At 38.0% G+C, this 136,087-nt stretch overlaps 10 protein-coding genes and 2 pseudogenes across 22 annotated transcripts in view; 4 read left to right on the forward strand and 8 right to left on the reverse strand.

Annotated features, from left to right (window-relative positions):
- Nucleotides 1–21,186: 21,186 nt before the first annotated feature.
- Nucleotides 21,187–36,113, forward strand: LOC144633725 (uncharacterized; annotated as a pseudogene). Its single transcript, XR_013567094.1, has 9 exons — nt 21,187–24,026; nt 24,422–24,573; nt 26,229–26,276; nt 27,287–27,315; nt 27,912–28,233; nt 28,895–29,025; nt 30,473–30,646; nt 31,755–31,802; nt 32,271–36,113. The product of XR_013567094.1 is annotated as an uncharacterized LOC144633725 (transcript).
- An 11-nt stretch (nt 36,114–36,124) lies between these two features.
- LOC144633726 (ATP-binding cassette sub-family C member 4-like) lies at nt 36,125–41,240 on the reverse strand. The gene is made up of 4 exons (XM_078492585.1): nt 40,786–41,240; nt 39,783–40,353; nt 38,627–38,763; nt 36,125–37,454 (listed from the first exon to the last, which is right to left on the reverse strand). Exons 1-4 carry the CDS (start codon nt 41,138–41,140, stop codon nt 36,547–36,549), a joined length of 1,971 nt encoding a protein of 656 aa, XP_078348711.1. The 5' UTR covers nt 41,141–41,240; the 3' UTR covers nt 36,125–36,546.
- A 1-nt stretch (nt 41,241) lies between these two features.
- LOC144632352 (ATP-binding cassette sub-family C member 4-like) lies at nt 41,242–44,975 on the reverse strand. Its single transcript, XM_078490979.1, has 4 exons — nt 44,892–44,975; nt 43,064–43,609; nt 42,109–42,491; nt 41,242–41,335 (listed from the first exon to the last, which is right to left on the reverse strand). Exons 2-4 carry the CDS (start codon nt 43,592–43,594, stop codon nt 41,242–41,244), a joined length of 1,008 nt encoding a protein of 335 aa, XP_078347105.1. The 5' UTR covers nt 43,595–43,609; nt 44,892–44,975.
- A 9,490-nt stretch (nt 44,976–54,465) lies between these two features.
- Nucleotides 54,466–63,876, forward strand: LOC144632967 (uncharacterized). Its single transcript, XM_078491723.1, has 8 exons — nt 54,466–54,625; nt 56,287–56,372; nt 57,183–57,209; nt 57,401–57,442; nt 58,274–58,363; nt 58,816–61,227; nt 62,038–62,103; nt 62,514–63,876. The coding sequence occupies exons 2-8, from the start codon at nt 56,315–56,317 to the stop codon at nt 62,597–62,599; spliced, it is 2,781 nt and encodes a 926-aa protein (XP_078347849.1). The 5' UTR covers nt 54,466–54,625; nt 56,287–56,314; the 3' UTR covers nt 62,600–63,876.
- A 453-nt stretch (nt 63,877–64,329) lies between these two features.
- On the reverse strand, nt 64,330–69,781 carry LOC144632775 (uncharacterized). 2 transcript variants are annotated; one of them, XM_078491500.1, is made up of 10 exons: nt 69,636–69,781; nt 67,897–67,964; nt 67,379–67,456; nt 66,733–66,825; nt 66,556–66,621; nt 66,206–66,286; nt 65,911–66,006; nt 65,596–65,661; nt 65,032–65,119; nt 64,330–64,505 (listed from the first exon to the last, which is right to left on the reverse strand). In XM_078491500.1, the coding sequence occupies exons 2-10, from the start codon at nt 67,952–67,954 to the stop codon at nt 64,472–64,474; spliced, it is 660 nt and encodes a 219-aa protein (XP_078347626.1). In that variant the 5' UTR covers nt 67,955–67,964; nt 69,636–69,781; the 3' UTR covers nt 64,330–64,471. The 2 variants fall into 2 exon arrangements, with proteins under 2 accessions (XP_078347626.1, XP_078347627.1); XM_078491501.1 differs by lacking the exon at nt 69,636–69,781 and adding an exon at nt 68,534–68,729.
- A 1,396-nt stretch (nt 69,782–71,177) lies between these two features.
- On the reverse strand, nt 71,178–80,883 carry LOC144632193 (uncharacterized). 6 transcript variants are annotated; one of them, XR_013566866.1, is made up of 17 exons: nt 80,611–80,881; nt 79,231–79,314; nt 79,065–79,136; nt 78,660–78,713; nt 78,002–78,073; nt 77,597–77,635; nt 77,363–77,419; nt 77,183–77,224; nt 76,459–76,545; nt 76,264–76,335; nt 75,857–75,982; nt 75,504–75,593; nt 75,364–75,402; nt 75,123–75,155; nt 73,497–73,923; nt 71,989–72,599; nt 71,178–71,928 (listed from the first exon to the last, which is right to left on the reverse strand). XR_013566866.1 is itself a non-coding variant. In XM_078490792.1 (15 exons), the coding sequence occupies exons 2-15, from the start codon at nt 79,292–79,294 to the stop codon at nt 72,101–72,103; spliced, it is 900 nt and encodes a 299-aa protein (XP_078346918.1). In that variant the 5' UTR covers nt 79,295–79,314; nt 80,611–80,881; the 3' UTR covers nt 71,966–72,100. The 6 variants fall into 6 exon arrangements, 2 of the variants coding, with proteins under 2 accessions (XP_078346918.1, XP_078346917.1); XR_013566868.1 differs by lacking the exon at nt 75,364–75,402 and having other exon boundaries at nt 80,611–80,883; XR_013566867.1 differs by lacking the exon at nt 73,497–73,923 and having other exon boundaries at nt 71,989–72,153.
- A 224-nt stretch (nt 80,884–81,107) lies between these two features.
- On the reverse strand, nt 81,108–95,744 carry LOC144633096 (uncharacterized; annotated as a pseudogene). Its single transcript, XR_013566999.1, has 6 exons — nt 95,212–95,744; nt 92,412–93,989; nt 92,245–92,304; nt 91,428–91,811; nt 83,047–83,253; nt 81,108–82,143 (listed from the first exon to the last, which is right to left on the reverse strand). The product of XR_013566999.1 is annotated as an uncharacterized LOC144633096 (transcript).
- Nucleotides 85,170–90,524, forward strand: LOC144633097 (chymotrypsinogen B-like). 3 transcript variants are annotated; one of them, XM_078491883.1, is made up of 8 exons: nt 85,170–85,519; nt 86,193–86,285; nt 87,603–87,644; nt 88,066–88,166; nt 88,375–88,489; nt 88,646–88,753; nt 88,862–89,284; nt 89,851–90,524. In XM_078491883.1, exons 1-8 carry the CDS (start codon nt 85,456–85,458, stop codon nt 90,249–90,251), a joined length of 1,347 nt encoding a protein of 448 aa, XP_078348009.1. In that variant the 5' UTR covers nt 85,170–85,455; the 3' UTR covers nt 90,252–90,524. The 3 variants fall into 3 exon arrangements, with proteins under 3 accessions (XP_078348009.1, XP_078348011.1, XP_078348010.1); XM_078491884.1 differs by having other exon boundaries at nt 85,172–85,519; nt 88,066–88,167; nt 88,388–88,489; XM_078491885.1 differs by lacking the exon at nt 88,375–88,489 and having other exon boundaries at nt 85,171–85,519; nt 88,066–88,167.
- Nucleotides 95,745–96,673: 929 nt separating the features above from the next.
- Nucleotides 96,674–106,355, reverse strand: LOC144631686 (uncharacterized). Of its 3 annotated transcripts, none has more exons than XM_078490180.1 (8): nt 106,169–106,355; nt 103,755–103,834; nt 102,977–103,192; nt 102,176–102,256; nt 101,058–101,678; nt 99,892–100,718; nt 99,008–99,215; nt 96,674–98,596 (listed from the first exon to the last, which is right to left on the reverse strand). In XM_078490180.1, the coding sequence occupies exons 2-8, from the start codon at nt 103,825–103,827 to the stop codon at nt 97,563–97,565; spliced, it is 3,060 nt and encodes a 1,019-aa protein (XP_078346306.1). In that variant the 5' UTR covers nt 103,828–103,834; nt 106,169–106,355; the 3' UTR covers nt 96,674–97,562. The 3 variants fall into 3 exon arrangements, with proteins under 3 accessions (XP_078346306.1, XP_078346307.1, XP_078346308.1); XM_078490181.1 differs by having other exon boundaries at nt 103,755–103,837; XM_078490182.1 differs by lacking the exon at nt 102,176–102,256.
- An 18,629-nt stretch (nt 106,356–124,984) lies between these two features.
- LOC144632989 (uncharacterized) lies at nt 124,985–129,898 on the reverse strand. The gene is made up of 3 exons (XM_078491749.1): nt 129,687–129,898; nt 128,558–128,644; nt 124,985–128,078 (listed from the first exon to the last, which is right to left on the reverse strand). Exons 2-3 carry the CDS (start codon nt 128,631–128,633, stop codon nt 125,860–125,862), a joined length of 2,295 nt encoding a protein of 764 aa, XP_078347875.1. The 5' UTR covers nt 128,634–128,644; nt 129,687–129,898; the 3' UTR covers nt 124,985–125,859.
- A 1,646-nt stretch (nt 129,899–131,544) lies between these two features.
- Nucleotides 131,545–133,307, reverse strand: LOC144632651 (uncharacterized). The gene is made up of 2 exons (XM_078491330.1): nt 133,135–133,307; nt 131,545–132,199 (listed from the first exon to the last, which is right to left on the reverse strand). Exons 1-2 carry the CDS (start codon nt 133,202–133,204, stop codon nt 131,847–131,849), a joined length of 423 nt encoding a protein of 140 aa, XP_078347456.1. The 5' UTR covers nt 133,205–133,307; the 3' UTR covers nt 131,545–131,846.
- Nucleotides 133,308–134,900: 1,593 nt separating this feature from the next.
- Nucleotides 134,901–136,087, forward strand: part of LOC144632982 (alpha-2 adrenergic receptor-like) — a 1,492-nt gene continuing 305 nt past the window's right edge. The window contains exon 1 of the mRNA XM_078491739.1: nt 134,901–136,087. This exon is cut by the window's right edge and continues 305 nt beyond it. Coding sequence (XP_078347865.1) covers nt 135,236–136,087 — 852 coding nt within the window. The 5' untranslated portion in view covers nt 134,901–135,235.

Below are 136,087 nucleotides of genomic sequence, written 5' to 3' on the forward strand. Positions count from 1 at the left end.
ACTGTTTAAATCATTGTAAATGTTACATATGTATTTACTTGTTTCATTTTCTTCATTTAATAATTTTGTTAATGGCTTGCAATGTCCATCTTGTTTTAGTTTTTTTTCTAAATATACTAAAGTGTCTAGATTTTCATATACCCAATCTCCGAGTTTTGATAATTCTTTTAATGTTACGATATACTTCAGTGTGTTTATTGCGTCATCAGACATATTTTTGAATGTATCTGCTTTGAAACATATTTTCTTTAAATTTTCCATGTTTATTTTCATGTTGGTCATTTATCTATATATATAGTGTATGTTTTTATTTTTATGCGTTTTTTCATGAATCTCTTATACTCTTTTTCAAACTTTTTTTATAGTGCTTTCGAATGGGATTGTCTTATATGGGTCCACTTGCTACCCAGACTGTACTCTTTTTTACATTGCTCACAAAACCATCGTGTATTTCGCATATAACGGGCTTTTGTGCGCCTTATAGCTTTCATTTTGTCTTCTTTGGTAAACCATCTCTGGTATCGGCCATTAACAATATTATCATTCCAAAACATCAATTGTTATATATTAATGACACAATATATTAATTTCTTATATCATTAATAGTGCGTTTAAGGGAAAAACACATATAAAAATAAAATCTCTTTGTAATATATATATGAATAATAAAAGATTTATAATCGGTTTAACCTCGGATAAAAATAATAGATCGAATGATATTAAAATAATTGCTAAAATCTTAGAAGATGAATTTAATTTCAAGCACATGGTATTTAATCAGCCAAACAGTGTAATTGTTATGGATGGCGGGGCTAACCCATGGGCCGATTATATTGAAGCATATTTTGATAATTATAAAGATACTAATTACGTAATATCAAATTTGTTTAATTTAGATATTGTCGAAATGCTTTTTGATAACGGCTGTAGTATTATAAATATTGATACCTTTTTTTATAATGAAAATCAATTAGATGAAAAATTAGTTGTTGATAAATTCAATGTTTTTTTAAAATGAATGTATGTCCTAAAATATTTTTTGTAATCAAATACTGATTTATAAAAATATTATACTTAATATTTTTATTTGCATGTGTAATACTTGATAATTGATTTTAAGGCACTCTTAACATATACTCCATAAATAAAATTAAAAATTGTTTATATATCTTTCAAATCCTTGATTGGAATCCAACTGTTGAAGTCATCACTGTATCCTTTCCACTTAACTAAAGCTTGTTTCTTCTTATAATCTCTACGGATCACTTTATCAATTCTGAATACATCCTGTTTTGCTTTTAACAGTTCAGGTTCATAAAAGCTTCCTTGTATGTCTTCATTATTGAGATCTTTCAATTTGAAAGTAATAGGATTAGTGTATTGTATCTTATCGATTGTAAAAATTTCTTCGGTCCAGTTTGGGGTGTACCCTTTATCGAAAATATTTCTTTTATATTTCGATATTCGAACCTTATCACCTATTTTGAATTTCGGTTTCGGTTTTGATGTTTCCATGTCACCGTATAAATTGAAATATACTAAGCCTTCATTCTTTTTCCTCGAGGCTTCTACAGGTGTCATTTTAATGCTTGAGTGTTTGGTATTATTATACTGTTTTAACAGCTTGGGTAGCATATCGAGGTACGTCGTATTACCTTGAGTAGTGAATTGTTTCCACATTCGGGTTTTAATTGTCCTATTCCATCGTTCACAAACACTACTCTTCTCTTCGTTCTCGGTGGAGTATAGTGTTATACCATTCTTTTCCAAAAGCTCCTTCATATTTTTATTGTAATACTCTTTCCCTTTATCAGTCCAAAGATATTGTGGTTTACGCCCCTCTTTGAATATTGTTTTGAATGCTTGAGTTACAGTTTCACCTTTTTTGTCTTTTAGTGGCACTATCCAACCATATTTACTGAAAACATCCAGTACCATGAGAAGATATCTATATCCCTTGTTCCATTTACTAAACTGTTGCATTTCGACCAAATCCGAACACCATATTTCGTCAATATGATTCACAATAACACGCCGTCGAGTAAAGTTACGCTTTATTGGTTTGTGTAGTTCATTAGCTAATTTTTCTTGCCAGTTTTCCCCACCCGACGGCTTTTTACGTTTTTTGGCTTCTTTTTTTTTATTCCCATGCCTACTTTTGCCTTGGTAGCGATAGTGTTTCTTGCAATAGCATGACCCCATTGTCTGTCCTTCCATGGGATAGCATCAAGTGATTTAACCATTTTCCGGTCAGCCTCATTTTTACACTTAACTTGCTTTGCCTTAGGTTTGTTTGCACATACTGAGTAATCCACGTCATGTTGCATGCTCACGGCGTCCGTTTTTCCTGTTGGTTTTTCATATATCTCCAGTATTTTACCTGTTTTTAGATCCCATTTTACCTGTTTTTCAAGAGGATTTCCGGGTCCCGTATATTTATGTCCTGGCATAACAAAACCCTTTTTGGGTGCTACTTTCAGAATAGCTTTATGGATATCGATACCTTTTCCCTTTCTGTAGTAATCAACATTGTCTTTCACTCCTTTGAAAGCTTGCCCAGCTAAAAGTCTAGCCATAGCACCAAAACTTGGTGCTGGGGTAACAAAATTTGAAGCCATGTATGCTATTTTATCAGTTGTAGATGGTCCTTTATAACGAGCAAGAGCTCCACCACTTTGACTTTTGACAAATTTAGTTTTAGTGATTCCACATTCAACACATTTACATTTAAGCATTAAACGTCCATTTTTAGCCATTACAAATTGTTCAGACTCTGGTATACACTCAGTCTGTTTCTTCTGTTTTACACAATATGATTTAACCATTATATATATATTGATTAGATATTAATCACAGTATTTATTCCTCCATTTTCCTGCTTTTTTATCCCAAACGGTTCCAGAGCATGACGGATCTTGATGCTCACTTGGAGATGTCCAGAATTTCTTTGAGAATAATCCGTTTTTCGTGTTGAAGGCACCTTTTGCGATATCTCCCGACCAATACTTTTTAAATAAATCCTTATCACCACCAGTAATACCCATTATGAAGCTTGCAACGTCTTGAGCTTGTTGAAATCCTGGAATCTTTTCGCCGACCTTTTTGTTAATCGTTTCACCAACTCCTCGCCCCTTTTTCTCACTCACAAAACGAGTTTTAGTAATACCACAAGAAACGCATTTCGATTTGAGCATTAAACGATTGTTTTTTGTTCTCACATATTTTTCAGAACCAGGAACTGAATTAGTTTGTATTTTTTCACGTACACAATACGATTTAGTCATTGTATATATATGAGTTATATATTTCTGAAATAATGTTGAATGAATTTTTCATTCTTCATTGTGTAATATATGTCAAACACTTTCAATAAATTATAATACGAATTCCCCTTATTCATTTCGTTGAGAAAGTATAGACAAAAGTATCCGCATGTGGTTGTATTTATGCTCTGGATCTGATTGTTTTGATGTAGCAATGTTAAATTCTTCTTTTTTTGCGTGATCGACTATACCTTGAAATGGAGGCATGCCAAAACTATCAAAATAATTGATTACCTTATCTTTTACATAAGTAGCAACCCAATGGCTTCCCCCTCATATATGAGGGTTGAAGATTGTATATAAATAATGCTTGTTTATGGTTATGTGGTACAGTCTCGTCTCTCATTAGTACGTTTTTTATTGGTATATTCAAATATGAACACCATTTTATTAGATCAAAATTACTCATGGGAATATTCTTATGGAATTTTGGCTTGTTTACTTTTTGGGTATTAAAATCTTTTTTTTTGGAACAATCAGACCTCCCGATTTGAGGAACCTATTATACTCATTCCATGATCCAATTATTGGAGGACTCCTATAAGATAATATCTCTTTCTTACTTGGTATTCTGATATTTCCCCCATCCTTCTTTGAAGTGTTATCAGTTGTTGATTTGTTAGTTGTTGACCTTCCTGATCTTGTTTTCGTTTTCGGAGCACTAATTCCAATCATTGGAAAACCAATTCGCGGTGCCCCATGACCGAGCCTAATGACCTTTCGAATTTGTCTCTTTGAGATGTTTAAATCAGATCCAACACCTAACTTCTTAGCCTTATTCAATTTATTGATTTGTCGTTGAGTTAGCATTAAACTGTCATTGCCAGTCATATCTGAATTGCTTAAGCGAATAGTGATCTCACTTTTATTTCTATGAGCAGTCAAAAGCTTCCTTCGCTGTCCTTCTGACAGATTCACTTTATGAGAGTGATAAGTTGTCATTACTTGTATATATATTATATGTTATATAATTTCTAGTTTATAAAACGTATACAAAATAAAATGGTTTATACATAATATTCAATTGATTGATTTATACAATAACCAGCTCATTCCCCACCTTGTCAATGACGATTGTCTCATCATAAAGAACGATGGCATGGACGTTGAAAGGACTATCTCCAGCACTATTAGCGTTTAGTTTATATCTGAAGATCAACTGCTTTGGGTCTCTAGTTACTCGCTCTGCTTGATATGATAAATCAAAAAAGATAATAGGATAGAGAGAGTTGTAATTTGCCAAGTTGAGTTGTGTACCGCTGTTGTAATCATTCTTTCTCATACCATAAGACATCAAATCATTGAAGATCCTAACTTTGGACTCACTATCATATTCGGTCTCAGGATAAAACACTCCGTTGCCGTATTCCAATCGGCATGTTGTCAAATAACTACCATTCCCACGGTCAAGATTGATATTGTAGGTATCAAATTCATAGGGATTTTCATCTGCATTGTTTGATTTAGCTCGTTGTAGATATACAAAGATAGCCTTAACATTATCAATACTGGATGAGATCTGGAAGAATCCACTGCTATTCGTTGGTGCGGAAACCTCATACATTTCGCGCATATACGTCCAAGTGTTCTTTACCAAGAAGGAACTAACAAACTTATCATATAGGCTGTCTTTTGGAGTCAATTTTGGAACCCATAGAAGGAATCTATTAAGGACCACTCGTCCATCAGCTACATCATCGGCCTTTTTAAGTAATTCGGCGTCATTCTGTAACTGTATATTGAATTGGAGTTGCATTGGGAGTAACATTCGACCTTCCAGCTCTTCAAAGAAACTGTAACGATTTAGAGGTATAACAACATTGACATCATTGAGACCTGTCGTCAAAAGTCGCCTAGCCTCAAACCCTGCATTCTGATTAGCATTTGCTATCCTATGGTCGGTATCTAGATACCAAAGACTATTTTTTGCTACTGAGCGACTAAAATCGTCACTATATTCGAGGAGGTTCTTAACGAAAGTAACTTTATGGAGATTATCGGTATCATAAACGATTTTTCCTGCTGATTTAATCATCATGTGGGCAATCAATGAATGTGCTCCATTAATAACTGTGATACGATTCGCCCCCGTGGTTGCTCCATCAGCTAACATTTGCACCTGAAATTGCACCTCGAAATACGCATTATACCAATCGTAGAATGAACTTCTATCGTTAATCGTGAACTTATAGCCGTTTTTAAGTTGGTGCTGACCGTTAGCTGGGACTCGAATTACATCATCGAGTTGAAATCGAACCAACTCATATCTCTGTAAGTATTCGCTTGTTCTAAAAGACATATATTATTATGTTACATAATTTTGCAATTATGTACCAATTTTTTTAATCATTTTATTCATTTTACTCAACGCCTTCTTTTTACACCTGATCCTGATATTAATCTATTAATGATCATATCAGTACTTTCATTTTTCTGTAAGATTGGGGATAGTGCCTTTTGCTCTGCATTCCCCTTCTTCATATTCCTAAGCCTTTCCATTATAAGGTCTCCGGCTTTTTCTGATGCCCTTTTACCCAGTTTATCACCTGCATGAGAAATACCTGATTTTATTGCCTTCTTACCTAAGGGCTTGACAATTTTTTTAACAACAGACGACATAACACTCTTCATCGGTTTGAAAATGTTATCAACGATAATCCCTGACCCTTTGTGCTTATATACAAATTTACCAAATTTTGGATGGTAAAACCTCTTGAATTCATATGGTTTCATTATATACTATTATGTTATATTATTCTATCCTTTTCAAAATTAATGAAAAAGACGTATCCGCTCCATTCAGGTTAATTAACCGTCTCTTCCCATCTGTGATGTATATTCGAATGCTACTTATCTGTTGCTTATTAACCGGATTAAATGTGACCCTACGAGGCTCGATTGTAAACGAATAACTCGGCTGTAGTACGCTGGTCGAAAAAGTATAAATGATATCTGACTCTTCACCATCGACTAAAGAAGTATTGACTAGATCGCAATGTATATTTAATATATCGGTATCTTGGCTTAGATTTGGTACTCTTGGACCAATATTAACCGCATCCTTTAATACCTTTTTATCAAACCCTATAAGGTCGTTGAAATTGCTATGCGTCAAATCAAGTTGATAATTTTGAGATAAAGTGATTGTGACTCGGAATGTTGTTGAATCAAAATCAATAGAGATGGGATATATAGGGTTATCATCATCCCCCGTCTTAGTAATCTCTTTAATATATTCATCAAATTCAGAATAATTCCAAACACCTGCAGGGAAAGTTATGTCTTCAAATTTATTCCCATTATCTGAACTATATTTAATCAGCTGATTACCATATGAGGGATTTACATTAAACCATGTAAATGACATGTTAATAATACGATTGAGACCTATCATATATTGGTAATTGCTATCCAATGTTATAGGCCTGTTGAATTTAGTTGTAAAATTTTGAGGAGTGTTATTCCCTTGATTTTTAACACTATATGATGATAATACTAACTCACGATCCATATATATAATACAGTTACATAAATTAGACTTTAAAGTACAGATTATATATCTGTTTATATTGTTGTTTATTTATAGTAGACCTTTTTAAAAGTGTGTCTAATATAGCGACTCCCATATTTCGCATTTTAACTGATGTGTTTCCTGCGTTTATTGAACCGATGATCAATTCCAATTTTTTGAGAAGCTGTTTTACATCGTTAAAAAATATAACATTTCCACCTTTCTGTTTTTTTAGAATACCAGAACCTTTTATCGTTTTTGCTTTACTTTCGTAATGATTTATGTAGTCATTTAATGCAACTCTTGCATTGCTTATTCTCTTATTTTTAATCTGTCTTTCCGCTTCAGATATAGTTCCCCTATTATATTCTTTAGTAACATTCGCCTTGAAACCTTTCAATTGTCTCCGTTTATATTTGGCTTTCTCTAAAATCTTATTAAGATAGTTCTTGGTTTTCTTTGGTGTCATTTCAGGCTGATCTAATTTCATTTGCACTACATCATAATCGTCGATACCAACGTCATCTAGTATTTCACTTACTTCATCATCAGCATCTAAAGCATAATCAATTTCATCCTCATCGTATTCAGGAGGTAATTCATCTACATATTCAGGATAATATTGGGGATCAACATAAATCTCCTTATTTCCTTCTAAAAGATCTTTTAAAGATTCTTCATATGTTGGTGGTTTCGGTACAATCTGTTTTTCATTCTGTGGCATTACAGGCTCATCAAATAAATTATCTACGTCCATATCCTCAAAAGGATCAACTTCAGGATAGTAATCTGGAGCTTCCATTTCACCTCTCATCCCCTTTTTGACACGATTTTTGGGTACTTTTGCTATCTGCAAATTACTTTTAATTACATCATCTAATTTACTTGTCACTGGTTTGAATACCTTCGAAAATGACTCTTGGCTTGTCTGCTGACCGATATTATTTTGTGTGATTGCATTTTTAACATAATTGATTTTATTACCTAAATCAGATTTACTTTTTGCAAGCTCTTTCCATCTAAGTAAACTCATTTTATTTTATATTATTACGTTACATAAAAAATGAAAATTGAATATAAAAATCAACATTTAACATAGCGTTTAACACCGTGTTGAACACCGTGTTGAACACCTTGTTGAACACCTTGTTGAACTGAAAATAATATACCCATATAATATAATGAGAATACCGAATTATGACACTGAAGACGATATGGCCTCAAACTTTAGACAATTATACGATTTCATGCCAAATCAATGTTTTCGGATGCTAGTTTGCGGTTCAAGCGGTTCGGGTAAAACCAACCTTTTACTTGATATGGTATACCGGCTTTTGTTTTATGATAAAATATATCTTTATGGGAAAAATCTTCAGCAATCGAAATATCAACATCTTTTCAATACCTTTGAACCCATTAGTCAAGAGGCTGGTTATTCTGTTATTGAAGCAAGTAATGATAAAATAATACCGCTTGATAAAATATCAGATGAAGCCCAAAAACTAGTTATCTTTGACGATTATCTCAATACGGGATCAAAAAATGATAGCGAAATACGCAACTATTTTACAAATTCAAGAAATAAAAATTGCAGTTGCATTTATTTATCTCAAAGCTATTATAATACCGATAAAACAATCAGATTAAATTGTACTCATCACTGCATTTTCGAATTTCCATCTAATAATGAACAAGGAATGATTTGCAGAGAACTTGGAATTAGTAAAAACGACTATCTCAAAGCAACTACAGACCCATTTAGCTTTTTATATATTGATAAGCCACGAAAATTTGTTACTAAGAATTTCAATGAAAAGATATAATCTAACAAAGTAATATATATGAGTTACTCAAACGGACTTTTACAAAATAACAATAATTTAACATCTGTAAAAGGTGAAAAAGGTGAAAAAGGTATAGGCTTTAAAATAGATCATGAAGGTAATTTTGATTTGACTAAAAAAAGCATTGTGAATTTGCATACTGATTTAACCGATGCTGATTTTGAATCTAATCGTTATCCTTATGATTTGTCCATGGGCGTAAATAAGGCATATGTAAAACAAAATTGTTTAACAAAATCCAAAAATGGAATCGATTTTGATGCTAGACAAGGTAATATACACAATACAGAAAATTGGTATCCGGGTCTATACAAACCAAATAGTCTTGTATCAAAACAATATGTTGACATGAGGGATACAGATGTCAAAACAGAACTAAACAACAAACTAGCTGATAAAGCTGATCTTAGTACCAATAACGAACAAACATTTAAAAGCATAATAAACGTACCCAATTTCGATCAAGGCTACAGCAATTTGTCTAACGTAATGAATAAAAGGTACATTGATGCCCAAGACGCACTAAAAGCCGATAAAATTTATGTCAATGCTACTTTCCAGACAAAAAAAACAAGTGCTATTTTAGCCGCAAGTATTCAAAGCAAACCTTCAAAGCAATATTTAGACAGTACTTTTCTAACTAAAGCTGTTGCCAATGGCATAGTACAAAACGTACAAAATAGGTTAAATATCCATGGTAGTAATTCAATGCAAGCTGATCTCGATATGAACTCTCATAAAATAACAAATATAAAAACACCAAGCAATGATACAGACGCTGTAAACAAAAAATACATGCTTGATTATGTTGGTGAAAGTCATGTTCAATCAGCTAATGGTGAAAATAAATTCAAATATATAATGGATGATCCCAATGCACAAGTGAGTGAAGAAGATGATGTCGAATTGGGGAATGTTGTAACCTTTCAAAATTCTCCACATAAGGTAAATAAAAAGGTTGTTGACATGAAATTATTGCTTGACAGTTCTAAAGGCTATTACAGTTCAAGAATTGGACTAAATCTGTATTTATTGACCAATGATCAATATACTGCTGTTCTTGAGATTATTTGGGTTAGTGATAATATTAACCCTGACAGTTTGGAAATATATGGCACATCATCCATAGAAACTATTCATAACGTTAGCAGAAAAACGTTTAAAACACAAAAGTATATCAGGTTAATAAGTCAATTCACAAAAAGTCAAACCATTGGTAACAATTACATGTATATTGATATAGTCATGAAAAATAAATCAGGAAAGTCTTATGATCAAAAACTGCAGTGTTATTTCACTGTCTATGGAATATCTGGTCATCAATCAAATATCAATCCCAGTATATACGATCAGCTATATTATGTTGAAAATAATAGAATAGCTTTCAATGCATCAATTGATATGAAAACACAAGCCATTCATGGTATTGCAGAAGGTACTACCGATGATCAAGCTGTTAATTATAAACAGTTGGTAAGTCAAATCAATATTCTCAAAACAACTCTTGAAAATCAGATTAAATTATTACAGTCCAAGAGTTTTTATAGTGAAATATTTGAGTACTATTTCGATCTAACGGATGCCTCTAAATTCATAATGTCAGATAGCAACGGAGCTGTTGTTTCTGGATTAATTGGTAATCTCGTATTTAATACCACCAAAATGTTAGAAGATTTTAATCCAAATATGGGGTTTATGAATGACTTTGAAATTAATTTAAATGAAAATATCACTGAATCCAATGACTGGACTATATATATGGCATTTAAATATGACTATAAGCCCAGTGATAATAAAAGGATTAAAATTGAATTTATCGATGGTGATAGCTTTAGTTTTCCGTGGGTTAAAGTGGAGCATAATAAGCTATTCCTCGATTATGATCTAGATTCATATACAGAGCAAATTAGAGATGGTTATATAGGTAAATATATGAATCTCTGGTATACAAAGATACAGGATCAATTTAGAATTGCTATTTGCAATAATGCTATTAGTATTGACCAAATATTGTCGGGATTTAATATTAATTCAGCCAAAATTAAAATCAGTTCTAATTACTTTGTACAAAAAATCGCTTTTAGTAACACACCAATGTCAGTGAATAGTCGAGAGTATCACAAAGTCATGTTTATAGACAAATCTGCAGGAATTTTCTTTGAATAAATTTATCTAACTCACTATTATATGAAAACTCCAGATTTAATACATGAGATACTGAAAACTATTGAACGATTGATTCAAAATATAAGGAAATTGTATAACAGAATGAAAAATAGAAATAAAACATAGTCCAAGTATATAATATATATGCCAAAACAACACAAAAATATATTTGAATGGAACCATATATCAAGCGAACTTACTGAAGACCAAATTGTAGAATTGAAAGCTTATTATCAAACATATCATCGAAAATGTTGGGCTTACAAGCAGGCTGTTAAACGTTTCAAAAAATGGAAATTATTAGGGAATTCATTGTCTATCATATTTGCATCAAGCGGATTCGCCTCCTCTATAGCGACTGGTGGCATTGCTTTGATCACAATATCAACAATTTCATTATTGATTCAGGGTTTGATGATACATAAGAATCTCGAACTAAAAATTCATAATTGTATATATGCGTATCAAAATTATGAGCATTTACTCAACTCTATCAAATGTACTATGAGAAGTGGTAATTATAATCCTTCTAGTATCCTCAATACAATGAAAAGCATTGACGATTATGTGACGGATACCAGCCCTATAATCGATAAGTTTCTACTAAAATATGATAAGAAATTTATTGGATGATCCGATTTATTTCGCCAAATTTTAATTCTAAAATCTCATTCCAATACAATTGATAAAAGGCTAACGTTTTCTTGCTTTTGCTAATTTTGATAAATTCACAAGGTAGATTCATCATAAAAAAAAGCTGTTTAATTATGAATTTGGTTGATATAAGTCTTTTTCTACCTTTGTTTACAATAGGAATAGCGGATTCGATAATATCAAACACTTTATAAATCCGATTCATTTGATCACGAGTCAATTGTACCCTATTTTTAATACATAATTCGTCTAAAACGTTCTCAACATGGTATTTACGAAAATATACCGATTTTCGGCGTATTTTATCCATATTTGCATAAAAATCAATGAACTCATTGTAATAAATAGAACCATAAACTAAACCACAATTAATACAAACATTTATACCGTTTTGATTTGACATATCCTGCTTACTACAGCATAGCTCAGCATCCTTGTTACCTTCTATCAATAGTTGATCGCATAAAGGGCATATAGGTTCTTTTAAAATTTTTAATTCATCGTGGATTTCAGAATTACAAACCATTATATATATAACACACATAACTTCACGGCAGTAAATTTCAGAATAAACTTTTTGAGTAAACTTTTGAGTAAACTTTTGTGTAAACTTTTGTGTAAACTTTTGTGTAAACTTTTTGAGTAAAATTTGTTGAAATATGATTGGTCAATAGAAATCACACCAGATTAAAAAACCTGCTGACGCGTCAGCAGGTTTTTTCGGTCAATGGTTTAGTCATTAATCATTTATAACTTATGGCTAAAACCGTAAACTGAATAAATATGTATTAATGTTGATTCTTACTAGGTCTTCCACGTCGTCTTTTCTGGTCTTCAGGTATACACTTTAAACGTACATGATTTTTGTCTTCATTTGATATTTCAGATCTGCTATTCAGGTCTGAAGATAGCATTTTAATAATACAAATATTTGTTTTAAGGATGCTCTGAATACAATACATTTTATTAATGAAGGCTATATCATTCGAGCTTTGATCAGCTTCTAGTAGGTGTTTGATATTTAATGTTATATCACTCATTCTATATATATTAATAAAGAAAATAATTATCTGTTTATATCTATCACTTAAACGCACTATAAAAAACACTTAAGGAAATAATATATAGTATATATAATGGGACGAAATAAAAAATACGATAATGAAGAAGACAGACAAAACGCTATTAAGGAAAGCAAGACCAGATATATGCTAAACAAATCATGGATATGTGATGCATGTCAACATGACTACACGCTCGCTGGAAAGCACTCTCACATGAGGACCAAGAAACATATTAAAAATACTGTTATCAAGGCTATTGAAGACCAATACAACATAATACCAGCTGAAAACATAGAAAGCAATATTATATAATTATATATTGTATAGCACAGTATATATGAATTGCTGTTATCTGTTGCCTTAGGTGACCAAAAATATATTTATTTCTGGTTATCTTTTAAACGCACCAAAAAAATCTAAAAAATAATTTTTACTATAAAGGACTTAAAGAAATGGTAATTCTATATAGTACACAAAAATGGAAAAAAATATCTCATATATTAATATGAATGAATTAGATCTAGAAAAATTATCTAAAACTGAACTCATAAAACTAGTATTATCACTAAAAGCAAACCAACCAAGAGTTTACAAACCTAGGCCTCCAAAAGCAAGCCCACAACGAAACGTTAAACAAATGGTTCAGGATTACGAAGACAAAATAATATTACCACCTCTTGAATTTAGAGACGATTACAAGCCTGTGCCATTGCCAAGAAGTAAAAAGCCTGTTCCATTGCCTAGAACTAAGGTCTCAAATGAATTTAATTTCGATGACAGCATTTTTGATTCAACATCGAATGACCAACCTCTATTCAAAATAACTGAAATCGGAAATACAGCGAATAAAAAATTCAATGCTTATACCAATGAATTCAAAATAAATGTACGTAAAAATTTCATAAATAATAAAAATGATGTTTTCAGTGTCTTTGAAAAAATGGTTGAAATGACAATAAAAAAAAGGCAGTTAAAAGGTAATGATAGATTCAGATTGGTAATTTCAAATGATGAATTAGATCATCCTATCTCAACAAAATTGTTAAAAGTTTCTGATTTCAAGTTAAATCAACTTTCAGATGTAATCAATACGTTGGAGTATAAAGAAATAGATTTAGAAAATTGCAAAATAATTATTCAATCTGTTAAAATACCTGCAGGAAAAGGACGGTTATATTTATCAAAACAAACAGTGACTAGAAAGCAATGTATTATTACGATAAAAAATAATGATACATTATGCTTAGCAAGAGCCATTGTAACAGCTTATGCTAATTTACACCCTGAAAATTACACCACAACTCAGTTGAAAGATGGGTTCAATAAAAGCCGAAAACTACAAGAAATTCAAGCCAAAGAACTTCATAATAATGCTAATGTTGAAATTAACGATTATGGAAATTCTTTAGAAGATGTAAATAGCTTTGCATCACATTTAGATGTAGAGATTAATATCATAGATTCTGAACAGTTCAATGAAATCATATATACAGCCAATAATGGTAAAACAGACAAAATTTATTTATACAAAACACGGAATCATTTTGATGTCATAAAATCAATGACAGCTTTTTTAGATGTACCATATTACTGCCATAGTTGCAAAAAAGCTTATACAAGACGTGATAAACACAAATGCCCCCAAAAATGCCTTTCTTGTTTTGAATATTTTCCAGATGGGAATAAATGTAAAGGCAAAGACGTTACATGTAATCAATGCAATCGTGTTTTTCATGGTAATACTTGCTTCAAAAACCATACTAGTAACCGATCGAAAAAAGATAGTGATGATTCAGTATGTAGCAGTGTAGCAAAATGTTTAAAATGCAATCAAATCATACTAAAACCATATATTAAACTACATAAATGCGGTTTCAAAATGTGTAATAATTGTAATAAATATTGTGAAAGCAAACATGAATGTTTCATGAAAAAGATAAAAGTTATGGGTGGAAATTGCATCAAAAATAGCAAAAAACCATGCCGATTAAATAAAAACATTCTCAAAAAAGATTATTGCTACTCATGTAAAACGTATAATGAAAAATATTTATTTTTTGATTTCGAATGTACCCAAAACACTGGAATACACGAAGTCAATTTAGCTATCTGTCATGATTTCGATGGTAATGAATTAATCTTCAATGATATTAAAAGTTTTTGTAATAAAATCGTCAATGAAAAATATAAAGGATATACACTTTTGGCTCATAATAGCAAAGGGTATGACAGTCATTTTATACTAAAATGGTGTATAGATAATGGTTTCAAACCTTATTGTATTTACAATGGTGCAAAAATTATGATGATGGAAATTCCACAATTAAGAATCAAAATAATCGACAGTTTAAATTTTATTCAGCAACCATTATCATCGTTTCCTAAAACGTTTGGTTTAAACGAGTTGAAAAAAGGATATTTTCCACATTATTTCAACAAAAATTGTAATCAAAACTATATAGGAGAGATGCCTTCTAAAAAGCATTATGGGTATAATCAAATGAAAACCCATGATAGACAGAAATTTTTACAATGGTATGACGATCGTGTTAATGAAAATTATGTTTTCAATTTTAAAAATGAATTAATCGATTACTGTCGATCAGACGTCGATATATTAAGAAGATGTATGTTAAAATTCAGGCAAGATTTCATTAAAGAGGAAAATATTGACCCACTAAAATATATCACAATAGCTGGTGTTTGTATGGCAATTTATAGAGGAAATTATATGCCAAAAAATACCATAGCTGTGGCTGATAATGTTGTTCAAACAGAAAATCATAGTGCAGTCAGTATTGCATGGCTTGATTACATAAGCAAGAAAAATAATATTAAAATTCAACATGCCTTGGAAGGTGGTGAAAAAGTTATCAAATGCAACAATAACAAATTAAAAGTAGATGGTTTTTGTGCATCTACAAATACTATTTATGAATTTCAAGGTTGTTTCTGGCATGGTTGTCCACATTGTTACAAACCTGATGTAATCAATAATAAGAATCAATGTGATATGGGTACTTTATATAATAAAACACAAGTTAAAAATAACAAAATAACAACTGCTGGTTACAATCTCACTGAAATGTGGGAATGTAAATTAAAAAATGATAAATGTTTCCAAAAATATTATAAAAATGATTGGAATAGAGAAGTGGTTGCACCACTAAACCCGAGAGATGCTTTCTTTGGTGGTCGAACAAATGCTACAAAGCTACTTTATAAATTCAAAGATGATGAATACGGAAAATACGTAGATTTTTGCTCCTTATATCCCACTGTCCAGTTCTATAAAAAATACCCCATTGGACACCCTATAAAAATTATATCACCAGAAAAATACGATAAAAAATGGTATGGACTAATAAAATGTAAAATTTTACCACCAAAAGGGTTATATCATCCTGTTTTACCAGTGAAAATCCAATGTGAAAAAGCTGAAAAGCTAATGTTCCCTCTGTGTATATCATGTGCAAAAACAAAGCAACAAGAAAGATGCCAACATAATGAAAATGAACGATCATTCATAGGCACATGGACAACCGATGAAGTCAACAAAGCCATTAAAAAAGGATATAAAATTATAAAAATATACGAGGTTTGGCATTTTAAAAAGTCAAGCGATGATTTATTCAAGGATTATATAAAAAAATTCATGAAGCTTAAACTTGAATCATCAAGCTATAATTTTAAAAATGACAAAGAAGAATTCATTTTCAGAAATAAAGTTAAAAAGAATTTAGACATTGAATTAGGTGAATTACATGAAAATGCAGGCTTACGAGCCATTTCGAAGATGTGTTTAAACAGTCTTTGGGGAAAATTTGGTCAACGTAATAACATGAATCAATGCAAATACGTAACTGACATAAATGAATTTTATCAAGTAGTTCTCGACGACACAATAGATAATTTAAACATGAATTTCATAAATGAAGAAATGGTACAGATGAGTTATACTTATAAAGATCAGTTTGTTGACAATAGCTATAATACGAATATCTATGTAGCATGTTTTACGACTAGCAGTGCACGGCTAATGTTGTATGAAAAACTTGACTATTTAGATAAACAGGTGTTATATTTTGATACCGACAGTATTGTGTATATTGAATCCCAGAATGGTAAGGTAATAGAAACAGGTGATATGCTAGGCGATTTAACAGATGAGTTAGATTGTGATGTTATAAAAGGTACCTTCGTAAGCGGTGGCCCTAAAAACTACAGTTTCATATATGGCGATAATAAACAGAAATGTGTTATTAAAGGTTTTTCCCTTAATCATGAAAATTCACAAATACTAAATCACACAAATATGATTAAGATGGTTAAGGGCGAAATCAAAGAACTAACATTAGTAAATGAAAATAAAATAACCAGAAAGAATAAACAAATTGTAAACAAATATGAAGAAAAGGTGTATACCTTTGGATATGACAAGCGCGCAATAAAATACATATCGGATACTAATATTGAAACATTTCCATATGGATATTAATTTGACCTAGGGTTTGAGCAGAGCAAGCGATTTGATTTTTAATCGAGTTTTAAACGCATGCATAAAATGGTATAAAAATAAAATCATATATATAATATATAGTAAAAATGTGTGACATAAATATGGAGACATTAAATGAAATACATGAAAAAGCATTAGATTTAAAAAACATTCCCGAAAGCTGCTTTAAAATAATGAAATTAATCACATTCAATAAGGAATTAAGCAATTTCAGAAACAGTTTATCTGATGATCTAAAAACACAATCATGGGTTTTAGGCGAATATAACAGATTACTGAGTGTTTATTATGAATTAAAATATCAAATAAGCAAAGATCAAAATTTGTATAAAATAATATTTTGTTTCAAAAATGGACCTGATGAAACTATCAATTTACAATATTGTGATATAACAAAGGATGGAGAGTAATATAAAAAAAGTATAAGAAGTTTTTTCAGGCTTGGTTTTACAGGCTTGTGTCAGTTGTTAAGATAAAAATAAAAACATACACTATATATATAGATAAATGACCAACATGAAAATAAACATGGAAAATTTAAAGAAAATATGTTTCAAAGCAGATACATTCAAAAATATGTCTGATGACGCAATAAACACACTGAAGTATATCGTAACATTAAAAGAATTATCAAAACTCGGAGATTGGGTATATGAAAATCTAGACACTTTAGTATATTTAGAAAAAAAACTAAAACAAGATGGACATTGCAAGCCATTAACAAAATTATTAAATGAAGAAAATGAAACAAGTAAATACATATGTAACATTTACAATGATTTAAACAGTGTATTATCCGACCTTGAAAAAGAAAAAATGAATTCAAAAATAACAAAAATCATAATCGTTTTAGAAGATAATTCACAACAGATATTCAGTACAAGAGATTTACCATGATAATAACAACAGCATAAAAACTCGGCTTGTTTAAAAGCACTGTATCCAAAATTTTGAAAAAGAGTATAAGAAGTTTTTTTTATTTTGAACCTAGGGTTGAGTTAGGGTTGGTTTTTCAGCCTTGTGTCAGTTGTTAAGATAAGGAGCAAATATAATATTTTATTATATTTGATCATAAGTTTCATGCATTTTATAAATAAAATACTATGAAACGCTCCGCTTGTAATCCAGCGCAAAAATTCAGTTGTTAAGATAAGGAGCAAATATAATATTTTATTATATTTGATCATAAGTTTCATGCATTTTATAAATAAAATACTATGAAACGCTCCGCTTGTAATCCAGCGCAAAAATTCAGTTTTAGATCAAGCGCAAAAATTCAGCACTGGAAGTAGTATGTACTAAATCTCTGTGGCAAAAATTTTTGCCTCAGAGTGTAGTACATTACTACTGACGTCGTGCTATGATAGCATGCAATGTTTACAATATTTTAGGCGCACAATTTTAGCACTCCCAACGAGGGCTCAAAAATAATACAGATTCCTGTTGATTGGTTAAATATTAATAGATTGTCTTTCGAATTGATATTCGAGCTTTATTTATATACCGGTACGTTCTAGACAAGTCGCAACCCTTTGTTTTAAAATCTAGCTGTGAGCCATTCCATTCAGAATGCCGCGGAAGGAGGTCAAAAAGTCATACGGATTTTTTTTTAAATTACAGATGCCTAAAATACCTTTGTTAGTGCTAAAATAGATTTCAATATTAGTCGGCTTACGGGTGAATCGATATCAGATAACAATCATCTGGAATATAGAAATTCCAGCACACCATTTACAATGATAATTAGATCCGCTTTTCGTCATGTACTTGCGTTAGGGCAGCCTGGCGACTCTAGTCATAACGGGGAGCACCACATGGGGAGATTTAATCACGTGGCCAAATTGTTCAAAGGATGATGCCTTTGTGATAAATTCGGGTACCATCCATCAAAGCAAGCGCGAAAACGTCAAAACTGGAATCACAAAATACGGATTTTATGTTAATTAACTGTTGGCCGTCAGCATGAAATTAATCAAACCTAACAACGAATTCTTATGTACAGTTAAAACCTCAGACTGCAAAATGTGTTCTTTGTATAACGGGAATTCGCTGTCGTTACACTGGCTTTCTGTTCCAATGCATCTTACTCTTAAGTAAGTTGGTCGGGCTAAAGAATATCAGTGACGTCTTTAACAAGGATCACTCTGACAAACAGAAGCAAATTGTAGCCGTATGAAGGTGTAGATCAGCATCAGCAATAGACTTAATAAACAATCTTTAAACGCAGTGCTGATCAAACAGCTTGGAACTGATATTAATTTTATATTTATTTTAGACCAGTATTTCTGTTGAACAGGGGCCTACAATGCTAAGTGAGTATGGAAACATACTAAAGAATATCGTTCGCCGTTACGCGGAGACTTCGCTATATCGACTGAGTTCCACCGTTGTACAAGTTGAAAACTAATTTACAAGGTTCTTCTAAGGCGCCAGTTATGTTAGTCTCAAGAATTCCACTTGCACACGACACTCTTCTATGAAGTTTCTTGCTACATAATTTATATTCTAGCCGGCAGCTCAGTATTTGGAAAGAAAATAAATTTTTTAAACGTCTAACATACACCTTAACTTAAAAATTGCTCTGGATATGGTGTTTTGATGTCCTTGAATGCCAATGATTAGATTAGATTATGATTTCGACATATCATAGCGTGTCTTAAGTCGTGTTTACACGAGGAAACACTACACTACGTCACACTACACTACACTACACTACACTACACTACACTACACTACACTACACTACACTACACTACACTACACTACACTACACTACACCACAAAATACAATACAAAACAATGCACCAAGCTTCAATATATACAATGCAATTCATGTAAAACATCTTACTGTGCTTCCTTAATTCTTGCTTATTGTATCTGATATATTTAAGTATCAGGCCAAGAACTTATATTTTACGCCCAGATTGGTGAAAATACTCTTTATTACATTTGCCGGTATCTATCTTTTCAGCGCCTGGAGACAGAAACAAAATACAAAGTGTTTAATATTCCACGAGGTCCAGACAATTAACTAAAACTTTTCAACTTTTGTTTATTGTTTTCAGTTTTTTGAACAGGTAAAATCTTTTTTTTTTCTTTTAATTCTAAACCTGCATTTTTAAAAAGTTTGCATTTGAGTCCGATTATCATTCAGTAAATTCTAGGATTAGTAGATTCACGCAATATCGTGCGAAGAATTGCTATAACTCATTCAGCTATGACATAAAAATGTATATTAGCAAACTCTGATCATAAAAATAATGAGCCAGGCAGATGTTGTATTTGTCAAATCAGTCTACGGCTTACTCCATTTATCGGTTACGCAGTACACAAAAAAAAATGCTATAATTTCAAATAAATCATCTTCATTTTCTGGTTGTCGTTTAGCAAGATAGCAAGATCAAGACACTATAACACCGTGGGATAAGGGCCTGAATCTAAAAATTCAAGAACTTTAAAAAAGAAACTGCTTAATTTTTTTTTTCGGATTCACCATGTCAAATTGTGAAAATGTTTTGACAGACTTAAGCTTTTTGTGAATATCAAAAGTGCCGCGGAGCACCACGCTTGCAAGCTGATATTTTTAATTAACTTTGGAGATCGCAAATTGTTTTAAAACAGGTCAAGCCGGTTTAATTAAGAAATGATCTTGTTTGACTTTATTACGTAGGCGTGAAAGGAATGTTGCAAATGGTATTGTCTCCAACGCGCGCGTGGTCTTTGAAAAGAACTTTGCGCTCTTTCTCGATTTTTCTTCACGCAAAGAAAGGTTTAGCTTTCAGGATAATTTGACAGAATACTCAGAGAGTTAAGCTGTATATTCGGAAGGAGTTATACGTCTTTTGACCAGCAGAAAACACTTGAAATTGGTGGCAGCGATTGAAAGGTAAATAATATTTAACACAATGGTTGGGTGATTTTGCAATTCAAATGACCTCTCAATCAACACCATAACACGAGGTCGGTTCATCGCAAACTCTAGAAAATTGTAGCGCTTTCAATTGCGTACCCTGAGCCGCCTTGAAGAAAGCAACCTGTTACTTCGGCCGCGCAGTAATTATTTAGCTTCACGTCAGAGGTAGGAGAAAATATCTTGTCAAAAGTTTGTTTGCAATTTATTCATGTTACAGCAAAAATCGCTCGAAAGAATGAATTACTATCACTTTTTTTTCAAAGTAAGTGAAAACAAAGCGAAACCGCAAGAAAATCTTTGGTTGTGATTACTGATCCGGCGGCGACTTGTTTCGTAAATCTTTCTTGTTATACCGGCTTTGACAGATGTGACTTGTGCAATCATATGGCAACAAATTTAGAAAATCTCGTAGGCTCTTTTAAGCTTTTATAAACATTACGCACATTTTGGAAATATTTGTCATTTCACTCACATCCATGGATCATGGAATATCAAATATGTCCTTTTAGCCATAACTAACTACGTTACAGTCACGGTTCAGTCGAAGGGGTTGTCAGTCGTATTTTATTTACTTTAGTTTTCCTCGATCGACTCCGCGCCCGGACTTCACATAGCACCGAGTGGGACTTCTTCAGTAATATTTCCGTTAGGTAATATAGTGGTAAGAAGGAAACAAGCCCTCTGAGCCTAAGTTGTAATTTTACGACCGACCCTTAAGCTTATTGCCTTTACGTTCAATATGGCGCTCTTAGACCGACCCATCGCCATTAGCGGTTTCTTTGTTTCCTCGCGAGTGAAAGGCACTGACATCTGTCATCGCGGGTGTCATGCCGTGTTTTCTATTGTTGCACGTTATAGCGGGCAATAAGTTTAGGTTGTCTGTTATTGTTTGACTCATAGCTTCAATCGAATGTTATTCTTGTTTCACTGCACAACAAGAATTCCATTAATAAATAATAACGATTAGAAAAATAATCCTTTCGTAATCTCGTCCCAAGCACCTCGAGGATTGAGAGACCATGTCACGACACGGATAACCTGCTTGTAAATGGAGTGTCATTAGGCCTCGAGATCCAACAAAAAGCGACCATATGCTTACTAAACAAGCGTAGAAATCGGTTTTAATGTAAAAACACTGAAACACAGAGAAGTATGCTGAGTTCGAAACATTTTTGTTTCGCTTCGCCTAAGTGCAGCCGCGATCTAACCACGGAGAAGTGACAAATAACAAACACCTAAAATTCGGCCATTTCTAAAGATATTAAATGCTTTTTGTCTCACATAAAGCAATTAGTTTTTAAAAGGAAATGTCCCTTATAGCCTGGCAACAGTCATTCTGGTCTTGATCAGTAGCAGCTGGAGGTTTTATTAAATTTCACTCGCCGGATGTGATGATCAAGGGAGGTCCGCGGATTGTTTAATTTTCTAATCGTATTTGTTCCTGTTTTGGTCCACGGAGTTCTATAGAGAGAACCGCGTCGTACTTTTCAAAGTAATTTCATAAAAAAGCTATATAAAATTTGTTGTATTCGAGTGACGTATCGGACAAACGCTTTGTAGATATAAAGATGTTTTGGCACGGAGCTTTTGCTTTTCTTTTACGACGGGTCTGTACAACAACAACAAAAAAATACAATAACAACAACAACAACAATAACATCAAAGCCTACGGGCATGCATACTGTTGGTAAACATATTTTTTCTTTGCATGGGGCTTATACATTGTTCTTTGTTGTTTTAAGTGCGAATTAAAGAAAAAATAACTAACAGAAAACAATTCACGTTACGTTCTGGAAAAGATCGGTTACCAGCACTCATAAAAATATTCGACCGTCCCAGCGACAACTGACGATAGTTGGTACGTGTTTGAACCAGATCGGCTTCTGTTTACATGGAACCGTTTGGAACCGAACCAGGTGTTAACACAGGATCTTTCTGAAACCGGTCCGGCACGGATCCAAAAATGGACCTGCAAAACAGCAGGTCCAGTTTTGGATCCGTTTGGATCCGTTCCAGATCGGTTCCAGACCAATCCCGATATTCGGACCAGATCCAGTTGGATCCGTTTGGAACCGGTCCCGTGTAAACATAGTCTATAAGTCCCTTGTTTTATTTTATTCTGCTAAGCCCCGGAAATGAGTTAGAATTTTAATAAGTATAATTGTTATCATAATTGTTTTGTTTTTTTCTTACTTCAATACCACCATCGTTTTACAGGAAATATCTTTGCATTTGTCCCTCGATCTGGCTCGGAATGTCGGTCAACCGTAACTTTTTGCATTGCATTTATTTTAAGTTGAAGTAAAATGCGGTCTTAAGAGGAAAATTTAAAGAGGACGCGAACAGATGGCTGTCGAAGACGCAATGTAATATTTTTTTATTAAAAATAAATACAATAACATTCTCCCCGTTTTACACAGATTGCACAATATAGCGAAAACAATAACAGGGGATTTCCTTTCTCGCTTTTAATCTATATATATATATGTGTGATAAGCATCAGTGTCAGTAAATTATTGATAATCAGCAAGCACAGCTTTCAAGCTAGATAATAACTTCTGCCCGTGTCGCTATGGATACCGCACACACTTTCCGGAATATAAACCCGTTTAGCAAGTTCCAGAAACCAGTCCTGCCCTGTACATGACCAAGCGCATGATTTTCATCAGCGGTAAGCGAAAGCAACCTGATATCCAAAGGTAAAACATGGCTTGACACACATTTTAATGTTTACTGTGTCAACAGCTGCAGAAGAAGAAACAACAAAGAAAAAAATACTGGCTGAAATTATTTGATACGATATAATTGCCAGATTAGTAAATAATATAAATAGATCTCCGCACGTCTCAGTGTTTTGGTCGATACAAATGTCACTTCTCACTTCTCAATTTACATATTTGCGATGCTGTCAATCAATATTTTATTTTGCCGGGTTCTATATCTATTTTAATTCCATTCAAAAATTTCATTCTTCTGCAACACTCCCGCTGTGTGGCGTTCGACCACAGGTACGAAAACTTTATACTTCTCAGGTAATTATTCACCCACATTGACACATTTAAATAATATTTTATCAGCGACAAATCTTTTTGTCTCATGTCGAGTATTTGCATTGTTACATTCGAGAGACTTCTACTTTTTATCCTGTTAAATGTTTTAACGATAGGCACGCAAAGCTTGCAATAGTTATTTTTGTGTGGGTGGCAAATTGAAAAAAAATAATGTTTTTTTAGACTGTGGGCATTGGATGTTCCTGATATAGAAAAGATTAGTACCTTTTTTCTGTAAGATAGAGTCTTAAATCTTAAAAACATGATAAGCTCTACGTGGGAGTAAACACGAGCTCGTTGGAATAATTAAATCATCCCGTGCTAAACGACGTGTCGGGCAGCACTTGCGCTAAATGTTTTTTTTTTATGTTTTGAAGTTACACAAAATCCCCGAGATACTTCCCCCTTTGATTTCTGAAGCTTTGAGTTTAAATGAAGGAAGTTGGCTAGTTGGTTATGATTGTTATTGGAAAATGGCTTTTAAATGTCAAGAGGGCAAAATGGTCTGGAGTGTGATAAATGGAAAAAGGTATTTATTAATTTCTGCCGTTGGACATGATTAAGTATCTCTGTTATTCCTGGAATAAGGGGAACATAAGGGGAACGCACACGAAGAGATATTTTCTTACTCAAAAATAGTTTAGATAACTACTAGTTTCAAATGTGACAAACTTCCCATATTCTGCTAGGATTTGCTTGGTGAATTAGTAAGAATATGTCGAATGAAATTATGGTAAAGATGTAAAAAAAGAGTTATTGTTTTTATTGTTTTAACTCAACTTTGTTGAGACCTTGCTGTTCCTAGCATCACCCTGGTGGTAATACGACTGAAAAAGGGTGATCAAAATCCTAAACATATGGCTTACATTGTATAGCTTCGTCACACCTCTCGTTTTTACATAAATTTGCACTGGAAATTGAGGCGAAGTACTGCGAAGAGTCACCGCCTTTGTTATGTTGATAATCATTAAAAAATTGAGCCGTGTGATATTCCTCACCGAGTGCGTTTGCACAAAACAAAGAAGTAAAACGACTTTCCCGCAAATTTGTTGAAAATGTCAGCTTTTACTGATCACCTTTTTTAGACGAAAACTCAAACTCAAGGAAACTCAAGTTTTCTTTTCAGGAAACTGAAAAGAGTTACAGAGCAAGTGGGAAATTGGCTAAAGTTTTCGTGATGTAAAATGTTAATACCTCATGATATCTGATGCTGATCTCAGTTTATAACATCACATCGAGTTATTTGTCACTTACAGGAACGACAGAAGTCACTGAGAGCACTCAAAACACTTTGATTTTTGGCAGCACTTAAAAACGTTGTCGTTTCAAAGTTAAATGATTTCTTATCTCAGTTTTGACATCTATTGTTGGAAGACACCTGGCATATTAGTCGTTTTAGTAAGAGCTTTATGTAAATTTAGCTTCAGCAGTAGCACGTATTCAGCGAATATGTTATAATTTAGCACATTATTAATCGATTCTTTGTGAAAGTACTTTCCGATGCTTAATTTAGCCAATTCCGATATGTTAAAATTCTGACTTGTTCCCAAGGCTTCGAAAAAAGATATCACGTCCGGACTGAGGGATGAATAATTTATTTCATTTGTTTAATTTCCCCAAAGCCTCGGAGCCAAGTTAGAATTCTAATAGATCGATATTGGTCTTAACCTCGAGCTCATATTTGCGCCATCCAGTCCAAACTAAGTATTTTTTAAAAGACTCGCAGATTTTTTTCCATTCACATGTTAAATAATATTTTTGATTATTGTCACCAAAGAATTAAAAAAAAAAACTTATCAGAAAAACAATGAACAATCATTTACACAAAGAAAGCCATGCATGAAAGGAAAGAAAAACAATCAGCGTCCCCCGCAAAACCGGTTTTAAACAGGTTTTTGCTTATGGCAGGTGCCACAACAAATGCTTCATTAACAATTGAACAGAATTGTCTCATTGCGTTCTTTACAAGGGGTCCTGTCTTATTCTATTCTAACTACAAAATATATTTTTGAAGCTAATTGAAATTATTCTTAATGACAAAAGCTCGTCAATTCGACTGCCTTGTAAATTCGACAATCCGAAAATTTGACGACACAGGGCGTCATTTGATATGAATATGAAACGTAGAAAAAGGTCGATGCTCGTCACTTAAGCATTTTATATTTGCCTTTAATCTGTTCTCAGCAGCCAAGAAAGAACGATGGACAGTACAGAGAGGCCAGAGAAACGGAGGTAAACTATGAGAATTCATATACAATACATATATAAAAAAAACTGCTTGAATGCTTCTTTCTATATCCGTCATAAAGAATGCTTATTCGCTTACAACTTTAACGCTTCAATAAATCTTTATGCTTCTTTGAATATTTTTATTTTGCTTATTGAAAAATATGCTAATATATGAGTGATCAAATCGTAATCGGTGCGTGCCTTAAAATCCTTAATTACATGAATAATTATTCATTATATTTATCTAATCTTCCCATACCATTGCATCGTTTATGTTAATGCTTCATTTTATTTAAGCCCTGGAGGCAGCGTAGCCGAGAAGGCTGACTTTAATTCCGGTAGTCCAGCTGGGTTCGAGTCCAGCTCCACTCCAGCCACCAGCTGGTGTTGACCTCCGTAATATTCTAAAGTCAACCCCTCGCCCACGCTTACACTCGGTACCTGCGGGCCAGCCTAATTGAAAAATGCTTTAAGCAAAGGAAATTAAAGTTGTTGTTGTTGTTGTTTTAAAAAACTAAGCAAATGATATGCCTACTGCCAGTTGGAGTGTGCTATGTCATTTGCTGCATCATTTGCAATATTTCAATAACTGTTCATATACCTTGGCATTGGAAAGCTTGACTGGGAAATTGTCTTTTAAGATTCCTTTTTCTATTTTTTAAATTTAATGAATACTTGTTTTTGTGTATTTTGTGTTTTTGGTTGCTTTAGAATTCTTTATGTATCCCTCTATTTTCATAAGCTAGAGATAGTTTGTAATTTTTGTATATTTTTAGAATCCCTGTTTTGTGTTATTTTACAGTTGTGTTGGCACAGTTGTGTCATCTTGTAATGTGGATTCTTCAAGTAAATAAACCTCAGAAAGCATGCTTCCGGTGGGTTTTTTTTGGGGGGTTTTTTTTTTTTCCTTTCTTTGGGGGGGGGGGGTTTCCCCCCCCCAAGCTATTAAGATTTATTCGTTTATCCAATGGCATTATGCCCTTAATAACACATCTTTTTTATATGGTCCACAGAAAGCTTGATGAAGTCCACGATGTTCCCGGTAAGTAGCCTTGCAGAATGCTTTAAAGTGCTCACACAAAAGGGACATGTCATAGGGCCAGAACTCATCGGCATCCTCGTCTCGGATAGAGACAGAACTACGCCATATAATTATATACTTTACAGGGGATGTGTCGCTTCAACATGTCCCCACTACATTTATAGTTATCTCAATGCTACACGTCCCTTTGTATAGCACCTTAACACTTCATAAAAAAATTAGGAAAAAGAAGTTAAATTAACCCTCGACCGCCACCAGCACATTAATTATCGCTGCTAATGCCCGTAAATGTGGTATAATACAACATGGCAGAATTCCATCACCAAGTTTTCCGACGCTATGACCGAAGATGTGTTTTCCATGCGACTCAACTGGAAACATTATCCAACATGATAGGCACGCAATGCGTCCAAAGGGCTTGAGCTACTTCACTTTTCTTATTGTTTACGCTCTAAGGTGCTCGAAAAAATGTCTAATAATTTAGTCAAACTAATAAACAAATAACCGGTATCAGTAGAAGGACTGTTTCTTTGTTTCTGCCATTGTTCCTTCGTGACTCACTTTGAAAATCCCACTCTATTTTTAATGTGCTTTAGAAAACAAAAATGGCCATGCACCTGGCTCGCAGATGACTCTGGGAGAACGCAAAAGAAAAGGTCCAAGGGTGCTGGTAAACAAACTTAACGTCAATCATGACGTCATCGAGAGATTACGACGGATCACGAAAGATGTGTGGAAAGCAGATTGCTGCCGGAAAAATACAAAGCCAAACGGCTGAAATAGTCGATGCCAATAAATCAAAGCCAGCAGAAAATAAAAAGGAGATAACAAATGGGTGTCACAATGACAAAGACGAAGAGGAAAGACTGCCACAAGAGAACGGAAGTGAAGGATCAGCCGACAAACATTCAAAACCAAGTATGTACTGGGTAACTCAGGCCCCGTCCACACGACCCGGGTAAATTTGAAAACGCATCTTTTACCCGGATAGGCCAACCATCCACCGAAACGGCGTTTTTGGTCACCGAAAACGGAGTTTAAAAAAACGCTCTCCAAAGTGGGTATCGTTTTTAATTTACCCGGGTTAAAGTGGACGTAAAACATTTTACCCGGCGTTTTCAAATTTCTCCGTTTTCAAATTTACCGGGTCAGTGTGGACGGGGCCTTAGTGTCCATTGCTATTTTACCCTTACGTCCTTTTTGCCACCAATAATATTACATATTAGAGCTCTAAAATGTCCACAACTTGCTCCCGTCTGGCTTCGTTGCTCAGTCGGTAGAGCAACGTTAATCTTATCCGCAGAGTCTATTCTCCAATTTCTCTTATATCTAAACTAGACTACACAGCAGCTTATTCGGAAAAAAAAAACGTTTGAATCACCCTAAATTTAGTTGATTGACGTCACCACCCTTAATTCAAGCAGTAACTTTGTTTCGTTGATAAGGCACATTATGAACACTATTTGCCATTAATAAATAATCTAACATTGTGTATAGAAGTGAAACTTCAACTACACTTCATACAATAGTAAATTCTTTTCACATCCGCAACATCAATTCAATTTCTTTTTATCTTAAGATACAACGCCAACTCAAAATAGTGTGAAACATACAGAAACAGCACTGACTGAGAACGGACACAGTAAATCAGAGGATGACGATAGCGAAATGAAACTTCAGACTGCCGCGGATGTTGACATCTTTAGGCAGGTAAATGTGGTTATAAAACGAATAGTATAGTCTCTTCCAATCTAAGGGAGCGGAAGAACTAAATTTTTAATAATTACCTGCCGTTGCACAGTGAAATGACTAGGAGTATTGCTAAGGAACCCCTTCCACCCCCCTCCCTTCCTCCCTCCCAGGTTACCCTTCAGCATTTTGCAGGTTGATTCGCCCATTTATATACCTGGGTATAGAGAGGTACTGTGAGGAAAAAGTGTCTTGCCCAAGAACACGACACAAACATTTTTAGGCATGGGCTTGAACACAAGCTGCTCAGTCTTCTGTCCCACACTTTAGCCATTAGCCACTGCACCTGCCGTGCATATTTAACTTCCGTGCATATTTAACACAAGCTGCTCAGTCTTCTGTCCCAACTTTAGCCATTAGCCACTGCACCGCCGTGCATTTTAACTTCCGTGCATCAATTTAACTTCCGTTTCTCCTTCGGTTAAAAAATATTGCATACGATTACGTGGCTAGTTTGTCTCACTGACTGATTAAAAGTTCTTTGCGTTTATCTACCAATATTTAGCAATTATTGGATGAGGATGAGTATGATATGAAGAATTATGCAGATTGAGGAGGGTGTTATCCGCCTCAGCCTTCGGCTGCGGCAGGATAACACCGTCCGAGATCTGCATAATTCTTCATATCATACGAAAGCCGAATTCAATAATTTTTTATTATTCATTCAAAATATTTTCAGAGCTCCAAATGCACAAAATGAATTTAATAGGGTTTTGACAGTAGGCAAAGTACACAAATACACAACAACGATCGCTTTTAAATTTGATTTAAACTTCAAAAAACTCGGTTTCCTTCATTAAATTTCTTGTCCTTTATAATGGCGATATTTAGAACTTGCTTGAAGTGTCTATTGAAGCTAAATCTGATGAAACAAAGCAATGTTTTCTAATACAGGTTTCCATCGACCCTGATTCTTGCTTACTTTGACGTAGAATTTTCGTAAAACGGCTCCAAGTCCTCCGCTGTGGCTGGATCAGGGATCTTTTCCTCTTGAAGATACGCTTTCAAAATCGATCGACTCCCCTTCGTTGCTTTTTCCGTGTTTTGACTTTCCTTGTCTTCAAATAACTTTAAATTTTACCTCTTCGTATTTCTAGCGGCCATTTCCCGCTTTCAACCTGCTGCTCGGCAGCAAAGCCGTTCAGTCGCGTGACGTCAGCGGTTCTTGGGAACGAGGTCGCGATCCAATAATTTTTCATATTGGACGGTTGCGATCCAATAATTGGAATTTCTTCCAAATTTGGACGGCGCTAGCCGAATAGCTGGAATTAGTCGGGGATCGAAAGCCAATCACAAACACAGAAATATTTTGAATGAATAATAATAACATTTATTTCGTACAGCTAAATATTTTTAAAGTCTTAAAGGCGAAAGCTTTATTGTGATAACGACATCTATTTTTGTTAAGGTGCTGAAAGAAGTAATCGAGCAGCGTACCAAGATCGTTGAAGAAGCCGTGGCGGCGAATTCAATAAAACTTCAAAATCGTATAAGGGAGCTAGAAAGAGAGAACAGGGAACTACAATGGAATGCACGAAAGCTTTTTGGTGCTTTTAGACAATTTATAATCGAGAATCAAAAGGTAGGGTGGTTGGACGTACTATAATTTTTAATGATGTTTACAGTTTAATTTAGACACTATAATCACTAAAGCGATTTTTAAATGGATAAATAACAGTATAAATAACAGGATATATTACATCGCTGGAGAAATTCAAAGCTATTTACCTCTGAGAAAGAAAAAAAATGTAATCCAAGTGAGAAGTAATCTGGAACTATAGTGTCTGTATTATAAGGGAGGTGACCTTCTAGCGAAGCAGAGGGGATCTCCATAACAAAAGAAATAAGAGAATCATGTATGGGAAGAAATAGGAGAACCAGGCATTTGATTTTCCATGGTAACCATGGCTAGCGGCATGGTTTGCGGGTGCGTGAGCTTCAGGTCCGTACGTACAACGACGTCCCGCAACATGACGGCCATACTCCAGAAATAGGTTAAGGTTATATGTTAAGGTCAACTTCAGCTTACATCTTATCCGCTGACCAGTATCACAAGACTATATCGCCGGCTCAGGTGTAGAGCTCATCGAGGTCTTTTTCTTAAGTTGATTAGATCGCGGGCTCAAGTCCCAATTTTTTTTTATGATCAGTAGTTTCAGATTTGAATAAAGGGCAAAGTAAATAACCGGGGAGCTCCCTTTTTAGGCTTGGCTTAACCTATTTAATATCTTCTTAAACAAAGTATGTTTAGCTTGTACCCTTTTTTCCCATGAGAGCAATCACCTCCTCAAGAATGTCGTACTACAGTACTTGAGGTCTCCCACACAGTTTACTCACGTTGTTACTCCAGTCCATACTTTCCACATTCGTTGCACTCCGTAGTATTAGGCAGACATTTTGGTTACTTTTTCTGTATTGACTTAATTTTTTTTTGTCCTGTCAAGTTTTCGAAATCGGTTATAGGTTTATGCATGTTACTTTAGCATTTCACAATTTTGTTATCATTATAAAAGAAATCGATCGCTGGCAACAACCTCCATTTGTCATTATGCCGTTTTCCTTTTGAATGTTTACGTGCTTGCCTATTGCACTCCTGTCCCAGGTGTCGTCGCGGACTATTACAGTACCGTGACTATTTGATAGATTGTAGCCTGAAGAGATAATCTGCATTTTGTTTTTCTTGTTTTCAGAGAAAACGTCCCAAAACGTCACAAAGTGTTCAAGTTAACATCGACTCGGTAATTGCGTGTGCCCTTTTTGATCGACTAATTACACCCGCTTTCATTGTTACGTGCATAGCTTTCTTTCTACATCCACTTTCGACATCATCATTCGACGTGATGTCTGAAATGAGCTAATCAATTTTATTTTTTTTTACGGATACATACTGTTGTTGGGTTCAAGCAAATGAGCCCACAAGTTCAGAAGGTCGTGCTAGTGGGCTTTGATTGGCGGATTTCGATCCGTGTAGTTTGTTCAGCACGTCTAGAGATGGATGTCGATAGAAAGCCGCCATGCGCGTAACACTGAAAGCGGGTGTAAAGTATCAATGTAATGATAGACTTTATTTGTAGACAGTACTTAACAACATATGTATCATTCGTTGACACTTTGCTAGGAAGTGAAAAGTGTATACTAAACTTAACTGATTTTGTACTATACTTGGCTGGTTAACACACCACGTTCTCATTTCTTTTCAATTATAGAATCCTGCAAGTGAAGTTCCTGCAAGTCCTGTCATACCGCTACCTCAAACCATTCCCGTCACAAAGCCTTCTGTCCAAGTAACCACTGCTGAAGAAGTGGTTACTTCTGTCCCGACAACACCAGCTCGCCCAACGTCTCTTGCTACGAATGCTGTGACTTCAAGACCAGACTCAGGGCTGGTCCAATCATTTCAGAAATCAACTGTTCAACAATCGTCTGTTCAAGTACCGCCAATTGCTACCTCTCATTCACTGCACAAGTCAACAGAACCACTTGCGTCTACTGCTGTTGTCTACACGGTAAAACCCAGGCCTGCTCCGTTAACAGTACAGCAGGACGGAAATAAAGAACAGCAACGTTTTCAGGTCTCCCATACCAATGCAATAGCAGCTAACACTTCGTATCAACAAACGAAGACTGTGCAGCCCTCAGAACCACCAGTCTCCAAGTCATTTCAGCAACCTCGTCCACTTGAACCGAGGAACTCCTTATCAGGCTTACCACCAAATACAATGTCGCCTTCTCAAGCAAACTCTAGCCTGGACATGGTGCGTCAAAATCAGCTTACACTACTTCAGCATAGAGAGCGACTGCAGCGGCAGCAGCAGCAGCAACAACAACAACAACAACAACAACAACAACAACAACGACAACAACAGCAGCAGCAGCAGCAGCAGCAACAATCACCTGTATCTCATACATCCGTTTCGCCGGCACAACAACAACATCCATCTGAAACAACAGCTTCTCTATTACAGCAGTTGCAACGGCAGCAGCAACTCCAGCAGCAACATCACTATCAAAAAGTAGCACAGCAACAACAAAAATCGCAAGTGCATCAGCTATTAACAACACCATCTCAGATGAATCAACAGGAGCAATACCGCAAACAACAACCGAGGACATCTACTTCGCCGATCTCTGCACCGGCCCAGCGACAGCAAGATCCTTTACCGCAACAAAAGCAGCAACAGCAACCAGATCGGCGTTCTTCAGGCCTGTTGCAGGAAAGACAGCAGTTAATTAGTTCTCCAGTCGTCTCTGCGCCACAGCAAAGAAATATTCCATCAAATCATCCAGGACCCTCCCAACGACCTATGTACTCTTCGGTTCAAAGACAATCTAACACTGCTTCAAATCTACTACCCTCCTCGGTCACTTTTAATTCAACACTTATAAACAATGTATTAAAAAGCAATGAAAGAACCCTTATGGCCTCAACGGGCAAGAATCCAATTTCTGTCGCACCTTCAGGGCAAATGCCACTGTCGCATTCTACATATCCTAATCAAACTTCTTTTATTAATCCAAGATCAAATTTGGTCAACTCAAATACTCTAGTCCAGGATCATATAAATAAGATTGTAAATCGTCCCTTCAATGGACGGATTGCATCACCCGTTCAAGCTACATCAATAGAAATGAAAGAAAATCCAAGTGCTGGAGGGCAGCAGAGTGCAACCTCACAACGCCAAGAGACAGCTATATATCGTTCTTCGTCGACCCAAGATGTTTCAACGATGCAGTTTAGAAAACCGTTTCCTGGGGAAACGTTTCCCACTCGAACTGAATTGGCTACAACTCAAAGATCTCATTCTCGGCCACTACCAGAAAGGTTCCAACAGCAAGTGCAGCATCCAAACACTCAAATGCAGCGACAAGAGCTTGGGAACAGGCAACCACCGGCTGCCTTAACTCATAAGCATGGCACGCTTGAAACAGGACGAGAAAAAGTTTCAACAGTGGAAAATTCACAGCCAACTAGAGGGGCTTCCTCTGCGTTGCCAACTGCGGTGGTCTCAACCTATAGAAACCTTGAACCAAAAGTCCCAGGCACGCAGCAGAACATTTTGGTACCCGCTCGCAAGAAGCATTCTGAAGAGGATCTTCTCCCTTCGGGTTACAGATTTTCACTTCCATCGCCTGAGTATCTTCTTCAGCGGCAGAGGTTACAGCAAGCTCAAACTCAACCACGACATCCGCAGAACAGTCCGCCATCTAAAAGCCAATCTCTTCAAAATATCTCGTCGAACGAGAGAGTGACTGTTTCTTCAGGACAGACTCGCGAACAAACGAGAACGGTTTATACGATGCAGCCTCCGGCAAAAGATACGGCGACCATCCACACACAGCCGACACCCTTTCTGAACAAACGAAATGACCTTCCTCCATCTGGACAGCGGCCATCGCTGGAAAAATGGCTGCCGCAGCAAAAGCAGCAGGAGTTACAAGTACAACAACCAAGGCAAACACACCAATTCCAATCGCGTTCCAATCAGGCACAGCAACATCTTCAAGGAAAACAGCAAGTAAATGCACCGTCAGTGCCAAATGAAGGTGAAAATCGGCCAATTAACCTGCAGTCTCTTTACAGGAAACCTATCCAATCTCCAGGAATCTCTTCAAGCGATCCTCGCAGCAGTGAAAAACATACACATGATGTTGGTAAAACAGGTGTGCCAAACGCAGCTGGGACTGTGAAAGGCAATTCCTCAAATGACCAAAGAGGTGCACCTAAACCACTTCCAAAACCCTCCGCTTCAATCGCTGTAATGGACAGGGGTATTGTCCTTTCTTGGAACATGGAGCATGACGATGCCTTAAGCAATATCGATAATTATGAGCTGTTTGCGTGTCAGGATGTTACCGAAAGTAAAGGCCAGCCAATCAAGTGGAAGAAGATAGGTATTGTAAAAGCTCTTCCGCTTCCAATGGCGTGTACGCTTACCCAGTTTTCTTCCGGTAGCAAGTATTTCTTTTCTGTTCGAGCTGTTGACCAACAGGAACGAGCTGGTCCCTTTAGTGATCCGTGTACAGTTGCGCTTACTCCTTCATGAAAATCACTTCCTTCCACTCTTTGTAACATTGTTAAGAAATTCCACCTTACCCTGCCCGTGGAAAGGTGAACACGACACTTTGTTCAACGAGATGAGTTTAATTTGAGGACTCGTGTCACTTTTTTTGTTACCTTTTGTATGTTGCTAACAGCATAATTATGCTAAAATGAGGCAAATCCGTTCAAAACGTATCAGCATTATTTTCAATACAAGGGAGATAAACATTTTAGAAATACTGTAACTTCTTCGCTTTGGGTGGACCTCTATTGGAACATACAGGAACAGTTCTAGTTCGCTTACTTACTTAATCCTCTTCGTTCCTGCTGGAACATAGGTCTTCAGCTAGCGCTTAACATAGCTTTGCCCAACGTTTTCTTTGTTTTTTTTTTGTTTTGTTTTTTTTTTTGCTGCTGTTTTGGCTGTTTCTGTTGTTGTTATTGCTCTACCTATGACTCTTCTTTCGCTGTTAAGTGCTGCTTTTGTAATGTTTGTTGGCTTGCGGCTTTTGTTTCTTTTCCAGTATGTTAATTTTCGGCTAGAAAATTATGGATGTTAGTCCTCGAGAAGTTCAAGTAAACATTATCATAAGAGTTTAGAAAAAAACTGTCATCTTTTTCTCTCGGCATCTTTTTTTAGACGCGAGAAAAAGCGGAGAAACAATAAACCTTTTCAGTGATTTGTTATTCTTTTGTTTCCACGTTAATCATCCCTCCAAGCCGCGTCAGCATGTACGAAGTAAAAAAAAAACTCCAAAATGAGTTCTGGAGGGCAATTAGCATAAACAAAAATAATAATAAACAGTATGAAAAAGGTTGTTGCACAGACGTACAATCAACATAATAGTAGTGATTTTTTGGGACAAAACATGTGTAAAAATTTAAATATTTTATTAATAAGAACAATTAATTATTGCGTTCCTAGCAATTAGTTTGTGACACATAAACGGATGTGTAAGTTTTACATGCTTTATATTTATTAACTACAGTGCATTTATTTATCAAAATTAAAAATTGAAAAGAAAGAGTTGTCTATCGTCTTTTACTTTTGTTAAACGTAATAGCTTGCATAGCCCGTTTTCTTGCGGTTTTTATCATTGCCTAGATGTCCCTGAGCATGCATGATTTGTTTTGACAGTAATGTGATAACTTTGGTGCCTTGGCAAGTGAAACAAACTAATTAAACCTTTTACGAAAAGACAACTTTAAAATAACAGCATAAACGACATAGTACGCGTATTACTGTCTACCACTTGTTAAGAATGACGGTTGTTCTATAACACCTTTTATAACACCTTTGTCATTCAGGCTGCAACATTATAGTTAGAAGACGCCAGCCAAAACATTTCGCTAACTTTGAGTTAATGACCATTAGCTTACAAGTACGTCTGGCCATGTGATTGTTAATTACGTTGTTCATTTTCAAGAAAAATGTTACATTTTTATATATCTGCATCTCGAGCCATTTTACGCAATCTACCTCCTTCTCTGTTCACAAGTTCATCAAAACTGTCAAATTCGTCAACCTCTCCATTTTCTAAAACCAGAATCATATCACAGTCCTTAATAGTGTTCAAACGATGAGCTATAGTGATAACTGTGGAGTCTCCCAGTTTCTCACGGACTACATTCCAGACAGTTTGTTCTGTGACTGGATCCACATGTGCCGTGGGCTCATCCAAAATGATGATCTTGCTCTGCTGCAACAGCACACGAGCCAAACAAATTAGTTGCCGTTCTCCTACGCTGATATTTGCACCATGTTCCAACAACTCGTGATCCAGCTTTCCTTCCAGACTCTCCACCAATTCCTTCAGTTGCACATCCTCTAAAGCTCTCCACAAATCTCCATCTTGAAACCGCTGCACAAGATCCAGATTTTGTCTCAATGATCCACTGAAAAGGACGGGACTTTGGCCAAGAACGGATATACATTGTCGAGCTTGTTTGAGGTTGATATCCTTTATTCGAATGCCGTCAACCGTAATATCACCATCAGCGTCAGGCATGCGCAGAAGAGCCGCTGCAAAAGATGACTTGCCTGCTCCTGTGCGTCCTGCAACACCGATCTTTGTTCCTCCTTTGATGTCAACATTGATTTTTTTCAATACTTGAGGTCCCCCCGGATAGTAAACCAATGACACATCTTGGAATGCGATGTTTCCTTTGTGTGGCCAGTGTTCCGGAGGGAGACGTTCCACTTTGTATCCAGGCTCAGATTCAATTTTGGTGTACGTCATAACTCGTTCAACTGACGTCATGAAATTCTCGACATCCGAGGCTTTCCTGACAGCAACTTGAGTCATCTCCGAAGTCTCGATGACATAGACAAGTGCAAGTCCGGCAAAAGCTGAGGATAAAAGAGATACGAATTAATATTTACTTCCTCACAAGTTCTTACTTCATCTTGGCGATTTCGTAAAACTTGACTTCTATTGCATCAGTAGTATATCTGTGGTATGAGGATGTTCAGTTTTAGGTTAACTACTGGGCCAAACTCTCACGCTACCAAAACATTGAATAAAAACCATTGAAAAAAGACAAGAATTAGAAATGTTATAGAAGATTAACAGACAACCTACTGTGCGGTATTCAATACTCGCGTTATCCTTTAAAATGTTCCACACTAGTTTATGGAGCTCAGTACGAAAACGCCATATTGGTGCCCCGATTAGGGGCACCAATATGGCGGATAGAAATCGATGAAAACATCTGGAATTCACGTCTGCTATAAAAAGCGAACAGTTCGCCCTCATGAACTAGTAGACATTCAGAAAAACACTTCTCGCAAAACCGCGACTGTTAAAATTTTTAAAAATTACAAGATGAGGTATTTTTTAAACATACGTGACAACCTTTCGGGCGGTAATCTTGATGTCATGTGGCGTGCAGCTCAGAACTTCAAAATTCCCTATCTTAAAGACAAAGGATGCTATCGAGTTGGAAATCTTCAGTGAGATTTATGTATTTAGGACGTCTAATAGCAATGAAAGATAAAAGCTCAGGGGTCTTGCGATTTTTGGTTTAAACATTTTGTTGACGTCATGTGAAAACAAAGAATTCATGGTTTGTAATGTAATGAGTACTACATCATGTCTTCGGCCTCCGAAAAGTGTACGAGACCGTAGACCGACTTTAATTTGACAATCGGAAAATTTTTGCATGCATTTGCCCTAAAACGTGTTGATTATGAAGCGGGTGAAACCAGTCAGTCGGGAAAACAAGCGCCAGTTGATGGCGGAATTGCATCTCCGAGAAGTGACTGGGTCCACGGTTCTCGGCCCTGAAGTTGCTAAGCAACATGGCGTATTTTTACGCGCCTTTGCTTTCGGAGTACTCGTGTGCCCTCGGGCTAGTTTTTGATTGGATGAAAGAATTCGGGAATTCTTCCGATGCTTCAACGAAAATTTACCAAAACTGGCAATTATTCCCCCAAATGCATTCAAGTTACTCCATAATAGATTCTGGTGTAAAACAGAACAACACAGTCCGTGGAGCTATTTAGCTTTTGGATACACCTACCGGCATCTTGAGAAACTAAGACTGCTGCTAGAGCTACTGCACCAGTAAACAGCCCAGTGAGAAGATCCAAGCGTACACCTAGCCATCTGCCACTGGCCATCACCATAATATACGACTGAGTATGAACATCTTGACATCTGCAAGAAGTAAACTACAGCAATTTATACGCGGTTCCAAAAACGCACCTTCAGTATAACTAGCTCTAAGAAATGCTTATCCATACGTTTTCCTTTTAGATCAGCATTGGAGACAAACCTAATTTCTGTTGGAATCCCTTAAGACGGGAAAGAGTCGGGGGCCCATTACCACGAGTTAACAACAGCTAATAATAATAATAATAATAATGTTAAAAAAAGCTATATATAAGTGACGCAACCTTTTACATACCCCTTTTTAAACCACCTTATTGAACATGGGATTCAGAAAATCTGTAACCGGGCGGGTTTTGGTAGAAAAAAGACCTCGCAATCTGGCATCCGTTTGATTGCGACAAGGTCACTTGACCGCGTTCGGGGTTGTCGTATTTCTCATTTGTCGAGAAAAATCCCTCACACTTCTGCCGCACCATTGGTGGTTTGCCAAAGATGGCATTTATTCAACCGGGCTTTAACTAAACACACGTATACTTTACTATATTTGTAATTATATACACATTTATACTTTTTAAATGTATTATAGTAACCATACAGAGTTTTTTATTGTAAATTGTCCATTTTCTGCATTAATTTCCGTGTTGAGAATGGATTCGAATTATGCTCTAAAGCGCTGACGTAACTGCAATTACATACAAAGAATACATGTGCAAGTCAATTAACCTATTTCTGTTGGAAGTCTTCTCATAAGAGGCCATCATTGGCGAGGATACTTGATTGTTGTAAAGTGTTAGATCAATTGATAACGTCAATAAAATACTGCGTAGCCTCTTGTTCTCATGTGACAAAATTGTTATTTCAGACGCTATTTTGTTAGGTACTGGTTTACAGTCCCTGAAAAAAGGCGACATTGACAAAACGTCGATAAACCTGCACGGAACAAAATAGCATATGAACTAATAATTATATTTTGCTCACCCAGAGCTAGATCTACACGATGCTTCATGCCACCCTCTTCTCCCTTAACCACACCCTTTATACATGAATCAGTACAAATGACGCACCTGTAAAGCTGGCCCACGAATTCGTCCTGTCTTCCTCTTGTCCGAATCGTGTCCAGTCCATTCAGGGTCTCCGAAATGTGAGAAAACACGGGACTACGGCATATCGACTCCAACCTTTTCAGCTCTCTGGACGTCTTCAAGTAATACTTTGAGATATACACGACCACAACAATCATCGGGACAACGACCAACAGAAGCCAAGGATTTGAGACAGATGGTATAAGTAATGAAGCAAACAAAAGCAAGATCAACTGAATTGACATCAGAAACATTTTGGGTAGCATCTCGTCCAGGCAGCCAACATCTTTGGAAAAACGATTTAGGATTCTTCCCATAGGATTCAAGTCAAAGAATAAAACAGGTGCTTGTAGAATAGCTAACACCATATTGTCATGAAGACGTTCAGAACATTTAAGAGAAACCAAAAGGAATACGTATGCTCGAATGATGGAAAATATGAAGCAAGCACTGACTAGACAACCATAGATAGTGAAGTTTCTTTTGTCCTTTTGGTCTTCTGGAATTTTCTTTGACAGGAACGACACCCACACGTCAGGAGCAACTATCATCCCTGAAGAAAAAAAGTCATGAAAAAATAAATACGATCTGAAGAAGTAAGAAGTAGTCAATATCTTTAAATCATATCCACGACTTTCGCTGATTATTTCTAAATGAACCTTTTTAAAACCTTTGCGCGGCATAAAGGTAAATATAACTTTGTCTGCATTTAGGCTCAAGGCCCAAAGATAGTTTGTCTGGCCGCATAGTGAATCCGAATGTCCGACAGACAGACAGACAGACAGACAGACAGACAGACAGACAGACAGGTAGGCAGGCAGGCAGGCAGGCAGGCAGGCAGACAGACAGACAGACAGTCAGAGAGAGAGACAGGCAGGCAGGCAGACCACCATATCCAGACAAAGCTATTTATGAATTAAACTAGTGTCTACTTTTTTGGAAGACCGAGATATCATTGATAGTAGAAAACTAAACTGAGGCTTACCTTGCGTCACGAGACACAAGCAAATCACTGCGAAGATAGCCAACCAATGTAATCCACTTCTAAAGTAATTCCAGTAAAGCATTGCAGTTATTTGGCCTATTGTGCGATCTTCTTGAGATACTTGCAAACCTTTCACTTCATTTGCTAACGACATCATTCTATCGCAGTTGTCGGCAACTTCGCTTTCTTCTTCATTCTCCCAAGCAAAGTTCTTTTCATGTTTGTCCATTGAAGCCTTTTCATAAAGCGGGTCAACACTTGTATTTATGAAGCCTTTATCTAGTAGCTCATTGAAAGTTCCCTTTGCCAACACATGACCTTTGTACAGCACAATTACTTGATCGGCTTCTTTCATGTGTTGTCCTTGATGAGAAATAAACACTCGGGTTTTATTGCCAAGTAGGCCTTTGATGCACTTTTCGAAGATCTGTTTGCCAACTTTGAAGTCCACGGCACTCAAAACACGGATGCCATCGGTGCTGAAGTGTATTCCAAACCTGCAACACCCGACAAAACGCCACTCTTCTTACGGATGATGTCGATTTCATGACTGAAAACACAAAAATAAATTGCAAAGATTAGCCATTGATGCCGGACCTGCAAGTTTACGAAAGGCGCTTTACTTATACCCTCAGGGGCACTACAATAGTGGACCTTCCAAAATTAAAATCAACAACAACTGGCTTAAGATCATGGAGATACACTGCATCTAAAATATTGATCTCTATACCAGACGAATCAAATAAGATAAAAACGTATAAGGCTTTTAAGAACAATTTATGAACATTAAACCTCACGAGACTGTGACAATTGTTTTCATAATTTTACTATCTTTACATTTATACTATCTTTACATTTAACTCTTAGCTCGTTTAGTTTATTTTAAATATGAGTAGTGTTTTTGCTTATCTTAGTTTATTTATTTCATGCAATTATATTTTCTATTAATTTTTGGGGAAATAAAATGGTTGCTGTTGTTGTTGTTGTTGTTGTAGCTAGACGAAATATTGTAATTATAACAATTTTAATACGTAGTCGTTCTTAATAATAGCTTAACTTAATTTATATACTTCTAAAAAGTATCTTTCTCTATTTGTATTTTTATTTCGTGACACCTACAAACTACCTTTTTAGCTAAGCGTGCTGACCACATTAATAAAGATTGATTGATTGATTGATTGATTGATTGACTGACAGACTGACTGACTGACTGATTGATTGATTGATTGATTGATTGATTGATTGATTGATCAATTGATTGATTGATTGATTTAATTCCCTTGCATACACGTTTACTGACTATCATAATTGTTTTCTTCTTACCTTCGTATGCGTTTAATCTTTGCTCTGTATTCATCCTCCCACGCATGCGTCTTAATGGCGCGAATCCCAGATACCACTTGGTTCGTCAGGGAGATCCGCTGGTCGGTCACCGCTGCTGTGCGCAAACGCAGTGCACCACTTACACGGGTCAACCCCGCGTAATATGGTACAAGAAGGTACAGGAAAAGGGCTCCCATAAGAGCCTGCCAGCCAATTAAATAGACCAGTAAAAATGGTGTCACCACCATTTCAAGGACAGAGAAGAAGCTAATGAAAAACAACTTGACAGTATCTCCCTCCAACCGCTGAACATCGTTTGATAAAAGGTCAATCACCTGACCCGTTGTAAATTTTGATAATGCATGTTTGCTGAGAAGTAGCGTCTGCAAAACACGACAGGACAAAATTTGGTCATTTAACATGACTTAAAAAGATACTGGTACTCAATTCAAAAAAACATCTGGCTATAAGGGAGACATGTTGTTAAGATAAGTGTCGTTTTCTGTCTAGATCTGGGAAAACCTGTAGCTGTTAATAATTAACAAATCAACCACATTTTTTCATGGTCTACACTCTTATAGACCATAGAAATGACGCCATAAAATGTCCAAAACTTTGCAGTGAAACCACTCGCCTAACGGCACGTGGTTCCACTTGAGTTTTGAACATCTTCTGACGTCATTTCTATGGTCTATAAGTATCTGGAGTACTGCTCTATAGCTGTTCTTACAATCACATTTTCTATCAGCTAGGCTATGTGTTTTTGAGCTTATCAGCTTTTTGCTACACTGAAACCGGATAAAATATAGCAGATTCCTACAGTCATCCTTCTTGCAGATCTCTAAAAAAATTAAATCCCAGACACGACAGGAAGCAAGACTTGTAAGAGATACTCTTCGCATTACAGGACTTAGGACCTTCTTTGTCTAATGTATACTCATCCATTTGTGCTTACCTTTTGGTAAATTAGACCTTTTAAGGCGCTACTCATTTTGATGCCCCACACTTCACATATATAGGTAGCCTGATGGTGAGCAAGGTTTCCGATCACAATGTTGATGCCCATAGCTAGTGCACAACCGTAGAGAAGATAGTTTCCTTGTGGTTCTGCTGACATCAGCGCGGAAATGAGATATCCCAAAAACAATGGTCTAAGAAGATGTGAAATTGAATTCAATGCAAACATGAATGAGATGATCACGGCGTCCTTGAAAGAAAATGTTTTAATGACGCTGTGCCAAAGTTTCGGCTTTTTTCCATTTCCTTTGAACTTAGTTTTCTCTTTATCCCAGTTTGCTTTAAGCAGCTCTGTAACTGAACGGGTGGTGTCTTCATTTGCAAGGGGTAAAAAGTCGCTCTCCTCTAAGATTCGCTCACTGCCTGTCTTGAAGACATTGTTCATCCATTGAAATAAAAGGAGAGATACGAAACTGGCTTTTTCTTTATGGTCATCGGTGGGGATCTTCATGTATCCATTCCCCGCCATGACTAGATCTGCAAGCTAACAAAAAATACCGATTATGTACAAGTTAATAACAGTGAGTTAAAACGGAGAAATCACAGCTGAAATGAAATCGTAAAAATCTATGCTATTTAAATTAAGACCGGGTATATCCAACCCCCTTCACGGTTATGATTGATGGACTATACAGAACAATAAAAATTCGCCAATTGCTCAAAATGTGATCTTTCATTCCTATATACAGAACCACCTTCTCATCGATGATTATCGGTGAAGCAATTCTCTCTGTATTAGGAAGAAAAGCAGATAACGCCGATGACATTCGGTGAAGTAATTCTGCCTGAAAAACTAAGGAACTGAACTCAAACTACCTTTCATTTGCCCTGAGGGTTCGGCGGAGTTATTGAGATTCTGTTTTTACTAAAAGATATCAAACAGAGACACCAATGTTTGGGCACAGCGTTTATTGACAAGCGAATTTACATGTAAGGTCTGAAAGCGAACGAAAGGTCAATAAACGAAAAAAGAAAAGGCCAGGGACCACTCATTGGTGTATGTGTATGCTAAGTGTTAAATGGAGTGTATCCTCCATTCGACTCGAATCTGCTCAGAACACTAAAAACTAATCAAAGTTTAAAATAATATGATTTTCTTAGGCGCTTAGGGGATCATTCGCTGCCTTAATTTGTCCCTCGTCCAGGTTTCTCTTTCAGATAGCCAGTCAAATAGCCTGCTGTTCGAGTTATTTTAAAACAGCAAACCACGCGTAACGTCGGTGCTTTTTTAACGAGAAACGACCTAGAACATTATGGCATCTACATAGTCACAGGTAATCAGCACAGAGCTTCCTTTTTTATTTTCTAACTCCTGTTTACAAAACCAATAGACGTGCGATCGCAAAATTTAGACCCCAAAGAAATTCTCAAATATCTATTGTTTTAAAGGGTTATGTTTTTAACTGTATCGCCTGAATGAACACACGATACCAAATGCAAATTTCCTGCTGAATACGCCCTTGGCAAGAATCATGGAAATCATTTTGTGTTTATCTTTAACCTAGAACTTATATTTTCTTCTTTGGAGTTCGGACTGTGGCTAGAGGTTGGGTAGTTTTCCAAGGCAGAGGCCACATCTTTCTGTCTGCGGGCTCACTGAACTAATTGACGGATCTCATCGACAAATGATAAACACTGTAGAAATCGAGGATTCGACAGAATTACTGAGACATGGTAACAGACAGATATTAAAAAAGTAAAGATTAACTGGTTACTTTCACCATCTACAATACTTATCAGCTTAAACTACAGGACACTATTCCTACCTTAACACCCTTAGATGTCTTGACGTGTTTGCGAAAATCATTTGAATGATTTTGAAGAGTTGGTTTTCCTTACTTACAACTCAGCTATAGACCACAATTAACCAATATTACGTTTTTTAGCACTTCACCTACATACAATGAAAGCAGTTTGACTTCAGATTTACGTCACGCGCCTATCCAAGGGGAACAAGGTCTTCCGACAAAGTCTGTTGCATCTGGCGTAGACACACACACACCAACGATCATTCGTTGGTTTATACTTTCCTACGATCATCAGCACCAAAGGCTCGATCTCGCAAGATTTGTTTCCGTAGTCTCAAAAATTTTAGCCAGCAACACAACAACAAACAACAATCTTTTATTTTGTGCCCAGAAAAATTAGGCGGGGGCACTTTACTTTACCTTCTAGCTGGAAGAAGGGCACAGCAGTGACTCCCTTGTTTAAAAACAACGACGAACTTGGTAAGGTCAACTATAGGTCCATTACTGTGCTTCCTGCTCTGAACAATATTTTTGAAAGGTTTCTGGCAGGGCAGATGTATGAATTTTATCGTGAAATCCTATGAGACTATATTAGCGCTAATAAATCAAAAAAGTTTTATACGGGGGAGGCTCCGCCCCAAGCTCTTACCCCGTACCCTTTTATATACCATTTTGACAGAATTGTACCCCTTTCGTATACCTTTTACTGAAAAAAGGTAACCCTTTCATATACCTAAAAGACTTGGCATTAACTTAGAACAGGACGTTTTCTTGTCATTTTCATGTTGCGCTTTATAAATTAAAATAATACAGCCATAAAGTGCGTCTGTTTGAAATATTTTAATTCAAGGCCCTTCGAAAAACCTAAATGACGGATTTACATACCCTTTCATATACCTAAACTTGTGAAATCCCTACCCTTTTATATACCTGAAGCTTGAAAAAGGTACCCCTTTCGGGCGGAGCCTCCCCGTATAGGCCATTATATGGAGTACCCCCCCCCCCCCCGGGGGGACCATATTCACGATAGCCGCCATGATAGTTTTCATGTTATAATTCAAATTAGCCACGTTACCTGCAATGATCCCGTTTCTCAGAAAATTGGTTCGTCGCAATAGTGAAGTATCTGCGCCATGGAGAATCACATTTGAGAGCCAAGTTATGGAATAATGATTTCATTATTAAGGTTAGTTGGAAAAAAATGCTCGAGCAATATCATGAGCTCGAGGTTGCCAGAGTTTGTTTTGAGGACAGTTTTTTCACCTATTAGGACATAATCACCAAACATTTGGCTGCGCTATGGGTTCGCCTATTAGTGCAACCATAGCCTATGTGGTGATGGAGTTTGAAGAGGACAGGGCGATTTCATCAGCCCCGCACCCTCCACGATGGTGGTACAGGTATGTCGATGACAGCCATGTATGCCTAAAAATGGAGTATGTGCAAGAGTTCCATGACCACCTTAAATTTCTAATACTTATTGATAACATCTGGAATAAGGTTATTCGTCCTACAGGTTTTACATGAATGCTACCCTTCTAGAGAACAATAGAAAAAAACATCAAGAACAATGCCCTTAGCCGCAAAACTAGCTATAGCAACTGCTACACTGGAAGTCAAGTAGAATTACGAGCATCTTACGGGCATTAATTAGGACTACATCCACTGAAAACAAATGAAAAAAATTGAATTATATTTTTTTGTTACCTGGTGCTGCTTTCGAAGAAATTTCTCTTGTCCATTATTTATTTTATCGTATTCGTCAGCGCGTACCATTCATTCACAGAATACAGTAGAACCCCGGTAACTCGAACTCTGAAGGGAAACGAAAAACAGTACGAGTTAGCAGGGTTTTTAGTTATCGGGGTCGATTGAATATTTAATTTGCCACGTTAATAATTGATAGTTTACTGATTTTTCAGTACTTTAGTATACAGTGCAGTGCATATTGAACTTATCTTGTGAGAAACTCTAACACGACCATACATTCTTACGATAAGAGTGGAAAATGGCTGTCGAATACGTGATCCGTTCGTTACTCTAATCAATGGGCAACCGTGGCGAGTGGCAAGAACCGAAATTCGAGTTATCGGGGTAAATTTGACCCAAATTTTGTTCAAAGGAAACAAAATTTAGTTCGAGTTAGCGGGTTTTTAGAGTTATCCGAGTTCGAGTTACCGGGGTTCTACTGTACAGTAGTCTGAATAATTGACGGAGAGCTTAGTAACTACAGTCAATTAAAATTACGGCGAGGCATGGTAAGCACATCGAAATACGTACGAATATTTATAGTCTCTAGATAAATTAACAATTCTTAAAACAAAAAATATGGCAATTGAACTACAATCATAAAATGTTCTCGTGAGGCTGTAATGTAGTATCGTAAAATAAAGGTTTACGAAGCTGAAATGTAATAAGGGTTAAATGATTTATTCCCCTGGTGTGGCTCGATCGTAATTTTTTTTATTTTTTTCTAATTATTTTTAATTTTTTAATACTAATGAGCAACACACAGCAACAGATCTTGTCAACTTGCTTTATGTGTCGGTAAAACACCGTCTCGGGGTCGGGACCGGGGCTGAGGTCGGGGTCATTTTAAAAAAATTGACCCCGACCCCGACCCCGACCCCGACCCCGAGTGGGCGTTTTACCGTCACCCCTTCAGAACAGATATTCACTGAAACGGTCTATTGGGTGCTCCTGTATTAGCCATTATTATTATTAATAAGCATGCTTAATTCACTTTTGAATTGCTCAAAGGACATGCAAAAACAGTAGTTATCTTACCATTTTTTTTACCAATTTTTTTTTTCACCTTAATCAGAATTTGTAATGATCCATTTCGTTTAATAATTTTGTCGTAAAGAATGTTTTATATATCATTATATAACGTGCAATAATTAATTCAGGCGCCAAAATACATTTCAATGATTAGCCGACGATGACAACTCAACCATAACTGAGCATTAACAAATTGAAGTATTTGGCGCCAAAACAGTAGCCAACGTATTTTTGGTCTTTCTGGCTAAACGTATCTAGAGAGTACCTTTCGGTTTTCCGTTTATGGAATCCCATCGATCTGCCGCACTGAAATTGTTCAACAGTCCTGGAAATATGCTGCGAAGTTTTTCCCAAAATATTTTAAAACAAGGTCGACGTGCAACAATAAAAATTCAGGACAATTCAACCATGACTGCCGTTGAACATAAATTTTCGGCGCCAAGCCACTTTTTGACTCTGTGTTTTTGTAGTTAAGAAATACTTGACAAGCGTTTATGTTTATTCTGTTTTTACGCAATCCTGTCGAGTTGCTTACTAAGATGTTTAACTTTCAACACTACCAGAAACTGTGCTGCAATGTTTTCCAAGCGCGCTCGAAGCAAGTTGCCATTTGTGAGTGTAAGTTTGCAAAACAACAAAAGCTCAGAGCTTATTTGTTTATAGAGCTTTACCACTTGGACTTGTGTTTAATATTCTTCAACTGGAGACCCACGAATGTACAAAAGTTTCTGGTGACGGTTAAAATTTATCATAAAGCTGTGCTCAAAATTGTTCGCGTCTGACGTTAAGTATATCTTTTTTAAAGATTTTAATTTCCCTGGCGCGAGGTATTATAAAGACTGTGGTCCGTGGATTCGTTTAGGACTGAAAAACAGAGTTGTAGAAACGACAGATATGAAAAAGTAAAGAATAATTGGTTAAATGAACAATCTACCAGTAAGTTGAAATTACTCCTACCTGCTGAGTTTTAGACGTTCTGGCTCGTTTCCGCCGGACAATCAGTCGAATGAAGGATTATATAAAATTACTTATCTTTACTTATAGCTTAAACGACTGAATTCATTAGCAATTTGAATGTTTACTAGGTAATTGGCATACTGTAAAATTCCGGTTATAAGCCCTGGTACAGCTTCGTAACGGGTTTTGGGTGGGCTTATAAGCGGGACGGATTATATCCGGGAGGGCTTATAAGCAGAAAAATAGGTCACCAAGGGTGACATGAGTCTAATGCCGTATGGCATAGTGATACAGATTGCGCGGTTTTCGTAAGCCGGTTAAAATTGGTTAGAGGTTTGTGTTCGGGAGTTTAATTTAAAATGCTTATAGCAAGCTAGGGGCATCGTGGATGATTATGGATGAAAACGAAACAGTCATAAATGTTATATGCTTCACAAAATTTAAAGTATGAACAGGAGTTGATGTTACTTCTTCCGTATTGTCCGTAAAAGCAGAAACGATTAAACATTTTGACAAGATTGCGTGACGATTTACAAAAAGCATGTTCATTAAAACAAGGGTTGAAGAACTTCACATCGTTTTCTTTCAGATTTTTCACCATTTTGATGATGACTCTTGAAACAGATTTTGCAATAAAAGCACTTGAAATAGTGACTGTTACTCCATTGTACTGTAAGCACTTAGTGACAGATTTTCCTAAAAACGGGTGTAAATGCTCACGTCAATATAATGATGACCTTTTGAACGCTGGAAACTAGGCAATTATTATCGAGCTACCATACACAGGAGCGAAGACTGTTTATCATGATGTACAAATTTCGCGAATCATCACTTCCATATCAATGTAACCATTTTATGATTTTTCTAGCTGTAAGAAGAACTTAAGATCTCTGAGAGTCGTAAAAGCATGAAATTCGATTTCAGTGTATGGCAAAGGCCGGGACAGTGTAATACTGCAAAGCGGCCAAACAAACGCATTTTTATTTAGTCGCGTAACTTGATTTACATTTATCCATGTACATCTTTTTATTTTTGAAGGTTTTTGTTTGCACTGTAAAGAAAAAATTGGTCAAAATTCGAATGACTTAAATACAAAAACCGGGGTAAAGTTTTCTATTTTTTAAAACAAAATAAATATTTGGTCGCATTGTGTAAATAAACGCGAGTCGCCGTCGAAATATTTTTTCTCAAAGACGTCTTGCTTTTTAAGCAAGACGAAAACACAAGTGCTTAACTGAACTGAAAACGAAGATTTATTTTCACAAAAAGCTTACAAATGTCCTAACTGGAAAATTATTTCGTCCTGTTCAAGTGTTGAATAATCGTGACTTGAGAAAGAACTTTTAATTATGCGTGGGAACACGTGTCGCTGATTGGCTGTTTTTAATTGAAACTAATCGTGCGTGTCCGTACGGAGTCCGTTCTTGCAGCTGATCATTGTTTTCTACATTACAGCGAACGATTATCGATCCCGAACCATTCCCTTGGGATTGCTAACAGCTTTTTTGTTTCGTTTCCTCAGAAACGATACGGTATTATTTTGGCTTCGATGTCAACTATTTACACAGTGAGGGCTACTATCCAATCAGAAGAACGGTCGTAACCACAAAGTAAATACGTTTGACTGAAGGCAATTAATTTCGTAAAAACATGTTCTTCAAATATCGGAAAGATATTCTCAGCATGATAAAAAAATATTGAGAATCGTTGCAAACAGAAATATCTGACAACTGCAATGGTTTTAAGTTTAATTAAAGCGATGTATTGTAAGAAAACTAGAGAAAGCTCCCGTAGCGTTTAATTGTTAAGTAAACATTCTAGCGATTTTCTGAAACGGAAGTAAATTTTCACCAATCAGTGTTTGCAAGCGCAAACAAAAAAGGGATGACTTGTCGTGTTTGCTCGCACGGGGGGCTGCTATCCAATCACAAGAACGGTCGTAACCACAAAGTAAATACGTATGACCGATGGCAATTAATTTCGTAAAAACAGTCATGTTCTTCAAATAACGGAAATATATTCCTCAGCATGACCAAAAAAAATTTAGATTCGTTGCAAACAGAAATATCTAACGACTGCAATGGTTTTAAGTTTGACTAAAGCGATGTATTGTAAGAAAACTAGAGAAAGCTCTCGTAGCGTTTAATATTATTCTGAAACGGAAGTAAATTTCCACCAATCAGTGTTTACAAGCGCAAAGAAAAACGGGATGACTTGGCGTATCTCGTGTTTGATCGCACGGTAGAGCAAGTGCGCTACAATTAAGAGAAGTGCATATTTGCAGGTGACTTACAAAGTTAATTTCACTTCATGTAACAGAGGAATGTATAAATGTGGGAGATTGCCCTATTCTATTTGTACAGGAAAATTTCACGGCATCTTCGACGTCACAAACAGCGCGAATACACGCAAAATTGCGTGGGTTCTCGCGTGGATGTACCCGGAATTGCGTGATCAGTGTCACGTCGGCGTCGCAAAAACATTCGAGTCTGCACGGAAAGTTGATAAATAAGTTCTGCTCAAAGTTTAAATTTTGTATGGACAGTATCGTATAGCAAGGTGTGCAACTGCCGTGTCGAACTAAATTCGTCTCCTTAAATGTTGTAACGCTCAATATTAACTACCGTTGCAACTGCTGGTGCAGATTTCTGAGATTAAATTAATGATATAAACATTATTTGGATTATTCAAAGCCATCGCGGTCTGATCGAAACTCCACAGTATCGCCAAAAATGCAAATCGTTATTATCAGTGTTACCAATGCAAGGCTGTTACACTGACAACAGATGCAACTTGGCTGTGTCTTATTCTGTGGAGATAATTTTATATTTGCCGGGAGAGCGTGCAGCGCGGATCGAGCAAAATACAATCCTGGTACGACTATATATAACATATAACTTTCTTTAAACTTGAATTTTGCTTAATTAAAAATCCTTGTTAAAAATCTGTTATGGTAGCTTTTTACATTAATTTGCTTTGGTTGTTTACGTGTCTTTGTAAAGTGACAACAGGCATTTCATTTTAAAGAAATGGCTTCGAAACAGTGTGCTTATCTCTGTTCTTGTCGACCAGGGTTTTGGTTTGTATGAATTTGGCATTTATTTGATTTGAGCATGTGATCAACTCAGAGAAGTATATACCTCAAGCTTTTTGTCAAAAGGTAATAATTTCATCTTCGATTAAAGTGTTGTTTTGCATTTTATCAGAGATCAGTAGTCACAAAACACTTTATTTATGGAACTGATTTATTTAAGGATTGTTTGTTTCAAAAAATAAACCATTTAAATTAATTGCATTACTCTGATCTTGCATTTTACTCTTGTGGTTTCATGTTTCCCCACATTGATAGGAATATATTTAAATATTTTCTGTAAGTTATTTTTCCATTCATGTAACATCCAAAGTTATGCTATCGGGTGCCATTTTTTTGCTTAAAAGCAAAAAAGTGTTCTGCAGAAATAAAAAAAATCATTTTAATTTTCACTGGATGAGTAAAAACGATAAAGGCAAGCTCCCTTCACTTAACTTAATTTGGAGATAAAGACATATGCTATTTCTATAAAGAGAAATATTTATGTGTTACTTGAACTCTTGAAAGCTAAACGTAATGTCTCCTTTACATAAAATCGACAGTAGGTGTAAAATGAGAATTTAAGTTACTACTGAATATGAAGTTCTTCTTTTCATTCTGCACTCGTGCATAAATTCGGCAAATTTAACATACACTAGGACCTTCTCCAAATTAAAGTAAACCCCAAACCCACCTCTCCTTAAGTGTTACACTATTCTTACCCTTCCGCAATCAGGAAACGAAACACTATTTCTTTTTGAAATAGCTGCTTGTTCATATAACAAAGAGTCTAATGCGCATGCGCAAAGCGCACGCAAGCATTAGACTCAATAAAAAAACGTTTCGAAACGAGCCACGGGAGTGTTGATCGAAATTCGTTTTTAAGTTAAAACGCATAATAAGGCAACATTTAGCCCTGTTCAGTACTGTCATCCGGCAGAGAGCGGCTTATATCCGGGGGGCTTGTAATAGGATATATTTTTTTGTTTCCAGGTAGATGGGCGTATAACCAGGGAAGCTTATAATCAGGGAGGCTTATAACCGGAATTTTACGGTACCCTTTTATATTGCCCGTAGCTTGAGTGCTATCACATGTATTGTATTTTTGTTGAAATATGTATTATGTGTTGGCTCTACATATTTTAGATTAGATGGTCAAATCCAACGTTTCGAGAAATGTTTTTTTTTTTCTGAATTACTCCAGGTAACTCTGTGTTACGAGGTGTTTTTAAGTTACGTAATATCTCATTGCATATTGGTAAGCGTGAAGGTCAGTATTCTTATTTCAAGTTTGAACGCGACTATTATGATCATATTTTTAGCCCTGGATATGGCTTTTATTTGAAAACAAGAAATTTAATCAAGAATTAGCCGCTAACTGGCGCGGGTTAGTTCGATATTAGGGACCTGAGCGTCACATCATTGACAGAAGCAAAAAACGCACATTATTATTTATATTCAGTACTATCAAACAGACAAAAATGGGTTTGCAGCTCGAACTGTGAGTCCGAGTATTTAATGCTGTTCTCGTCAAGTTCAATGTTCAAGCGTACAAAACTGAAACACTAAACAGATTTCAAACCTATACGCCGCCTGGTACGATAACCCAAGAACCCAGTGGGAAAAATGGGAACGTGCTCCCAACCAAATGCAGGTGCATGAACCTTTGGGGGCTAAAGGTGAAGTACAAAGATAACAAAAGTGTATAAAATAAAAGTTGAAAAGTTCGAGAGCTGATATGAATACATTACAACCATCAGCCCTTATATACGTTACAACAATGGAGTCAATTAACTAAATAACGGCTCACGTGCGTTCATACCAATAAGAAACTATTTACATTCTCTTTCACTGCCACTTACAGTTTACTTCCGCCGAATGTAAATACATTTATTATGCTTGATCCCCAATCAGCATAAATTGTGATAATTATTCATAGCTAGCTGTGTTCTGACTCTTAGTATTAGTGTTACAGCAAGGCGCCCAAAAGTGTGACCACTTTTAATTTATTCACATTCTTTCGTGCAGATTTAATCCAATCAAAAGCCGTGGATAGCTTGCAGTTGACTTCTGATTGGATTAAATCTGCACGAAAGAATGTGAATAAATTAAAAGTGGTCACACTTTTGGGCGCCTTGCTGTAAGTCTTAGGGTTTATGACTCTTAGTATTTAATGAGTGATACCCTTTTCCCACTTTTTGTTCCGTTTTCCATATCCGTAAAACTAGACAGCCCCAATTCCTTTTCCCTTTCTTGCTGGAAGGGAATATATGTAGAATATTTCGTATAACCAGGCCTTCGATCCGAGAACCTTGTTAACCTCCTTGGAAACAGCAAAAAAATCTTTGGCCCGAAGGAGACTTATAATAACAATCCGTTAACTCTACCGCTACCATTTGCCCATCACAGAGGCCAATCCGCTCTCCGACTGTCGCCGTTGTGTATACAAAAGTGTGGTAATAAGTCAGATAGCCTAGATAGACAACTTTATTTAAAGAACGTACCAGAATCACTGATAAACCTGTAGCGCTCTATTCTAACAAATTATATAATACTTCAAAATACTAAAGTAACTGAAAGCGAGCGCATTTGGTTAATCGAGAAAGCTACTTAGAGTCGATCAACAAATGACCAATCAGACAGCTCGTTATATCTCGGTTTGCTCGGTCAAGCTTGGAACTTGATCGGGTACTAGAGTGACGTCAGAGATCAAGAACTGGTGCCGCCCGCGCACCACCTGTTAAAACCACCTAAAGAAAATTTCCTTCATTCCTGAGCCTTGAACGCAGATTTATGTTACTTGAAATCAGCTATAGTATAATATAACTCCCAAAGATCTTTCAAGATTGCTGTTTGTCATTTTCTGCTGAGGATTTATTGGTTTAGAGAAACGTTTTCTACAAAGGAGTGCGCTTTGCGAGGAAAAATAAAGCGATTGACCGAGGTAAGTCACCAGTTGGTAAATTAAATTTAAGTAGAAAATTTCATGTTTGCTTTCTGGTAGTGAAATTTGTTTTAGTTTTATGACTTCAAATTGCTTCGTAGTTTTTATAACGTTCTCAGTATTTAGTATTTAGTGTTTAGTATTTAGTACATTTAATAGAATTTCCCTCGAAATTGTGACCAAGACATCTCGACTCGAAAACAGTTAAAAACAACCATCACCGCGCGCAGTAATCGTTGAAATTAACTTGCGTCAACGAACTGCCTTTTGAGTCTTGTGATCAGTTGGTATTTCATCGTAAATTCGACGCCCTCTTTCCCGAAAACTCAGGAAAATAAATTTATTAACTTTTAACCTATGAATATGACTCGATGTAGCTACAGATAACGAGGCTGATACACACTTCTAGTACGACGATAGTCGTCTACACTACAAGGTTGTCATTAAACAACAAACTGCTATATTTAGCACAAATTCCAACAAATCCTAATAGCGTGCTATTAATTTCTTATAGACAGTTAGATCCCGTTTCTGTAAGGTTACGTCATTCTTTATTGGGACATGGTTAATAAGCTGGAACATTTCACTAAAGTAGTTTGTGCAGATCTCTCGAGTTAACCATAGCATAATTTAAACTCAGGCGATTAAATTCTTTTTCTTTAACGTTTAAAGCATAATGTAATAAGGTAAACAGTAACGACCGTTTGTAATATTATTAAGCTGTAGTCCTTATTTAGAGCAAATTTTCGATAAACCGTTAAGCACCCTAAACATTCACGCTTGAAGTCACCGGACGCGGGAAAACAATTTGAACTCTGTGAATATCACAACTACATGTTGTTATTTAACACCACGTTTCCATGTTTTTGAAACATTCAACGTGCTAAGTGATCTAAAAAGAAACTTTTTTTATCGAGCTTTCGTATTCGTTCAGCTCTAAATACTCCCACTAATAAACACCTCTTGTAGCGGTTGCACTTTTACCAAGTCAAGGCCCGATGTCCAAAGACCAATTCTCCTTTCTAGGCCCCATATATAGGCACACATTTAGAGAATTGAAAGCATTGTTACTGTTGTCAAAGTCATGTAGGCCGTCCTTAATTCAGCAAAGCGGGACAACAACAAGGCTTCGAGATATGAAAAAACTCCGAGACTTGAGGATAAATGTTGGTGTTGGAAACACCCATTCGGCCAAACCTCCAAAGAAAAATTGTCATTTTTGCTAGATCACACGCAAACCTGAGAGGAGTTGAGTTAATGTTAGCGATCGATGCACAGGATTTCGCGTGCAAACTTCGATTTGAGCCCATTGCTACAGTCTATTTACCTCTAGAGGCAATTAAGCACATATAAGTAAAAAAATGCACTCCAACTATCGGGTAAAAAACGGAAACGGGCTTATGCTAGCATTTCTGTTAGTCAACTACGTTAGGCATTGGTTTAACGAATCTTCCAAGATTCTTGTTAAACCACAGAACATTTAAATTTGTATTTGTAATGAAGCAAAGTATCACTTATAACTTGACCTGCGATATGCATAGCAACAAACAACAGGTTACCTAACATGTTTGAATTACCACCAGTTCTTGTTTACAGAAGGGTACTATGTGGATGGCCGAGAGCTACCCGGGTAAATTCAAATTTTGTTCTTTTCCAAACAGGTTTACCTCGCATGAGAACAGGGAAGAAATGAGGTTACTCTACCTTATTTCTGTGATAGGGTGCGTTTGTACCTCTGTTTATTCAGGTGAGACTACTTAAATTATAAAACTATCGCGATTATTTTTTTCATGATTAACTTCTTAGCTCCTACAATCAAAATATCAATAATTCTTGTTGAATGCCATTTTAAACATAACTTCTGACAATTTAGTGGTACGTTAAAACGATATCTCTTAAAAAAGTATTTTCCTCATTTTCTTCTTTTGTCGGCTTGCCTATGTACATAGTGGATCAAGGTGTGTTGATCGTTTTGGAAATAAGAGTCATTATAATATGGCTACAATAGTACGCGCGCTCTGATTGGCTGCTGAGCGGGCATTATTTTCTTGTAATGACCGGGCATTATGAAAAATTTTCTCGGCTCGGCGGTTTTTATATAATTTTTTAAGTTGTGAGTAAAAGCTACTAGCGCAATTGCAAGAACGACAATAAATACCGACAAAAAGTAACTATCTTTTTAACAACTGAAAGAAAAATATTAGCATACCGATACTTCTTTAGTATGAGCGACGACGAGATCCATGGCCACAGAGAGCGAGAGCGAGTTTCACCTCGGTGTTTTTTAGATATTTCAGTTTAGAATAGCGCTAAAAGGCCATATAAAAAATAACTTATTAGCCTCGTCCTTTCGGTCATTACAGGGCAATCTCAGACCTCGGCCTTGATGTATTGACCTCGCTATCGCTCGGTCAATACATCAAGGCCTCGGTCTGAGATTCCCCTGTAATGACCTCACTCTCGGTTAATAAGTAGTATTGGATATGCCTTATAACTACACAAGAGCTTACCAGCTAGTGCGCTGATGTGTATTATTTCATTTGTTATTCATTTTCAGCACCACTTGATGTTCGTGTTGCAAGAGGTAAATATGGCCTTAAATTGATTTTGTCTTGAGACCGTATTGTCAGTTCTAAGGACAATTCCTATCCGTGAACTGTGGATGTTCATAAATACATCAACTTTCTGTGGTGGTTCTCCACCTTTTACTGGTGCATTTTTCTTATGATCTGTTAGTTCTTTATCTAATCCCAGAATCATTTATCTGTTACTTAGAGCTCTCTTCAAGACTCCATAGAAGACAGGTTGCGAATCAAGGTAAGATCTTAAACACGCGTTGGGTTTCGCTCGGTCACTAGCTCCTGCCTTCAATCACTTACTCACTTATTTCACTCTGTATCAGGTAGCCTATGTCTTTAATAAATAAATAAATAAATAAATAAATAAATAAAGCCTTTATGAAGGATTTCATTCAGTGTTGGCCTTGAGCCTGTCGCATTTTACTGTTTTCCATGTCAGGTTACACTCATTCATCTTTTTTTCACTGTCCCTCTCGGAGTACAGTCAACTCTCTCTTAACGGACATATCTATGAGAATAACAAATGGTGTTGGTCCAATATCAGTCATTTTACTGTAACTAAACTTCCTATGAGACGGACACATCCCTATAAGGACGGACGGTCGTAGCCGGTCTCGACAGTGTCCGTTTTAAAGATAGTTGACTGTTTATCATTTGGGTAGCCACGTCACAGTCCCGATCTCATTTAGCATGTGATGCACTGATCTAGATACCGAAGATGACATTTTCCAGACGTCCATCAAGAACTGCTTGCTAGATGTTCTCCGTCCTTAGTTAAAATTATCGGGAAATCGTTTTTTACGTTAAGAATAAGCTTCCTTCGAGGTGAGCGCCCTCTGGGAATCACCATTTCATAGCACGACGGACCACTGAGCTGTTTTATGCTTTGCAGATATCTTGTAATTGTTTCCTTTTCTTAAACCGACAAATTAATTTACAGCTGTATACTCACAGCTGTATTTAATGACTTGCTAGGACCGATAGTTTTTGCGGATCGGCTACATTGATAAATGTTCAGATGTATATTTTAAATTAGGCTCAGTTTCATCAATTGTTTTTCTTTTTCAAGGATACCCTGGTTACCCAGGATACACGACCGCCACATCGCAGTACTATTCAAGCCAAAATGCCGCAACACAATCAGGATCCATTCCATCACGTAAGTACAGAATAAAAGCTGTTGGATGTAGGATACATTTTGAAAACTGTAATATAAAGAGACATAATTTTAAGGGTTCCTAATCCATGTGTATTTTATTAAGCAGATTGAGCTGCTTATATTCAAACCAATTCTGATTTAAATCGTTCAAGTTACGTTTCATGTACTTTGTAGAGCCTTTAATCCGTAATACCAGTGTTGTCTTTTGTAAATTATAATAGTTTGCAAATCTTTGTCTGCGATCTAACTCAGAAATAGTTATATGGTTGAATGTTGCCAAAAGTCTCGTTTCACCAGTGTTTTACAAGACAGATTTAACAATCTAAATCTAAATTCTCAAGGCGCTGCTAAGCGTTCATAGACTGTTGTAACATTTTTAGCAGTCAATGATCCTGACAGTCTATCTAATGCAGGGCCACATTTACAAATCTATTTTTCGTTATCCAAAATAGAAACCTCAAACTCAGCTGGTTGGAACAGCAGTCCCGAAGCAACGGTTGCCTCAACTGCAACAACGCAAAGTGGACAACAGCAACTAGCAACCCAAACTGGTGCTCAAGCTGGTGTCCCTGTGCAAGCCAACTATTCAACAACCCAGCAATCTTTAGGATCTGCCGCCTCATACATCAACGGCAGTTCTTCCACACAAACGGTGTCCTCGCCACAATCATTACTTAGTTCGTATAACTCTGCAGCTTCAGCTTCAGCTTCATCGAACTCGACCGTAGATAACGGATATCCGGTGTATTATGTGTCAAGTTATGAAGAGCCCAAAACACAACAACCAGCTTCGCAACCTGTGTCAAATGCAACAGCTAACCCATCTGTTCCGTTGTCAACACCGATAAATAACGCCTCACAAAGTTCAAATGATAATAGCTATCCAGTATACTATGTGGCCAGTGCTGCTAACGAACAACAGCAATCACCAGATGTGAGCAACACCACTTCACTCCCTGCCACGTCAACCGAAAACGCATCTATGGATAATGACACAAACAATTATCCCATCTATTACGTAAGCAGCAATAACGAGGTAACGTCGCAACCGCCAACAGCTACCACAATTAATACCACCAATACACTGGTGGATACTTCAAAAGGAAATGTAACGTTGAATGTAGAAGCTGACAGCTATCCTGTGTATAATGTAGGGAGTCCCAAGGTTGGAGAGGAATACACGAACCAAACATCGACGACTAAAGTTATTAATTCACCTGTTTCTTACAACATTATCAACAGCACATCAGCTTCTCAAGGTGTTACGTCTCAGCAAAATGTTGACAACTCATCCTCTGTTACAACACCATCTACAAATTCTCATCCATCAGCAATGAGTAGCAACTATGCCTCTGCACCAGCAGCTCCGTCTGCGTCACAGACACCTGCGTCGGCTCCGGCATCACAGCCAGCAACCACCTCCTATAATTATCCTGCGTCCCCCCCCCAGACGAGCAGCGTAACATCTTCATCGTCTACGCCACAGCAGACGTCTAGCTATTACGGCTCTCCTGCAAGCGCTCCATCTCCAGCTGCTTACCCAGCCTATGCAGCGCCTTCAACTTCTGCATACCCCGCACCAGCGCCAGCTCCTCAACCTGCACCAAGTTATTATGGCTACCCTGCCAGTCAAGCATCTGCTGCCCCATCATCGTCACCGTCACCTGCGCAATCTCCTGCGCAGCCGGTGGCTGGCTCCTATTCTTCAACCGCTGTATCCCCGGCTCCGGCTCCAGCACCAGCGCCAGCACCTACTCGAATCTCAGGTGTATCATCTTCTCCTCCATTCCCACCAGCATCAGAATCGTCGTCGTCTCCTGGACAAAATCAGTCATCTGCCCCCGCTCAAGCCTTTGCTGCACCATCAACGTCATCGTCACCTGCACAATCCCCTGTGCAGTATGCATCTAGCTCCTATCCTTCAACAGCTGTATCCCCGGCTCCAGCTCCAGCCCCAGCTCCAGCACCTACTCGAATCTCGGGTGTATCATCTTCTCCCCCATTCCCACCAGCATCAGGATCATCTTCCTCTCCTGGAAGAAATCAATCGACTGCACCCGCTCAAGCCTCTATTTCTAAGCCATCGTCTTCATCGTTGCCAACGCTTAATTCGGAATACGAAAATGCCTCGTACATAATTGCAACGCCTCCAGAAAAAGACACAGTCTTATTTCTTCCTTCTCCCTTGCACCCGGTTTCAACAGAAGACACCAGAGCAGACAATTCCACTTCTGATGGTAGTTATATTCATGCAGCGACACATGCTTTAGCTAAAAATAGCACATCTCAGCAGATCAATGAAACATCTTTGCTTAATACCACTGTGACTGAAATCCCAATACCTGCAAATGCTACGTCTATCAAAGTCGTATCCTCAAACGTTACAATTCCGGCATCGGAAATAGCAAACTCGTCGGTTGCTATTATTCCCCAAAACATCTCTTTTCCTGGCTTGGGCTGGCTTGTAAAAAACACTTCTTTTAGCAACATAACGTCCATCTCTAATTCTTCACTGGAGCCTCCTCCTTCCACCCCTTCCCCGGCAAGTCCAATCAGCTCAACGACTCCAGTAACGCAGCCAGCACCAACAACTGCACCGATAATCGAGGTATCACCATTTGCTTCTGATGCCCCTATAGTACCTTCGCATTTACATGAGACACTGAACATTCCGTTAGGACCACAACTGAATTCTCCCCCGGTAGTCATGACAAAACCTCCTCCATCACACCTTTCCACTACACCTCCACCTGTGCCTGTGGCTCATCACGTGCCAGTAACAACAAAACCGCCTCCACCTGTCGTTGTTCATACCACTGCCAAACCTAAAGCAAAAGAGTGGGGCTTTGGAGACAAGTATTTAGGTATGTTTAGTAATATATACACGTATTTCAGACGTGCGGTGTATTCATCAAGTTAACCTATTTTGGCTCCTACCTTGTGCAGGGCCGTAACTAGCAAGGGGGCAAGACGAGGCACTTGCCTCGTCTTGATTTTAACCCAAAATTAAAAACAAACTAGTTTTGTTGGCAAAATAAAACCCAGTTGAAGAAGATTGATTTTTCTCAAGAAATACCTTATGAAAAATGTATAAGAAATAGATTCCGAGCTTCTAGTTCTTCAAATTTTCTGGAGGGCATGTCCTTAGAACCTCCTATCAAGATATTGCCTCGTCTATGCCAAAGGTCTGGTTACGGCTCTGTTGTGCAATTTTGCTATATATCAATTATTGCCTTCATTTACTCCTGTTTACCTATATGTGCATCGCCGGACCCTATAATTTGCACCACGATAACAAATTCAATCCTTGCACGTCCAATTATTACACATTACCTATTTTAAATTGATTTGCATTGGACAGACATGGGGGCCTAACGTTCTCTTTTGTTCTTGTTCTTGCTAATGTGAATTGTTTAATATACGTTTCTTAACTTTTCGCGTTGTTTGGTGACCAAAGAGCCTTCCACTCATTATAACAAACTAAGAAGAAACATTTTCCATCTTTTTTTACAGAGACTGCCTATAGGACAATTGTTATACTCGACCTTTTCATAGCCTAAAATTGCAGTGAATTAGTTATGCCTCGATCTCACTCTGTTTTAATCTTTTACTTGTACGTGTATTTCGTTTGAAAACTGGTTTCCCCAATTTATAACTTTTGTTCTTTTTTATAGCCTCTCAAAATCAAAGAGCTCGTCATAGAAACGTCATATTTGACGGAATTGCAGGAGACGCTCAATGTAAGTAAAATACATATCAGCTAAACTATCAATGAATGACGTTTCCAAACTTAAATATGAGAAGATGTTTTACTCTCTTTTGATACCTAGTTAGTGCCAAACATTAATGCTACGTCATTGTAATTTTGAAGCACAAAATAACTTATGACAACCTTCTAAGAGCGAACAGAGTTGACCAGACATTTTTGTACAATTCATTGTTGATGAAAGTTGATAAGTTAGATGATTAATAGTTAATTAGATAGTTAGATAATTAAGTTGATTAGAGTCAATTCTTATTTTGGTTTAGCAAGTAGTCCTCCTTTAAATTGAAAAAATATGGCCGGGATAATTCAATTAAAAAATAAATAATGTGATTACTCTTACTAAACACCGTAACTAACAATTGTTACTTGTTTCTGTCTTAACAGCCTTTAGCAATTATCAAGTCTTAAGTCATCAAGAAGTCTTTTTTCCAAGACATGGAAGAAAGAGAAGAAGCTTAACTGCAACTTAAAGCCTTCGACAAACAAAAGAAAACATGTCAATACAGGGATAGTGATCCTTAGTTCTCTAAAGTATTAATCAACTGAACTGTCGAATTGACTTGGAAAGTCACAGAATGTATATTGATCCTGTGTAAATAGCTCATATACCTACAAAGTGTAGTGTTTGTAGTGCAGTGTAGTTTGTGGACATGTGACCTTGAACTAATACCACGGTCAGTGGCCTTGTGAAGTATTCCACAAGGTTCATCCCCGTTTAAGATTGTGTTTCTGGTGTGGCTCGGGCCTTTAAGTCACTTCTGTCTTAAAATCTTGCGAAATCGTGAGGCCAGCAAAGATGTAATTGACAGACGATTTACATCTGCCAGTAAACTGAATGGTGGGTCATACATCGGTGTCAGAGAACGAGTTTACCGTATTTAGACATAGCAAATAGCACTGGGAAGCCGTAAAAATGGAAAGAAAGAGCGAAGCCTTAGTGTTGTGTAGTTTAAACTAGAATCGCATAGCCAGGAGAATTCTCGCCGTCTGATTGGATGGACTGGATTCGGATGCGTGCTTCTATTACTTTCAGGCCGAAGAGATAAAAGATTTTATGATTTTGTCTTGTGTTGATGAGACGGAAACTTCCAATAGATGTTTTTAATAAAAACAAGAATGATTCGTTAAATACCAACATAAAACGATGTTTTTTTTTTTGTCAACCACGAGGTTCAAATAAAGTTTTTTGATAGATTTAAGCTTTATTGCGATTCGTTTGCTCCTGATAGTTGATTTGGAATGGCTTCCTGAGCGCGCGTTAAATTTTGCAACATGCAAAACAGACAAGAATGAAGTTTGTTTTTTTTCTATTTGAAAAAAAGGCTATGCGATTCAAGGAAAATCCATCACCTGACTCGTGAATTCCACGTTAAATTTTACTCCAAAACCCGATATGGCACTCATCTCGAATTCCCTTCGCAGGTAATTAATTTTTCTATAAAATAGAACACATGGTTGTTTAGTTTCCACCTCAGAAATGAAATCCTTTATTTAAGCATTCAGTCGTGGTGTTACGGTATTTATTTGCGTCAGACAAGACTGAACACGTTAAACAAAACTGAATAAATGTTATATTTTCTTCATGTGTGTTTCGTACTTTGTTCTGTGCTTATATTTGCATACTCTATTGGCTCTTGTTCTACTTCATTACATTGTTGGCGCAGTGGTGAGAGCGCTCGCCTCTCACCAATGCACTTGTGGCCCGGGTTCCATATTTTCCCGGTGCCATACGTTAAAATTGTTGTTGCTTTGCGTTTCTGCTCCGAGGGTTTTTCTACGGGTTTTCCGGTTTTTCTCCCTCCACAAAAACCTACACCTCAAATTCCAATTCGATCTTGGATGCCTGTACAGGTCTCAACAAGCTCCTGAGCTCTTCTGTGTAACGTGGTTAAATGAATTACATTTCTTTTTTCATCTACAGTTTTTAAAACGCCCCTGCTCTTTCAATACAGAGGCATAACCTTGCAAACCTTTTTGTAACATTTAGCAGCGTCCGTTTCTCAGTTTTTTTATAATTAACAACAACATTATTTTTGCTTTCTTCGAGGACACTAAGGTGGTCTGTACCTATATACTAACGTGCTGCCACTTGGGGTTCGGGCCACCATAACAAGACAACCCGACTTCAAAAGGGTTTCGATTCAGTAGTTTAAAAGACAAAAGAAATGAGCATTTACGATAAAATTGAACCACTAATAAATAAATTACAAAATAAAGTTCTTTATTTCATCTCCCCGTGTCTTAAAATCGATATATACAGAGTTTAGATGTGTTTGTTGAGAGTCCATTGTTAGAACTTGAGGTTAGTCGAGTCAACAACAGCAAGATTTTCCTGCATCACTTTAGCAAAGTCGCAGCTTCTTCTTCAATGTTTCCCTAAAATAAAAGAAATAAATATCTCAAATAAAACGAGGAATTTAATTTTTCACGTTTTGTATACACGTGATTGCAGAAACGTTGACCCATGGAAAGCATAAACCAAACTGTCCTTGAACGATGCAACCCAAATGTTTACTGGGAAATCGGTAACAAAATAATTGTCGTCTGTGACAGAATGGTCATTATAATAAGCCAGGTTGCATAAATCATGCTCTTAAAACTCTCAAAGGAAGAAAATGTCTTGATTTTAAAATAAATGGAATATTGCTACGCTTACCGATGCTGTCTACCAAGAATCCCATTCGGTCTTGTCGTTCCTGGTGTAAGCTTTTCATTGGGTCAACGACGTTTTTTTAATGTGATGCACGCTGAAGTGTTAAAACTGAAGAAGCATAGTGCGTTTGAACTTCAACGGACGTTTATTATACGTTTCCAGAGAAGTCCGAAGCCCGTACATGAAAAACATGAAGTAGCCTGTTTTACCTATATTCTGAGTGTTTTTGCAAAGTACAATACTCCTTACCCTGTATTTGCCTCCTCTTGCGGAACTGATCTCCTCTTCTTCTGAGGGACAGCAATATGTGAACGGGTAAGCACAGTGCTGCTGTGACCTTTTTAAATAAAGTCAAATGAGTAAACTTTTAGCCTAGTTGATAACAAGCTCCGACACTTTACTCCGATTTTGGTAGCGTTTCTCCCCCACGTGGGGGAGAAACGCGTGCCGAGCCCTAAGAACGTCTGCGTAGGAGGCTACCTTGAATGGGATGCTAGTCCATCACAGTTCACTTCCCAGCATTCTGTCACTTTGCCCCAGCAATTCAACAGTACACATTTATACTTCTGGGTGGAGAGAGCCACTCTGACGGTAACGTATCTTACCCGAGAACACAAGTCGGTGACCCTGGCCATGGCTCGAGCCCAGACCACTCGATCCGGAGTCCACCTCACTAACCATTAGGCCACCGCGCCTGGCACACTCATTTATTATATATAAACATTGAAATACAACACTGTTCATAGCAAAGCTGTCTGCAAAGTTGAGCTGTTTTTAAAGTGGGTTATTCGTAATACTTATACATTCTCTTACCATATGGATCTCCTCCAACAGTGTCGAAATAAACATTACGGTGTCTGGCGGCTTGGTTAAGCTGTTCTGTGAGGAGAAATTTGCAAATTGGAATAAGAGAGATTTACTATAGTTTAAAAAACCATATTTAAGTTGCTTTGTTTATAACTAAAGCGTAAAAACTTGGCAAAATTTCCAGGAGATTTAATATGACTGGCTTTTAGTTTATTTATAGATTGTAAGTTCAATCTCAAAATAAATAAAAAAATTCACATCGGTTCTCTGTATATAGAATAACAATGGTCAAAACCAACACAATAGAGACATATAACGTACCGATGGTGTATCTCTTGTCGTCATCTGGATGTCTTCCTCCAGTGACTTGCTCCTCAAAGAAAGCTGAAGGAAGCTGACTTCCCGCCACATTTTGTGCTAAACAAAGAAAGCAAATCAGTAACACTTACAGCTCTTGTGTAGTAATTGATTTGAGTACGAATTCTGTTTAAAACATGCACGTGATTTTTCGAAGCTTTTATCAAATAAGCTAAGAAGCCACTAAACGTTACTTTAGGTACAATAATAGACAAGAAGTGAAGTGAGAAACTTTCACTCTAGATCATATACTACTCACGTGATTCTGCCTGCATAATTGATCTCCTCTTCTTGTGAGGGACAGCAATATGTGAACGGGTAAGCACAGTGCTGCTGTGACCTATTTCATGTGCACAAAACAAAAGGTTAATTTTTTAACATAATTAATCCACTCTTCTCCCCCCCCCCCCCCTTCCGTTTGAACCTTCCAATTGGTTTGGTTTGATGGCTTAATGGATCAGCGAGAACCTCTCTCAAACAAAAACGAGTGTTATCAACGCTTGCCAAAGTTGACTATTTTTGACCTCTTTTGTAATCCGCTAATTTCATTCTGTCTACTAGCAAAAGTAAATGCAACCGTATATGCAAAAGTTTTAATTAAACGCTCACCATATGGATCTCCTCCGACAGTGTCGAAATAAACATTACGGTGTCTGGCGGCGTGGTTTAACTGTTCTGTGAGGATACAATTATTACACACACAAAAATAAACATTGGACAAATTGAAAACTGGAGGAGGGTTATAAAAGACATAAGTAAAATAATAATCACATCATGTAAAAGTACCGATGGAGTATCTCTTGTCGTCATTTGGGTGTCTTCCTCCAGTGACTTGCTCCTCAAAGAAAGCAGAAGGTAGTGGGTTTCCTACAGTCTGGGCTAAAAAGCGATACACAAATTAATTATTGTTATTTTAGGCTTCTTCGTATATTCTTAATGACCTGCTTGCTTGTATAGGTGTTTTTGCCAAAAAAGCTGATTTTTATCCTCCACGCAATGCCGCCGAGGCATATTTTCTCTCAGCCTTATTCCATACCATGGGAGGAGGGTCTGGAGTAATTAAACATTTCCCGCCATCTGACAGTTCGACGATCCAATGTAATAATCGCGAGTAGCTCCGGCACGTGGTGAACTGTTTTCATGTGACGTCACGGTAGCCATATCCGGCGCTGTAAGGGCCTGTCTCATTATGCTTGCATACTTTTAAGCAAAGTTGTCAAGCAAAGATATCGAGCATTGGCATAATACTGCAAAGTTTTTGCGACTTTTTGTATTAATCATATTGTAGCATAATAGTGATGCTATTTGAGCAGATGGCATTCGTTAAGCACAATAGCATAATAGTGTTAGACATTGAACATAAGGTAGACAGAGCCGATCGATATAGCAAAACTCTTTTTTAGTGAATACACTTCACAAAGCGTATACTTACCTGTGTTTGCAGGATCTGGAATATCACTCTTTTTAAATCCATTCATTCCATTTTGACCCGCATATGGTATTTCCCAGCCTTTAGAGAAGAAAGTAACAAAGACACTTAACAAAGAACACTATCGCCATATCTCTCAAGAATTCGGTGACGAAAACATTTACTGAGCCCGCAGTTTTCGATCAGGCAGTTGCTAAGTCACAAGACTAACTCAGTCTTTTGGAACACTGGTGCTCTTAGTCTTATTTTTACCGATAATAGACTGAATGCGCAGCTGTAGTTTTGCAAAATTTTTGATGCAGTGATGCAGTCAAGCTAAAATCTGAAAAGAAGTCAAGAATATCGGTGCTTGCCTTCTAGTCTAGCGCGTAAATTTGATCCAACTCTCTTCGGTTGAGCATAGAATAAGATCTAAACAACCCTAGGCTTTTGGTCCGATCCAAACTTTCTTTTACTGAACTTGGTTCAAAAATCAAAATCAATTTTGACGTACATTAGAACTATTGCATTTATTTAAATACCTTTGCATAGGACAACAGCTCCACATAGGATACTGATCATAGGCATAAAACTTCCCATTTTGGCGAACCTGACAAGGAAAACACAAATTATACATCAGGCGAGACTACCAGTCCAACATATTTGGAATATATCTACATGCTCTTTCGCAGGGTGCGTTTCCCTTCACATTAAAGGGGAGCACGCCCTTTGGGACGAGGTTGACATATCTGTAGGTATCTCTTTTGCACCATTTCTTTTGGTTGCTTTTGGTTGGTCATAGTTTGATTATGGTTTGACGAAATCTCCCGTAGTAAGCAAAGAAAGGCAAAATTGACAGGTTATAAATATCTGGTTAGTAACCTCGTTCATTGGGTCTCTCGCTTCCCACCCCCAAGAACGGGAAGAGAGAGAGAGAGAAAGAGACTTTCAGGTTAGTTGGATGGTTATGGGATTAACACCGCAAAAACACTCAGTCAAAAAAGATCTGTAGTCCTTCATTTTCCAGGGGTCTCGCCTCCAGTTTTCCCTTTGCCGTTTTTCTCTCGCCTCTTCTTGCTTCTCGCTCGACAAACGAAAGGAAATGAGATACTGCTCGTATTCTATTATTCTACAAAACCATGTTAGCAACCACTAGTGCAATAACAAATACAATCGTACAGTTGATATAGGCCCAATCAACTCTGAAACAGTGTCCCTGCTAAAGAAGGTCATACTTGACTTGATAGTGTGCGAATCTTGACCAAACAGCTAAATCTTTTCTCGTGTAAGATCCATATAAGTTAGCTAGAATCAACTTTAATTTCTACAGATTTGTCTAAAGCAACCGTTTAGTTAATTGCCAAAAAATCTTGGTAATAAAACATACATTATTAAACAACCTTGGCAACCTAACACCAATTCACGCTTTACAGAAAGAATATCGAAGCTCAGTGTCTTTGAAGATCCCCCTCCTCGATAAATTCGTTTCGTCCAAGACGAGTTTTCCTGTGTTACAGTCAATGTTCGCGTGTATTGGTGCCTTGTGTTACGATGTTATTTTTAAAAAGATCAAAGAAACACCCGACATACAGGTTATTTGTTGATTATGTTGTCACTGGTATTACCAAGGAAGATCACAAGCCCTTAAGCCTAGATAGAAGACTGAGTAAAACTTAAATTGTTTTGTGCAACAGAAGTTTCTTAATTTCCAGTTTCTTTCCCTCTGACACTGAAAACAAGTCGAAACGAGAATGCAATTTTAATATTTATAATCACTTCTCGTTACCAGACAATAATATATCATATCTTGAAAGATATTTCAACCTGAAACAAGAGTTATTGATACGTTGGACCAATACGATTCTCCAGTAAATTCCACTTCACTACAGTACTTTAAATTAGAGGCATCAGAGTTCTAACAGTCCGTTTTGAAAAAACGTACGTGTATGTTATATTATTTTACTTATCCTTAGCTAATAACCTCACAATAACGAGAAAAATACTGTCATTTATGGACTCTTCAGACGCAGTTCATTGCAACCTTTAGTTGTACTGTTATTTGCAATTAAAAAGGAAACCCAACATGTAGGTACAAGCTAATCTTAGTAAAAACGTAAAACAGTCAAATACCCTGTGTAGTTATTTCATAACAGCAATGTTTCCAAACTTCTGACAGTCTGGTCCGCAATAAGCGAATATATATTATCAACATAGCAATTTAATTCTCACTACTCTCTAACCGAATTACAAATGCTAATTTAATTTTTCGCTAGTTACTTACCAAGTGCTATCCTCTCGAAGCTATAATCAGAGAGTTTAAACTGATTTTACGTTGGATTTCACCCGACGGTAAAATTGTTCACGGCGCAGCTGACTTCCGTCGTTGAACCGTATCTACGTTAGTTTTCATCATGGTGGCTTGCCACAAGCAAGCTTTGTGATTGGTCGGTGTCGTATTCTTCTGTCAAACAGGTATGACTTTTACTTATCACGCCTGATAGGTCAATAATATCAATATCCTTTTTCAAAAATGACGTGTTTGTAATTTAAACCACAGAAACCGTGTAAGTGCGTTTTTGTTTATTGACTACAAGAAAGAGTTTGACCTTACAGAACTTGTACTGTGCGTTCTCTTACGGAGTTTAATCGAGAGAACTTGCATTGATTGTCGTTAATCTCAAGGACCGTAGCAGGATTGTTCACTTCCGATGGCAATGTAGGCTCTTCCTGATTATGCCAGCATTTTGACCGGCATTATTTGACTAAACGAGCATTTTGTTGGTCTTTTTCTCAAAAACTTTTGCTAGCATAATTTAGCATTTTTCCCCAATTTTATCGACACTTTTGTTGTCAAAAGCATAACTTTGCTTGTTTTTGGTGTTCTTACATTGCTTAGGAAACTCCAATTCTCAAAGCTCTCCACTTGTAACCAGTCCTTGCTAAAAAATCCAAACAAGAGGGCGTAGGCCACGCCATCGTCACGAAAAACTTGCAGGTCATAGAAGGAAGTCACGAGCAGAAAAAAAGCTTGTTCCTGCAATAAAAGGGATACAAAGAAGCAGAAGATGTTTTTTCCTTATTCAGTTAACGGACAGCACACGCGATGCCTTGTTTTGTTTGTATTTCTTCAAAATTACACTGACAAGCATAATGTTGAAAAATGAACATAATTTGAGCAATATTGGACAAAAAACGAGCATTGCTAAGAGCATTAAATGCCAGTTTTACTAGCAAAATCGGGAAGGACCTATGGCAATGTGTCAGAAGCGGGTTCTCAGGGTAGTAAAAGGAGTAACATTTTAAGCTTTCCAGTTTGTTTGGGGTTTTGACGACAGTTGGAAGTCTCATTTATTTTTCGGTTTATGTGTGAAAAATCCTTCCCTGAATCATGAACCCATGCAGGTTTCACGCCCTTTCGGCATTTTGTTGTATGCTATTTAGTAAAAGTTTTGCTTGAATTTGGATGAATTAGCCTGCAGGAACAGACTTTTGCCTTTTTTTCGCGAGAATCGCGACCCGGGCAGCAAGGAGAATGGAACTAGCGAGTGCATATTATTGTAAACTTGCGTCGCCAGTGGGCCTGGCGACGCAAGTTTATAGTCCAAAATACAAAAGCAAGAAGTCTTCATAGATAAACTCGAGAAAGTAATTTTGCTTTTGTTGGCGATAATAAAGAAGTGAAAGTATGTGCGGCATTAACTAGTGTGTTACCATGAAGATATGACAGTCAAGGTATCACATTTTCACGAGCAATGAAACACAAACTTGTACTTCAAACTTACAAAAACACGCTTGACTCAAAATAAAAACCATGCATTCTTGATAACTCAATCTTTATTTCACGCAAGATATCTTTCCGTTCTACAAACCCTAATTGGGCATTATCAGTAAAAGTGGAACAAAATATCAAGCCATGTGTCTGTGTCTCTTGGAAATTTTCAATTCGTTCAAGAAAAATCTATCTCAGTCTTATCGTAACAACAGGCTAGCTAATGCTCGATATACCACCGTAAAACGGTGGTTAAAACAACTTTAGTATAAAGTAAAACACGATCAAGGTTCTTTTAAAATTAATTCCCAAACCAGAATTATTTATTCGCCTTAGTATCGAAGCATAGTTAACGAACTATTATTAATATTATTAACTGTGTGCCATATTGTACTGGAATTGGTTGCCATGGCAACTTAAAACAATTCACTCTCTGACCGACTTTGGTTCAGGAAGGGAGCATAAACGCATACTAACCTTAGCCTTTTTAAGAACTACTTTGAACATTATTTGACTGAGGAGAGGAATTTCTTTAAATATTTACAAACGTGCAAGCTAGCAGTCTACGTAAGAATAATATTTCTTCTCACAGTTGTGAGAAATGTGAGGTTTGGAGGAACTGAGATTCGACTTTATATGGCAGCATCTTGAAATAAATAGAACTCACAAAGAACAGTAAATTTTGTAATCAAAGTTTAACTTCTGAAAGACCCTGAAATTGCTCGTCAACAAACGCCGCTATATCAGCGTTGGTCTTTCTAAATGTAGGCTCCGAAAAAACTTATATGGACGGCGGGGCACCGTCCTCATATTGTTAGTTTTTTGTTTTTTTTTTTTTTCAGCGTCTTAATTTATGGTAAATCACGTGACCTCTTGGCTGCTAAAACTCAGTAAGTTGACAGCCATTGGGTATTTACACATGATTGACAGGAGTCAGTGTCTCCCGGTTTTCATTGTTATCACTGTTGTGTTCTTTATTAACCTTTCTTCATCGGCTTCAATTTTGTCATTATGTCGTCTATTGTTTCACCTGTGTGACATTGAAAGAAGGCAAAATGATTTTTAAAACAAAGTTACACAATTTTTAAAGCTTCAAGATTTATTCTTAAACAACTTGTTTTATATATTACAGTAAAATTTTGTTAAAGATTTGTTGATACTACTAAATACCATTTTTTCTAATTTTGTGTCCCTAATTTAATTTCGGACAATATTTTTCTCTTTTTCTTGCTAAATCCTATACACGCAATTTGCTGCGTTACTGCCTTGGTCAGTTTTTTGGCATCTACTCTAAACCTCGTACAGTATGTCATTAAGTTATCCTACGTCATAAAGAAAGATTATTTTGTTTACTTCCCTATCCAGTGGATAGAACCAGTGGATAGACCCAAACGTGTACAATGGCAGACTTGACACGACTCATGAAACTCAAGGCCCCGTTAAAATTCCATGTGGGGTGTAGCCTGCGAGCAGGCTCTCTTTTCGGGGGCAACGTGAATATTGAACTCTTCGAGCGCCGAAGGCGCGATCCCGCGAGTGCCGAAGGCGCGATTCGGCGAGCGAAGCGAGCCGCTGGGCGAGCGAAGCGAGCCGCTGGGCGAGCGAAGCGAGCCCGCGATCAAAATTGAGAGCCTGCACGCACGCCATTGAATTTCAAATCCGGCGCGTTCGTCCACGAACGCAGCACTCTGATTGGTCAAAAATGACAGGCTCAATTAATGTGAGAAAAACCAGCGTCCAAAACAAAGCCAAGTCAACTACGGCGTCCGTGAATAGACACGCGAGTTTCGTTCAGCAGCGTTCATGAAGCATTTTGGAAACTTTTGCTTGATTCTAACGATCTCCTTAACTTAAAACAAGAACAGAAAGATGCGGTAAATTGTCTTCTAGAAGGACGAGATGTTTTGCGGTTATGCAAACCGGTTACGGCAATTGCTTCATCGCGGCTCCCATCGCGATTTGACGCTTCAAATAAATTTTCCGTTTACATGCGAACCTATTTACCAGTTCCATATTTTACCAAAAATGTACACTTGCAGATACAGCAACATTCACTCTCTTTGTTTACAACTGTTTTCGAAATAAACGCGCGAGCGTTCGATCGATCTATGAAGAGCCATCAATCGATATATTGACACCGGAAGCGTAGCGAGTTGTCAACAAGTTGTCACATTTCGAGGGGCCGGAATTGAAATTCAATGGCTTGCGTGCAGGCTCTCCCTCTGCGGGCTCGCTTCGCCCACGCCCACGCACTCGCGCCTTCGGCACTCGCGGGATCGCGCCTTCGGCGCTCGAGTAGTTCAATATTCCCGCTGCCCCCGAATAGAGAGCCTGCTCGCAGGCTATGTGGGGTGCAAAAGACATGACCTTGACACACACCATCTTTGAGTAAAGGTGTGTGACAGAAAACGACATTCTAACTAAAGTGCAGTAGCTTATCCATTACGTAAAAAACAAATGTTTTCTGTTTCACATTAATTAATCCTTTAAGTCCAAAACTTAATTAGCATCCAATGTATCCTGACAAATATATCAAAAAATAACAAACCTGCTGGGCATGATATGAGGAAAATGATCACAAAAGAGAAATTTCCTGGATAATTTGATTTAAAATTCTTCCAACTAGTTAATTCTATACATAAATCAAGGCCATTAAAGAGAATTGGTACGGTTTATATCGGGACTTAAAGGATTAATTTTTTAGATTGTTACTAAAGGACAATAAGGAACTTTGTTAAAAGATTCTCAATCTCTGAATTAATTTTGTTCCTTGACCCTCGGCTTGTGGTCCGTTTGTTACCTGCCATTAATTAAAAATACGCGAAATTACTTTAATAGATTGTCTACTTTAGTGTGAGTGAATTACAAGATGATGACATTAAGCATGGTGTGAAATCTGAGCATGTATCTGAGTCTAAGTCTAAGGCCTGGTTCACACTAGCGACATAACGACATAACTGCAAGGTCACGCAAATGCAAACAAAAACCTCATGTTGATGTTCTATGTCACAAGTGTGAACAACATAACATAACGACATAGTTGGAACATAATGACATAAGCATAACGACATAAGAAAAGAACTCAACTTTTCCTTATGTCGTTATGTCCATGTCGTTATGTCGTTATGTCCATGTCGTTATGTCGTTATGTCCATGTCGTTATGTCGTTATGTCCATGTCGTTATGTCGTTATGTCGCTAGTGTGAACCAGGCTTAAGAAACCTTAATTTTTCTTAAATAATCCCGTTAAATTAATAAGCCCTCACTTGAAAGATACCCCAAGGACTTCTATAGAGGAGTTTGGCTGAGATATTTAGAGTTATGCGCGATAACTTTAAGAACTTGTATGTAAATACGAACTTGATGCGACAAATGGTTAAAACGTTTTCAATTTCGAATACTTTTGCCTAAGAAGAGAATCCTAAAACATGGCATCTCGGTAAACATGCACCGGTTATATGCATAAATATCAAATGGTGTCGTCATCTTGTCAATCATAAATACAACTGGCTTCAATTTTAGTAAGTAATGGAAACTTCAGCCTAGCATTCAAATAAAGTCATTCTAAAACAAAAAAGTTAAAAAGGAAAAAGTATCAGGGTTTTTTATTGAGAAAAAAAGAGAAAGCTGGCATTTTTAAAAGATACAAGGATAAAATTTTATTACTTACTTTGGTTTTGTTCTTGCAATTTCTCTCCCTTTTTTGTTCTTTTTTTCAAATATTTATTATTCATGCCATACTTAATTCTACAACAAAAAATATTGAAAATTCCATTTTTGTTTTGCCCTTTTTATCATTTACATAGCATACTATGGTATATTTCCTAAAATGATCAATTTAATAGTTTAGTATAAATCGAAGACCGAAGTGCAATTTTTTTTATTTACATTTTTTCTTTATTTGACGGATGGCTAATGTTCAATACTTCAAATATACGAAAATAATCGATGCAAAGACATCTACGGTGACCATAGCAACGGAATGTTCTCATTTAATACCTTTAGGTAGCCCTGATTTTTTCATGTCTTTGCCTAAAATGAGAAAATTCAAATAAAGTTAGTGAATTAATGTTATCATAAGCAGCGTCAGCATCAAAACTATCCTTTTTGAAATAATATGTAGTGTGAAAAAATAAATGTGAACGTTCGGAAACGGCCGAGCTCTTGCATTACAGCACATGACGAACGTTTTAGTTAAAATTGAAGAAATAGGAGGAAAGAAACAAAACTGCTTATTTACCTTTCGCTACATAACCGACTTTTTCTAATTTACTTGACCCTGAAAAAAATAAAACACAACGGATTTTAATTAGGAAAGTCCAACACCCTTGTCACTTACACAAGAACCAAATAAATAAACTAAAGCATAACTTGGACTACCTTTGCTTTGTTTTAGTAAAGATGATTTCTTCGTTTTGGTGACATCTCTTCTTTCTATCTTTAGCCCCGATGTCTTTGACCGTCTATACACTAAAGAAGGCGAAAGTCATGTGATTAAATTTTAAAGATTGCAGGTTGTGGAAGTTTTGTTTAGGATAAATTTTTTCATACTGAGAAAAAAAATGTGTAAATCGTGAGGAGATATTCGCTTGATGAAATGACATTATCCAAAAACTCACACTGAGAGAACTGTAAGTAAACCGAGAGAGCCAATATTTCAGTCAAATTAGCTACTCAGAAATAGAACGGCACTTCCTATAGGTTAGCGAAGACAAGACTGAAGCAAATCTTACCGTTGAGAATTCGCTGCGTTCTGGATGGTCTTTTAAAAAACTGCCCACTATTCTTGTAAACTCGGTTTCTATCGATTGTTCGAGGTCGAAGGTATTGTCTTCCTATCCCGTGATACCTCAAGCCCCCTGCCGAAAGGAAAATGTCTTATGCTTTAGTTGGTGCATTTTATAAACAAGACAAAAGGTCAAAAAACAACTGAAGATTATAGGGTATGTAGCTAGAGAGCTGAGAAGGAAGTTGACCAAACTTCGTTCTCAACATTTATGCGACTAAGGTGTTGCGTGAAGACTCAAGTAACAGCTTCGAAGGAGACTAAGAAAGATTGTCAAGAGACTTGAATACTTCAGGCTGAAGCTTTCAAGACATGACATCTGAGACATAAGTCCTTAAAGTTCTGCAAACTTACCGTCACTGGACGGAAGAAGATTTTGTTTTGCTATTGTCCTCGTTTCTAAATCTGGTGACAGCTCTTCGTTTCCTTGGAATGAAATGTAAATAAAAATTATAAAAACTGGCAACAGTCATATGGACAACATTTGAAGGGATTTTTCGCATCCATTGCAAGTGTTAAATTCCATCATCTGACAATCGTTAAACGTACCAGTCGCTTGTTGTAGTCCCCAGGTATTTGACCTAAAGGGGCCATTTGTTTCCTCGGAAAAATATCTACTACCTTCACCATCTGTTACTGTTGACAATAAGGCAAAAGAAATATTAAATAATTATTATAATTGAAGACTGTTTAACTGTTAAATTCGATAACAAAATCATCTATTAACCACTAAACAGTAATGCAGGGAAAATACAGCATTTCCAAATAACTAGTTTTAATAACCTAACGGTCATAAGTTACTATAAGATTATAACTCTGCATACAGGCCTAGTGGCCCATCAGGCCGGAGCATATCCCGGTTTCTGTGGCATGAAACCACTAGGAGTGTTTCTATTCTTCCCTGAATGTAATGCTAGTCCATCGAAGGGTTACCCCCAGCAGTAAATTCGCTGGTATCCATTTATACACCCGGGTGGAAAGAGGCATTGTGAGAGTAAAGTGTCTTGCCCAAGAACACAACCCAGTGCCCCGGCCAGGGCTCGAACCCGGACCGTTCGATCTGGAGTCTAGCGCACTACCAATTAGGCCACCGCGCCTCTGGGATATAAGTGAATCCCTGGAAGACCACAAAAGGGACACTGGTCGTCTTTATGCCTGTCGCTGGCGATAACATCTTAGCTCTGTACCAAACCCCGACACCAAACAATTGAGATGGTTCATTTCTTACATTACCATTACCACATGTAGATATTGATATACACCATTTTCATACCTTCAGAATTTGCCACTGTACTCTTTTTATGAGACTTTGGTACTGAGGGGAGAAAAGAAAACGGTTGGTCATTTAACTATATGGTTGGCAGAGACGGGATACCTGATAACTATACAATATATTGCACTACAAATCATTAGTTGTTACTGTAAATATAACAAGGCACAGTTTAATCCATACCTTGCTTATGAGTGTAATAAATTGGTAACTCGGCTCCGACTGGTAGTGAGAAGAAAACTGAAACAAAAATTACCATAATTTTAAAAAATCACAAAACTTCAAAGTTTTAGTGAAAGCATAAATTACAGTGGACCCCGATATCGAGGGCAGGGTGAATTTTTATGGGGTTAAATTGAGAAACGATACACTCAAATGCCAATAAACACCTGTCAAACAAAGTTGAGGAGGACTTACTTTTTTGAATTAAATTTTTCTTTTTATTTACTTTTCTTCCTGCAAGTAAAACAATGATTATGGTAAAAGATCAGAAGAAGTAGTTCACTTAAACGATCTATTCGTCAAAACCATTGTAGAAATGAGCTGAACTGTTCAAAGTTAGTTCCACTGCAACCTTTCTGTTTTCTAGGAAAGGGTGTCTCCTAGGCGTATGCACTTCAATTTTTAAAAATGTAGTATTTCACTAGACCGATGTACTTAATGTTGTTTCTAATAGCATTTGTGTTCCATAATACGACATATTCACTTCATTTCTGCTGATAACTTCTCCAAAATCTATCTTTTTAATTTATTAGTCATATTTAACATTTTATGCTTTTACAAACAAGTAGTGGGTTATGGTTTAGCCGATAGATTATTCACCTTTTGCTATGCTGGTTCGTGGCCCAACGTATACGTGTTTTACTACATGTTCTCTTGGGTATGGATACGGAACTGCAACAAAATACAGGGAGTACATAAAAGACATTAGATTGATTTCAATTTCGGTACACTTTGATATCGTTTTACTATTCTTTTCGAAGCGCGGGAAACGTGCGGCGGCAACTCATTGGTTTTGGTTTTACTTGTGACTGGATGAGTTATGTCAAGCCAAAGCAAATGCAATAACCTTGGAAACTCAAGTACGAAAACCGCTCTACGATGTTATAGCATTATAATAATTTTATAAAATAAGGAAGTATTACAGCTGATATAAATTGCTCTTTGATTATATTGGTCCACCGATGTGTTATACCGTTGTCTTCATTATATTAAGAAAATAGAGAGTTTCCAAAACTGTTTCCATCAACTGCTTTCCAATTTCTTCCAAAATCCCCTAAGTCTTTACAGCACCATTATTGCATTTGTTATAATTACATGTAACTTAGAAGGCATTATATAAAAGAACTTTGGGCATCTATAAAATGTCCTCGTCGAAGTCTCCCATGCAGGTTATAGCAGAACAAAACACGATTTAGATTTTTTTAATCGAAAATCCTAATGAAGAAAAGTAAATTAAACTACAAATTTCTAGGCTTACTTTCTCCTCTTTTCTTGTAAGCTGCAACATCTTGTGGTGGAGGGGTGGGGACAACTATCACAGAGAGAAATCATAACTGAAATTATTGACTACCTTGCTTATTATCGCGGGACTTAATTTTCGGATTTCAAAACTGGAAATACCCGAAATTTTTTTTTTCTTTTTTTTTTGCTGAACCGAATTTTTAAAAAACCCAAAAAAAAAAAAATAGTTTGTACATGTAGAGTTTTTATCAATAATTATTTGAAAATTCAGTTTAAAAGCCTGCAATCATAAAACGTATTCCCTTGTCGGAAAGTCATTGCTTCATCCTAAAGAATATAAACGCTTGCTTTTTTCACACGGTATGATTTTTTACATATCTACGTTTTCAACATAGATAATAACATTTTCATGTAAACTGACCTGATCTGTCCCTCCAAGTGGGCGTGTCCTTCCACGAGACCATCCCATGTGCACCTTTGACGAACACTTGAACTTCGAAATAAATCAAATTAATGCACTTTTTAAAACCAAAAACACACTCGTTTTACATGTTAAAATCACTTAAAAAGAAACTATTATAACATACCTGCATAACAAAACCCGCAGCTCCAAATAAAGAAGAAAGCAGTCAAGTTTGACAGTCTAGCCATTTTGGAAAGCGCGGCGACAGCTGTTAATAAAGAGGCACAATATATTGCATAAATACTACTAAATGTGTAGCATGTGTACTGTATACGTACCTGGTCTTAACAGAAAAGCTTTTAAAATTTACACTTCAAGCAGCTTGACTAGAATTCGAGTAACAATAACGCGATGTTCCCCGACACAGTATAACGCTAGTTTCAATGAGTAAACAAATCTGAATTAAAAACAATGTGCCTCAGTTAGAGTCAGAAGTTATGATTTAGTGATATTTATTTGTTATATTTTGTACTTTTCTAGTTGGTAAGGTCTGCATACGAGCCTAGTGACCCATCATAGCCAGGCCGGAGCTTAACCCGGATTCCGTAGCATGAAGCGACCAGGATTATTTCTACTCCTCCCCGGATGGGATGTTAGTCCATCGCAGGGTTACTTTCCAGCATTTAATTCGTCGGTACCCATTTATACACCTGAGTGGAGAGAGGCACTATTAGAGTAAAGTGTCTTACCCAAGAACACAACGCAGTGCTCCGGCCAGGGCTCGAACCCAGAACCATTAGGCCATTGTAAAGAAAATAAATTGTAATTACTTTTTGACTGGCTGGAATAGTTACCTAATCAACACGATCCCCAGGTCACGCTTCTGAGACAAACAAGCCAAAAAACAGCTATTTTCTCAGGCTTCTGCCAACTTTAGTTAAAAGAATTGTTATAAGATAAACAATAAAAACTATTTTCCCTTGAAAAAGAAATCTTTTTCCTAAACATTAAAAGTTTTTAATTTGGGGGCCGTGCAACATGTCAACCCCTCGTAATTAATAGTTGAGTGGGAGACTGGGACCTAGGAAAAATGTCTTCCATTTTTCCAAACGCAAAATATTCTTTAAACGAGTTAGGAAACAGTGAAGATTTTTTCTGGGAAGAGCTCCCGTCACTTTAGCAATAGCGTTCAACTGGTGCAAGAAAAGATGATGCTTTCTTGACCGGTGTTAATTCTATTTAATCCATCCGTCTTTATTCATGATCGTTCTCGTGCGAAGATTCACATCCCACACTGCCCGTGATCATTCATGCATGAATAATGTTTGCTGGTACGAAAAGCAACGTGAAACTTCGCAATCACTGTGGAATTTTATCTACAGAATTTTACCAAACCAAAACTGACATCTTCAACTAATCCGTCCTCGATAAAACAAAACTTTAAACGACTGAAGACCTTTACAAAACGTTCACAAATTCCCATGGCCGTGAACAGGTTTCAATGAACCAAAACAGATAAGCGAGAAAAACGTAACAAAAATTCATCTACGGAGAATATACAGACCTTCTGTTCAATTGCTTCCCTTTTAAATTCCAGTTATGCTTCGGATTTGCGGCTAAGCCATGTTAATTTCTTCGTTTTTTCCCGTCGCGTTTCTCGATTTATCGGTGAAAACGCTTTCAAGAATGGTGGCCTGTGATGTCATGTCTTCAATTTCAGCCACCCCACCTGTCCTTGGGGTCAGGTAGTTTTGGTTGGAACTGTTCGGCGGTCAATAGAGGCACCTGGGATTGAAGGCAGGGTAGACAAAGGTGTTTTGGTGCGACATAGAAGCCGACAAAAGTCAACGAAGGATACACCCTGCTTCGTGAACAGAATGTTAACGACTTGCCATGGTTCCATTAACACGGAAAACACAAAATTTTTAACCCTTACAAAAATTAATCGACTCGCGTCCACAAGAGTAGTTTTGATCAAAAAATTAATCTTTATCAGATATAAGGAAAATCTAGTTCCATTCCTCTCTAAAAGGTAGACAGGCGTGGTGGCCTATAAATGATATAGCGCGTCTGACTTCAGATCTTTAGTGAAATGTTTGCACCGTACTCTCACTCACGGTTCGTCTCTCGACTTAAGCCTCCAAGTGGCGTGGGTGCCTTTTAAACCGCCAGAAAACAATAAAATGCTGGGCAGAAACTTAACAATTAGCCAAAAATGCTTCAAGTTGCTTACTTCTATACAAACCGTACTAAATATCGAGTTTAAAATTGAGTTGCTACCCAGAATCGCTGTACACGGGACAATTTGATTCTCCAACAACATTCTGAAGTGAGAATAAGATACATTTATAAAATATCGATAACTTTACCTATAAAAAGTTCGGTAGGGTTACCAAATTTAATTTTAGATAGCTGTGTGTTATTGTACACAACCCTACAAGTTTTTAACTTTTACATGATGTTTTTTTAAAACAACCTTAAAAGGTTGTAAAGTTGTAAGTAACGAATGTAAACAAAGAACATCCATTATCTGAAATGCTTGTTTATAAAATACTGTACTGTAAACCATGGTCACCAAAAAACGACAAGGTTTTAAAGTATCTGTTTGTTTTGCTCCTGGTGCAGTGGTTCATTGGTTTATTAACGTGCTACAATCCAGTTCCTTATTGTCGTCAAACGTGAGCCAACAGGTCCTTATAAATGATCTCCGCCATGCGTTCATATCCTGCAGGTTTCATGTGCAGTCCAACCTCCCACATCACCTTTCGCTCCTCGATACTTAAAGAATATCTTGGAAACTTAACCGCAAGGTCACAGAGTACAGTAAAATCATTTGATCTGGCGTAATATCTTAATTTTTCATTGATGTAATTTCTTTCCATGTGCGTATGAAGGCATGGCGGTCTTTTGGATTCTTCACAGTCCATTTCTGGGATGGTCACAGCCACTGTTTTCGCGCCATATCGGTGAGATGTTATGTGGAGGTTGATGATGTGCTCAACCGCTGTGTCCCAGGCGTTTCTCTGGCGAGTCTGGCTGTTGTGAGCGATGTCGTTTGTACCAGCCAGTATTATGACCCAGGAGTATTTCGATTTTGCTGTTAAAATAAAAAATACGGTGGTTTAATCCACATAAAGGTGTTATATAAATCCGTGCACACATGCGTAGGACAAATAAGAAGGCTATGTATCCTCAAGGAAACTGATGTTAACAAATAAATATGTCAAAGCCATTACAAACACAAACGGCATTTACGAACACGAGAGAAGTATACAAAGTCGAGTCGAGGTGAATGTTCACGTCAAATCGTTGTATTGTTTCATAGGTATACGTCAACTGATCATCATCATCATCATCATCATAACGTTTATTTAAACACGATGGGGGTTTAAAGCACAATGCTTGTGGGGTCGTGTCATACGGTGGTATGGTTGATAAGGGTTATTATGGGTTATTATCCAAGCTTGTACGGTTAAGATGGTTGAATAGTGGCCGAGTTCTTTTTTATGGAGTAAGATGCCCTTCAGCCCTTGTGCAGGATTCGGATCAACTTGCCCGCCTGTGGAGCTAGCTACCGTATTTATTCGATTAAGCGCCCTGGGCGGTTATTTAATATTTGGACCTTGAGGGTGGGCGCTTATTCAAGGCTGGGCGCTTATTAAATTTTCACCATTTAGGCAAGTAGTAAGTTCAGATTTTGCAACCAAACATTGAATAATAACGAAACGTGAATATATACTTAAACAGAATTTAACTGTTTCATTGAAAGTTTCTGTAAAATACTAAGAAACCACGGTCTTCGGAAAAAGTCTTTTAGTAGTACTTAGTCAACTAAGGTCAATAGGCTAGATCGTCTTGTACACTTGAGGGGTTTTTTGGAGGATTGGGGCGGGTGGGCGCTTATTAACTTTTCCCACCTACAGGGTGGGTGTTATTCGAGGTTAGGCGGTTAATCGAATAAATACGGTATATAACATCTATAGTTAGCAATAACTCCCACCTTTTTGTAGATGATTTTGAAGCCTGATGGACATTTCAGCTGTTTCAGTGCCGTCCTTTGCAAGCGTAGTCAGGGTATAACACCTGTGTATGTCCTTGTTTAATAGATACTCCAGTGTCTTAGCGTAAGGTGTGTGGCTTTTGTCGTCACTATGGAAACCATTTGTGAGGCTATCACCAAAGGCAAGAATGTGGAATACCTCCACTCCTACAAGACGTGTTCAAAAGGACAATTTACAAAACGTTTTAACAAGAATTGTGAATTCATTTCCTTACAATGTTGGTATTGCTGATACCGTTAAAATTGTCACTAAAATACACTTTTTAGAGCTTCCCCCTTAAGCAAATACTTTTGAGCTATTTTGAGTTATCTTGCATTTTAATAGTTTACATTTTAATTTTACTTTTAATTTTGGGAGGCAGCGTAGCCGAGTGGTTTAGGGCGCTGGTGTAATCCGGTGGTCCAGGGTTCAAAACCTCCACCCTGCCACTAGCTGGATTTGTTCTCGGTCGTCCCGAGTTTAAATCCTCGGTCACGCTTTGTATATAGCCAACTGGCCTGCCTTCGTCCAGCTAGAATAATTTAAATCATGTTATATCCATTTACAGTATTTGTTTCCTCTGTTTCAGTGGCATGCCTGCAAACTAGCTATCTCGAAGCTAAGTGCATGACACTATAAACAACATTTACATTTTTTACATCTTTACTTTCTGCCAAATGTTTGCAGTCAAAGTATCGGTACGAGTATTTCCCCACTTTTTTCAGGGTTAGTCGATCTAATGAAAAAGAACACAGCGTGAATGAAGTCGTCCCTTGAGTGAGTGAGTGAGTGAGTCAGTGCAGCTCGGAAACCTTGGGTGTCGCGCCTTGGAAATTATATTGCACTAGATTTTTGTTTAAAGATTCCACATTTTAAAGATTCCCAGTTTTTTTGTGTTTTTTTGAAGAACACTGCTCTACTATTTCTAGAGAAACTCTTGATTCTGTGTTTTATCTTTTTGTGGAACGATTAATAACGTCATCACTTTTCATATTTGCCTAAAACAAAAACGTAAATATCTGTAAGACTAAAAGATATTTCAAACGGAAAAGGCCATTCTTCTTCATTTTGAAAAAGCCTTCAAAATAAGCAGGAATTATTTTTTACTTCATGTGCACTCTAACACCTATTTATACAGCATTTGACGCAGTTACGCCTGGTTAGACTAAATTTAATAGAGATTGGCAAATAAACAAACATCAGGCTGACATGTCAGATCATGTCACCTCCTTTGTATTAGATTGAAATATCGCCGAATTTTTTACATATCCGGCATGAAGTACGGTAGCTATGTCTCGATGCAATATCCGGCAGTAGAATTTTGACAAGTAAGAATTGATTACAATTTCAAGAATACACAAATTTAATCCTCGCTCCAAAAGAAAGGAAGAAAACTGATTGAATGAATGACTCATTTGGACTTCCTTAACTCCTTTCCCCTCCCCTGCTCTAGCTAATTCCCTGATTTGTTTTCGTGACATCCCTAGCTGGTAAGAGGACCGAAATTATTACAAACCGAAATTATTAAACCTCAACGCTCATAGACCCTCGTCAGAATAAAATAAAATATTTAAAGAAAGTGCCCCTTTCCCGACAGTTAATGTATGTTTAGGTTATTTCGCCAACTATTATTTAGGTTATTTTATATAAATTGATCTACTTATGGAGGGCGCATTTTGCCGATCTTTTTACGTTTGTCGATTCAGTTTTCAAGTTTCTCAGCCGTGGCCATTTTTTTTTTTTTTGTTTATTTTTTCTTCTTTGGCGTTTTTTCTCTTAAAAAAGGCATTTTCAAGTTTCTTTCAACTGGAAAGCAATTTTGTATATCAGAAAAATGAATTTTCATGGCTTATATCAATTAATTTCTGGGTGTTTGATATGAGTTCAGTAAACATCTTTTTATGTCTCTGCCTAATGAAAAGCGAAAGTAGACGCCATTTGTTGATAATTGAATGAATTTTGCATACAAATATATTAAAATTAGCTCTTGCTAAAAAAAACATCTGCTGTACACGAGAGATTATTTTTATTTTTTGTATTCAACTGTTTGCCGGGCTGCTCAAACTTACTTTCCTTAAAAGTGTAACCTGAATTATCTTAGAAAACGATCATCCGTGAAGGTAACATTAGCGAAGTTTACAAAAAAAAAAACGAAAAGGTGTGAAGCGAGTGGCAGTTTACCGACAAGCATATGTTTTGCTGTTCGCAGATAAGCGGACTCTCTTATGATGAATTGATTGGTCAACCAATAATTCACACACTTGATTGTGAGCTGAAGGCGGATCGAAAGCGATCAGTCTGACAGGACTCGACGTTTCTCGTTTGTGGTCAGTTATACTGCGTTTTCTCGGGGTAACCGAACAATCAGAATGCTGAAAATTCTTGCCATCACTCTTGGTGTGGTTGTTGTAGCGTCACTAAGGACAAACGAAGGTAAGATGCACATCATGCTGCCACTTGAACGCGCACGTATAAATTATGTATACAGCATGTATATACGAAAGGGATTAAGGATGCGAAGTAAAACATTAGTTTCACAGTTTTTTCCATATCAGAACTGAAAGAAAATCAGAATGTTATGAGGGTCTATGACTTCTCGTAACTTTAACATTTGTTTTCTGTTTTGTGAAGTTGTGACATGTATTAAAATAAGAATCATCGTTTTCAAGCGCTTTACTGAACAATATATTCCTCACCTAATCCATTGTGCATTTGATTATAACACGAACACATTTAGTTTACAATTTAAATATGCGGTTATCGGTGATTTGTGAACTGTGTAATTTTCTATGCTTGGTTTTAAGGAAGAAAAAGTTAAGACTTCCGTCAACATGTGGTAATTCCTTGCCTGTCAGTCATTGTTTTTAAATCTACAGTTTCGCTGGATTACGTGCAAAGTTTTTGCCCCCCAATTATTTTGTGAACTTTGACTCTACCATGAAGTCCATATCACTTTTTGTTTTCTCCGGTTGGAAATAAAAGCTGTCTGTATTGTGTATTCTAAAATGTATTGGCTACTTCTGAGATCTGTTAGGATCCGAACCATTCATCCCAAGATGCTGTAGTAATTCTCACTGACTGTTAAAATGTTTTTTTTTGCCACCAGGTCGCCATCATATCATTAGCAGAGGACACCTCAAGCCTCCAGAGGAACCCTTCTTTACAGCAGACATAGAACCAGTTAAACCTGATTTGAATGGTAAGACAGCTGCACACAAAAGGTTTTTGTGTGGACTTTAAAGTCTACACATTGTTGTCATGCAGTTTTTTCCGATTGGGGGGTCACTTTCCGTGATAACTCGGGTTAGTGCTTTCGGAAGTTTTCGACAGTGATGGAGGATCCGAAGTTTCGGTGAGATGGGCAGCCAAGGCAGTAACCCAGAAATCGATCAGTATCGAGTAAGTCGCTCGAATCTAGAAGCTTTTGACACAGCTTTCGAAGAAGTGTGTGGCGGAAAATATACACAAGGAACAACTTCAAAGGCAGCGGTGGCGTAGATGAAAATGAAATAACAATCACGAGGCTGAAATCTTCTTCTAATGAGCTGAACAACTGCGGTCATAGTCACGTTTCTTTTTTTCACATTTGACTCACTTTCCACAGTTTTTTTTCTCTGTGCGCTTGAGCATTTTGATTCGCATATTAAACGAATCAAATTCTGGTTTTTTTTATTTCAGCTTTGCCAACAAGAATGCACAACGAGTTTATCAAAAATTCGCTGATCATTTGTTTTACTTGTCTTGACTCCGGGATATATTCACCAGCTCATCCTCAAGTAGTTATTAACAAAAGACCGAGTCGAACAATGAACTAAAACATTGTCATGAAAAGAATAAAAATAACATCGAACGTAATGCATATATCCAAACCGTCGAAATTTATTTGTTATACGCCCGCCGCCCCAAACACGACCAATGAATTCGTAAAAAAAATTATTCTCCGCCCACGCGCACTAATTTGAAAGTTAAAATTCTATCAAAAAGGTAAAATTTCGAGAGTTTTACACAACAAATTTAAACCGAACACACGTGCTCCACGCAACATTTCTTTTTAATGAAAATAGTATCCTACTTGCTAGCGGTAAGGAAAGGTTTTGTAATACTGTTTCTTGTAGGATAAGGTTTTTATTTGCATGAAAAAAGGCATTTGTCGTGAACGACGTGACAAAGGGTCACACCACGCTCCTTCACATTGCGTGACATCCCAAGCGGCAATGTAACGTTTGTTTCTGAAGCGTAGTACATAAGACAAGTATAGTACACTTTTTCTTCCAACAGTCTTGAAAATAATAAATTGATTGACAAGTTTTTTTTTCGCCTTTATCTCGATACTCGAAACGAAGTTTTGACTGCTACAGTAACTCATTGATTAATTCATAATGTCAACTTTTATTCAAATGAAAGTCCACACATGTTCGCATAGCGGACTTACTTTTACTGTTATTTATCATTGGTTTCACGTGAGAAGAAGAAAAAACCGGCTTTTTAAAACACTCCTGTCTGATTTTTCTTTAAGCGGCTGAAGAGAAGAGAGAAGAAGAGCTTCAAGTAAATCAAGGTATGATCAAAGTTAGCGCGTCATTTTGCAACGTATAAAAATTATTACGCATGGTTCAATTCTAGCTATTACTACCTAAAAAAAACCCTCCCCCACCCCTCTCAGGCACATCCTCGGGGATTTGCATATTTTTTTATCTTGGCGTCTTATTCCTCATCCTCAGGAAAAAACAAAGAAGCAATTTACAAGACTAAGTCGTGTAAGATCTGTATAATAGACATAGTCTACATGTGACGTCGTCTTTACTCCATGAAATTTTAACATGAGTAATAACAAAGTTCATGTATACAAGACTTATGCCTTTTAAAATGTACGACGACCTTCCTTAATTTTCCCTATCATCAACATTTCAGCATTTTTAGGGCTTCGTATGGCTTTTGCATATTGTATTGTATCCCATATTGTATTGTCTTCCTTGCAGACCAATATCGGAGTGACAGTCGAGGAACAACAGGTCATAAAATGCCACCCCCTAAGGGCCCTCTTAGGGAAATAAAGCCGCCAAGTGTACCCCTCGATGAAGGTAAATCTAGATCTTGTAAAGAGGGATCTTTTAGTAGGGGATGTATGTAGATTTTCGTTGCCGTAAGTTAATTCATGGTAAGATGAACAAGATTTACCAAATTAGAAACCAGGTTTTGTTGTAAAGCAGGCGCGATGAACGCACAAACATCCAAATTCCATACATGTATCAGCCTTTTTCTGTGTTCATTGACTGTCCTTGCTTATGGTCTTTCTTCCAGACCAACATCGGAGTGACAGTCCAGGAACTACAGGTCATAAAATGCCACCCCCGAAGGGGCCTCTTAGGGACATAAAACCGCCAAGATTAACCCTCAATGAAGGTAAATCTTGTATAGAAAACATGTATATTTACTTGCACATTGTACGCTACTACATTGCGAAAGGAACAAGTTTTATCAACTTGAAAAAGGTTTTTACTCTTCGTTTATTTTCCCTATTATCTTTTCATCCGTTTACACTGCCCCTGTTATTTGCAGACCAAAGGCAATCTCGGAGTGACAGTCGAGGAACATCAGGTCATAAAATGCCACCCCCTAAGGGCCCTCTTAGGGACAAGAAGTCGCAAAAACTACCCCTCGATGAAGGTAAATCTAGATCTCGTAAACTTCCATGTCAGCGATATTATTAAGAAAGTATTTTTTTCGAGCGTGAAAACAATATGATTGTTTTTTTGTTAACTACTTTGTTGACAGGCAGTAGCAGTTGTGGTCGCAGTTCAAGCTCTTCTTCACGAGTGGTCAATGGTGCAGACGCAACACTTGGTGAATGGCCGTGGCAGGCTCGCTTACAACTCAACCACAACCATCTGTGCGGAGGGACGCTGATCATGCCGGAATGGGTCATGACCGCTGCTCACTGTGTGCTACACAACGACACTAGCAAGTTTAAGGTGATCCTTGGAGATGTTGACCGCATCAAGACTGAGGGCTCAGAACAAGAATTTGAAGTGAAGCGCATTATAAAGCACCGTTTATTCTCGCACCCAGTTCCCTATGAAAATGACATTGCGTTATTTCAGCTCTCTCGACCAGCTGATCTAAGCGATCTAGTGAACACGGCCTGTTTACCCGGATTTCTTGAAGAAGTGCCTGTCGGGACGGAATGTTACATAACAGGTACGTTTCATGATGTTCTTTTGTTCTACCATCCATTACTACAAAACTTTTAACACCCTAAGAAGAATTCTTTGCGAAAATAATTTCACAAAATATAGTGAAAATACGCTTATACAAACTTGTGACAGTATAGCTATGAAAATGTCATAATCATAGTAACAGTGATTCACTACAATGTTTTATTTTACTACACGACCAAGACAGTTGAGAGGGTCAATAAAAAATCAACCAACCGGAGTGCAGGTCCAATATTTTCTGAGTATTGGACCGGGTAAAGTTAATACAGCTCATAAAGTCGTGAAAAAAAAATGACCGTGAACTGCCAGATAAATAGGAATGTACCCATAAACTGACACTCAAAATTGGCTTAAACCGCCTAACCTCCAGAGTATATAGACCCTCTATTAACCAAGCTCGTTCGGAACCGTATCGAGAGCACATCGGTCAAAGTCCTCGGTCTTTTATATTCTCGCCTCGCTGTGCTGGATACTTCTCCCAGCACGGTCCTATTCGTGCTTTCTATATAGTATTTATTATTGTCACTTTAAAACTTTGTTACTTTGCAGGCTGGGGACAAATGTTTGGTGAAGTACAAGAATCAGCTCCAATCCTTCAACAAGCACGCATGCCTGTAGTTTCAAATGGCGCATGCGCAGCAAAGCTGGATACTTCTTCGAACGGTGGACTTCACACTGACAATCGAACCTGGATTGTTACTAGTAAAATGATCTGCGCAGGGGATGCTGGGAAAACTAAAACACACGGGTGCTTTGGGGACAGCGGTGGGCCGTTTCAGTGTAGGAACACCGCAGGCCAGTGGGTAGTGCAGGGTATTGTAAGCTGGGGTGACCCTGATTGTTCGTCTCGTAATCATTACACAGTGTTTACTCGGGTGAGTGTGTTTCGTAGGTGGCTTGAGGATGTAATGGCAAGCATTAGGGGTATTGAAAAAAGTAAATATGACTAGAAAAAAAGAACCCAAATGGAGAACTCTTTTTGCTTTAACGTAAAGTGATAGCGACGGTAAATCTATATATTTTATAGGGTAAAAAACAGACGTTAGGGATACAAGACGTACCCCGGGAAAAAACTGACTTCTTTTTGCTAAACAAGGGATTCAAAAATAATGTTAGTATTTTGGTGGCGTTTTGACCTTAAACTTAAAATGTAAACAATTTAAGAGACCGTTGATGTAAAATATTTCTTGAGAAAAAAATAAAAATGTAATCGTATTACGTCATGTCTTCAGGCTTCTTTTTTACGAGTTTCACCGACAGCCACACATGACTGGGGGGAGCTACATGGGTGGATTCTGGAATTTTTGTTTGGGAAATTAACGATAATTTCAATTTCCGTAGGCCACCGAAATGTTCCCCTTGGCTTTTCATCTACTGTATTTTATTAGTACAGGACACAGCTTTGAAACGTACTTTTTCAACTGGGGTTTGGAGTGAGAGGGATTCACCCTTTTATTGAGTGTTGTTGCTCTGTTTTGGAATATGTGATGCCCGGGGGGTTATTTGTTTATTTTTTTTTTGTTTTTGTCCCCCCCCCCCCCCCTTTTTTTTTTTTTTTTTTTTTTTTTTTTTTTTTTTTTTTTTTTTTTTTTTTTGTTTTTTTTTTTTTTTTTTTTTTTTTTTTTTTTTTTTTTTTTTTTTTTTTTTTCCCTTCTCTTTTTTTTTTCCCCTTTTTCCCCCCCTTCCCTCCCCCCTCCCTCCTTTTTTTTTTCCCCCCCATGTGATGTCAAAATGAACACGAGTAAGGTAGCAAAGCCGAAAATGTTCGTAAGGAAATGAAAAGATCTGAAATGATTGCAGGTATAAATTCATTCTCCATTCCACTTATCTTTGCCATGATATCCTAAGTTTCGTTCTAGGGCACGAAGCTCGGTGTTGTGGTCTGGCTTGTGAGTAAATAAGATGTGTACAGCGCATTTGAACAAAATGAAAAATGCGCTATATAAATTCATTATCATTATCATTAACAAGACTGCGGTATTCCAGGGTGCGTTTTGAAGCAATTTCATAAAAGGATCTCTTAGTCAACTACACGAGGAGACGCGAAGCGCAGGGGTAGCATGCTTTACATAACATTTGCATTTACTTGTCGATGCTTGAATCTTTCATTATAATGGATATCTTACCTGTCCTAAGTTCACAAATGTACCCAGCCTTAGGTTCGCTGCATGTCACCATATGAACGTCACCTTTGGAAAGAGCTGCGCAGTTTTTATCACTCAAATCATCTTTCAGGTGAACGTCACGTGTGTATGGCACGTCATCGACCCATGTCCAGACCCCGCTCTTCTTCTGCAGGCCAATGTAGAAATGTTTTCTTCTTTGTTTCGAGGACGAAATCTTGTCTTGTAGAAATTTCAGTTCTTTATCCGATTTAGGCATAGCAAGAAGACCATTTTCTTCGTTACACTTTTGTGGAAACTCCTCCCATTTTCCATTGGACTTTGATACAAACAAATAACAAAATTGGTCGAATGGGAGCCATCCAGGAGGACACTTGTTCCTATAATCTGTAAATAAAAAGCCAAAAATGTGTAAAATGTAACACCTTAGACAGCAAACAAAAGGAGCCTTTCTTGCGAGAAGAATGCGCTTAAAGACAGTGACTAGCTTTCAAACCCTCGATTCGCATAACGTGAGTCCAACACGTTAATGTTTATATTCCTCTTTGGCACGACTTGCTTTCCAGTGCAGTCCGGGCATCGTGACACAATGTTTGTTTTCTTAAATAGCCTAAGCTCATTTTCTTTTTTTGTTTGGTTTTTTTATTTTTTGTTTTACACCATTCATATATTTGTTTTCTTTCTATACATGTACATCTTTTATTGAGGTGGATTTTAAATCAGGGTCCTTCTAGCTCTTCTCCACTGACAGATAGAAACTGAATGTGTGACTATTCCACAAGCTAGAGCTGCAAAAGATCTAAGTAAATTGTTGACTTACCCGCTTTTCCCATTCTCTCGCATTTCCTTACTGTCTCTTTGTCTTGAGCGCCAAAGATTCCTGTAAAGAATAAATCCACAGCTAATTGATTGCAATGGGAACAAAAGAGAAAAAGAGAAAACGACCTTAAAAATTTGTCCGGGATGGGGATAGTAAAGATATGTTACCTGCATGTGTCTTCTTCTTTGCTGTTAAGGAAACCTTGGTTATACTGTGATCATGCTTCTGTTTATCACGGCTTTTGTGCGGGGGCACGGAATATTCTCCACTCCCAGACCCTTCTCCGCTACCAGAGGACGTTGATTGGTACATGGACTGGGTACGATGAATTTCCGATGAGGAATAGTTGTTCTTTTGTAGCCACTAAATGTCGTTGGCTTGGTAGAATATCGCATTTTAGTGGGGTTAAAATACAACGAAGGATTCGCCCTCAGGGCTTCAACACTTTCATTGCCATTAGAGTAACGTGCGTTTGGGTCTTTCTTGCTTTCATTATACATGTCATTGCTTTCTTCTTCAATGTGAGACATAGCTTTGTCTTTAAACGATAGAAGCGCGACTCCAGACGTAGCTTTGTTCATTTTTGTTTGGGTGGCGAGTGTTAGAGCTGCGTTGAATTTTGCATCAGAACCAAGACCGCTCCCGTCAGAATCCGATTCATCTTCTGAATGCACGAATCCTTCCAGTCCTGACTCAGCGGTGTCACTATCACCTCCGAACTTCCCGAGCGCTATATTCGGAATTTTCCCTTCTTCTAAAGGTGTTGTTGCTGTGTACTTAAGCCAGCGTTGAGTTGGTCGCACAGCTAATGCGGACTTACTGTGTATAGGCTCTGGATTAGCCATGAACACATTTTCAAAATAACTCGATTCATCTGGAGTGCCTAGCAGAAAGGTGTCATCAGTATTATATCGTGGTTCAGTTTCCTGCCTTGTTTTATATTCGCTTCTTGAAGATTGATGTATTAAATTTTTTGGGAGCGTTTTCTTCAAAAGACGCGCTTCCCTCATTGAACCTACCACCAGACTCCAATTCACGAGATTTAAAATTATTCTTCAGCGTTTTCAAGTTTATATATTTAGAACGATTTCGCAGAGCCTCCAAATCATTTAAATCATCCGATATTCCCGCTAGCTGCGGCCTTATGAGCGAGTTCACGAATCTATAACGAGAACGCTCTTTGAACGTTGCCCTTTGGTGTACATTAACATTTTGAGTCGGTAGATATTGACCATGGAAGACGGGTAGTGTATTCCCAATATTTTGTTCCGGGTATTTTAGTGAATCAGTTAATCTTCTGCCATGGAATCTTACAGAATGTTCGAGAAGCGATGCAGCATTAACAATCCTTGCTCCCTCCACTGAAGTTGCACCGTATTTTTTGACATCTGGATACTCTTCTCGAAGTTTTTGGTTTCCAGAGTCCTTTCCCTCCGTTCCTGGTTTCGGTCCTTCGAGTAGTAGTGCCGAAGTTTCTCCGTCCTTGTTTGAACCGTTTCTTTCACTTGGTGCTTCCTTAATTATTTCAGGATGGACAAAATACTTATCTAGTATGTGCATCCGGGTATTTCTCGTACCAGCTTCCTCATGTTGTTTCTTTATACTCCTCTTAGTTTCCAGTTTCTCTTCAAGTGGACTGTCTTTTATCAGAATGTTTTGCACACCTGAAGTGAATCGACGATCTCTGATATCGGGTATAGCGATTTTGTCCGTTGAAACGTTTCCGTTTGATGCTATTGCAGTTCCTGGACAGAGAAGCAAAGGGAAAGTTTGTTATGAAGTGCGCAAAGTGATAAACACAGCAAGGGTTCATAATACAAAGATATTTTAAAAGAAACACAAATTCATTAAAAACGAACAGGGTGGAGCAATTAGTCAGGTGAAAGGTCACCAGTCGTTGTTATTGCAGATCCTGGACAGAGAAGCAAAAAGAAGTTTATTATGAAGTGCGCAAAGTGATAAGCACAGCAGGGGTTCATAATACATAGATATTTGAAAGGGAATACAAATTTAAAAAACAGACACTAAAAATTTATCAGCGTTTTCACGATGTATTAAGTTTTTACGTTGGACTTGCCCCAAGTCGACTTTTTTGAGCGACGAAGTCGGAAACGGGCTTTGAGGTAGTCTATATTTACGATAACTGTAGAAAATTTAATAGGTACGAATCAAAGAAACCCCGTTCTAAGGTTTAATACGATTTAAGAGGCAAACCAAAACGTACGACTGGGAAAGGCTCAAACGAACTATGAACGATGACTTGAAAAAATTAGGGTACACTTTCCAAAATGAGCCATTTGCAACATGGCTCCTTCAAATGGCCCATGGGGCACTCAGTGGTTTTTTTTTTTTTTTTTTAATAAAATTTTTTAATTTTCAATTTTCTTTTTTTTTTCTTTTTAAAATTAAACTGCAGAAATACAGTCAACTCCTGCCTTGCGGACACCTTGCTATTACAGACACGCCGTTATTACGGTCAGGAGTTGAAGTACCGGTGAATAAGAATAACTGCAAGCAACTCCCGCTACTACAGACTTTTTCTATAACGGACACTAAATTTTGGTTCCGAAGGTTTCCGTTATAGAGGAATTGACTGTAGTTGTTATAAATTCGTTATGCAATGCTTTCTACTGGCATACCGTAAAATATCGCACGAGAATGTTGTTTACGTGTGTGATCATACAAATTAAACTCTAGAGTCGTTACTGGGTGTCGGAATATTCACGGTGTACCACGAATTTTTATTTATTTTATTATTTCAGAAATTTGGTTTGTATCTGATTACGATTTATCACCAACTGAATACGTAAATTCCGGACGCGCGCAAGTTTTCCGTACGTTAAATTCAATCAAATACTGATCCGATTACGTACGATATATCACAGTCTTGTAAACAAACTCAAGCATTTTGAGTTAACTTAAAAAATACCGTATTCTAAACTACAAGAGATCCAGGTTTCTACCAACCTGCGAAAGCACTCAGCACAAGACAAGTCATAAGAGCACTCCTTAGCAACCAGACATCGTGGGCCATGATCCTGATACCAATGTTATTGACTTTAACACCAGTCAGCAACTCCACGGTTGAAACGGCTAATTTAAACAGTGTTTCTTAGATTATTTTAAAAAACACAACATAATTCCATTGATGTGACTTACTCTAACCTTTGTTTTTTTAAATTGTGTCTTGTAGACATGCAAAGATAGATGCTTTCGAGTCAGAGCACTCGAAGAAAAAGTTGAGAACTTGAACTGCTGGTATATCGCAACCAAAGGCGAGGGTCCCAAAAATTCTAAATATGTTATAAAATGGCAAACATGGCAAAATAATGATTTCCTTTTTCTGCTTCGACGCACAAGGATTACACTTGCAAGTTAGCGTCTCTTGGTGATGGTTTTAAGTGGTAAATATTTTTTTATAAAAATCTAAGCCATGTGGATCTAAGAATACAAAACCTGCCTTATTGAGAGAAAGTGACAGGTAGCAAATTCATAAATTTTGACTTGGTTGTCACATGCTTGATGAGGCGTGTCGATACAAAAAGCTTTTAGGAGCTTTCAGATTTTTAAGTCGAATTTAAAATATCCTTTACGCAACAATTTCGCCGCTGAGCAGTCGATGAGAGGACGTGGGCTATTTGTGGGCTGTAGTATTTGAACTTAGGTTTTGTGTTTTTATGCAAACTCGGCAAGATTTAGGTTCATTCGGTTGTTTCGTTAGTTTTTTCGGAGAGGCGCGATTTCCTTATAGTTAGTGTTTCGAACTTGAAACTTAGAAGTTGAAAATTCGAGCCTGATCTTGCCTTCCTTGTGTAGCATTTTTGGGCAAGGCAGGTGAACATAAACAGACACCGGCAAATGGCGGGACAACCTGGTAAAATGCTGGAGAGTTACCTGCAATAGTCTGGCGTCACATCCAGGGGGGAGTATCCAATGATATTATATACAGTTGCTTTATGCTATGAAAGCTGTAGACTTTTCCAGGCAATGTTTTTCAACTCACCAAATTCCGTGATAAAAAAATTAAAAAATTGAAAAATAATAGCCTTTTCCCCTGACAAGGGTGTTTGATTTCTATCCCCAAATAAAGGTTATATCTTCTGTTAAATGTTCAAAGGCAACGTTTTCATTAGGTAAAGTTTCCTACCACTTATTTCAAAACAGTAGAAAAAAAAAACTGCTAAATCCCCGTGACCTAGTGCCCTAAATGATCACTACAAAAATACAACGTTGGTTTTGATTGTTTGGGAGGGACTCATACAGCGTTTATCCCGCGGCTTGAGGGGGTCTGGGTCTGTTCATGTATACGTCAACGTGTGCACGGGCTTGTACATTCTGTATATATTTGTTGTCTGAAAAGCTCGACGTCTTACTGACAAATCCCACCACAGCCGATAATAGATCAAATGAGAACAAAACTAAGCCTTTTCTTGCGACAGATATATTTATTAAATGCACGTATCAAAATTCTCCATATTTACATTTGTCTTTATCTATTTTGTCCCTATTTTTCCTCCTCAGTCAACAACCAATATTTTACCCCAATTTCAGTATGATGCTTCCTTAAAGACGTAAGGTACGCGGCAGAAAGTCGTTTTCTGCCCGAGTAAGATAATGGTTTAAAATGTCGAATGCATGTTATATATGCTTTAAGGTTAAAGTTATAAACAAGTCTGAATATAGCCTTCCCTTTCAGTGGTAACCTTACTACACCAAATCATTACCCAATGGACAGTTCAAGATAATGCATCGACTCTCTACTATTAACTCTTAGCTTTCTTTCTGTCGCCCAAGGAGACAAATAAATAACTTATATTTACAAGTTTTCAGACACCTAGGGTCTGAAAAGGAAATTTCTTCGAACTGTTCGAAAAGCGAAACTAACTGACCAAGTTTAATATAATTAAGAAGTGAATTTAAACGCCCTACCACCAACGTTTTGTAGTGATGTTTTTGCAAACTTCTACTCTACGCCCGTTTTTTTCTAATCTACGCCCGTTTTTTCTACTCAACGCCCGTTCTTTCTACTCTACGCCCGTTTTTTCTACTCAACGCCCGTTTTTTCTACTCAACGCCCGTTTACGTTTTTTACAAGTATCAGTGGTGTTGCTTGGAAACAAAATATACCTAACGTTACGTTGTTCAGCAACGTCACTAAGTTGCTAAGCAACTGTTGCTATAGGTAGGTGTTGCTAATCGATATCAATTGGTGAACGTAGCAGGGAATGGGAATACCCTTATTACAAGAATTATATTTCTACCTGGAAATTAAATCGTTTCTGTTTAATGAAAGGTACGTTTTCTAAGAACTTTTTATCTCAGTTCGCTTTTCTTTTATTTCTCTTGATGTCCTTGTGAGTTTTCTTGTGATGTTTTGAGTGGTGCACACTTCGCTTCCATCTTTTTGCAAGCGGCTTCTTCCGCTGCAGCCTGTGGATTGTATGCTCTGTTTTGAGATATTTCAAAATGTCACCCTGAATTTTAAACAGTTTGTCCATCTTATCCAGCATTTTAGCCATAACAAATGCGTTAGCAGAGGTGTCTGGTTTCGTAGGAACATCAGTCCTCTTGTTCACAAGGAACTTATTTCCTGAGTCGAGCTTTTTGTTTGATGAGAGCGTGTTGAAAAATTTCAATCTGTATAATTTACTTTTCTTTAGGTCGTCATCAGTTTTGTTGAGTTTCTCAGAATTTTCCGAATGATGCAAAAGATTATTTTTCTTCTGGTCTAAACTCCACTCCGACCTTTCTTCCTCGCGATGCCTTCCTAACCGACCCAAACGATTTCGTAAGAAATGACTCGTGTCGATTCGATTTCTTGAGCCTTTGAGCCAAATATTGATCTCGTTCCTTCTTCGGCGCCTGATGTCATTTTCAAGATCTTCTAGGTCGCGTTTCCTGATGTCATCCCCATCAGCAACACCTTCGTCAGCTTTAAGCTTATGAATACGTTTCTTTGCTCTTTGCATAGCAGAGTACTTCGCTGCCTCGATGATGGTCAAAATTTTCTCGATCTTTTTAATCTTGTCTACCTCCAGTTTAGCAACGTTTTCTTTCTTGATGTCGTCTCGCAGCTTTTGTTCATCTTCTTGGATCTTATTCTTTACCTGAGCATCGTCTGCTACTTCGTTCTTTTCAAGGCGTTCTTTCTCCTTAGTTATCTCGGCTTTTTCTTTACTCATATCGTCCTCGTAGCGGTTAGCTTCCATTTTAGCTTGATTTTCAATGTCGTCGACAATGTGCTTGACTGAGTTTGGTGACAAACCTATCGCCTCCTCGATCTTGGACATTGCAAGGCTGGCTCTCTGGGTGTCGTGAAGTTTACTGTACGCTTTTGTGATGAGGGGGTTAACTAAAACAAAGAAAAAAGAATTAACACAGAATTGTAAATTCTTACGCGAGAGATTCGTGTTTTGAAATGTTTTCATTTTGGTGATAGGTTCAGTCAAATCTAGAAAACATGATATCATGTCGAACCACCACGATGTAATACCTGCAAATAACCCCTTGACCTTCGACCTTGCACCGAAGTTAACTTGACGGACATGATATACCGTACGATACTGCATGTACGACTTCATTCTTTATTACGTAAAGAAACTGGTTACAGCTTATTGCATAGGCGTCGGCTTGTGCCTTTTCCGATAACAACGCTTTTAATCAGATTTTCCTGAATTACATTTCCAGTAAATTTTATAGAATGATTTCATTATTTGTGGCAATATACGACACAGCATTAAAATAAAACAAATCTCGTATTTACCTGGGGCCTGATACGGCACAGCTGGGGGATAATACATTGGAGGGCTCCAAGAGTACTGTGGGTTGCTGGACGGGAGGGCCTGGGTATTCCACGAGTAAAATGAATTCGATGGGTAAGCTCCTGAAAGCGCCTGCTCGCCGTAATAAGCCGCTGAATTTGGTTGTTGCACGTTTGCAGGACTGGGAGGCGTCAAAACCTGAGGCTGGTCCTAGAAAAACGAAGTTCCAAATTAATGTTATTTTTATCTTATCAGATTTAAGTTTGTGCAACAAAGGAAAAAAGTATGTACGTAACAGCTTAAAGAGTTCTCGCCCCAATCCCCGGAGGAAGGGCGCGGATAAGAAGGACACTAGTATTATTTTGGTTGATTCTAAAATTTTTTTACTGAAAAGTTACCGATTCAGGAGATTGTGCGAGCACACCAATTGAAAAATACTGCCGGTTTTTCCGGGTGTGTAAGCCTCAGTGAATTTAGACTGCAAAACAGTCGTTTTTTCTCTAAAATCGTCGAAGGAAGCGCTTATCAAATGCACAAAGCGCCAATCGTCTCGCAGTTTACAGTGAATTGTGAAGCGCAATGTGTCACTAAATTCTAACTAACATTTAAAGAAATGTCTAGCAATCGGCTGAGAAAATATTAAATGATTCGAGCTGATGGGGTTCCAACCTTCCCCCTGGGGGTTCTTCCAAGGGAAAATGGTTTCAAGACTGATAAGATTCGCACTGTGTGTGCAAAGTTGTAAATTGCAAATTGTTAAACAATTTGCATTTCGAATTCGTTGAATATGCTGTTGGCATTTTGAATGTTTTGATAACCCATTTTCACAAATACTGTTTACTTGGTCAAAACTTAATATGTCTACTGGTTGATCTTTTACACTTACATTAAAAGCGGCATAAGGTGAAGCCGCTGGCTTTGCAGGCGCAGGGTTCTTGGGAGCAGCCGGCTTCTTAGGTTCCGGGCTGGGAGCAAACTTCTGCTGTGGAGCTTGAGGTTTTGGCATTGGTTGATAATATGGCTGCGGTGCAAACATGTTGGGTGGGTTGGACGGCGAATTAAAGTATCTCGACATTGATGCTAAATTTGGAGCGGTGACAGGGGGGTTGTACGACGCGGTCAGCGGTGCTGACTGTGACATGAAACCGTTTGACTGTCCCACGGCGGCCTCGATCGTCTGTGCTGGAAGAGAGACTGGTTGAGCAGGCGCGACCGGTTGGGCGGGCGCGAACGGTTGAGCAGGCGCGACCGGTTGGGCGGGCGCGAACGGTTGAGCTGGTATAACCGGCTGAACGGGCGCAACTGCTTGAGCTGGCGCGACTGTCTGAACGGGCGCCATTGGTTGAGCTGGTGTGGCCGGCTGAACGGGCGCGGCCGGTGGAGCTGCTGGGGCCGGTTGAGCTGGTCTGACAGGTTTAGCAGCTGGTTTAGTCTCTGACATGTGCGCCTGCGGTGCTTTTGCATCGTTGTTGCTCGGACCATTTGCATCAGACTGAGCTTTGGGAGCACTGACTATTGCCTGTTGCACTGCCGGTTTCTTTACTGGTGACGGGCTTTCCATGTCACTGAACTCAATATCTCCTGGGCTGATATCGTTGTTATTTTCCTCAGGAGAGAAGCTCGCCACCTTAGCAGCCACTGGCTTTACGGATTCTATATTATGCTGAGCGCTGCTTTGTGGTGGAAACGCGGAAACGCTTGTCTGTGCATTGACTAAAGAGAAAAAAAATTATTCTTTTTAATAACATATTTTACTAGTTGGCGAACATTCAGGTTTGCAGGCAGCGCATGTATCAAATTCGCCTAAATTGTGAGTCCTTATCAAAACAACTACGAATAAGCACCAACCCGCCATTCTATTTTTTTTTTTCTCGACTTTAGCTTAAAATTCTTCCTCTTTGTACTAAATTTGACCTACTCTTATTTTTTTTTATATCGGTAGTTTGTTGGTCGCCTGTCATTTTTGGAAGGAGTATTGTTTGTTGACTTTTTCAAGGAGTAATTGTTTGTTGACCTTTTCGTGTAAGAAAGAAGGAGCAACCCTACACTCACTTTCTTTTATTCTCTGCAGTTCTGCGGCATTATCCTGGTAGCTGGGCTGATACGGAGCTGGGCCGGCTAAACTAACCGGCGATGGCGCACTACTTGGTGGAGAAACCATACTGGGAGGACTCATCCCTTGAAACATTTGCGGTGGATAACTAGCTGTATATGACGGGATCATGGGCTGATAAGCCGGCTGTGTCCCTCCCCCAAAATATCCTGGTATTTGAGGTTGAGGGGTGAATGAAACTGGTGGTCCAAGAAGCATTTGCGGAGAAGAGGCAATTTTGTTCTTTTGAGCAGCCTCGAGTTCTTCAGCAGCTCGTTCCTTCGCCAAATACTTGGCGGCTTCGAGTTTGACTATAAATTTCAAAATACTTTCCGCCTCATTGACATCTTCGTCGGCAACTTTCTCGAGTTTCGCGAATTTCTGTTTCTTGCCTTTGTCCTCCGTTTGATCAGCGAGTTTTTTGAAGTTTTTCTCTTCGTCTTTGAGTTGTTTTTCTAGTTTCTCAGTTTTGTTCTCGATCGTAGAGGGACCTAATCCAAGCTTGGCTTCCATGTTAGTTAGTGCTTGGGCTGCTTTGATTGCTCGTTGCAGCTTCTCGCGGGCAATTACTTCGGGGTCATCTGAAGAAGAAGAAGAAGAAACCAAGATGATTTTGGGAGCCTCTATATCCCTTCTACTCCAGTTTTCTACAACGCTTTTGAGCATTCTTGCTTTACATTGAAGAATAATTAGGAATGTACGCCCACATTTCGAAATAATAATGACAATAATGGCAACGTGGTTTAGCAAATATGTTGCGAAGAACCAGGTCGCTCTCATCCATCATACCACTATCTCTCTAGTTCCCAGGAACAATTCGCCAGTTATGTTACATTTGTCACACCCCGGTCAAATGGTTTCAACATTTCCAAGAGCACCGTTATGTAAAAATACTTAAATTGTCTCAAGAATGATCAGCATGTAAATTCTCCTTAGAATCTCTATAAATAGCCTAGCATTCAGGTTATGAAAAAAGACCACTAAACACAACAAGGTATACATATTTTTCCTAAGCAGTGTTACTAAAAATTTAAAGACAGCAGTAGAGAGAATTTGTATGTTCACATCGGCTTAATACCTTGAAGAGGGAGCTGCCGCTTTTCGCGTGCGTCGCTTTTAGATTTCAATGCGGAGGATGTCTTTTGTGCATGCTCTTTGTCTGCAAAAAAGACAGCAACAATTTTCTTTTAGTGGCTATTTGCACGTTAAACTGCGTACACGTTTATTGCATATGCATTAGGACTACATGATTTTAGCTCCCCAAAGATATGGATGAATTGTGAAGATAAGCATGTCGCGGGTTGTCGAGACTGTCCGCGTAGGGCATAGATTAGTTACTTAGTTTGTCACCTAACGTAACTTAACTTAACTTAACTTAACAAACTTAACATTACTTCTTGCTATTACTTTTTATTTATCAGTTTAACCAGTAGCCATATTCTGGGATGGAGACCGTACTTCCAAAGCATGTGTGCTCCCATGTATTCCCTGTACTATTTGCGCAATCTTGAGAACCACATGCGCGCAAGAAACGCGCAGTTTAAGTAGTTAGTGGTTAGTCGTTAGGATTAGCTTCAGCTCTTTTCCTGCTTACTTAATTAAGCGTTACTTATTTTTGTTTAAGCGTTTCTTATTTGAGTAATTACAGTTATGTTGCGTTTCTTTTGGAAACGTGCACTCGTGTCATCGTTACGCTAAAAAAAGACTGAAAATATCCAAAGTCTTCATTTTCTGATTGAAAAAAACAGTAACTCCCTCTTCGAAACTACATTAACAGAAACAAGCTTATATGATAAGCCATTCCTCCTAATTAGATGCATGGTGTACAAAATTAAACTTGTCAAACTATGTTTTAAAAAATAAATCATTTTTGCCTGACCTGGATGTTTTATTTCCCCTTTCTTGGCTTTCTGTTCTGTTTCGCTGGGATCAGTCTCCTCATCACTGACGTCATCATCATCGTCATCATCTATATCTTCTGCAGGGAACTCTTCCACTGTGGGGACCCCGTATTCCTCTAATATCGGGTAGTCTATGAAATTCTCCCCCAGTAGTGAACTGTACTGCTCCAGGTTCGCTTCATCGTCATAAAGCTCTGTGAGAAATCACATACAACAACAATCTCAATTTAGCCTCGAGAACAACTCAGTTTTGACATTTGAGAATTAACGTCACATTGAGACATAAATTCTTAAAACTAACCTGTATCTTTAAATTCAGAGTAACATAAAATTAATAAGGCCTAGCTACCTTTTCACCTGTTTTCCACTTATTCAAGGCTCATTACATACATAACATAAGATTAATTCAAGATGAGTTAAAATTAAACAAAAAATACCATAAAACACATCTTCAAAAGGGAAACACGAGGTTGTCCCTGTGACGTTTCCCAACATGAATGATAGTGTAAGCAAAATTTGTTTTTTAAAGTTGTTAAAACTTCAAAGTACAACTTGAGAAACAAGTTTGTCAAGAAGCCCAGCGATTGCAGAGGTATCGCATTCCAGAAGTTGAGCTTTTAAGTTGAGATAAAAGTTTCTAAGAACACAAATGGTTCTGTGTTGCCGCCATTTTTTTACTTCCCCTGCTCTAACCATAATTCCTCGCCTAAGTGACCAAGGTTCTAAAGTGGAAATTAATTGTCAGTATAGACCTACCCTGAGCGGAGGTATCTCCAAGCAGAAGAAATGCGGAGATAATTAGGACCAGCTTCAGTGAAACAGAAGCCATAAGATATCTGCTGACAAAGTGAAGAACGTCATTAAAGTGTGTTCACTGCACCTTTTGATCTGATTTGCATGTAAAAAGAAGGGGTGAGTCCAAGGGGAAGGTTAATGTGGCTACGATCCCTCTCCCCTACCACTTTGAGTAGGTCAAGATGCAAGAAATACCTTGTGTCACAAGTTATAGTTTCATAATTTTCTAGGGGAGCATGCCTCCAGACCAAATAGGGGGTGGCATTTTTTGGTCCGCGTAGATGCACCACTGCCCCATTAGAGGCTATTAAGGGGCAGTCGAAGTGGTTTATTACTCAACAATCTATCTACTGAGTTTGATTATGAAGGCGTTTCTTTAATAACGGATTCCTTCCATTCTTTCGCCACAGGAGTTTATTCAGGTTCACTGTGCAACGCTTTGTTAACTGACCGTATAGTTTTTTACCAGGCCACCCATAACATTTTTCGCTCATAACATTTTCTGCTCGGTGAATCAAACAATTTGGACGATTCGCTTGATCAACCAGATAACTTTGTGTGTTTACCTCTTTTCAGTCCGTAAACATCATTCATAAATTGCTTGTGAAACTAAAAAGGCGAAACGCTTGTAATAACTTGGGAAGTGTCTGATCGCTTATATACTGAAATGCCGTGAATGAACAGTAATTTTCTGGCTTCGTTCTTAAATCGCAGAAGTGTTGCAGCAAAATTTCTTCTAACTATAGAAAACACATTGTCTTCAAACAAGCAAAAATTTCTTCTACTTTTTGCGGGAACGTTTAAAATTTACACACCGGTATTACTATGTTTTTAACTCAAAAAACAAAGATAAGTTATGTAAAATCACTGGAGCCGAGATAAACCCCTCATTGATTTACAATAACAGTGTTATATTACGATGACGAGCGCCGTAAAACTATTACAACTAATACAATAACATCGTCATACGAAATCGAATCTGGTAAGATGGGAGGTCTAAAAATTATTTAATACAGCAGCGATGTCATCTAAACGAAAGACCAAACCAGCTGTCTTAAGGTACGACCTTTGTGTCGGATCCTGTTACCTGTTTAAGTTATTTGAGGGTCTTACGAAATAAAAACTGACATACAACTAACGAATAAATTGACAGCTGACAAATCGACCAAGATTCTTAACTGACAAAATTAAATCGTGCATCCACGCATAATGAAATTTAGCTAACAGTAGAAAAGGCCAAATTTGAACTGGACAACTGGCAGTATTTTTACTACCCCGCCCATTACTTCCAAATTAAGCCATTAAATCGAACACTATTCACGATAAAAATAAATCCCTTATTCTGCCTTAAGTCACCGTTTTAAATGGCCTACCTAAACAACACCTGTTTGAAAATTCAGGGAAGCACTATCGCACAGTTCATTGCCTTATTCTAGGTTGGACTACTGTAAACCTAGATAGCACCCTTGTTATATGCAAGGGGTTTGAAAGCTTGAGAAATATCACCCACAAATTTTAAAAACTCGCTAAAATTACTTATGTCTCTAATCAAGCCGCGACATTTTAAAATCGTGTCTTGCAGTTTGGAAATTTTGTTTCTACGAGCCTAGGAATCACATTCATATAATTGTATCAGCTAGTAAAGTCGCATAATAAAAACCTACCGCTTTCAGACCGATCGAGTTCAGTCATTCGGTTCCCTCTGTTTTTTTCTTTAGAACAAACATGTCATGTGTTTCTCAAACTATTTGTAGATTTCAGAATCACACCTTTCCTTAACAATAAGCTCCGCATATTGGAAAGCTCTTGATTCCATCAGAATCAGACATTAACGAGAGGATAAATTGTCTTCGATGCTTCTGGCGGAAAAATCATTTTCTACTTAAACAATTATGAAACGCCGCAAATATTTTTTCGACCCAAACTAAAAATTCAAAGGAAAATCAAACGAGCGATCAAGTGTTTTCAGTTTATTGGTGTCAGTGACTGCTTTGAAAACTTTCACTGAAGTGTGCTCCCAAATGAATCGCCAAGAACAAAAAAACTCCAAGTTAAAAATACGCAGTGTTCATGCGAAGTGCGAAATCTAATGCTCGACCAAGCACGCGATATATTTTAACACGGTGTTACAGGGCCCTTCTTGGCTAAGGAAGGGTTTCGTTAACTAAGTGACAGAAAGTGGACGTCTGGTTTTAAAGTTGTGGCACTTGTTCCACTTGTTCCATTCAAAATGAACAACAGCACTTTAACTCGATCAAACAACTATACTTCTGGCCTACGAGCAATGTCAATCGAAAATCACGCCGTGTGATGGGCAGCCATGATTTTGGGAACACCTCGATGCTAAGGCTCAATGAAGGGAAATAATCTCTTACCTGTAAAACGCTCAAACGAATGTCATGTTACGACACCATAAAGTGTAAAAATCCACGTTTGAATCTCAAACCCTAAGAACCACAAAAAATTTGCTAGAAAGCAAAAATACAATCCCAAACGACTAGAACATTTTGCCAATTTCTCGCGCGAGAATTTCGTCTAAGGATTCGCCATTTCCTTTTCACCTTTGGTGCAAAAATATGAACTCAGATTGGTATATGGGTTGAGATCATCATTCAAATTAACCAATCACAGAGCCTGGGTTAAAAGAGCGTTTTTTGTTTGTTGATCCGCGGGAATTAAGACCAGTCAACCATAACACCTGTTGTTTGCATTAGAAATTATCAACAGAATTTAACATGCTGTGAAAATGTTTTTAAGCGCGCTAGTCCATGATTTAAAAAAAGAATAAAACGGTTTCACGCGTTTCCGTTGTAACGTAAGGCCGTAGGACATGTATTTTATAGTTTGATTCCCTATGACAACTTATGTATAAGTAGTGTAAATTCAATGTTTACCCTTTTTTATTTACCAATATCAATATATTTCGATGTTGAGCAACCTTTTTTCGAATTTACCATTTGTGTGCGAGCATAATACCTTTTCAAATAAATGGCAGTGAATTCAGCTGTAAACCGACTCTAGAATTATTCTCAGTACTTTTTCGCCATCGACGCCTTGGAACGAACACGTGAATGAAGTGTTCGCGAGATACGATGATTTTTAGGCGGTTTCTCGACAACTAGAAATAGGGAATTGGACCAAACTTACATTAGCACACGGCAAGCTTAATGACAGATTTCAAATTCGTGCGCATTTGACTTGCAGGTTTGAATAAAAGTTGTAATCAATTTGTTAATGGGAGGTTCTGTTGTCCACGCAATGGTTAGAACGCTGGACTCCAGATCGAGTGGCCGGAGCTCACGCCTGCGAAGGTACATGTGTCGCTTTCACATTATCCTCAAAATTCCTTTCGCGGTAGGTAGACCTCAATCGTGTTGAAAAAAAAATAGTCGATTGCTTACAATGTGGGCTATTTAGCCGGACTGGGTGAACCGACGTGCTGCATAATTTGATATTGTTTCCTGTTACGCCACAAAATGCAACATAAACGCAAAGTGTAAAGACGACGATTTTTGACGCAAAATGTAACATTAACTTTTAACGCATATAAGGGCAGTTGTACACTTGACTACAGGTCAACACTGTTTGCTATCTAATGAAACTCCTTTTAGCTATGCAAATACGATTTGTGCTTCAAGTGTTGGCACTTGACGCTTAATTATAACACACCCCACTGACCTGTTAGGTTGCCCCACTTGTTTAATATTTCTCACACTTTTGGAGAATATATAACTCAGTGCAACTTAGATAAGGAAATATGATGTTTCACAAGATATCTTCAAAAGACAAGAATATCATATAACAGAAATAACGAAGACATTCTGGGGAAGAGATTTTCCTACAATGGTCCGGTAATTGCATCCTATACACTTTTCCTGCTCATGAACTTCAGCGAAGAAGACAAAGGCTAACAAAACTGCAACAATTGTAAAGTTAGACAATAAATGTTGTTGTACGTTAAATAATTTTAAAGGTTCTCTAAAATTTTTAAAATAAAATAATTTCTAATTTCTTTAACAACTTCTGACAGTCTCAAAAAGCAGTTAATTTTTAAAACAAACGAAGACACATGAGTGATTTGGGGCGTATTGACGGGAAACTAAAGCGAAAATATTTTTCTGACGGTCGATGTAACAAGCGCACAACTGACAATGTTTACAGCGTTAAAAACCTGACCTTCTTACCTGTTATTTAGAATCAGACTTCACTTACGCTTCAGGCTATTGTGGTTTAGCAAGTAAAATGTCACGGTAATTAGGTCGCAAAGACAACAACGGTTTTGGGTCGGGCGTTTTCGAGTGTTGTCATTAGGCGACGCCCTAATTAACACCACAACAAGTTCTTGCTCTTTCAATGAAGTGTCCACTTATCACAAAAATAATTGAAGTCATCAGGAATCGCTTTAACTGTATACAAAATGTCTTTTTCATTTTTTGGCCTTCTCGTTGTTAATTCACGATAAAACGGAGTGTATGTTTCATGAGGTTTGTGTTATTCAACGCATTCTGATTTAAGGTTCCTGCCAAATTTTATTTAGATTTTTGATGAAAGTAACACATTTATACTGGACTTCAGTTCTTTAATATTTATTTATCTATCAAATTTTATTACACAACTGTTTGTAAAAATTAAGCTTTGCACTTCATTTGTTTTAAGAAAATATAAACGAGAGGGTTATAAAACATTTTGTAATTTTTCTTCATGTGCTAGAGTCCCAGGCCTCTTCGAGCACGGATACAGTACATGGTTCATAGTCTTTAATATTTATATATTGTCTATTCTTTTATGGGCGCTAAACCCACTTCTTTTAATTTCTGCGCTGTTTATTTGACTTTTCTTGTCGTTTTGGTTGTTGTTATTCCACTATCTCCTTTGTTTCCGGTTATGTTTTCCCGCGCTTTTAGAACCAAACCTTAATTTTCCAATCATGTTACGTTTGTACGGTATGACAGGTTTGATTGAGTCCTCGTTGATTGTATTCAGCGGTATCTTAGGCCCCCTGGGTTGCGTAGTCAGCTGCGATGTGAGTTTCCCGCCAGGAATTAGACCGGAAATGGCTTTTATTGCATTCTCCCCAGCCTTCTTGAAAAATTCTATAATGTCCCTTGACTTCCGCTGTTGCGCAGATGCTACAAGGGTAAGAAACATAAAATAAGGTAAATTTCTTGAAACAAAACATGTCCATAGACGCAAATTAAGATTTTTTAGGTGGTAATATGTTCGAGAGAACAGGGCCGTACCTAGCGGGGAGGCAGGGGGAGCAGTTGCCCCCTCCAGGAAAACTTGCACCCGCAGACAAAAATCCTAGGTACGGCTCAGCCCTAATTGACGTTAGGTAAAAATTTTGTTTGGAGTTTTAATTGGAGAATCTTTGTTTGCTATTGGTTGGCTGTCAAGGATAATTATGATAATTCTCGCGCTACTTATTTTACTCTACTGGCACTTTTTTTTTCCTCTTTTTTTTTTTTTTTTTTTTTTTTTTTTTTTTTTTTTTTTTTTTTTTTTTTTTTTTTTTTTTTTTTTTTTTTTTTTTTTTTTTTTTTTTTTTTTTTTTTTTTTTTTTTTTTTTTCCCTTTTTTTTTTTTTTTTTTTTTTTTTTTTTTTTTTTTTTTTTTAATAATTAGTCTCACATAAGAAAAAAGCTATAGCCAGACATCACGTGATATGCCGACCCAATCAGGATCAAGGTTAAAGAACTACTTAGAAACCCACGCCAACCTATAATGAATGAAATGGCAGTTTACGCTACTTCACGTGTGAAAACCAAAACAACTCTATTCTGCATTTATTGTTCCATAAGCAATAACATTGACTTAATAAGTGAGTCAAATCAAATTAGAGTGCAAATGTTTTTTTGCAACGGCCTAGTGTCTCCTTGTCAATGGTAGCAGGTATTACAGGTAACAAAAACAAATGAATGCTCCGTAATAGAAAATCCCACTAACAGTTATGGCCTCAATTAACACGCCACATACTAGAATTAAGCTGTAAATGAAACAAAAAGTCTACCTTGAATGTGTAGTTCCACGGAGAGACCCATTAAGATTAGAATCAGCAACATAGCTGGCCACAAGAGACAAAAGCCTAACAGGTCGACCACGTGTTGTTCAATGTGGCAAGAATCAGAACAACTTTGCTCATGGCAGGCAAATTTGCGCGTCGTCTCTTTCAATCTCTTCGAAGGTCAAGATTATCTTTTCTCAAAATAAACCATTTGGTAAAGTTCTCGACTGTCGAGTGAGTAAACATGTAAGGGAATAAGCTGCTTATTTACCCGTATTCACATGTAATGTGACGTCGACGGGTATAAATATTTGACTACGGGCAAGTCAAAACAACAGTCACTAGCGCAGTTAAGCCAATTCATTTCTTGAGTGTGTTCCTAAATGGTACATAATATTTGAAAACTTTTACTCTTAATTCGAAATAACGAGAAATGATTTCTGATGCAGATGGGTACTAAAGGTTTAAACAAACAGAATTCTAGATGCAGCCTAATTTTCACCAGTCGTTTGCCGACATAAAACTGTGGTACATTTTTAGATGGTTAAGCGTGGTGCCGTTAATTGTTGTGTGTGCTGGACTACGGATTGATCCGTCCGAGTTCGTGTTCTATGGTCGGAGTATTATTGTGTCGTGTTCTTAGTCAAAATACTTTATTCTAGCAGTGCCTATCTAAACCCAGGGATAAAAATTGGTACCGACGTATTTACTGCTGGGGGGTACCCTGCGATGGACTAGCATTCCATCCATGGAGAAGTAGTAGAAATACTCCTAGTCGCTTGATGCTGCAACAGCCGAAGATTAGCGCCTGGCTGATGGGCCACTAGGCTAGACCTTGCCGGCAAGAATCTATGACACATGTTATGACCCCAAGGGGGTAATAGGAATTTCCAGTGACGGGAATGATCGAATGGGGGACAAAAATCAAGAACCAAACAAATCCCTAGATCAAAAATTATCCCCCACACCCCCCCCCCCCCCAACGAAAAAAAAAATCAACAGCAAAACACGTTTGTTCGTACTTTATTCGCAGCCAAGGCACTACCACGAATCTTTAGATTGTTTTTAAAACCCAAAAAATTCTTGCCAAATTTTCTTACCCAAAAATCCCGAAAACGAAAATTTCAAACCCCAAAAAATCCTTCGATCATCCTCGCCACTTTTAATCCCGAGTACCCTCCTGGGTTTTATTTATGACAGTTCCCTTTAAAGCTAAGGATTTTTGTTTTATGTAGCAATCCATAAGCCTGAAAGTTCGAGGCTCGGATTGTAGTTTCGAACCGGAACCGAGTAGCTTGGTAATCCTCACGCCAGCTTTTTCGCTCTTCTATTTACTCTACTTCGTTCCCCTTTGTGCTTTTTGCCCGTCCCGCACAATAGACCATATTCTTATTCTCGGTATTGGACTGGCTCGCAATGGAGGCTAATGTAGGGAAATATAACTAAAAAAGAGCTTTATGTCCATTTGCATTTGCAAAGATTCCCCGCATTAACCTCCATAGCGAGCTAGTTCCAGTGCAACACCAAGAATACAATATCTTCTATTAAAGAGCCTGGAACAGACTTTCATGACATAAAAGAACCACACGAGACAAGAAGTGTAATTTTGATTTTTATTACTTTACAAATATGCCTATTTATTACACAACTAAACTGAGAATGCATTATTACAAAAATCAGCCAATCAGAATGTTTTTTGTTGGTCCAATACTTTCTAAGTGTTAGCCTGGTTAAGTTTTTGTAACTGCTATCCTCAGTCGTTAGATCGTGTAATAAGTCTCTTATCAACCTTGCACGGGAACATTCCATACAATATTTCCTCAGTACGGCTACGGGCTGGTTAACAATAACGTATTTTTAAGACAAATGATTTGTCGTCGCCATCTATTAAAATCCAGAATTTCATTATGGGACTATATTGAGCGCCATGCACAAATTAAGAAACAAACCTTAACCATTTCAAAATAATGTGAAACCATCTTCGTCAAAGAAAACTTTTTTAAAAAAAATACAGTAGGACTTACAAAGTTATCGAAATTCGGGATTCAAAATTTAGATTCGTGATTAAAACAATTTTCGCCCAACGTATACAATGTCATTATATCAGTTGGAATATTTATTTCTTTTATTCAATAAATTATATTATATAATTCATAACTAGATTTAATTTGAGCTTAAATCTTAGTATTTTTATAGTTTAATTTTTTAACTTTTATTTTAGGTAAACTGTAAGCTTTTTATTTGTGATATTTTTAAGTTTTACTTTTTATGAGGGCCCCTGTTGATAACAGTTTTAATTGTTAAGCTCATGGAGTAAATCTATTATATATACAGCAGCCACTGAGTGACCGCAATCCGGGGAGAGGGGAGAGGGACCGCCCGCGGAGGAAGAGCGACGGACACCGACGAGACAGGCGGGACGCCCGGCCCGCACTTCTCTGAGCGCGCGAGTCTGCCGACTTCCAGGCCGGTTCCTAGTTTTGCCAGGGAGCGTTTCTTTTGATTTTTTTAGCCGGCTTTTTTTTAAGCTCGCTCACACAAGGCCAGTTTTTTTGGTCTTCGCGTCGGTGTCGGTTGGGTGCTTTATCCGTTGTTTTTTTCAGTTTTAGTTGTTTTTTTTTTGTCAGCTGAGCATGTTTGACTAGGTTTTTTTTCGGGCGCCGCGCTCTCTCTCAGCCGCAGACTGGTTTTTCCTTCTTTTTTTCTCCGGCGGAGATCTTTCGCCTCGAATTTTCGCTTTGCCAGGCGCTCCTAGTTTCCAGCGTGTTGCTTTTTCCTTTTTTCTCGTTTGGTTTTTTTTCAGGCTCTTGCCTTCCCTGCGGGCTCGTGCTTTTTTCCTTTGTTTCTCGTCTTTTTTTTTTGCCTCGAATCATGTGATTACTGGTACTTAAATAAAGGCTTACTTACTTATTAGTTATATCACAATTTGTTTTATCATATAATTTATTATTTCATATAATTAATTATATTGCATAATTCGTTTTATATCAATTCGTTCATGCAATTTATTATATGATAATTATAATGAATCACATGATGTATAATTCGATGTATCACACACTAATTTAATATGATATATCGATTAATATTATATAAATCATTATATAATATAATCAATTGCATGTCTGACAAAAATCATATTAGCATAAAATTCATTATCTCACATAATGAATTGAACGATAAACGAATTATGATATAACGATTATATGATGTAATAAATCATATGATAGAACTTATTGTGTCAAAGTAATATATAATGCCGGCATACCATACTATAAGGAGAAAATTGTTTAAATCACGAATCTACAGTTTAACCCTAGAATATATGTTTCAAGTAATTTTCCAAGCCTTACTGCATAATTTAAACATAGGAACATGGTTTCACATAATTTGAAATAGCCGTTATTTGATTCCTTTCAAATACCCAGTATCTTATCACCGTGCTTATGATTATATAAAATTGTATATCAGACACAACGTTTTAAAAGTGAATTTTCCTAGACCGTGAACAAAATGTAAATTAATGGGTAATGTCAACTATTTGAGCCAAACAGAATGCTTACAATAATGAGTCGAGTAATTTAACTTAACTATTACTACTCGAGGATCTATTTCACGGCTTAAAGCTGAAATTGAAAATCCAGTCCGTACTGCGCAGACTCGGGGTTTCTTTTCATTTTTGTATTTGATTTCGTTGCAAACGTTACAGCCTTCGTTGACAGCATACATGAAGTTTTTAAGTCCGCCATTACAGTTCGCTTCGTTTAAGAATTTCCGATGAGCTGATAACGTCGGTATCTTACGAAATAGCGAAAGTACAAAAGGTTCTTCTACTCGTTATTATTTGTTCTGTTCAATTTGGATATCTAGGCGTGAATAATGATTAGAAACAGGTAAGTTTGTCACGTAATTTTTAGTTTTGCTTTGTTTGTGAGGCTCACAGTAAACATTGCAGCCGAGATTGCGCAGTACGGACTGTAATTCATCTTTAAGTATAACCACTCTTGATTAACATATACCATATGTAGGAGCAGCGAATGGGCTGCTAGAATGGGATTCTGTCCTGAAACCTAAATGACTGATCAAAACTGAGTTATTTCTCCTTACTATATTTTAAGTGCTCAACAAACAAACAACGAATAACTATATCAGTTTTCAAATAGCAGTGTTTTTCGTGATGTGGTGCCAAATTCTCAAAACATGCCTTGATCATTCACTATCTATACTTTTATAAAAATATTCATCTACTGAGCCCAAAGAGTATTTTATCGGTGACCATAGCGGTGTCTCCAAAATTAGTATTTAAAATGTTTCCCTTTAACAGCCAATCAGAACTCGTTAATCAAAGAAGACTGAAAATATCACCTTGGAGACGTCAATATGACCGCCGTGAAATCATGGGAAAAGCTTCTTTTTAAACGATCTTTACGCATGCGTTGTTCAGTTATTGACAGAAGCAAACGTTTTATAAGTGGAATCGATGTTCGAACAACTTCGACAGTTTACCTGACGTCCTTGGATAACCATCAGTCTGAAGTGTATCTGGTCTAAAGCTTGGCTGCAATGCCCAAGAGAGACATGCTAAGTGCTTTTCTATATCGTTGCTGTGTGCAGATTGAGAGAAACTGGCTGTGTAGCTCAATAGAACTGCATTAGTCTTGAAAACGTTATATAGGGCTGAAAAGGCCCATGGCAGATCCGCTGTTCTGGGGCAGCTCTCAGAAGTCGGCTGACTGACTAACTGGATTGATGTTGTAAGTCAGGATTATTTCGCCGCCCGCCCACTAGCTCGTGAAGAAGTGGTCACGCCGAAGACTCTTACGTGGAAAGTATATCATTGCTGACTTGGCACGCCGTTTCACTGTTGAAAATAAACGAGAAAGGGATCGTTTTTTAGAGAGATACTGCTAACATCTTTTAAGAAAAAAATACTGCTTAAAATACACGCAGCTACAAACTCACCTCTCTTAAAGGTCTTGCTTCTGAGATGCAGATCCTGAAAGCTGAAGCAGCAGGAAGCATCCGCTGGCCACTCTGGTGGCGGGGAAGATGATCGTCAGAGCCCGTAGTCTGGCGGTGAACGATGGAGGGTTGCTGAAACAGTAGATTCGGCAGGCCTGTCTGGTGGAAGAGAAATGATCCTCAGATTCCTAAACAGCAGGAAGAATCGGCACTGTCTTTTGGCGGAGACGATCATCCGCAGAGCCTGAAGTCTGTAGGATATAGCTTGTTGAAGTAGCAGGAACAATCAACATGTTTTTCTGGCGACGGGGAGGATGATCAGCAGAGCCCGTAAAGATGGTCCTCGGAGCACGACGTCTGCAGCTGAGCTGATGGTTGTCTGATCAAAGATTGGTATTATGCCATTCTGTTGTAAATCTGTTGTAAATCTGCATGAGTTTGCGTTCTCAGCCAGATGTCCAAACAGCGGTCCTTGAGATGCCCGGGGGGGGTTTCCTTTAGGATTTGGGGGGGTTCGTGGGATTTTTTTAAAATTTCTAAAGTTTGTGGGTGCTTTTTATTTTTTTTTTTTTTTTTTTTTTTTTTTTTTTTTTTTTTTTTTTTTTTCCTTTTCAGCCACCACTCTCTCACTTCTTATCCCCCCCCCCCCCCCCCCCCCCGTTGAGATGTCATAAACTGCACTGGAGATATAGTCGGAATGCCGATGCTGATTACGTACGAAGCTGCAAGATATAAAGTGTACTACCCAACTGCACAAGTTAAGAGATATATTGCCAGGACATATCCCATATATAGTTAGGACACATATGAGATATTCAGCCAGGGAGGAGTGACAGAACGAAATCTAAGGCTGAAATAGGGAAAAGATGATAAAACTGGTTAAAAAGTTGAATATCCCGGGATGTAGATTAAATTCAATTTTCGACCACAAGCTAGCCTGATCAAAGCATGTTCTTCTTCTCACATTTCAAAGCTTCAAGGGCCCCGCACAAGAACCCTCGGATCTTCCCTGACAGATAATGGATTTATTGCCCATAATGATTCTTACAATGATTCAGTGTTACCTTTAGGCCCCCTGCATAAACAAATTTTTGCCTATGAATCTGACGTCTGGGTTTAAAACAAAAGGTCAAACCTGACATTGTTTCTACGAGAACAAGGTACATTGTCTATGTACGAGGGATCCCCGTCCAACCCTCTCGGTATAGATCTGATGTGGCGGACAAATACAAGTTTTTCCAGTCACAGACTCAAGCGGGAGTGCTTGGTTCTTGATGTGGTCTTCACCACTCGAAACACTGGTAGCGTGGCTGGGTAAAAAGATGATTCTCCAAGAGTTCTTTTTGTACTGCAATGGGCAGGATGTCAGATGTGGTTTATACCTGGGTTTGTAGAAAAACTTTATGGATGCATTAGTAGACATAACAAAAATACCTTTCTAGAATATCACTACAATCATGACGGACTACTGATAGCTTCAACATTCACAGGGTCACATGCAGCTCATGATACATGAGCAGAATTATAATATGAGAAGGAAAAGTCCATAACCTGTTATTACACCATAGTGGTAGTTGCCTTCAAAACTCTTACAAACCGAGAATGCACTTTAAATGCATAATTAATTCATGTTTACCAAGATACATCGACTGAAACAAAAAGCAAAAACGCTTGAATGAAAAAAGTTTCTTGATTGCTAACACTTCTCTTGAATTCCTTTTCAAAAAATTGTAGTTTGGACGGCTTATGTAAAACTTGACAGCAATGGAAAAAATTGCGATTGGATGTTGATCATTAAATAAAAAATTAAAAATTACAACCATTTACATTTCTTGCCTTTTAGTTTTATACACGAAACATCAATTCTCTTTTTCAACCTGATTTGACCTTTGTATTTCTTTTAATCGAATCTCTCTGCGGAGAATTTGATAGTGCAACAAGAAACTAGTATCCTATACTTCATGTGTTTCCTCTACTCTTCTGGCTTGTTTAGAAAGTGCAATAACTAGATTCAACCTGCATAGTACTCACAATCCAGCATCACTCAGGGAAAAGCACCATCCTTTGTAGTTGTCAGTGGCCCAACCGCTTGTTTGTTTGTTTGTTTGTTTGTTTCGTCCTGGCTTCATCGAGACAAACACCAAAGAAACCTGTAAAGACTTAACTTCGAGATGAGTTAATAACAATAAAAACATGACCCAAGTCGCTCACTTTGGCTTGCCTCGAGCCCAGTTTGCTGTCGGTTAGGGCATCTGACAACTTTCCTGTTGATATCAAAGCATGCGCTGACATACAGTACAGATACGAGAAAACTCTTCAGACAAAGACTAAACTCTTAAATGATTATATACAGTAGTAGCGGCGAAAATTGCACATAGTACTCACAATCGAGCATCACTGGGGAAAGCTTCATCCTTTGCAGCTGTCAATAGCCCAACTGCTTGTTTTTTTTTTTTTTTGCCTGGCTTCATTGAGGCAACACCAAAGAAACCTGAAAAGACTTAACTTCGAGATGAGTTAATAACAAAAAACATTACTCAAGTCGCTTACTATTCGGTTAGGGCATCGAACTTATCAGATAAAGACGCAACTCTCAAATGATTTGAAATGGAAAATATTTCGGCAAGCAAAGAGTTAAACGTGTAGAGCAATTCTTACCAAGTCTCATTTTCCTTTAAGAAAAGGAAAGGTGGAGTGCTGAACAGTCAGGTACAGATGGTCTCACGTGGTTTATTTATCTGTAATTCAAAACGAAAAAGGAATAAAAAAAAGTGCATGTTAACCTTGTATAAACGTAACGATGTGCAGCTAGTAACGTACCTCAGTCTTTAATGGCGTGGTGTCGTTCAGATCCAATCTGGAGAAGTCTCCTGGTGTAAGGTGACGGTAACATTGTCTTGTCCTTGTTTTTAGCTTGAGCAACGCCAAACGAAAACTTAGGTTGCGAGAATACGTTTATCCCCGAAAATGGATACATACTGTACGGTACAACGTCTTTTTACGCCACCGGAAATGGGCGTAGAATTCACCAGGACGCTAAAGTTGACAACTCGTCAAAGTCATCCACGAAAATTGTCGACGAAAACACTGCAATACAATTCGTTGTACCCGCAAATGAAACACGTTTTACGCCGCCGAAAACTGGCGTACTTAGGACCCGGTCTGAGATACCGACGCGAAGTTGACGAAATTAACGGTTCGAATTCGATCAAGTCATCCCTGAAAATGCACCACCTACGTTGCCAGCTGAGGTGCTTAAAAAAGTTCGTGTTAAAATATCATGTTCTGCGTCCCCGAAAATGGACGCTTGGAGAAAGGAACCAGCCAGAAATAGATGAAATAAAAATGTGACAGAAAACGAAAAGTGAAAAGTTATTTACAGTATTCAGAAAAAAGACAACACAAAACAACGACCGAGAGAGCTTTTTGTACAACATTTGTTGTTCTTTCAAAGTTGAGCGCACTAGGAATTACATACAGATATTTCGTTCTTACAATATATTTATCAACCGGAGACGGTTACTCGGCGCAGTTTTTAGACGTATTTTTTATAGCGTTGTTCAAGCCAAAAACGTGCCGTTTTTAATACTGTAAAGAGTTCAGCAGATACGATTTTACAGCAACGAAGACGTCCCCGAAAGTGGACAGGTAAAAGTTTGCAACATAAACATAATTCCTTTACACCCCCATGGCTTTAAAGGAAGGGGGGTGAGCGTTCATCCCCGCTCCCTCTCCAAAAAATTTAATGCTTTAAAGTTAGTTATCCATCGTTGTTTTTTTTTTCTAGCTAAAGCAACGCCAAACAAAAAACTAGGTTGCGAGAATAAGTTTGTCCCCGAAAATGGACATATATTGTAATACGACTTATTACGACACCAAAACTGTGCGTAGAATCCACTAAGACGCAAAAGTTGACAACTCGTCCGAGTCATCCCCGAAAATGGACGACCTAAACAATGAGAAAAGTTATTTTAATACAATGAATTCGTTGTACCCGCAAATGAAACACGTTTTACGCCGCCGAAAACTGGCGTACTTGAACCCGGCCAGAGATAACGCAAAGTTGACGAAATTAACGGTTCGATCAAGTCATCCCCGAAAATGGACCACCAACGTTGCCAGCTGAGGTGCTTAAAAAACTCGTTTTGAAATATCATGTTCTGCGAAAACAGACGCTTGGAGAAAGGAACCAGCCAGAAATAGATGAAATAAAAATGAGATAGGACTGCGTGCAAATCCCTGAAAAGGAAAAGCGACATGTTATTTACAGTATTAAGTAAAATATTAACAACACAAAATAACGACCGAGTGAGTTTTTCGTGCAACATTTATTGTTATTTCAAAGTTGAGCGCACAAGGAATTACATACAGATATTCAGTTCTTACAATACATTTATTAACCGGAGACAGAACTGAAATCAACTACGTCCCCGAAAATGGACGATTTTGCACTTCACATGCGATTGTTACTTGGCGTAGTTGCGGGCCCGAGAGGCCCGCAACCCTAATCTTGACAGTGACCAGCGGATTGCGCATTACGCGTGCGCGCCACGTTTATAAAGGCTATCGCAACCGGAAGTGAAAATTTTGTTCTTCCACTAAGAACGATCGGAAGCAAAAAGTGTCAATCACGACAGTGCAAACACGGAAGAGAAAAATCTGTCTCCAAGAGCGAAAGAAGGAATCAACAGTTGTCACAGATCGAGGCTCCGCAGACATACCAGACGTTGTTTTATAGGTGTGTGGGAAGATGTGTGATGTACACAGAACGGAAAGCTGATTCCAACAACGGCCGATTCCATACACGTCAACAAGCGAGGCGACGGAGGAAATCACAAACAATTCACACCGCGTGCTCGACTACACCGCAAAACTGTCAATCAAAAAAACAACTCGTGCGCGGCAAAGGAAACGATAAAAACATTCGTGACTTAAGCGTGACGCGTTACTCGACCTTACCGAATAATTTTCTTTTGTCCAGTGATTTAAAAACACTTCCCTCCCAGTACCTTCTCTTAACTGCATCGAGGCCCGCACTTTTCTAACCTGTGGTTACCACTAGTTTTTAGATGTATTTTTAAAAGCGGTGTTCAAGCCTTCAACATACCGTTTTTAATACTGGGAAGCGTTCAGCAGATACGACTTTACAGCAACGAAGACGTCCCCGAAAGTGGACAAGTAAAAGTTTGCAACATAAACATAATTACTTCCCACCCCCATAGCTTTAAAGTAGCAGAAAGCGTCCATCCCTTCTTAACCCCCCCCCCCCCCCCCCTCCTTCCAGACGGACAGACCTCCAGACCGAAAAAAGAAATACACAAAGTAACAACAAAACACACTTTTAACTGAAACGTCTTTTTTATTCTCAAATTGTTGTTTCATGCCGGTCGTTTTTGCTCCCGAAAATGAGCCTCGACGGAAAACAAGATTAAAAATATAACACAAATAGCGGTGATAAACATTATGAAAAATCGCATTTTTATAAACTCACCGCTGTTTGTGTTATATTTTTAATCAAGTTACGATGGCCTAAAACCAAGAGTCTATAGAAAACAAGATCTTAAGTATAAACCTTTTACATGGATTTATCTTAATGTATTCTGTAAACAAAAAAAAAGTTGGTTAAAAGTGCCTCATAACACTAGTTACAAACGTTATTCTCTTATATGCTGAAATTTTCAAAAGAATGTTATAATACTTCTAGAAGCATTATCTTTAATTATTCCACAGGACCTAAAGTAATCCATGAGGGGGTGCGCTCCTATTTGAAAAGAAAAGTGCCCAGAGAAACCAAGAATGTTCCTGTGTCTGTAAAACTTGACACTGCTCGTGGAACACACAGGGCTGCTCGGACATTTATATGGGGTCCGCATTGGCCTGCTATCGAGAAAAACGCGATACCAGGCCCTTGTCGTAGATTCTCGGTTAAAGCCGAAAGCCGATCATAGTTCGAAGCGTGATCCGAACGAAACCGAACAAAAACGTTCACCCCGCCGGAGCCGAAGCGAGGCTATGCTGTATAACGATGGAATGCAACCAGCACTACCGTCCACAATGTCTGTTTCGCCTTTGTTTGTACGTTTTGGAATAAATTTAGTGATTTTTTTCAAACAACGACAATTGAGTTTTCATTCTCAAAGGAAACAAACATTGTGGCGAACAGTGCATGTTGCACTTCCAAAGTCTTACAGCATTCATCCGCGCGCGCTTTCCACACGTGTCACGCGTGTGGTGGCAAAGACAACAACAGTACAACAACAACAACCTTCATGTTATGTTTTTATCAATATTAATATATATTACCTTAAAACTCTTTTAATAAATAAGCAATTATTCACCGACCTCCGAGTGAATAATTGTTGTAGTATGCACCACATCAATGAATAAAGGTGATCACGGTGAATTAGAGATATTTTGCGATAACTTGCAAATTAACTGAAAATTTTCAAGCACGCTTTTTGTTCTAATTAAAGCGCCTGAAATCAAACCATTATTCACCAGTGTGGTCCATACTGGTTTTATTATCATACTATCCATACTTTCTTGTCTATCAATTCAGATGCAATGAAAAGAGATGTTTTTTTTCCATGTGTCCTCGTTATCCCTGCGTGTTTCCAATGTTATCTCCTTGTTGCACTTGTCCTGATTGTCTTGGCTCGTCGATGTTGCGTCTACCTAGCTAATTTACTCTTGTACTGTCTTTCTAAAGCGCGGGGTCGATCTTGTCTCCATGCCTTAGTATCTTATAACTTAAGAGGTCTTTACAACTGTTTATCGAGTAACTTGTGTCGATCCAGTCTCCTAACGATGCTCCAGCTGCTTCGCCGAATGTAAAGTCTACCAACGCCTACAATTTGTAGACGGTCTAAGCTTCCTGCGCCTGCGAGGTGCAATGCAAGCGGATTCCTTGAGGAGACTCCTCCCACAAGGCAACGCTAACAAAGAGACATGTATATGTCCGGTTGCTAACACCGCCTGTAAGCGAGAAAAGCCTTTCAAGTAACTATAAGTAACTTCTGGGCTATGCTCTCAGTCTCTTCCTGTCTAGGGAGATGATACCATTTTCTCGTAGGATGCATCTTGTTGGTGAATTGTCCGGCAGATCGCTTTTGGAGGCTGCCTACGCTAGCATTTGTAAGCGATATTAACTAGAGTGTGTGTTTTGTCCCAGATTCCCAGCTAACTACTTAAAGCCTTGGCGCTGAACTACACTCGCAAGTGCGAGCCTACACTAATTAGCCACCTGCAACTAGAAAAATGACAACTTAACGCGACAGGAGAAAACAAAACCGTCTTAATTCCCGTGTTAAGCGGTCATTCTCTAGTTTCCTAAGTTTTAATTAATCGATTAATTAGTTATTTTATTAACTGGATGAACCTTGAATTGAAAACGTCCCAGTTAATAACAGCGATAATACTGCTATTAAAGAGGGTAAAGTAATCACAGTGATATTGCTGTCATTGAAAGGAACTTAGATAAGAAAAAAATTAAAAACAAAAAACACTAAGCGGGAGATTGCGCAGAAGCCAAAGTGAAGCCGAAGTCTTGTCGAAATTTAGCGGAAGTGTGCCGAAGAAAAACCGAAACTTTAACTTAGTGCCGAATAATTGACCGAATGAAATATTCGAAGCCGAATTGTGAAACCCAGGAAAGGAAAAGGGAAGGCCCAATACCCAACCCGCCAAGCACTAACTAAATTGTCTAAATTAAATTGAGCCGAAACAGTCGTATAAGCCGAATATAGACCGAATGTAAGCCGAACGTTAGCCGAGTGTTATGTTAGGTTCATCCAGAGCTCTAACTATTTACCCACCCTTCCCTACCCACAAAGAACCACACTAACCACTACCAAGAAGAGCCTTGTGTATTTCGTTGCCAAGACGACGCTAAGGGAATTGGGTGAGAACATTATGCCTTGGGATGGATTGCTAACTTAGGACAGTGGACCGACTGCTTGACGAGGTCGGAAGAAGGCAAACTGAAAAGGACAGAGCAAAGAAAATATATTAGTCAAGTTTAAATGAAATATTTGAATATAACTTAAACCTAATTACATCTACAGTTTCTTTTATACTATTCAGTTACAAACGACCCGAAATCATAAAGATCGAGGCATGCATAATTAAATATAACGTTTGTGTTTGGAATTATTTCCCCAGATCCACACCATTTGGGTTGTTGGGTTGTTTGACCCATTCAGATCTTAAATACGATTGTCAGAACATTTCCCTCAAATAAATTTTAAACTTAAGAAAATAATAAGGTGACATTTGATTTCAGACCGGTCATTCTAATTTATAAACTCATAAACCCCCACGTCTTCCTTCCACCTAAATTATCAGTTTACGCTTTTTAATCATTGTTTATCAAAAGTTTTCCAGCACATTATAAAAAGCTGGATCAAGTTCACTTCTGGTTCATGTATGAAAACTACAAGGCGAATTAAATAAACTAACGAAAGCGATAAATAAACAGACAAATTAAACGCAGTACCTGGCATGAAATATCGGCGTTTAAACTGGAACGGGCACATTTCAGCACCATGATTATTTCAAGAAGTTTGCTTGGAACACATTTCGTTTCGTTTTGCCTTTGGTGAGTAAATTATCCGGTCGCTAGCCTTGGCTCATGAAATGAAAAGAGCAAGAAACTGACTTATGTAATTGACTATTAAAGTACCCGCAAATGCATTGAAGTTTTTCGGTCTGAAGTTGAGTTCAACTCTCTTAGAATAAAACGATTCATTTTCGAAATCGAAACTAGACATCTTCAGTAGTAATACTTACCTTTTTTCTGTCCAAAAGTAAGATGTAGGAAGAACAGCTAAAGCTTTAGAGTTGTTTACCCTGGGGTCTGCTAAGACGTGAAAGGCTTTGGTGGTTTAGTGTTCAAGCTGATTACCATGTTCTTCGTTCAATCTCATGTAGAAGCCGAATATCTAATTCAAATTGAGCGCCAACAGTTTTAATGCACGCCCTCGACAAAAAGACGGTATCTGATTGGTTTACGTCATCAAACGCCGCACGGGATTTCACTGTTCTTCGGTTCAGTATGCTAATTAAATATGTTTGATTGCGATAAAAGGACAAAAACTTGTGATCTCTGTGGGCACATAAGGGCACATATGTACAGCCGGTTATCACGGTTTTCACAGGCCTCCATGAAAGCTTTAACCGCAGCAAAACCAAGCGGATTCTAATACAACAGAAATATTTTAACCGTTTTTTTCCACAATTCAGACCACTAGTTTTCCATTAGAAAACAAGATTATTCTATCACCATGACCCTATGTACACTCCCCTGTTCCCTTTAGTTTATAGAGTGGTAAGCTGAAAAAGCGACTTTAACGTACCATCTCGTCATCTTGACATCTCAACAGCAAAAATAAAGTAACAGAAATGCAATTCAAGATCGCGCGTAATTAATTGTCACAGTTGCTTTAAAACATATACAACACAAATTAAGGCCCCGTCCACACTGACCCGGGTAAATTTGAAAACGCATCTTTTTTTCTCCGGTTAGGCCAACCGTCCACACTGAAACGGCGTTTTCGGTCACCGAAAACGGAGCTTTTCAAAAACGCTCACCAATGAGCGTTTGGACTTGGAGCGTGAAATAGTGTATTTTTATATTTTATTGTAAATAATTTTAGAGGGCCACTGGTTTGTTAGTATTTTTTATGTTATTTTAGTGCTACCCTCGTTAAATAAAGACTTTACTTTTACTTTTACTTACTAATGAAGCGTATCGTTTTCAAATTTACCCGAGTTAATGTGGACGGAAAACATTTTACGCGGCGTTTTCAAATTTCTCCGTTTTCAAATTTACCCGGGTCAGTGTGGACGGGGCCTAAATTTGGCAATAATCCGAGAAAATGAGCATGGGGGATTAAATTCACATTTTTTCTCTTTTCGTAAAAAAATTGGCTTGTTCGGACGATGGAATAGGAAACATTTTATCAGTGAAGATGACCTAAACTGAACTTATACCAGTCAAAGATGGAGAAAATGATTGCCTTAGGTCGATTGTTTATCATTACAATAGACTGCTAGAAATTAGCGACAGGTTGCGCTCGCATTGTACAACTGAAAACCACGCTTCAAAATTCAATTCGAAAGTCGCAGCTTGCAGAGCAATTTTGGATGTTGAATGCTGGTTCCCAGTTTAGCGCTGTGAAAACAACCTGACTTACTTCTTAAAAAGGAAGAGTTCTGAATCATGCGATAAAATAGTTTTTATTAAATAATCAATTGTAATTATGATTGACGCTCGCGTGGCGGATTACACGATTGTCTGTACATTTGTAGCATTTCATTTTTTTTAAATAGTTCATAGTAATACTCTTACCATATTTCATTGCATGATTGTAAACTAGTTTATCACGAAAGGCTTTCAAGCATCCTCATATAGAAAGGATACAATTTAAAAGGAATGCTTTTTATTGAATGAAATGTGCGTGAGTTACTTCGAACGTATCAATCGAACTAACAGTTTTCTATCTAAAAAGCAAACAGTCGCTGTCGGCTGTATCTTGCACGATTTTGAGACGCTCAAAATATAACTGGACAACTGATAGGAACTCATTAGGAAGTGAGAATGAAATTGTTTACTAGGTGAACAAATCTCAATCAAGTTTGGTTTGTATTCTCTGAAGGTTTCTAAAAAAATTGTGTTGCAACTTGAAATTCATTTGCAAAATTATCTTGATTTTTGGTTAGAGTTCATAATTTTTTTTTTTTATGAACATCTTCTTTAATTCTTAGAATTTCTATAAGTTTTTAATCGATAGCATATCCATTTATCAGAACTAGCCGGCCTTATTAAAAGAGGAAAACATATTAACTACAACATCAGATGTGGTGGACCGGCCGTGAATTTTCGCGCCAAAAAATCCCGCGTTTTTTGTTTTCGGCGTTATACGTTAGAATGAAAGAACTGACTTGTTTCCAGTACTTCTCTAAGAACAGGGTCAGTTTTGGCTAGAACTAGTCCAACCAACTGATGTCAACATCAGAATCAGTTTGGCAGGCCAGAGCTGGCAAATGGAAAGCACCTTCTGTTGCACGTTTGAAGCACTGTGCTAATTAAAGTCATTAAACCCTAAAACAACTTGTTCAGAAACTGTTCCACTGCTCCTTCAGTGTGCTCTGAAGTCATCTTCTCAATATCGCTTGGTTTAATCCCGAATTTCGTTCCAATGGCTTTGGCAAGAGACGCTGCTTTCTTCAGAGAAGAATTCACATCTTCAAACACTTGACGGAGCCTGTTTTGAGTTTCACAATGAGCAAGGAGCGCTTGAGCCACTTTAAACTTCAAATTGTTCGTTTTCTGGATCTTTTCTTTTAAAATATCAATCTTGCTCGGCGCAGGACTTTGTTCTTTGACTTGAGAAGTTTTATCATGCTTGACTTCGGGTTGCCGCGGAGAATGCGCTGTTTTGACATCGTGATGCTCCGTGACCGCTGGGGCTTTCGGGATTTGTTTGGGTTGTTTGTGTGCGACTATTGAGCTGTTTTGATTCTTTGCCTTGTGCTGTAATTTAGGAGCCATTGCCTTCAGTTGTTGTTGGAGTGACTCTTCATCCTCTTGAGTTTTCTGTTTGGCTATCTTGATTTGATCTTTAATCTTGACAGCTTGAAGCTTCGCTGCTGGTTTTGTGGACTGTGGGTTCGCGGGGCTTTTCATCTGACTGGCGTTAACTTTCACCACTTTCCCAACTTGCGCGGGCTGATGTGTTGCATGTAAAACATTTGAGTCCTTAGGCAGCGCTATTTGTTTAGTAGCTGCTTGTTTCAAACTGACCTTTTTCACTACATTCTGTTTTGACGCGTCTTTAACCCCAGGAGATTGCGTTTTTTCTGGAGTCTTGCTCGAAGAAGTAGAATTTTTAACATGAAGCGCGACTTTCGACGTTTTTGTGGTCTTCCCAACAAAATCTTTATTCTTTGTCTCCTTAGGCTGATTCTTAGGCATGTCTTTCACAGGTTTTACAACTTCCTTGGCATGTTGTTCCACTGTAGTTTTATGACCTTCTTTCTTCTCTACGTGAGCCGTCTCATTCTGTGTTACCTGCAACTTCTTCGGGTGCGTTTGTTTCGCAACATTTGCTACTTTTTGGCTTGAGGGACTGTGCAGAGCTAATGGCTTTTGTGATTTCTCCGTTGTTTTATCTTTCAATGTTTCCTTTATTGCTTTGTCTTTAGTTGTCTTCTTTGTGGTTTCATCTTTCACTATTTTCTTTGCAGCTTTATCTTTGACTATTTTATGCTGCGAAACAGTCTGCTTGGAATCCTTTTGATGTAATTTGTCTTGTTTTTGCAACAATTTAATCTTCTCTGGATGCTTGAGACCTGAGGAAGTTTTGGCTTTCTTTGGTGCAAGGTCCTTCAACTGCTTTACAATCTTCTCATCTTTATGCGCCTTCAACTTCTCTTTAACGCTCTGCTTCGCAGCCTGGTTTCTTCTAATATTGTCCATAACTTTCCAATACTTATCCAAGCCTTTAAGATGGAAGTATTTACGCAGAACGTTTTGAGGCATCTTTGACAGTATTGAAAGAACGCGCTTGTGTTTCTTCGTCAACGTTCTGCGAACATTTTGTTTCCCGTTCCTCGCCAGGCCTCCCTTGTGACTTGTCCCTGCTGGTGACAATGGCTTGGCGATGTCGGATTTCTTGCTGCCTGTTGTCTCAATAGTTGGCTGCTCGCCCCCAGCCATAAATTCAACAAGTTCTCTGTAAGCTTTCTCGGGAACTCCAATTTGCTCTTGTTGGGCCTTCGCTTCAGCGTCTCCTCCAATCAAGGCTTTGACGAGGTTTGCTTTACTTAGCTCATCGCTGTTCGCTTTATGCTTTGCCTTTTTAACTTGTTTCTTCGAAACTCGTTTAGCCTTTGAAACTTTTTTATCTTTTGCTTTGTCTTTTGCTGTTTTATTTGTTTTTCCTTTTTTGGCACGATGTTTGTCTGCCTGAATGTCTAATCCATGCTTCTTTAATAAATGATGTGTCTCTTTACCCGCCTTTTCGTCCTTTCGTTTGATCTCAGAAGAATCCTTCGTTTTCTTATGACTTTCCTTATCTTTCCCAACATCTCTTCGGACGATAAATCGGTCGACGTCCGAAAACAAGTTCGCATCCGTTCGTTCCTCTTCGTCGTCCTCGTCGACAGGTCTTCGGGACCGGAAGTGCTCTTGCTCGTCACCCTTCACCAAGCCTCCGCTTTCTTGTATCAGCCACTGGTTGATCTCATTAGCGAGTATTTTGGATTCTCTTTCCGCCTGCTCTATAACTTCTTCCAGCCTTTGCGCTGCATCAAAACTGCCTAGAAAATGAAAAGTGGTTAGATAAATGCCCTGAAATAATTTCATACACTTTTTCGACCTTCATCAGAAGTTCATGGGTAATTTTGTCTGAGGTAGTAAAAGTCAACAACAATGCAATGATTGTCTCCGGCCAGAGTTATTTGTTTTTAAAAACGTCAAATACCGATGGCTTAGTTATTCGGTTGGGAGCTCTATTCTTTCATCACTTGTACATCACGTGCACAACATGCTTATGCACGTTATGAAAATAACGCTTAACGAGAGAAACCTATTGAAAGCGCGGGAAAACGTGCGCTTGGCAAGTCACGTTAGGTGTTAGTTTTCCCTTGATCGGTTTAAAATAAAACATCATGTTTGAGACACGCGTTACATTCACAGCCTACCGATTATCGATCCCAGCAAACGTAAAACAAACGCAAAATGTACAAAATTGCTTTCGTCGATGAACTCAAAAACAATCTAAGCTGTTCGTGTTTACCTTGAGTCAGCTGCAAAGTAGCTCCTATGAAGAAGACGAAGGCCACGTGTAAAACTGAAATGTAGCTAGGCTTCATAATCTTGCATGCTGCGATAACAAACAAACGAACAAAGATAAATATGAGACAATCATTTGTTTTCTTCTCAAACACTACAAAACTTCATGAGCTAAAACGAAAGTTATCCGTATCCAATTCGGCCCCGTTTTAGTACCCCCTTTTCGCCACTGAAAACAGGAAGGTTTCACAGGGGGCAATGTGAAATGAAGAGAAAGGGCGTTTCCTCGTTTTGCATTCCGTCTTTTTCCTCTCCTCACTCTCCGCTCAATCAATTACGCAATCAAAGAGAATAAATGGGCACACCCTAGTCAGCTAACAAGTGAAAAGCCTGAGACTTCTCTCTACGAACCTTAAAGAAATGCAACAATTTAAAACATTTGAATCCTACAAGGTGCATTTGAAAAATGATAAAATAAATCGATTTTATTATGTCCATTTCGACTGTAGAACAAAATTTTAGTATTTGGTGTCGCCGGTTTATTCAATTCCCCTTAACATTTCGAGTAAGACTGAAAGACATTTGCCTTTTGTGTGGCTGTCGCGATCGCTTGCCATGCAGTTGGCCCGGGGACTCCGAAATAGTTTTAATTCCATTTGCTGTGTAAACAAGTTGATTAAAACGAATAGGATAAAAGCTTTATTAAATTTGATTAGTGGTAAATATTTATTCGTTATATCTGTTAATTAAGTGGGCGGTTTAACAACCGAGGGGCGGACAATACTTGCCCAAAGACGTTTAACACAGCTAACATTATTCTCAAAAATCCCCTTCGTAGACAGAAAGACAAACTAAAACCCTTGCTTAAATAAATGACATCGACTGTTGTTAAACAAATACTCATGTTAGGACTCAAGAACCGTAAATTACACAGTTGAGACATCGCAGGAGACAATAGAATTTGGAAAATAAAATAAAATCAACAAGCAAAACTACATAGCCGCATGGAATTCGTCACAAATCTTCGTCAACTCAAACTCTACATGCTAAGACGCGTTGCGCGTTGTATTTCAGTTCGAGATGTCCCATTTTAAGATTATTTTAAGCCTTGTAAAATAACTACACGAGCTTACCTCCTAGACCAGCCCTTCTTTCTGCTATCCACCCTTTGTAAGCCAACTTGTGGATTAGACGTTTTCTTTTCACATACCGGCCAAAATTGCAACCCCGGAACGACCCTGCAATTTACCGAACAAAAGGCTTTCAATCTTTCAAGGGGCTACTACAGTTAGTGGCAGAACTTTACACCAAATTTCTGGTGGAAAGTCTTGTTGTTCTGCAACGTGCAGTTAGGGTACCTGTCGGTCGCGTGATTAACTATTCATGTTGTTGTGACATGTTTAGTGACCCAGTGTGTGTTTGTGTGTTCACTTGCCGATTGTGGATGTGATGTTTGTGTTCCATTGTTAGATTTTGTCAAGGCTCGTTTCTAGCTGCGTTTATAGAAAAGAAGGCCTAGAGTTTAGTAATGATTTACCATTTTGGATTGGCACAGCTCATGTTTTAATCAAGAGTTTTCCTCCATAAGGGTATTGATCGGATAGCTTTTCAAACTCGCTCTCCGACTCAGCGCAACAAGTTTACAAACCAATTCATGATCGCTATGTTGTGTTAATGACCGGCCAGTTTCTCCCACTAAGTAGAAAATAAAAGTTATATTATTGATTTGGTGAGGGCAACGAAAGTTAACTAACCACTATTTTACTTAGACCGACGACGCATGCGCACTTAGCGTTATCCATTCACAAGCTCAAATGAAATAAAGTTGTTAAGTATTGTCCGACGACGCGTCACAAGTGTTTTTTTTTTGGGGGGGGATTGTTTTTGGGGGGAGGGGGGGGGGGAAGCCAACCATGTCGATTAGCTTCGAGTGTTATGCTGTGTCAGTTTTCAGGCCATTTGTTACTCGACGTTGTTCGAAAAAAAAAGAGAGACTTTTCTTGCAGGATCTTTTATTGGCTTTTACCAGTAAAGCTAAAGCCAGGACAAAGCAATTAAATTTAAGTGCCTTTCTCAAACTATAATAGCCGGCGCAGGTTTTGACCGCAGTGGTGTTTTACTTTTCCCGCCCACGCAGCAATACAGATTATAGAAACAGTTTATATCCCTTGTATTATAACCAAATTTTCCAAGATTGGCAAAGATCAATAAGCTTTTCATCAAAGTAACGCTTTTAATGTGGGAATCACACTTTATTTTGAGAAATGCGAACAATTCAAGACAAAATGGGACAGACAGTGGGGGTCCAGACCCAGGAAGACGTGAGGGGTGGGGGGAGGGCGTATTTAGACTCCAAGAATAAGAGGGGGCCGCTCTCGAAAATAATTTTCCTCAGCCCTACAGGCCTCGGGTTAGCGAGAAATTCGGAGACACGAATTCCCCGGGCTCCTAGCCTGGATTAACGGCTGCGAGAAAACTAAGGACAAGGCACATGGCACGGCGCGTATGGGGCGTGGCTTAGTTCCTGCCCGGGGAAAGGGCCACGGCGCGAGGACTCACTGGAGACAGCTTATTCGGAAGGTGCGCTTTCGTTTTTTTCTTTTTTGCCTCAGTAAAATCTATGTATTTGTGTTATTTGGCAAGTCTAGCGCCGCCCTGATGGGCCACTTGGCTCGAACGCAGGCCTACAGTGTTTAAATTAAGAGTAGCTTCTTCCGGAAGTGGCCAGCGAGGTGGCCAATAAAAACAAAAGTACCCCTAGACGCAGTATAATATATCTTAAATCTTACTGTTTTATAATAAGCCAAGTGAGCATTTCTGTCACAAATAATTAAAACCTTGCAAAAAAACCTTAAACGATTAGTTTTTTTTACAGGTTTTGTGGTAATTATCGTAGGCTCGTATAAGCCAAATTGAATTGATCTTAAACGAAATAAGTTTACTTAAGAAATTATATATCCTGACAGTTTAGTTATTTCAATCCAAAGATAGTACCTCAGTCCCACTGCAATTTATTTACAATCAACATGATTGTTTTAGCCCGAAATTTCAGTGGCCTCCTTGTCTCTTACCCCACTCTTACAACAAGTCTGGCATTTGAAGGAAAGAGAGTCGACCACTGAGAGCTTAAACTATGAATGATCAGGAGAGAGGCAATAAAAACCACTCAGAGCAGTTCTATTTTCAAATTAACGCAATCTTAAAAATAGATTTTGAAATTTTTATAAGGACTGAAGATATCAGTAATGTCCTCTTTCACCTAGTGATCTCTCTCTTCTCAAAACGTCCTAAAATTACTTCTTGAAATGCACGTAATCGAGGCCCATGTGTTCACCAGCATGTACCAATGCGACCTCCGCTTTCCTTATAATATCTTTGACGTTTTTACTACCGCTCCGCCCCTTCTTTCTTAGCAGGGACACCTTATCAGCCAGTGCTACGTACTGCTTGGCAATTTTAAGCTTCTTTCTCGCCTTGTTCAATTTCCATTTTATTTCTGCTACTTTTGATTTAAATTTCGGGACTTTCTCAAGCAACACGGCGGCAGTTGTCTCTGACTCTTTCCCAGGTCCTGCGCCAGAAGCCTCGGCCTGTTGAAGCTCTGTGAGTAGTGAGCGATTACTGTCACGTGGTTCAGGTTTCTTCTCTGAAAAGTAAAAGGGTAAAACTGATAAGTAAACCATATTGTTTTCTTTCACAATTTAATTGGACCATTTTCCATTTAATTCTGATAAATCTCCCCCGTATACAAACCTATATATATGGCTCGAAGCATTTACGTACGCACACGCGGGTCTGATTTCGTGTACAATCCTCCTTTACGAAGAATGTAAATAGATTTCAAAATAATACAGGAAAGTGTCGGTAAAGAAATGATGGAAATAACGGGTGTTTTATTGAAGCGGCCGTCAAGAACCAGTTCTGCTCGACTCAATGATTAAACCAAAACTGATCGCTCAGGGCCCCGGGGGGGACGGGAGGCGACCCCGATAGGAATGAGGAAGTGAGTGTTGGGCGAAGACGAGAGAACAGGGGACGGTCGTGACGGGATTTAGGGCGCACGAGGTGTGGGACGAACACGAGGTCGGGTACCTCCGTCGAGCCCCTCTGCAGAGCGTGTGGGCGGAGTGTCGAGCGGGGGGGGGCGGAGGGTGGGACGTAGGAGGGGGGGGGAGGGGGGGAGTGGGGGGGGTGAGGTAGGGGGGGTGGGGGAAGGGGGCGATGTGGTGCCGGTGGGCCGGATGGAGGAGGGCCGGGAGAGCGGAGTCACGGCGGGAACTTAAAGGCGGGGGGCAGGAGAACTTTACTAGTAATATGGCTGAGGTTGTCATAAAAGTTCTCATGAATCTACAGTAGACTTAAACTTGATGTTAAGGAAATTCCGTCAGTTAAAGGCTTACTGTTTTCTACTTGATCTATCACTCTAAATCATAAATACAGTAAACATTATATAGGTTACTAACAAAGCCACGAAATATGTTCAGTGATTGGATAACAAAAGGAAACTAAAGCGACAAGTCAACGGGTCGTGGCCATGCAAATTCGAAACAACATGAACGCGCGCTCTGGTCTTGCGCCTACCTTCCTTCTTTGGAAATGCCGTTACCACTGCCCCAAGGAGAACTAAAAGAAGAAGGTTATTCAACCTCATCTTTCGAACGTGGCCGTGCCAACACTTTTAAATGTGGTAATCTTGTTACCACAGAATGGCGAGTAGAAAAATCAGATAATTCAATGACAAGAACACTACCAGTGAGATTTGATGGAGTGTGCGCAGTTCTGAGATCATTAATAATTTGAGCTCTTGGAATATCTGATTTACACATGACCGACGATTGCAGCGGAATCGAAGCCCGTGAAAGCTTGCTTGTTGCTCTAGACTGAGTAATTGGCCTGTCGTCTGTTGCTTTGCAGCGCGCTCAATTCTTCTAACACTCGAGCGGGAGAGGATTCGGATTGTGCGAAGAAAGGATAGCCGGTCGTTTCGCCAACGGCCGGTTCACTGATATCTCATGTTGATGTAAGGTTAATACATATACCAACTGCAGTATATTGCAATAAAGTCTAAAAGACTCGCACTTAAGTATTACTACACTAGGGAGTGAAAAACTGTTGGCGAAACGACCGTAAACCGAGGGAACAGCCTTAAGAAAGAGGTCCTATTACCGAGGGTTGGCCTCACATAAAGCTTTCGAAAAAGGCAATCATGATCTGGACTACATGGAGGGTTGCTTCATCAGACACAGTAGAGAGGGGCAGTAGAACCTCTCCCTATGATACCTCCATAATGCATGGACAGCTCTATAAGCCGGACAGTTCACTACTTGGCCGGTCTCAAAGAACCAGAGACGTTTACTTTATTTACGGCAAAGAACGACACAACCTCGTCCCCAAGGCGCTTGAAAGAGGTTGGCGGCTTTGCATGACTGATCCATACATACTCCCCGAGAGAGAACAGGACGCGCCCGAAAGAGACACTGTCCTGTGACGATTGAGCCCTCGGAGAGGAGATAGAGAAGCCTGTTGGTTTAGGCAGAGAGGGAATCTCTTGTCACAGCTTGAACTACAACAGAAAAAACAAATCGTGTTTTTCCTGGTTTATACTGTCAATGCGCCTTCTTTAGTTAATTTAATAATCATAACATAAAAACAAAGTTCTAATTCTAAACGCGCATTACAAACAAAAAGGTTAAACAACATCTAGGGTTGCTCAGTATGTAGCCTGCAGAACAAGTGGTTTTGTGGAACAGAACGCGGAGCGCCGCGCTCACCCTTTGCGTTCGCGCTAGGTAGATGTGCCCAAAAGTGGATTGCACAGCGTGTAGTGCAAGATATGGACCATGCTTGATGAATGCACTGAGGAAATGAGGTGCGCAACGAACAATGAAACTGGAATGTGAGGAAGATCACGGCCGTCGTGTCCAATAGCTGCCGCACCTAAACCGTGAAATGCCTCCAACGACAACAATCACAAGAAGCAAAACACGCAGCAAGAACAACTACCATTCATACTGAGAAAGTACACCAAACTACAATGTGCCCAAAAAGTGCAAATTGCTATATGCCGTGGCAGTGCCGTTTCACAATATGCCTTTAGCTCCAATATGCCAAAAATTATGCTAGCACAATCTATAAAAGCCTAGAAAACTTCGCGCTCGTTTCGTGTATCGCGCTGCGCACTCGCTGCTAGCCCGCTGCGCGCTCTGCCTGGCTGCTCTTGGCTGCCCTCGCTGGTCGACAAGAGAAGACTGGAGATGAGTCACGCTCGAACTGTCAAAAGACAAAACAAATCTTCAATGATTAACTTTTTAATGTGAATTTTAACAACGAGACAAAAAGGTCATTGTTCTTCCTCAGCCAGTCATCGTGTAGTAACTATGGAAATGCGCGATGCACATTCCAGCTTGACCAAGCGTCTCAAGTGATGCTGCTTGACTTGTCGCTGTCGAGGAAAGAACGTCTTTTGACTGTCTTTGACGATTGAAAGAGCAATTTGGAAAAAGAAAGTTGACGATTTGTTCGAAAGAACGAGTACAGTCGCATTTTAGGACGGCGCTGAGTGTCGATCAAGTATTCTACGACTTCTAAAAGTTGTATTTACCAACAAACGAGCGAGAGAAAAACACCCGGAAAACAAGACGGTCACAAAACAGCTGCTTTGTGGAATGCTACAGAAGGTTTGATGGCCCCGCTAGATCCAACAGCTTTAACGACAATGCCATCTTCGAAAGACATTCAGGAGTCAACTGCAAGCGATGGAGATGAACTGTGGCGTTCAGTAGCGAGTGTGGGAGACACGATCAACGCCATTGCGTTTGGAATTTTGATTCTGTTTACAGCGTTCGGCAATCTTTTGATCCTCGCCGCTGTCTTCAAAAGCAAGATCCTCCGCTTCCGAACACATTTCTACATCGTGAGCCTTTCGCTAGCCAATTTACTCATGGCCGGAGTGGTTATGCCTCTTCGAGTAATAAGCTTTGTAGACAAAAGTACGTGGTTTGCTAAACCAGATCTGTGCGAAACGTATGGAAGCTTTTTTGTACTGTTTTGTACAGTTACGATTTACACACTGGCTGCCATGAGTTTGGATCGATATTTCTCCATCTCGCGATACAAGTGGTACCAAAAATTCCTCACCGATGGCCGTACGTTTTGTTTCATCATTCTTTGCTGGAGTGTGGCAGTTCTCGTGTCGTTTGTATTCGCGAATTTTGACAACAATGCGGTGAAATCCATGGATTGTAAGTTGAGCAGGACTTACACGACGGCGTATGTTTACGCTTTTGTGGGCATAGAAGTCTTAACTCCAGTGGTCTTTATGCTGATCTTGCAGTGGAAAGTTATGAAGACAGCCGTGAGCCATACTCACACAGTGGATGTTTGTGGAAGGCAGATCAAGAATCTGGACTATGCTGATTTCCCATCGATCGCCAAAGAATCAACTTGGTCAAAGATTGTGGTCCGCATCACGCTGAGTTTCGTGATTTTCTGGATTCCCAGATGCATTTTCCTTCTGTTGGATAACAGCAACACG

The sequence above is a fragment of the Oculina patagonica genome, chromosome 12, assembly GCF_052425735.1.
Source record: "Oculina patagonica isolate OP01 chromosome 12, crgOcupat, whole genome shotgun sequence".
Taxonomy (NCBI): domain Eukaryota; kingdom Metazoa; phylum Cnidaria; class Anthozoa; order Scleractinia; family Oculinidae; genus Oculina; species Oculina patagonica.

What these genes read in the sequence shown, in the direction of transcription:
- LOC144633726 (XM_078492585.1), bottom strand. Translation starts at nt 41,140, where the DNA reads ATGAAAGAAGCCGATCAAGTAATTGTGCTGTACAAAGGTCATGTGTTG. An exon ending in TTCGTGGGCCAGCTTTACAG is followed by an intron (nt 38,764 to 39,782) that starts GTGCGTCATTTG and finishes TACTTCTTGCAG; the next exon opens with ATGTCAAGATGTTCATACTC. An exon ending in CTTAGTTTCTCAAGATGCCG is followed by an intron (nt 37,455 to 38,626) that starts GTAGGTGTATCC and finishes TTTTATCCTCAG; the next exon opens with CTTTTGCCGGACTTGCACTT.
- LOC144632352 (XM_078490979.1), bottom strand. Translation starts at nt 43,594, where the DNA reads ATGGCGGGGAATGGATACATGAAGATCCCCACCGATGACCATAAAGAA. An exon ending in AAGGTCTAATTTACCAAAAG is followed by an intron (nt 42,492 to 43,063) that starts GTAAGCACAAAT and finishes CGTGTTTTGCAG; the next exon opens with ACGCTACTTCTCAGCAAACA. An exon ending in AAGATTAAACGCATACGAAG is followed by an intron (nt 41,336 to 42,108) that starts GTAAGAAGAAAA and finishes TTGTGTTTTCAG; the next exon opens with TCATGAAATCGACATCATCC.
- LOC144632967 (XM_078491723.1), top strand. Translation starts at nt 56,315, where the DNA reads ATGAGGTTACTCTACCTTATTTCTGTGATAGGGTGCGTTTGTACCTCT. An exon ending in TTGTACCTCTGTTTATTCAG is followed by an intron (nt 56,373 to 57,182) that starts GTGAGACTACTT and finishes ATTCATTTTCAG; the next exon opens with CACCACTTGATGTTCGTGTT. An exon ending in AAGACAGGTTGCGAATCAAG is followed by an intron (nt 57,443 to 58,273) that starts GTAAGATCTTAA and finishes TTCTTTTTCAAG; the next exon opens with GATACCCTGGTTACCCAGGA.
- LOC144632775 (XM_078491500.1), bottom strand. Translation starts at nt 67,954, where the DNA reads ATGGGAAGTTTTATGCCTATGATCAGTATCCTATGTGGAGCTGTTGTC. An exon ending in TGTTGGAGGAGATCCATATG is followed by an intron (nt 65,120 to 65,595) that starts GTAAGAGAATGT and finishes TTATTTAAAAAG; the next exon opens with GTCACAGCAGCACTGTGCTT. An exon ending in CAAGAGGAGGCAAATACAGG is followed by an intron (nt 64,506 to 65,031) that starts GTAAGGAGTATT and finishes CTTTTATTTTAG; the next exon opens with GGAAACATTGAAGAAGAAGC.
- LOC144632193 (XM_078490791.1), bottom strand. Translation starts at nt 79,294, where the DNA reads ATGGCTAGACTGTCAAACTTGACTGCTTTCTTCTTTATTTGGAGCTGC. An exon ending in ACGAACCAGCATAGCAAAAG is followed by an intron (nt 77,636 to 78,001) that starts GTGAATAATCTA and finishes TTTTACTTGCAG; the next exon opens with GAAGAAAAGTAAATAAAAAG. An exon ending in TCTTCTTCCGTCCAGTGACG is followed by an intron (nt 75,983 to 76,263) that starts GTAAGTTTGCAG and finishes TCCTTTCGGCAG; the next exon opens with GGGGCTTGAGGTATCACGGG.
- LOC144633097 (XM_078491883.1), top strand. Translation starts at nt 85,456, where the DNA reads ATGCTGAAAATTCTTGCCATCACTCTTGGTGTGGTTGTTGTAGCGTCA. An exon ending in AGTTAAACCTGATTTGAATG is followed by an intron (nt 86,286 to 87,602) that starts GTAAGACAGCTG and finishes TTTTTCTTTAAG; the next exon opens with CGGCTGAAGAGAAGAGAGAA. An exon ending in AAGATTAACCCTCAATGAAG is followed by an intron (nt 88,490 to 88,645) that starts GTAAATCTTGTA and finishes TGTTATTTGCAG; the next exon opens with ACCAAAGGCAATCTCGGAGT.
- LOC144631686 (XM_078490180.1), bottom strand. Translation starts at nt 103,827, where the DNA reads ATGGCTTCTGTTTCACTGAAGCTGGTCCTAATTATCTCCGCATTTCTT. An exon ending in AGGGGAAATAAAACATCCAG is followed by an intron (nt 102,257 to 102,976) that starts GTCAGGCAAAAA and finishes TCTTTTTTGCAG; the next exon opens with ACAAAGAGCATGCACAAAAG. An exon ending in ACTGCAGAGAATAAAAGAAA is followed by an intron (nt 100,719 to 101,057) that starts GTGAGTGTAGGG and finishes TTTTCTCTTTAG; the next exon opens with TCAATGCACAGACAAGCGTT.
- LOC144632989 (XM_078491749.1), bottom strand. Translation starts at nt 128,633, where the DNA reads ATGAAGCCTAGCTACATTTCAGTTTTACACGTGGCCTTCGTCTTCTTC. An exon ending in TACTTTGCAGCTGACTCAAG is followed by an intron (nt 128,079 to 128,557) that starts GTAAACACGAAC and finishes TTCATTTTCTAG; the next exon opens with GCAGTTTTGATGCAGCGCAA.
- LOC144632651 (XM_078491330.1), bottom strand. Translation starts at nt 133,204, where the DNA reads ATGAGGTTGAATAACCTTCTTCTTTTAGTTCTCCTTGGGGCAGTGGTA. An exon ending in GGCATTTCCAAAGAAGGAAG is followed by an intron (nt 132,200 to 133,134) that starts GTAGGCGCAAGA and finishes TTTACTTTTCAG; the next exon opens with AGAAGAAACCTGAACCACGT.